Source organism: Oncorhynchus keta, chromosome 19, assembly GCF_023373465.1.
Source record: "Oncorhynchus keta strain PuntledgeMale-10-30-2019 chromosome 19, Oket_V2, whole genome shotgun sequence".
In the NCBI taxonomy this organism is placed as follows: domain Eukaryota; kingdom Metazoa; phylum Chordata; class Actinopteri; order Salmoniformes; family Salmonidae; genus Oncorhynchus; species Oncorhynchus keta.
In genome coordinates, this window is record NC_068439.1 from 29,869,799 (window position 1) to 30,013,977 (window position 144,179).

At 42.5% G+C, this 144,179-nt stretch overlaps 6 protein-coding genes, 3 long non-coding RNA genes and 1 pseudogene across 39 annotated transcripts; 7 read left to right on the forward strand and 3 right to left on the reverse strand.

Moving 5' to 3' along the window:
• Nucleotides 1-8,711: 8,711 nt before the first annotated feature.
• LOC118377052 (uncharacterized) lies at nucleotides 8,712-58,184 on the forward strand. 27 transcript variants are annotated; one of them, XM_052470257.1, is made up of 10 exons: nucleotides 8,712-8,906; nucleotides 9,020-9,078; nucleotides 9,161-9,754; nucleotides 16,535-17,038; nucleotides 23,958-24,004; nucleotides 24,176-24,346; nucleotides 33,504-33,845; nucleotides 42,884-43,054; nucleotides 56,815-57,467; nucleotides 57,621-58,184. In XM_052470257.1, exons 1-9 carry the CDS (start codon nucleotides 8,884-8,886, stop codon nucleotides 57,436-57,438), a joined length of 2,535 nt encoding a protein of 844 aa, XP_052326217.1. In that variant the 5' UTR covers nucleotides 8,712-8,883; the 3' UTR covers nucleotides 57,439-57,467; nucleotides 57,621-58,184. The 27 variants fall into 27 exon arrangements, with proteins under 27 accessions (XP_052326217.1, XP_052326208.1, XP_052326205.1 ...); XM_052470245.1 differs by having other exon boundaries at nucleotides 8,713-8,906; nucleotides 16,535-17,209; XM_052470244.1 differs by lacking the exon at nucleotides 23,958-24,004 and adding an exon at nucleotides 33,457-33,503 and having other exon boundaries at nucleotides 8,714-8,906; nucleotides 16,535-17,256; nucleotides 24,005-24,299; nucleotides 33,675-33,845.
• Nucleotides 15,522-16,130, forward strand: LOC118377051 (uncharacterized). Its single transcript, XR_004824151.2, has 3 exons — nucleotides 15,522-15,688; nucleotides 15,802-15,860; nucleotides 15,951-16,130. It is a non-coding gene; the product is annotated as an uncharacterized LOC118377051 (long non-coding RNA).
• On the forward strand, nucleotides 33,906-34,278 carry LOC127909347 (uncharacterized). The gene is made up of 2 exons (XR_008070886.1): nucleotides 33,906-34,048; nucleotides 34,211-34,278. It is a non-coding gene; the product is annotated as an uncharacterized LOC127909347 (long non-coding RNA).
• LOC127909346 (uncharacterized) lies at nucleotides 41,467-42,067 on the forward strand. The gene is made up of 3 exons (XR_008070885.1): nucleotides 41,467-41,649; nucleotides 41,763-41,821; nucleotides 41,913-42,067. It is a non-coding gene; the product is annotated as an uncharacterized LOC127909346 (long non-coding RNA).
• A 9,767-nt stretch (nucleotides 58,185-67,951) lies between the features above and the next one.
• LOC118377050 (trophoblast glycoprotein-like) lies at nucleotides 67,952-73,207 on the reverse strand. Its single transcript, XM_052470268.1, has 2 exons — nucleotides 71,665-73,207; nucleotides 67,952-69,998 (listed from the first exon to the last, which is right to left on the reverse strand). The coding sequence occupies exons 1-2, from the start codon at nucleotides 71,925-71,927 to the stop codon at nucleotides 69,119-69,121; spliced, it is 1,143 nt and encodes a 380-aa protein (XP_052326228.1). The 5' UTR covers nucleotides 71,928-73,207; the 3' UTR covers nucleotides 67,952-69,118.
• On the reverse strand, nucleotides 69,868-95,115 carry LOC118377053 (transmembrane protein 222-like). 4 transcript variants are annotated; one of them, XM_052470274.1, is made up of 7 exons: nucleotides 94,908-95,115; nucleotides 93,178-93,262; nucleotides 84,692-84,723; nucleotides 83,015-83,111; nucleotides 82,708-82,838; nucleotides 80,735-80,834; nucleotides 69,868-69,998 (listed from the first exon to the last, which is right to left on the reverse strand). In XM_052470274.1, the coding sequence occupies exons 1-6, from the start codon at nucleotides 95,024-95,026 to the stop codon at nucleotides 80,747-80,749; spliced, it is 552 nt and encodes a 183-aa protein (XP_052326234.1). In that variant the 5' UTR covers nucleotides 95,027-95,115; the 3' UTR covers nucleotides 69,868-69,998; nucleotides 80,735-80,746. The 4 variants fall into 4 exon arrangements, with proteins under 4 accessions (XP_052326234.1, XP_035619771.1, XP_035619770.1 ...); XM_035763878.2 differs by lacking the exon at nucleotides 69,868-69,998 and adding an exon at nucleotides 76,597-79,631; XM_035763877.2 differs by lacking the exon at nucleotides 69,868-69,998 and adding an exon at nucleotides 76,597-79,590 and having other exon boundaries at nucleotides 94,908-95,114.
• A 12,935-nt stretch (nucleotides 95,116-108,050) lies between these two features.
• Nucleotides 108,051-117,325, forward strand: LOC118377049 (membrane progestin receptor alpha-B-like). Of its 2 annotated transcripts, none has more exons than XM_035763872.2 (3): nucleotides 108,051-109,090; nucleotides 112,836-113,089; nucleotides 113,209-117,325. In XM_035763872.2, the coding sequence occupies exons 2-3, from the start codon at nucleotides 112,902-112,904 to the stop codon at nucleotides 114,125-114,127; spliced, it is 1,107 nt and encodes a 368-aa protein (XP_035619765.1). In that variant the 5' UTR covers nucleotides 108,051-109,090; nucleotides 112,836-112,901; the 3' UTR covers nucleotides 114,128-117,325. The 2 variants fall into 2 exon arrangements, with proteins under 2 accessions (XP_035619765.1, XP_035619766.1); XM_035763873.2 differs by having other exon boundaries at nucleotides 108,051-109,038.
• A 5,010-nt stretch (nucleotides 117,326-122,335) lies between these two features.
• Nucleotides 122,336-125,942, forward strand: LOC118377047 (SH3 domain-binding glutamic acid-rich-like protein 3). The gene is made up of 3 exons (XM_035763871.2): nucleotides 122,336-122,504; nucleotides 123,914-124,081; nucleotides 124,269-125,942. The coding sequence occupies exons 1-3, from the start codon at nucleotides 122,460-122,462 to the stop codon at nucleotides 124,332-124,334; spliced, it is 279 nt and encodes a 92-aa protein (XP_035619764.1). The 5' UTR covers nucleotides 122,336-122,459; the 3' UTR covers nucleotides 124,335-125,942.
• A 2,278-nt stretch (nucleotides 125,943-128,220) lies between these two features.
• On the reverse strand, nucleotides 128,221-139,555 carry LOC127909055 (paraneoplastic antigen Ma6E-like). The gene is made up of 4 exons (XM_052468932.1): nucleotides 139,441-139,555; nucleotides 134,805-134,938; nucleotides 128,773-131,321; nucleotides 128,221-128,689 (listed from the first exon to the last, which is right to left on the reverse strand). Exons 1-3 carry the CDS (start codon nucleotides 139,553-139,555, stop codon nucleotides 130,260-130,262), a joined length of 1,311 nt encoding a protein of 436 aa, XP_052324892.1. The 3' UTR covers nucleotides 128,221-128,689; nucleotides 128,773-130,259.
• A 1,650-nt stretch (nucleotides 139,556-141,205) lies between these two features.
• Nucleotides 141,206-144,179, forward strand: part of LOC118377046 (trafficking protein particle complex subunit 9-like) — a 459,082-nt pseudogene continuing 456,108 nt past the window's right edge.

Below are 144,179 nucleotides of genomic sequence, written 5' to 3' on the forward strand. Positions count from 1 at the left end.
GTCTGTAGTGACGCTTCTAGAACTGCGGTGCCTTAGACCGCTGCGCCACTCGGGGGGCTCGTCTCTGAATTGTTTACTCAAACTTTTTGCCGCCAGCTCCTGATATCAGGGCACAAAAACTATAATCTGGCTCCTGAATTAGACTTGGCCCAAGCATGTTTTCCCCATTCTTTTCCAGGTTAAACTAGCTGACTAGCTGAGCTATGCTTGTTTTCGTCTTCATTGCCAAAGTTCATAAATACTGCACCCTCAACTTCAAAACTAATTTACTAGTAATACAATCATGTTACTCAGACTTTTGCTGAAAATACTATTTTGTTGAATATTCATGACTGGTTTGAGATATCTGTTGTAAGACAACAGTGGCGAAGGATATCATTGCTATTTAAGGCGGACCCAATTTAAATTTTGAGATCCACTGCCGTCATTGGCGTAGGATTAGCTGGACATTTTTGACTGGCCTTGGAACTGTGACAACAGCCAGCCTCTCCTCACTTGGCTCGATGGGATATGTCGTGATTTTGTCAACACAACCAGATACTGTATATACACAGTCTTGTACCCAGTGGCGACCCATCATTCAGGGTAGGTGGGCCAGAACCCCACCTGTTTTGAGCCCCACCTGTTTGGCAATTTTTTAAATGTGCTTTTTTGTATGCATGTTTTGTTTGCTATTTTGCCATTAATACATATTACATATAATTTTCCTAACAAATGAACAAATAAATCATTGAGTTAAAAAGTCTGCATACAAACATGGTCTCCTTTTTACTTTCTTGAGTAAGGCAGCTCCAAAATGCAGGTATTTCAGCCTAGCTCAGTGATTTCTGTGGTGGTGGGGCAGCCAGAGGAAAATACAGAGCTTAGGTGTTGGTAATATTCTCTAGTTGCGCCGTGATTGGCTCAGTGTTCTGTCTCTCATGGGGACACTATGTCATTGCAAAATGTACAGGGAGAGCTAGAAAGTTCAAGACCCTTGGGTGCTGCAATAGATTTACATTAGAAGTGCCCATCCAAGAAAGCTCAAGGTCATTGGCCACAGATAAAATTACGTCAAATCACATTATATCTACCTTAGCTTTGATTGGACTGATCATGTCAACATCAAACTTATAAAATCTTAGCTAGCAGTCATCATCATGTATCAAGGCGACAATCTACTGGCAAATCCTTTTTAATCCTTGTCATATGAAGATAAATAATAGGTACAATGTATTGGTGCTCATCAGTCATTGAACATAAACATTACACAACAAGATGGAAATTGCAATTTGAGTGGTTTGGAAGGAATCAGTGACTAACGGCAAAATCAATCACTAGCCTGCTATTCGGTGGAGAGGGTGTGTGGTCCAAGTCTTGGTTTAAGGGTCTCTTTGCCAAGCTTAAAAGGATAAACATTCACATGCATCATCACGGGCAAGAAAAGGTTGGATAAATTGGCCATGCTGTCAATCGAGCATGACTTCTGCCTATCCAGCATGACTTCTGCCTATCCAGCATGACTTCTGCCTCATTCAAAACTAGAAACTCTGATCTGGGAAATCTCAGACTTCAGTGAGTTCAAGACAACTTGCAACTCAGACTGGGAAAATACGTTTTGAACTGTCATCCAACTCGGAAACTCGGGTGTCTTTCTAGAACTCCAACCTGAAGATCACCGACGTCATGATTCGACCTTGTTTTATTTCCCCACCATAAATCCAGAGAATGCCAGACTTTAATGACGAAATCTGCCCACAAGACAGGACCACCACACCAGGTGAGCACAGCACAAGAGGGTAAGTGGAAAAATGTCTTGCATGCTGCTGCATAAATTATGTAATTTGCCAGGGAGATATGTATACTGTAGCTAAGAAAGTAATACTAAGTGAATATTGTGCAGTAAGCTGTTAGTAGCCCATGTGCCTCACCCGAATCATTTGGTCCCTTCCCCCATCGCGAGACGTCCAGGAATGCTTGTGAAACAGACCAAACAGACCAGGCAGGGTTTTGGTATTTTAGAAGTCAATTAGAGAAGGGAAAAATGTTTCCATAGTTGTTAATTTTCTCAAAATATAAAGGCACAACCTAGATTTGAGCCAATGTCTTAAGTAGTTATTTTGTGAATTTTTATTAGGATCCCCATTAGCTAAGGCCGTAACGTTAGTTAATCTTCCTGGGGTCCAACACCAATTCATAAGACATTACAAACAATTACAAATTAAAACATTTTACAAGTAGACAATACAGATCCTTAAAATATCTGACAGGAAACACATTTAACATTGAGTTGATGGTTTCTATTTCCTGTCCAGTCATATGGTCTATCGTATCAGATGTTCTTTTATTTTGTTCTTGAAGGTGGATTTACTTTTTACCTGAAAAACATGCATTGGTAAAGAGCCCCATTCAGCTATAAAACTGTAGATTTAAGGTGATTTGTCCTTGGCTTGGGTTGTCTTAGATGCCCTGAATTTACCTGTCTGGTTTGGTGGTTATGAGTGTTGCTAGTATGTATGAACTGGCCTGAAAAATAATGTTTTTAAAAATGTAAATATAACATTCAGAAGACTGGATAGTAATTTGTTTTCAACGTAGAGCAATGAAGAGATAATCAGGAAGCCCTGTTTAAAGCCATTTCGAGCTTTTTTATATCTTTCGTTGCTGCAGATGACCATATAACTGGACAGTACTCTAAGTGTGATAGGACCAGGGATCGACCATATAACTGGACAGTACTCTAAGTGTGATAGGACCAGGGATTGACCATATAACTGGACAGTACTCTAAGTGTGATAGGACCAGGGATTGACCATATAACTGGACAGTACTCTAAGTGTGATAGGACCAGGGATTGACCATATAACTGGACAGTACTCTAAGTGTGATGGGACCAGGGATTGACCATATAACTGGACAATACTCTAAGTGTGATAGGACCAGGGATTGACCATATAACTAGACAGTACTCTAAGTGTGATAGGACCAGTGATTGACCATATAACCAGACAATACTCTAAGTGTGATAGGACCAGGGATTGACCATATAACTGGACAATACTCTAAGTGTGATAGGACCAGGGATTGACCATATAACTAGACAGTACTCTAAGTGTGATAGGACCAGGGATTGACCATATAACCAGACAGTACTCTAAGTGTGATAGGACCAGGGATTGACCATATAACTGGGCAGTACTCTAAGTGTGATAGGACCATGGATTGACCATATAACCAGACAGTACTCTAAGTGTGATAGGACCAGGGATTGACCATATAACCAGACAGTACTCTAAGTGTGATAGGACCAGGGATTGACCATATAACCAGACAGTACTCTAAGTGTGATATGACCAGGGATTGACCATATAACTAGACAGTAATCTAAGTGTGATAGGACCAGGGATTGACCATATAACCGGACAGTACTCTAAGTGTGATAGGACCAGGGATTGACCATATAACCAGACAGTACTCTAAGTGTGATAGGACCAGGGATTGACCATATAACCAGACAGTACTCTAAGTGTGATATGACCAGGGATTGACCATATAACTAGACAGTAATCTAAGTGTGATAGGACCAGGGATTGACCATATAACCAGACAGTACTCTAAGTGTGATATGACCAGGGATTGACCATATAACCAGACAGTAATCTAAGTGTGATAGGACCAGGGATTGACCATATAACCAGACAGTACTCTAAGTGTGATAGGACCAGGGATTGACCATATAACCAGACAGTACTCTAAGTGTGATAGGACCAGGGATTGACCATATAACCAGACAGTACTCTAAGTGTGATAGGACCAGGGATTGACCATATAACCAGACAGTACTCTAAGTGTGATAGGACCAGGGATTGACCATATAACTGGACAGTACTCTAAGTGTGATAAGACCAGGGATTGACCATATAACCGAACAGTACTCTAAGTGTGATAGGACCAGGGATTGACCATATAACCAGACAGTACTCTAAGTGTGATAGGACCAGGGATTGACCATATAACTGGACAGTACTCTTAAGTGTGATAGGACCAGGGATTGACCATATAACCAGACAGTACTCTAAGTGTGATAGGACCAGGGATTGACCATATAACCAGACAGTACTCTAAGTGTGATAGGACCAGGGATTGACCATATAACTGGACAGTACTCTAAGTGTGATAGGACCAGGGATTGACCATATAACTGGACAGTACTCTAAGTGTGATAGGACCAGGGATTGACCATATAACTGGACAGTACTCTAAGTGTGATAGGACCAGGGATTGACCATATAACCAGACAGTACTCTAAGTGTGATAGGACCAGGGATTGACCATATAACCAGACAGTACTCTAAGTGTGATAGGACCAGGGATTGACCATATAACTGGACAGTACTCTAAGTGTGATAGGACCAGGGATTGACCATATAACTGGACAGTACTCTAAGTGTGATAGGACCAGGGATTGACCATATAACTGGACAGTACTCTAAGTGTGATAGGACCATGGATTGACCATATAACTGGACAGTACTCTAAGTGTGATAGGACCAGGGATTGACCATATAACTGGACAGTACTCTAAGTGTGATAGGACCAGGGATTGACCATATAACTGGACAGTACTCTAAGTGTGATAGGACCAGGGATTGACCATATAACTGGACAGTACTCTAAGTGTGATAGGACCAGGGATTGACCATATAACCAGACAGTACTCTAAGTGTGATAGGACCAGGGATTGACCATATAACCAGACAGTACTCTAAGTGTGATAGGACCAGGGATTGACCATATAACTGGACAGTACTCTAAGTGTGATAGGACCATGGATTGACCATATAACTGGACAGTACTCTAAGTGTGATAGGACCAGGGATTGACCATATAACTGGACAGTACTCTAAGTGTGATAGGACCATGGATTGACCATATACCTGGACAGTACTCTAAATGTCCAATCTTAATAACAATATTATCAATGTGTTCTGACCATGATAAAGCTGCATCCAACATGATACCTTGTAGTTTAATTATTTTCACTTGCTCTACATGTCTTCTATTCATCGACAAATTCAATAAGGGATCATCAGCAAGCATATATCTTCAACCAAATACAATACATTTAGTTTTAGAAAAGTTCAACACAATTTGTTCATATCAACTCATTCAGACACCATTCTTAGGTCACTACTCAGTACATCTGTTAGCTCATTACATTCTGATGCTGCGGTATACATTGTAGAGTCATCAGCATATATTACTACTCTTGCTTTGTTCATTACTGGAGGTAAAGAGAAGTGGGCCTAGGCAGCTTCCTTGAGGAAGATCACAGCGTATATCTTTACTGTTAAAGCTACCATTAAAGAACACCTTTTGCCTTCTCCTGGATAGATAGCTTTCCATCCAAGAGAGCTGCAGACTTAAAAACATATTTGAGTTTACCTAGTAACAGTTCATGATCAACTACATCAAAAGCAGCACTGAAATCTAGCAACACTGCATCAACTAACTTCCTGTCATCCATACTCTTTAACCAATGATCTGTCTTTTGTGCTAAGGCCGTATTCGTAGCATACCCTTTGAATGCATGTTGGAAACCTGTTATCAGACCTTTACATGAGAAATAGTCCTTGATTTGTACAGATACAATTTTTTTCAAATAATTGACTGGACACAGGCAGGAAGCTTATATGATGACTATTAGGACCAGTGAATGCAGCTTTTTTTATCCTTAGGTAGTGGAATAACCTTGGACTCTTTCCAGACTTCTGGGAACACCCCATACATCAAACACTTATTAAACATTTTAGAGATTAGGGTAGATAGTTGGTTAGCTGTAACTCGAAGCAATTTGGCATGAAGATTTTCTGTACCAGGTGAATTGTCATCCGAAAGAGACAACAGCATCCTTTCTATTTCTTCCCTTTCTACTTGGTGAAATTTGAACATGCATTGCCTGATACAATCTTTTATAAGGGTATATGACATGGAGCCATCAGTTGGAATCATAGCATTCCTCAACTTGTCCACATTGCCTGTAAAATATTCATTAAAGTAATTTGCGATGTCGTGTCGTTTTGTAATAAACATTCAACAAATTCAACAAAAGAGACAGACATGTTTCGAATTCCTACCCATAATAGCGTTCAACGTTTCCCCCAGTTTTTTCCCATCACCCTTTACTTTATATGGGGCGGCAGGGTAGCCTAGTGGTTAGAGAGTTGGACTAGTAACCAAAAGGTTGCAAGTTCATAGCCCCGAGCTGACAAGGTACAAATCTGTCATTCTGCCCCTGTACAGGCAGTTAACCCAGTGTTCCTAGGCCGTCATTGAAAATAAGAATTTGTTCTTAACTGACTTGCCTAGTTAAATACAAATTTGTGTTGATAGAATCCCTTCTTTCCTTTGTTTAGCTTGGTCACCAGATTTCTTAATTTACAATAATTTTGCTTATCAAACAGAGTACCATATTTATCTGCTGCTTTTTAAAAATCATTCAATTTCTCAGCTCATCATCAATCCATGGGCACTGATCGACTTCACAGTGCATTTTCTTTTAAAGGGGCATGCTTATCAGCTATACTCATAAATAATTTAATAAACTAACCTAGTGACATTTCAGGATCATCCTTACTGCACACTTCTGTAGCACCTTCTGTAGATTATTTTAGGGCCAGCCTTTGGTATTTTAGTTTTCCTAGAGTGCAACCAATTTATGATCACTACAACCTAGTTCCACTGATACAGCTTTATAACCATATTCTGCCACGTTGGTAAAAATGTGGTGGGTACAAGTTGATGATGTGATACCGGACCTATTAGTGACGTTCTGGTTGGTAATGTCATAACTTGCGCCAGGTTACATACAGTTGAACATGTTATTACTCCAACTTCGTGAAAGCGACAAACTGACACGTTTTCATTTTCGTCACAAACAACTTTATATCGAAGGAGACCCTTGAGTTCACGGCCAGCACATACGCAGTTCGGCGCGAGACGACCTTTAGACCCGATGACATGTTTCTACACGTGAATTTAGCTAGACAAAGCCACCATGACATTACCTAAAAGTGTGATCGGGGATTTCTATTGGAGAAGAGTTTTAGCTAACATGCATGCCTTACTCACTCATACATAGAGTGAGGGGTGCGCTGCTGGTGCTGGCACATGCGCAGATCAAATACACCGCTGCAGTCGACGTGCCTCCTAGCACCTACTTGTCGGTTCTGTGTTTCTTTCAAGCCTGCTACATTAGGTTAGTGTAGGAAAGAGAAGGGGAGAGCAGAGACAGAAGCATGCGTGATCGAGAGGGATATACAGCAGTTGCTTTGTGAGGTATCTACCTGAAAATACATGATCTATAGGCCTTATTTACTTTGAAGAACTACGAAAATGGTGATATTGTCAGACAGCATAGGCAGCAGCTCTACAGAGATGATGATTTGGTATCAAATAATACATTAATAAAATAAAGCAAATGTAACATACACAACAACTGAAATATTTTATAAAGTAATGTAATGTGAATAAATGATGGTTAATAAGTGATAAGCAGTCACTACCGTCAAGGGACTTTTATGAATTGTTTTATTCTGTGTTATTACAGCATTCAACCCACATAATGCATAGTGCATTTAATGTGGGCCAATTGTGCGCCGCCCTATGGGTCTCCCAATCACGGCCAGATGTGATACATCCTATTGCACTGAGATGCAGTGCCTTATATATGTGTATGATATATAACTATCTATTATGTTAATTTATTTTTGAGTACAGACTAGCTAAAAAAGTGAAAAGAATAAAGATCATTTTCTGGTTAAAAAAAAGTGAAGGTCCAAAATCATAAGTTTGCACACCCTATTTTAAATTGCTCCATGGAATAACTTTGCAGCTGTTTCTGATTAATAAACAATGCCATGCTGGTGGGTTGTAACATTCAAATAAAATCCAGAATTTCTGCTGGTGTGGGTATTTAAGTACTACAGCACGCACAGACTAAAAAATGCAATTGCTGCCAGCTAGAAAATGTAGGCCCGCTTGCGCTGTGACTTGGGCTGTGTTTAGACAGGCAGCCCAAATCAGATTTTCTTTTAATAAACTAATTGGTCTTTTGACCAATCTGATCAGCTCTGAGAAAGATCTGATGTGAAAAGATCCAATGCGATTGGTGGAAAGGCCGACTAGTGGTGGGAAAAAAAATCTAAATTGGGCTGCTTGTTGAAACACATCCTTACTGCCTTGTGTTGTTGGTATATCAGTTGGGTGTATGTGTGGCTGTGTTTAGACACACAGTCAAATTCTGATTTTTTTTTCTTCACTAATTGGTCTTTTGACCATCAGATCAGCTCTGAAAAATAGTTCTGAAAAAGACCAACTAGCGTGGGAAAAAAATCTTAATTGGTTTGCCTGTATGAAAATGCACTCGTCATCACTGTTTGCTTGATTGATCATGTTCAGCTGCATGTCATTGTGATGTCATAACGATAGCCCTCTTGTTTGGATGAATTTCTTAACTCTCTGATTGGGAAGATCTCAATTGCTTACTCTTCGAGTCCTCTCTCCTTGTATCCTTCTCAAAACCCATTGGATGAGAAAGCCAGAGGTCCCGCCCCTCTGATCGGCTTCTTCAATGGGTTTTGAGAAGGAGGTGAGGAGAGAGAAGCAATTCTCCCCTTAACTTCTTCCTTCCTCCATCCTTGATTGTTTTAAAATCTGTTCTCTCAACAAAGACATAAAGCTGAACGTGATCAATCAATGAGCCAGTGATTGAATGGCAGTTGCAGGTTCAGGCAATAAATATACTCCCAGCTAGTACGGCAACTAAGCAAGGCAGTAAATCACAGTGGGTTTAAGGGTTCAACTTGGCAACTATAGTGGTGGCTTGTCTGTTGGTACTTAGATATGGCTTTTGGAATTAATTTGTGGTAAGAGTCTTTGAACAATGTGTTGTTGATCTACTACATGGGTCCTGCTTGACCTTTTGATGTTGTTAAATTTCACTTGTGTTGCACAGGTACTGAATTGATTTTCTTTACAGGATCGTGTTGCTTTGCTCCATATTCTCAGAACATTTAAGATCTGCTTGTGCTCCACATGGTAAGGCATAAACAATACATTTTGTTTTGTTGAAGACCAGCCTTAAAATTGCGGCGACTCATAATTCCCTTAATCTGTTTAGATGCCCAGAGATTAAGAGGCTACATGTATTCTGGCTCTTCCCAAGTGGAAGATGAACAGAAACAACCAGGTGACGGCTATCCTCAGGATCCAATCAAACCAACTTTTAGTACTTCAAGATCTGTCCAGAGTGATGCTACTCGTAGAGAGACTGGCCCCAACACCCATAACCAGGAACTATCCCGCAGAGGCTCAGCTTCAAGCTCTATCCAGCCTGCCCCAAGAATGTTAGGCCTCTCTGGCTCTATAGCCAGTAGTATCTCTGTCAGCCACAACAAGCGTCACACCCGTGCCAGTATAACCTCAGGCCAAAGTGTCACCAGCCCTAGTGCAGTGAAGATGGTTTCAAGTTGGGAAGCAAAGGGAATCCAGCCCAAAACTGTCCCATTACAGCCTCGTTCAAGCAACTCTGGATCTGTTCAGAATTTCCTGGGAAGCCATTTATTCAAAGCAACCCCCCAGAATTCTGTGGCACAAAGTGGAATCTACCAGTCCGCAAGGGAAATGGCTTCCACCCCTTACCTTCAAGCTCCCTCACGTGGTTCTTCAGGAACTTCATTTAGACCAGGTCCTCTGCATTTTGGGTCTACTGAAGGTGGGAGTGCAACAAATGCGTACAAGCCCAGCTTCTCTCAATATGTCAAGCCATACCAGAGTAGATATGCCTCTGCCAGTAGTGGTTCAACTTCTAGTCAATATGCCAAGAGTATAGATGTTGCCTCCAAAAGCAGCAATATCCCTATACTTAGCCTGGGGTCTAGCTCCAGTCCCTTTACCCCGAGTTCTACGCCTAGTAAAAACTCCTATGGAACCTACAAGCCTGGCTCTACCCTTGATGCAACACCACGCCAGAGCATGTTTACCTCTAACCAGGGTGGCAGTGCTTCAATCTACAGCCAGAATGTCCTTGCCGCCAACCAGATGCCAAGCAGCACTACACCTGCCGACAACAACCACAGACACGTCTCTGGTCAGGTGGGGGACTACCAGCCTAGTTATGTTGCAAGTAGTGGGCCAATCTCCATCCTCTACAGTTCTGCCCAGGCTGGCAGTTCTTCAACCTATGTCCAGAAACCAAGCACCTCTAAACCTGCCCCCAGGCAAAGCTATCAGCGCAGCTACACTCCCAATACTGTGAAGTCAATCCCTAGCTATACCAGAGGACCTACCCAGAGCAGGACCAGCAGTACCACCACACCTCAAAGCGTTGTTCTGGTCTACATCTACAACATCCCAGCACGCTACGGTGGCACTCGTATCAGTCGGCTCAAAGACAGTATTCATAGTGGGCGTAGTGCCTCCACTAGCCACTCCAAAACCAGCTCAAGTGTTAACAAGCCACAGCAAAACCACACTCCACCTGCCAAACAGGAGGGTCCCAGCACTCCCTACGTCCAAGTCTCACACTCTACTAGATGGGAGCCCAGAAAATGACTAAGTGAGAGCTGTAACCACCAGTTGAGGTGATTGGTGTTTATTTTTATGCTACTTAGCCTGTTAGGTTTACACGGGCAGCTTATTGATGGTTTTGCCACTCTGCTCTTGAAAATTGGGGGGGTTAGTAATCAGAATTGGGCAGCCTGTCTTCATGTTTGCTTGTTAATGATCTACTGTTTATCTTCTAGGTGCTGAGACCATGAAGTGATGCCAGGTGCTGTACTTCAATGGTTTTAATAAATAACGCTGAATCTTATCCAAATTCAGTCTCACTGTTGTATCCATTAAGTTTTTTTTACTTACATGTCTGCTTGGTCCAGCAGGACTTTTTGAATGCTGGCCTTTGTTAAGATGTTGCATGACTGGACCTCTACAATGAGCCTGAAGCTGTGTTGGGCTTAACATTTGATGTGTGATAGGACCAGGGATTGAATCACATGATTCAGAATGCTAGATGTTACATACTCTGAACATTTTCTTGGAACAGCAATTACCTTACCATTCTTAATAGCAATATTATCTATGTGTTCTGACCATGATAAAGCTGCATCCCACATGATACCTTGTAGTTTTGTTTTTTTCACTTGCTCTACATGTCTTCTATTCAATAAGGGATCATCAGCAAGCATATATCTTCAACCAAATACAATACATTTAGTTTAAGAAAAGTTCAACACAATTTGTTCATATCAACTCATTCAGACACCATTCTTAGGTCACTACTCAGTACATCTGTTAGCTCATTACATTCTGATGCTGCGGTATACATCGTAGAGTCATCAGCATATATTACTACTCTTGCTTTGTTCATTACTGGAGGTAAAGAGAAGTGGGCCTAGGCAGCTTCCTTGAGGAAGATCACAGAGTATATCTTTACTGTTAAAGCTACCATTAAAAGAACACCTTTTGCCTTCTCCTGGATAGATAGCTTTCCATCCAAGATAGAGCTGCAGACTTAAAAACATATTTGAGTTTACCTAGTAACAGTTCATGATCAACTACATCAAAAGCAGCACTGAAATCTAGCAACACTGCATTGACTAACTTCCTGTCATCCATACTCTTTAACCAATGATCTGTCTTTTGTGCTAAGGCCGTATTCGTAGCATACCCTTTGAATGCATGTTGGAAACCTGTTATCAGACCTTTACATGAGAAATAGTCCTTGATTTGTACAGATACAATGTTTTTCAAATTGACTGGACACAGGCAGGAAGCTTATATGATGACTATTAGGACCAGTGAATGCAGCTTTTTTTATCCTTAGGTAGTGGAATAACCTTGGACTCTTTCCAGACTTCTGGGAACACCCCATACATCAAACACTTATTAAACATTTTAGAGATTAGGGTAGATAGTTGGTTAGCTGTAACTCTAAGCAATTTGGCATGAAGATTATCTGTACCAGGTGAATTGTCATCCGAAAGAGACAACAGCATCCTTTATACTTCTTCCAACTGGAGCATCAAGCAAAGGCATCATGCTTGAAGCCTTCACATCTGTAACAGACTTCTTAAAACACGGTATGATGCAAGCAGCACAACACATCAATAATAAAAATACAAGAATTAGGGTCAGAAATCCAGTAACCGCCATACCAGTGTACTTACCAAACCAGGCTCCTCCACCCCTGCCATGGTCCTCATCTCAGCAGATATATATACTACCATGTCTATTCTGTCTGGCAACCCTAGATGTGGCCTCCAGCTGTTCAGACATACCAGTGAGTGCATCACAGGAGTAATTCACAGAACGCTGTTGATTATAGTAGGGGCGGCAGGGTAGCCTAGTGGTTAGAGCGTTGGACTAGTACGAGCTGACAAGGTACAAATCTGTCGTTCTGCCCCTGAACAGGCAGTTAACCCACTGTTCCTAGGCCGTCATTGAAAATAAGAATTTGTTCTTAACTGACTTGAATGGTTAAATTAAGGTAAAATAAAAAAAATAGTAGATATAATTAATCCATGCAGTCTGTCTTGCATCCACTATGGCTGGACCTATAATAGGTAGTAAGTGCCAGAGTCCGTCATTCCTACCCAATGCCTGAAATTCATGAGGAACCCCAACAGGCAACCCCAACAGATTAGTGTGTATATCAACTACATCCTCCGTCCATGGAGCACTATGTCCATGGGATGTAATGTTTTCAGGCCCCCTGGATACAGAACCCAACAGCTGTTCAGCAGTAACATCAACAATGGTCAGTGGAATTATCAAACTGGTCAGAGCACACGTACCTTGCCAGTCTCCTCTAAGAATGGGTCTCAGTATTCTTTTGGGTCCACATATCCACCACACATCAGCCAGACCACTAGTTTGGTTTAGGCCTGCAACTGGCCAAGTGGCATTGATGGTCATGTTACTACTGCAATCAGCTTCGGGCAATCTCCCATAGTCCATGCCACTACCGGTACCTGTGATGCAACTGTAATTGCCTTTCTTTTCAGGGTCTTAGCTGTATACCTCATATAAGACAGCCACAAATTGTCCCTACCATCAAAACCAGTCTCAGTGCCTAATTGATCAATAGCTGAATCGTCTCTAACGTTAATTACCTGAATGGGATTTGACACAGTGGTGGTGGGTGGTAGGCTCGGTCCAGGGGTGGTAGAGGAGTGTGTCTGGCTCTGGTTCGTCTGGGACCTCTGTGGTTTTGGTAGTACCTTAATAGAAAACACACCCATCGTGTCTGTCCCGCTCCTTTGTAGTCCGAGGGTGTAAGTGCCTGCATCAGAGAGCTTAATGGTTTTGATGGTTAGTAGGATTTCATCATCTTTACAGAGTTCAACAGTGCTCCCAGGTTTCCCCCATATCATGGAAAACCTATCCACCTTTGTGGGATCCCCTATGCTACAAGGATACCCTCTTCTCCAATCCCAGAACTGTCCCAAGTTGGCTATCATGCAATCCCCATACAGACACCCTCCCCCATTTGATACCTGGCTCTGCCCAGGTAACAACCTTACCTACTCTAAATAATGACTTAGGTAAGATTAGTATTATCCTTCTGACATTATCATGTTCATTATCATTGTTCTGACATTATCATGGGAGCGCCCCTTTCATTCTCCACATGTCCAATTCTTCCTTTTGTCTCCACTTGGTAACTGTTATCTACACATTCTGTTATCTTTGCTCGTCCTGGCTCCCTTCTAAAACTTCTCCTCTCTGCTCTCCAACCTTCAAGGTCTCTGCATTGACCTTCTGTCTGCCTTTTCCCCCTATCTGTCTGTAGCTCTTTTTCTCATGTTTCCAAATTTTAACTAAATGTCTCACTGTTTGGCTTTATCTAAACTCAGGGATTTTTTAGAAAAACATGTCTCTGATGGCAATTTCTAAAGTCCTTATATAGGTTAATTAAACTCCACTATAATTAATTTACCTTAAAAACAATACATAAAACCACAAATTCCTTATTCAAATGGCACCCCCCTGGCGCTGATCAGACCACTTGGGCGAGCCATGAAAGCAGGTCAAAGGTTACACCATCCCCTTACATGTGTTCCATACCATATTCGACATATTAAAGAACCCTTTATCTTTTTTTTTTTTAAATTGTTTAATCAAAACTCAGAAAATAAAACTCCTAATATTCCATATGTGAGTGTACCCCTTTAAGATATCTTGTCTCTGGGAACATGGAAATCCCCTTAAACCCAAAACGTTTGCTACAAACAAAACCTAACAATTATAATAATACCCTCAAATAATTTGTTTTAAATGTCCTCAATGTTTCATGTAACTCATTCAGTTCTTTAAAGGATTGTCTCCCCAAAATGCTTTATACCCTGCCAATAAACTCAAACAATTGTGATAAACGTGCACTGTCCATTTAACATAAAATAAACTCAGCCTGCAATCCACTTTGCGGGCTTTTCATTGTTCCCCATAATGAAAACAGATTCTAATGTTAGTATACCTTAACCTCCTGTTTAACTTCAAATGGTGTTATCTGAACAATCAAACCAAAATCAATAACCGGGAATTATTGTAAAACGATATTCAGCTACTTTTAAAAAATATATATATATTTGGAACTTTTTTCCCTGTAAAGTGACTCAAAGCTATAATGCACGCAATTTCCCTCTAAATGACACAACCAATTTTCTCTGTCATAATTTGAGGAACGTTATTGTGTAGTCAACGTAATTACGCAGTTTGACCTTCCAACTTCCTCGACCCCAAAATGTAAACGTACCATGTACTTCGCTAAATTCATAAGAACATTTCGATGGGCACAAATCTATCGTAATTGTCTCTTCATTATTATTTAGAATTCATCAGATTTAGATAACTGTCTCATCCCATGACCCAGCACCTTTAAAAAAATAAATAAATACGATTCCCAATAGGCTATTCCAGTGATAAAATCTAAATTGGGCTGCTTGTTGAAACACATCCTTACTGCCTTGTGTAGTTGGTATATCAGTTGGGTGTATGTTTGGCTGTGTTTAGACACACAGTCCAATTCTGATTTTTTTTCTTCACTAATTGGTCTTTTGACCATCAGATCAGCTCTGAAAAATTGTTCTGAAAAAGACCAACGAGCGTGGGAAAAAAATCTTAATTAGTTTGCCTGTATGAAAATGCAGTCGTCATCACTGTTTGCTTGATTGATCATGTTCAGCTGCATGTCATTGTGATGTCATAACGATAGCTCCCTTGTTTGGATAAATTTTTTAACTCTCTGATTGGGAAGATCTCAATTGCTTACTCTTCGAGTCCTCTCTCCTTGTCTCCTTCTCAAAACCCGTTGGATGAGAAAGCCAGAGGTCCCGCCCCTCTGATCGGCTTCTTCAATGGGTTTTGAGAAGGAGGTGAGGAGAGAAGCAATTCTCCCCTTAACTTCTTCCTTCCTCCATCCTTGATTGATTTAAAATCTGTTCTCTCAACAAAGACATAAAGCTGAACGTGATCAATCAATGAGCCAGTGATTGAATGGCAGTTGCAGGTTCAGGCAATAAATATACTCCCAGCTAGTACGGCAACTAAGCAAGGCAGTAAATCAGAGTGGGTTTAAGGGTTCAACTTGGCAACTATAGTGGTGGCTTGTCTGTTGGTACTTAGATATGGCTTTTGGAATTAATTTGTGGTAAGAGTCTTTGAACAATGTGTTGTTGATCTACTACATGGGTCCTGCTTGACCTTTTGATGTTGTTAAATTTCACTTGTGTTGCACAGGTACTGAATTGATTTTCTTTACAGGATCGTGTTGCTTTGCTCCATATTCTCAGAACATTTAAGATCTGCTTGTGCTCCACATGGTAAGGCATAAACAATACATTGTGTTTTTTTGTTTTGTTGAAGACCAGCCTTAAAATTGCAGCGACTCATAATTCCCTTAATCTGTTTAGATGCCCAGAGATTAAGAGGCTACATGTATTCTGGCTCTTCCCAAGTGGAAGATGAACAGAAACAACCAGGTGATGGCTATCCTCAGGATCCAATCAAACCAACTTTTAGTACTTCAAGATCTGTCCAGAGTGATGCTACTCGTAGAGAGACTGGCCCCAACACCCATAACCGGGAACTATCCCGCAGAGGCTCTGCTTCAAGCTCTATCCAGCTTGCCCCAAGAATGTTAGGCCTCTCTGGCTCTATAGCCAGTAGAATCTCTGTAAGCGTCACACCCGTGCCAGTATAACCTCAGGCCAAAGTGTCACCAGCCCTAGTGCAGTGAAGATGGTTTCAAGTTGGGAAGCAAAGGGAATCCAGCCCAAAACCGTCCCATTACAGCCTCGTTCAAGCAACTCTGGATCTGTTCAGAATTTCCTGGGAAGCCATTTATTCAAAGCAACCCCCCAGAATTCTGTGGCACAAAGTGGAATCTACCAGTCCGCAAGGGAAATGGCTTCCACCCCTTACCTTCAAGCTCCCTCACGTGGTTCTTCAGGAACTTCATTTAGACCAGGTCCTCTGAATTTTGGGTCTACTGAAGATGGGAGTGCAACAAATGGGTACAAGCCCAGCTTCTCTCAATATGTCAAGCCATACCAGAGTAGATATGCCTCCGCCAGTAGTGGTTCAACTTCTAGTCAATATGCCCAGAGTATAGATGTTGCCTCCAAAAGCAGCAGTATCCCTATACTTAGCCTGGGGTCTAGCTCCAGTCTCTTTACCCCGAGTTCTACGCCTAGTAAAAACTCTTATGGAACCTACAAGCCTGGCTCTACCCTTGGTGCAACACCACGCCAGAGCATGTTTACCTTTAACCAGGGTGGCAGTGCTTCAATCTACAGCCAGAATGTCTTTGCCGCCAACCAGAAGCCAGGTAGCACTACACTTGCCGACAGCAACCACAGACAAGTCTCTGGTCAGGTGGGGGACTACCAGCCTAGTTATGTTGCCAGTAGTGGGCCAATCCCCATCCTCTACAGTTCTAACCAGGGTGGCAGTGCTTCAATCTACAGCCAGAATGTCCTTGCCGCCAACCAGAAGCCAGGTAGCACTACACCTGCCGACAGCAACCACAGACAAGTCTCTGGTCAGGTGGGGGACTACCAGCCTAGTTATGTTGCCAGTAGTGGGCCAATCTCCATCCTCTACAGTTCTAACCAGGGTGGCAGTGCTTCAATCTACAGCCAGAATGTCCTTGCCGCCAACCAGAAGCCAGGTAGCACTACACCTGCCGACAGCAACCACAGACAAGTCTCTGGTCAGGTGGGGGACTACCAGCCTACTTATGTTGTCAGTAGTGGGCCAATCTCCATCCTCTACAGTTCTGTCAAAGCTGGCAGTTCTTCAACCTATGTCCAGAAACCAAGCACCTCTAAACCTGCCCCCAGGCAAAGCTATCAGCGCAGCTATAATCCCAATGCTGTGAAGTCAAGTTGAGGTGATTGGTGTTTATTTTTATGCTACTTAGCCTGTTAGGTTTACACGGGCAGCTTATTGATCTTTTTGCCACTCTGCTCTTGAAAATTGGGGGGGTTAGTAATCAGAATTGGGCAGCCTGTCTTCATGTTTGCTTGTTAATGATCTACTGTTTATCTTCTAGGTGCTGAGACCATGAAGTGATGCCAGGCGCTGTACTTCAATGGTTTTAATAAATAACGCTGAATCTTATCCAAGTTCAGTCTCACTGTTGTATCCATTAAGTTTTTTTTACTGACATGTCTGCTTGGTCCAGCAGGACTTTTTGAATGCTGGCATTTGTTAAGATGTTGCATGACTGGATCTCTACAATGAGCCTGAAGCTGTGTTGGGCTTAACATTTGATGTGTGATAGGACCAGGGATTGAATCACATGATTCAGAATGCTAGATGTTACATACTCTGAACATTTTCTTGGAACAGCAATTACCTTACCATTCTTAATAGCAATATTATCTATGTGTTCTGACCATGATAAAGCTGCATCCAACATACCTTGTAGTTTTGTTTTTTTCACTTGCTCTACATGTCTTCTATTCAATAAGGGATCATCAGCAAGCATATATCTTCAACCAAATACAATACATTTAGTTTAAGAAAAGTTCAACACAATTTGTTCATATCAACTCATTCAGACACCATTCTTAGGTCACTACTCAGTACATCTGTTAGCTCATTACATTCTGATGCTGCGGTATACATCGTAGAGTCATCAGCATATATTACTACTCTTGCTTTGTTCATTACTGGAGGTAAAGAGAAGTGGGCCTAGGCAGCTTTCTTGAGGAAGATCACAGCGTATATCTTTACTGTTAAAGCTACCATTAAAGAACACCTTTTGCCTTCTCCTGGATAGATAGCTTTCTATCCAAGAGAGCTGCAGACTTAAACATATTTGAGTTTACCTAGTAACAGTTCGTGATCAACTACATCAAAAGCAGCACTGAAATCTCGCAACACTGCATCGACTAACTTCCTGTCATCCATACTCTTTAACCAATGATCTGTCTTTTGTTCTAAGGCCGTATTCGTAGCATACCCTTTGAATGCATGTTGGAAACCTGTTATCAGACCTTTACATGAGAAATAGTCCTTGATTTGTACAGATACAATGTTTTTCAAATTGACTGGACACAGGCAGGAAGCTTATATGATGACTATTAGGACCAGTGAATGCAGCTTTTTTTATCCTTAGGTAGTGGAATAACCTTGGACTCTTTCCAGACTTCTGGGAACACCCCATACATCAAACACTTATTAAACATTTTAGAGATTAGGGTAGATAGTTGGTTAGCTGTAACTCTAAGCAATTTGGCATGAAGATTATCTGTACCAGGTGAATTGTCATCCGAAAGAGACAACAGCATCCTTTCTACTTCTTCCCTTTCTACTTGGTGAAATTTGAACATGCATTGCCTGATACAATCTTTTATAAGGGTATATGACATGGAGCCATCAGTTGGAATCATAGCATTCCTCAACTTGTCCACTTTGCCTGTAAAATATTCATTAAAGTAATTTGCGATGTCTGGTTTTGTAATAAACATACCCTCTGATTCAACAAAAGAGACAGACATGTTTCCTCAAAGCATGATTCAGTATCAGCATCTCCAACTGGAGCATCAAGCAAAGGCATCATGCTTGAAGCCTTCACATCTGTAACAGACTTCTTAAAACACGGTATGATGCAAGCAGCACAACACATCAATAATAAAAATACAAGAATTAGGGTCAGAAATCCAGTAACCGCCATACCAGTGTACTTACCAAACCAGGCTCCTCCACCCCTGCCATGGTCCTCATCTCAGCAGATATATATACTACCATGTCTATTCTGTCTGGCAACCCTAGATGTGGCCTCCAGCTGTTCAGACATACCAGTGAGTGCATCACAGGAGTAATTCACAGAACGCTGTTGATTATAGTAGGGGCGGCAGGGTAGCCTAGTGGTTAGAGCGTTGGACTAGTACGAGCTGACAAGGTACAAATCTGTCGTTCTGCCCCTGAACAGGCAGTTAACCCACTGTTCCTAGGCCGTCATTGAAAATAAGAATTTGTTCTTAACTGACTTGAATGGTTAAATTAAGGTAAAATAAAAAAATAGTAGATATAATTAATCCATGCAGTCTGTCTTGCATCCACTATGGCTGGACCTATAATAGGTAGTAAGTGCCAGAGTCCGTCATTCCTACCCAATGCCTGAAATTCATGAGGAACCCCAACAGGCAACCCCAACAGATTAGTGTGTATATCAACTACATCCTCCGTCCATGGAGCACTATGTCTATGTCTCCCATGGGATGTAATGTTTTCAGGCCCCCTGGATACAGAACCCAACAGCTGTTCAGCAGTAACATCAACAATGGTCAGTGGAATTATCAAACTGGTCAGAGCACACGTACCTTGCCAGTCTCCTCTAAGAATGGGTCTCAGTATTCTTTTGGGTCCACATATCCACCACACATCAGCCAGACCACTAGTTTGGTTTAGGCCTGCAACTGGCATTGATGGTCATGTTACTACTGCAATCAGCTTCAGGCAATCTCCCATAGTCCATGCCACTACCGGTACCTGTGATGCAACTGTAATTGCCTTTCTTTTCAGGGTCTTAGCTGTATACCTCATATAAGACAGCCACAAATTGTCCCTACCATCAAAACCAGTCTCAGTGCCTAATTGATCAATAGCTGAATCGTCTCTAACGTTAATTACCTGAATGGGATTTGACACAGTGGTGGTGGGTGGTAGGCTCGGTCCAGGGGTGGTAGAGGAGTGTGTCTGGCTCTGGTTCGTCTGGGACCTCTGTGGTTTTGGCAGTACCTTAATAGAAAACACACCCATCGTGTCTGTCCCCCTCCTTTGTAGTCCGAGGGTGTAAGTGCCTGCATCAGAGAGCTTAATGGTTTTGATGGTTAGTAGGATTTCATCATCTTTACAGAGTTCAACAGTGCTCCCAGGTTTCCCCCATATCATGGAAAACCTATCCACCTTTGTGGGATCCCCTATGCTACAAGGATACCCTCTTCTCCAATCCCAGAACTGTCCCAAGTTGGCTATCATGCAATCCCCATACGGACACCCTCCCCATTTGATACCTGGCTCTGCCCAGGTAACAACCTTACCTACTCTAAATAATGACTTAGATAAGATTAGTATTATCCTTATGTTCTGACATTATCATGTAGGAGCGCCCCTTTCATTCTCCACATGTCCAATTCTTCCTTTTGTCTCCACTCGGTAACTGTTATCTACACATTCTGTTATCTTTGCTCGTCCTGGCTCCCTTCTAAAACTTCTCCTCTCTGCTCTCCAACCTTCAAGGTCTCTGCAGTGCGGGGGATTGACCTTCTGTCTGCCTTTTCCCCCTATCTGTCTGTAGCTCTTTTTCTCATGTTTCCAAATTTTAACTAAATGTCTCACTGTTTGGCTTTATCTAAACTCATGGATTTTTTAGAAAAACATGTCTCTGATGGCAATTTCTAAAGTCCTTATATAGGTTAATTAAACTCCACTATAATTAATTTACCTTAAAAAAAATACATAAAAAATGAATAAATATATATAATAAAAAAAAATATATATATTTTTTTAAAGTATTACCTATGACCACAAATTCCTTATTCAAATGGCACCCCCCTGGCGCTGATCAGACCACTTGGGCGAGCCATGAAAGCAGGTCAAAGGTTACACCATCCCCTTACATGTGTTCTATTCCATATTCGACATATTAAAGAACCCTTTATCTTATTTTAAAAAAAAAATGTTTAATCAAAACTCTGAAAATAAAACTCCTAATATTCCATATGTGAGTGTACCCCTTTAAGATATCTTGTCTCTGGGAACATGGAAATCCCCTTAAACCCAAAACGTTTGCTACAAACAAAACCTAACAATTATAATAATACCCTCAAATAATTTGTTTTAAATGTCCTCAATGTTTCATGTAACTCATTCAGTTCTTTAAAGGATTGTCTCCCAAAATGCTTTATACCCTGCCAATAAACTCAAACAATTGTGATAAACGTGCACTGTCCATTTAACATAAAATAAACTCAGCCTGCAATCCACTTTGCGGGCTTTTCATTGTTCCCCATAATGAAAACAGATTCTAATGTTAGTATACCTTAACCTCCTGTTTAACTTCAAATGGTGTTATCTGAACAATCAAACCAAAATCAATAACCGGGAATTATTGTAAAACGATATTCAGCTACTTTTAAAAAATATATATATATTTGGAACTTTTTTTCCCTGTAAAGTGACTCAAAGCTATAATGCACGCAATTTCCCTCTAAATGACACAACCAATTTTCTCTGTCATAATTTGAGGAACGTTATTGTGTAGTCAACGTAATTACGCAGTTTGACCTTCCAACTTCCTCGACCCCAAAATGTAAACGTACCATGTACTTCGCTAAACTCATAAGAACATTTCGATGGGCACAAATCTATCGTAATTGTCTCTTCATTATTATTTAGAATTCATCAGATTTAGATAACTGTCTCATCCCATGACCCAGCACCTTTAAAAAAAAAAAATAAATACGATTCCCAATAGGCTATTCCAGTGATAAAATCTAAATTGGGCTGCTTGTTGAAACACATCCTTACTGCCTTGTGTAGTTGCTATATCAGTTGGGTGTATGTTTGGCTGTGTTTAGACACACAGTCCAATTCTGATTTTTTTCTTCACTAATTGGTCTTTTGACCATCAGATCAGCTCTGAAAAATTGTTCTGAAAAAGACCAACGAGCGTGGGAAAAAAATCTTAATTAGTTTGCCTGTATGAAAATGCAGTCGTCATCACTGTTTGCTTGATTGATCATGTTCAGCTGCATGTCATTGTGATGTCATAACGATAGCCCTCTTGTTTGGATGAATTTTTTAACTCTCTGATTGGGAAGATCTCAATTGCTTACTCTTCGAGTCCTCTCTCCTTGTCTCCTTCTCAAAACCCGTTGGATGAGAAAGCCAGAGGTCCCGCCCCTCTGATCGGCTTCTTCAATGGGTTTTGAGAAGGAGGTGAGGGGAGAGAAGCAATTCTCCCCTTAACTTCTTCCTTCCTCCATCCTTGATTGATTTAAAATCTGTTCTCTCAACAAAGACATAAAGCTGAACGTGATCAATCAATGAGCCAGTGATTGAATGGCAGTTGCAGGTTCAGGCAATAAATATACTCCCAGCTAGTACGGCAACTAAGCAAGGCAGTAAATCACAGTGGGTTTAAGGGTTCAACTTGGCAACTATAGTGGTGGCTTGTCTGTTGGTACTTAGATATGGCTTTTGGAATTAATTTGTGGTAAGAGTCTTTGAACAATGTGTTGTTGATCTACTACATGGGTCCTGCTTGACCTTTTGATGTTGTTAAATTTCACTTGTGTTGCACAGGTACTGAATTGATTTTCTTTACAGGATCGTGTTGCTTTGCTCCATATTCTCAGAACATTTAAGATCTGCTTGTGCTCCACATGGTAAGGCATAAACAATACATTGTGTTTTTTTTGTTTTGTTGAAGACCAGCCTTACAATTGCAGCGACTCATAATTCCCTTAATCTGTTTAGATGCCCAGAGATTAAGAGGCTACATGTATTCTGGCTCTTCCCAAGTGGAAGATGAACAGAAACAACCAGGTGATGGCTATCCTCAGGATCCAATCAAACCAACTTTTAGTACTTCAAGATCTGTCCAGAGTGATGCTACTCGTAGAGAGACTGGCCCCAACACCCATAACCGGGAACTATCCCGCAGAGGCTCTGCTTCAAGCTCTATCCAGCTTGCCCCAAGAATGTTAGGCCTCTCTGGCTCTATAGCCAGTAGAATCTCTGTAAGCCACAACAAGCGTCACACCCGTGCCAGTATAACCTCAGGCCAAAGTGTCACCAGCCCTAGTGCAGTGAAGATGGTTTCAAGTTGGGAAGCAAAGGGAATCCAGCCCAAAACCGTCCCATTACAGCCTCGTTCAAGCAACTCTGGATCTGTTCAGAATTTCCTGGGAAGCCATTTATTCAAAGCAACCCCCCAGAATTCTGTGGCACAAAGTGGAATCTACCAGTCCGCAAGGGAAATGGCTTCCACCCCTTACCTTCAAGCTCCCTCACGTGGTTCTTCAGGAACTTCATTTAGACCAGGTCCTCTGAATTTTGGGTCTACTGAAGATGGGAGTGCAACAAATGGGTACAAGCCCAGCTTCTCTCAATATGTCAAGCCATACCAGAGTAGATATGCCTCCGCCAGTAGTGGTTCAACTTCTAGTCAATATGCCCAGAGTATAGATGTTGCCTCCAAAAGCAGCAGTATCCTATACTTAGCCTGGGGTCTAGCTCCAGTCTCTTTACCCCGAGTTCTACGCCTAGTAAAAACTCTTATGGAACCTACAAGCCTGGCTCTACCCTTGGTGCAACACCACGCCAGAGCATGTTTACCTTTAACCAGGGTGGCAGTGCTTCAATCTACAGCCAGAATGTCTTTGCCGCCAACCAGAAGCCAGGTAGCACTACACTTGCCGACAGCAACCACAGACAAGTCTCTGGTCAGGTGGGGGACTACCAGCCTAGTTATGTTGCCAGTAGTGGGCCAATCTCCATCCTCTACAGTTCTAACCAGGGTGGCAGTGCTTCAATCTACAGCCAGAATGTCCTTGCCGCCAACCAGAAGCCAGGTAGCACTACACCTGCCGACAGCAACCACAGACAAGTCTCTGGTCAGGTGGGGGACTACCAGCCTAGTTATGTTGCCAGTAGTGGGCCAATCCCCATCCTCTACAGTTCTAACCAGGGTGGCAGTGCTTCAATCTACAGCCAGAATGTCCTTGCCGCCAACCAGAAGCCAGGTAGCACTACACCTGCCGACAGCAACCACAGACAAGTCTCTGGTCAGGTGGGGGACTACCAGCCTACTTATGTTGTCAGTAGTGGGCCAATCTCCATCCTCTACAGTTCTGTCAAAGCTGGCAGTTCTTCAACCTATGTCCAGAAACCAAGCACCTCTAAACCTGCCCCCAGGCAAAGCTATCAGCGCAGCTATAATCCCAATGCTGTGAAGTCAAGTTGAGGTGATTGGTGTTTATTTTTATGCTACTTAGCCTGTTAGGTTTACACGGGCAGCTTATTGATCTTTTTGCCACTCTGCTCTTGAAAATTGGGGGTTAGTAATCAGAATTGGGCAGCCTGTCTTCATGTTTGCTTGTTAATGATCTACTGTTTATCTTCTAGGTGCTGAGACCATGAAGTGATGCCAGGCGCTGTACTTCAATGGTTTTAATAAATAACGCTGAATCTTATCCAAGTTCAGTCTCACTGTTGTATCCATTAAGTTTTTTTTACTGACATGTCTGCTTGGTCCAGCAGGACTTTTTGAATGCTGGCATTTGTTAAGATGTTGCATGACTGGATCTCTACAATGAGCCTGAAGCTGTGTTGGGCTTAACATTTGATGTGTGATAGGACCAGGGATTGAATCACATGATTCAGAATGCTAGATGTTACATACTCTGAACATTTTCTTGGAACAGCAATTACCTTACCATTCTTAATAGCAATATTATCTATGTGTTCTGACCATGATAAAGCTGCATCCAACATACCTTGTAGTTTTGTTTTTTCACTTGCTCTACATGTCTTCTATTCAATAAGGGATCATCAGCAAGCATATCTTCAACCAAATACTATACATTTAGTTTAAGAAAAGTTCAACACAATTTGTTCATATCAACTCATTCAGACACCATTCTTAGGTCACTACTCAGTACATCTGTTAGCTCATTACATTCTGATGCTGCGGTATACATCGTAGAGTCATCAGCATATATTACTACTCTTGCTTTGTTCATTACTGGAGGTAAAGAGAAGTGGGCCTAGGCAGCTTCCTTGAGGATCACAGCGTATATCTTTACTGTTAAAGCTACCATTAAAGAACACCTTTTGCCTTCTCCTGGATAGATGGCTTTCCATCCAAGAGAGCTGCAGACTTAAACATATTTGAGTTTACCTAGTAACAGTTCGTGATCAACTACATCAAAAGCAGCACTGAAATCTCGCAACACTGCATCGACTAACTTCCTGTCATCCATACTCTTTAACCAATGATCTGTCTTTTGTTCTAAGGCCGTATTCGTAGCATACCCTTTGAATGCATGTTGGAAACCTGTTATCAGACCTTTACATGAGAAATAGTCCTTGATTTGTACAGATACAATGTTTTTCAAATTGACTGGACACAGGCAGGAAGCTTATATGATGACTATTAGGACCAGTGAATGCAGCTTTTTTTATCCTTAGGTAGTGGAATAACCTTGGACTCTTTCCAGACTTCTGGGAACACCCCATACATCAAACACTTATTAAACATTTTAGAGATTAGGGTAGATAGTTGGTTAGCTGTAACTCTAAGCAATTTGGCATGAAGATTATCTGTACCAGGTGAATTGTCATCCGAAAGAGACAACAGCATCCTTTCTACTTCTTCCCTTTCTACTTGGTGAAATTTGAACATGCATTGCCTGATACAATCTTTTATAAGGGTATATGACATGGAGCCATCAGTTGGAATCATAGCATTCCTCAACTTGTCCACTTTGCCTGTAAAATATTCATTAAAGTAATTTGCGATGTCTGGTTTTGTAATAAACATACCCTCTGATTCAACAAAAGAGACAGACATGTTTCCTCAAAGCATGATTCAGTATCAGCATCTCCAACTGGAGCATCAAGCAAAGGCATCATGCTTGAAGCCTTCACATCTGTAACAGACTTCTTAAAACACGGTATGATGCAAGCAGCACAACACATCAATAATAAAAATACAAGAATTAGGGTCAGAAATCCAGTAACCGCCATACCAGTGTACTTACCAAACCAGGCTCCTCCACCCCTGCCATGGTCCTCATCTCAGCAGATATATATACTACCATGTCTATTCTGTCTGGCAACCCTAGATGTGGCCTCCAGCTGTTCAGACATACCAGTGAGTGCATCACAGGAGTAATTCACAGAACGCTGTTGATTATAGTAGGGGCGGCAGGGTAGCCTAGTGGTTAGAGCGTTGGACTAGTACGAGCTGACAAGGTACAAATCTGTCGTTCTGCCCCTGAACAGGCAGTTAACCCACTGTTCCTAGGCCGTCATTGAAAATAAGAATTTGTTCTTAACTGACTTGAATGGTTAAATTAAGGTAAAATAAAAAAATAGTAGATATAATTAATCCATGCAGTCTGTCTTGCATCCACTATGGCTGGACCTATAATAGGTAGTAAGTGCCAGAGTCCGTCATTCCTACCCAATGCCTGAAATTCATGAGGAACCCCAACAGGCAACCCCAACAGATTAGTGTGTATATCAACTACATCCTCCGTCCATGGAGCACTATGTCTATGTCTCCCATGGGATGTAATGTTTTCAGGCCCCCTGGATACAGAACCCAACAGCTGTTCAGCAGTAACATCAACAATGGTCAGTGGAATTATCAAACTGGTCAGAGCACACGTACCTTGCCAGTCTCCTCTAAGAATGGGTCTCAGTATTCTTTTGGGTCCACATATCCACCACACATCAGCCAGACCACTAGTTTGGTTTAGGCCTGCAACTGGCCAAGTGGCATTGATGGTCATGTTACTACTGCAATCAGCTTCAGGCAATCTCCCATAGTCCATGCCACTACCTGTACCTGTGATGCAACTGTAATTGCCTTTCTTTTCAGGGTCTTATACCTCATATAAGACAGCCACAAATTGTCCCTACCATCAAAACCAGTCTCAGTGCCTAATTGATCAATAGCTGAATCGTCTCTAACGTTAATTACCTGAATGGGATTTGACACAGTGGTGGTGGGTGGTAGGCTCGGTCCAGGGGTGGTAGAGGAGTGTGTCTGGCTCTGGTTCGTCTGGGACCTCTGTGGTTTTGGCAGTACCTTAATAGAAAACACACCCATCGTGTCTGTCCCGGTCCTTTGTAGTCCGAGGGTGTAAGTGCCTGCATCAGAGAGCTTAATGGTTTTGATGGTTAGTAGGATTTCATCATCTTTACAGAGTTCAACAGTGCTCCCAGGTTTCCCCCATATCATGGAAAACCTATCCACCTTTGTGGGATCCCCTATGCTACAAGGATACCCTCTTCTCCAATCCCAGAACTGTCCCAAGTTGGCTATCATGCAATCCCCATACGGACACCCTCCCCCATTTGATACCTGGCTCTGCCCAGGTAACAACCTTACCTACTCTAAATAATGACTTAGGTAAGATTAGTATTATCCTTATGTTCTGACATTATCATGTAGGAGCGCCCCTTTCATTCTCCACATGTCCAATTCTTCCTTTTGTCTCCACTCGGTAACTGTTATCTACACATTCTGTTATCTTTGCTCGTCCTGGCTCCCTTCTAAAACTTCTCCTCTCTGCTCTCCAACCTTCAAGGTCTCTGCAGTGCGGGGGATTGACCTTCTGTCTGCCTTTTCCCCCTATCTGTCTTTAGCTCTTTTTCTCATGTTTCCAAATTTTAACTAAATGTCTCACTGTTTGGCTTTATCTAAACTCATGGATTTTTTTAGAAAAACATGTCTCTGATGGCAATTTCTAAAGTCCTTATATAGGTTAATTAAACTCCACTATAATTAATTTACCTTAAAAAAATACATAAAAAATGAATAAATATATATAATAAAAAAATATATATATATTTTTTAAAGTATTACCTATGACCACAAATTCCTTATTCAAATGGCACCCCCTGGCGCTGATCAGACCACTTGGGCGAGCCATGAAAGCAGGTCAAAGGTTACACCATCCCCTTACATGTGTTCTATTCCATATTCGACATATTAAAGAACCCTTTATCTTATTATAAAAAAAAAATGTTTAATCAAAACTCTGAAAATAAAACTCCTAATATTCCATATGTGAGTGTACCCCTTTAAGATATCTTGTCTCTGGGAACATGGAAATCCCCTTAAACCCAAAACGTTTGCTACAAACAAAACCTAACAATTATAATAATACCCTCAAATAATTTGTTTTAAATGTCCTCAATGTTTCATGTAACTCATTCAGTTCTTTAAAGGATTGTCTCCCAAAATGCTTTATACCCTGCCAATAAACTCAAACAATTGTGATAAACGTGCACTGTCCATTTAACATAAAATAAACTCAGCCTGCAATCCACTTTGCGGGCTTTTCATTGTTCCCCATAATGAAAACAGATTCTAATGTTAGTATACCTTAACCTCCTGTTTAACTTCAAATGGTGTTATCTGAACAATCAAACCAAAATCAATAACCGGGAATTATTGTAAAACGATATTCAGCTACTTTTAAAAAATATATATATATTTGGAACTTTTTTTCCCTGTAAAGTGACTCAAAGCTATAATGCACGCAATTTCCCTCTAAATGACACAACCAATTTTCTCTGTCATAATTTGAGGAACGTTATTGTGTAGTCAACGTAATTACGCAGTTTGACCTTCCAACTTCCTCGACCCCAAAATGTAAACGTACCATGTACTTCGCTAAATTCATAAGAACATTTCGATGGGCACAAATCTATCGTAATTGTCTCTTCATTATTATTTAGAATTCATCAGATTTAGATAACTGTCTCATCCCATGACCCAGCACCTTTAAAAAAAAAAATAAATACGACTCCATTCCCAATAGGCTTTTCCAGTGATCATTTGGGAAACACAATGTATTACATAGAAATTCCCTCCCCATTATCTCGAACAAATTAGTCTCTCAATTCAACCTAAACAAACTATCAAAACGTTCAGTCATATCTTGAACAAATACTAATAACCGTATCAATCCGGGCAAAACCCATAAATATTTGAATTACAATCAGAATGAATTTTTGTCTATCGATGTCAAGGCTGAGACACGAACCCCAGTCCCCCGCATCGAAGGCAAAAACATTACCCCAACACCATTCAAATGATTGAGTTTCCCTGCCAATAACCATACGATTATAATTGTCTATACTAGCAAACTCCAGCACCGAGACAATTCCCAGAAAACATTACAATTCAAAGGCCCAAGCTTTTCCCCAGCAAGGATTCTCCTTATTCTCCGTTTTAGCGTCTCCAATATCAAACCAGGCTCCCTGTCGGCTGGGAGCCCGTTGGGCGCGGCAATGCTGCCTTCTTCTGTCCACACCCTGTATAGCTTTTCTCCCCGCTTCTACCACCATTTATTTCTAGGATGTATGTAAACAGGATTCTTTATACTGTGATAGACATAGTTCCAACCCGTCTGTTGGCCTATCACAGTAGAGGCTGGGCGTGGTTTAAACTTGCTCAGCCTATTGCAGGCGCTCAGGCGGGTCCCCGCCTCTTAGCGCTTCTGTTGATAGATGTAACTGTTGCTGTGAAGAACATCCATGCGCTCATGCTCGATACTGTTATCTCGCACCTGGCTCCTGTTATCTAACAAAAGGCCGTTTGTTCTCGCAACAACCCGTTCTGAATGTGCCCCCCTCAACTCCTTGAACAGTTCCTGTCTTCATGCTACTCTGTATTTTTCCATCATGAGAAAGGCCCATGGCCCTGAAACTGTTAACAATGTTTCAAGTCAGCTATGTTGCATAACACATACATACATCCACACAAGCCAACAGCAGATAATATTCAATCATATATATGGCAATGGACTATAGTGCATAACACAGAAACCTCATATGTCATAATTTGCGCCAGGTTCCATACTGTTGAACATGTTATTACTCCAACTTCGTGAAAGCGACAAACTGACACGTTTTCATTTTCGTCACGTGTGTTTCGTCATGTGACGTGATAATCATAACAGACGTAATCCTAGTGCTGACTGATTAGCCGAAATGTAGGTTATTTTTCGGTTAATTGACAGACATCTGTTCAATTGTTTTTTCTGTGAGCTCAATGTGCATACCAGATCAAGCCCGAACTGTGCGATGTCGTAGGGCGTTTCCAACAGGCCAATATTAAACACAGTTTAGCGCAGAAAACGTAATTAACTACCATGATCATAATCCATTTTGCGTTCTGTTTCTTTCAAGCCTGCTACATTAGGTTAGTGTATGAAAGAGAAGGGGAGAGCAGAGACAGAAGCATGCGTGATCGAGAGGGATAGACAGCAGTTGCTTTGCGAGGTATCTACCTGAAAGTACATGATCTATAGGCCTTATTTACTTTGAAGAACTACGAAAATTGTGATATTGTCAGACAGCATAGGCAGCAGCTCTACAGAGATGATGATTTGGTATTAAATAATACATTAATAAAATAAAGCAAATGTAACATACACAACAACTGAAATATTTTATAAAGTAATGTAATGTGAATAAATGATGGTTAATAAGTGATAAGCAGTCACTACCGTCAAGGGACTTTTATGAATTGTTTTATTCTGTGTTATTACAGCATTCAACCCACATAATGCACTCAGCTAAATGGCATATATTATTATTATTATTATTATTATTATTATTATTATTATTATTATATTATATTATTATTATTATTATTATATTATATATTATTATTATAATGCATAGTGCATTTAATGTGGGCCAATTGTGCGCCGCCCTATGGGTCTCCCAATCACGGCCAGATGTGATACATCCTATTGCACTGAGATGCAGTGCCTTATATATGTATATGATATATAACTATCTATTATGTTAATTTATTTTTGAGTACAGACTAGCTAAAAAAGTGAAAAGAATAATGATCATTTTCTGGTTAAAAAAAAGTGAAGGTCCAAAATCATAAGTTTGCACACCCTATTTTAAATTGCTCCATGGAATAACTTTGCAGCTGTTTCTGATTAATAAACAATGCCATGCTGGTGGGTTGTAACATTCAAATAAAATCCAGAATTTCTGCTGGTGTGGGCATTTAAGTACTACAGCACGCACAGACTAAAAAATGCAATTGCTGCCAGCAAATTTAGGCCCGCTTGCGCTGTGACTTGGGCTGTGTTTAGACAGGCAGCCCAAATCAGATTTTATTTTAATAAACTAATTGGTCTTTTGACCAATCTGATCAGCTCTGAGAAAGATCTGATGTGAAAAGATCCAATGTGATTGGTGGAAAGGCCGACTAGTGGTGGGAAAAAAAAATCTAAATTGGGCTGCTTGTTGAAACACATCCTTACTGCCTTGTGTAGTTGGTATATCAGTTGGGTGTATGTTTGGCTGTGTTTAGACACACAGTCCAATTCTGATTTTTTTTCTTCACTAATTGGTCTTTTGACCATCAGATCAGCTCTGAAAAATAGTTCTGAAAAAGACCAACGAGCGTGGGAAAAAAATCTTAATTGGTTTGCCTGTATGAAAATGCAGTCATCATCACTGTTTGCTTGATTGATCATGTTCAGCTGCATGTCATTGTGATGTCATAACGATAGCCCTCTTGTTTGGATGAATGTTTTAACTCTCTGATTGGGAAGATCTCAATTGCTTACTCTTCGAGTCCTCTCTCCTTGTCTCCTTCTCAAAACCCGTTGGATGAGAAAGCCAGAGGTCCCGCCCCTCTGATCGGCTTCTTCAATGGGTTTTGAGAAGGAGGTGAGGGGAGAGAAGCAATTCTCCCCTTAACTTCTTCCTTCCTCCATCCTTGATTGATTTAAAATCTGTTCTCTCAACAAAGACATAAAGCTGAACGTGATCAATCAATGAGCCAGTGATTGAATGGCAGTTGCAGGTTCAGGCAATAAATATACTCCCAGCTAGTACGGCAACTAAGCAAGGCAGTAAATCACAGTGGGTTTAAGGGTTCAACTTGGCAACTATAGTGGTGGCTTGTCTGTTGGTACTTAGATATGGCTTTTGGAATTAATTTGTGGTAAGAGTCTTTGAACAATGTGTTGTTGATCTACTACATGGGTCCTGCTTGACCTTTTGATGTTGTTAAATTTCACTTGTGTTGCACAGGTACTGAATTGATTTTCTTTACAGGATTGTGTTGCTTTGCTCCATATTCTCAGAACATTTAAGATCTGCTTGTGCTCCACATGGTAAGGCATAAACAATACATTGTGTTTTGTTGAAAACCAGCCTTAAAATTGCAGCGACTCATAATTCCCTTAATCTGTTTAGATGCCCAGAGGTTAAGAGGCTACATGTATTCTGGCTCTTCCCAAGTGGAAGATGAACAGAAACAACCAGGTGATGGCTATCCTCAGGATCCAATCAAACCAACTTTTAGTACTTCAAGATCTGTCCAGAGTGATGCTACTCGTAGAGAGACTGGCCCCAACACCCATAACCGGGAACTATCCCGCAGAGGCTCTGCTTCAAGCTCTATCCAGCTTGCCCCAAGAATGTTAGGCCTCTCTGGCTCTATAGCCAGTAGAATCTCTGTAAGCCACAACAAGCGTCACACCCGTGCCAGTATAACCTCAGGCCAAAGTGTCACCAGCCCTAGTGCAGTGAAGATGGTTTCAAGTTGGGAAGCAAAGGGAATCCAGCCCAAAACTGTCCCATTACAGCCTCGTTCAAGCAACTCTGGATCTGTTCAGAATTTCCTGGGAAGCCATTTATTCAAAGCAACCCCCCAGAATTCTGTGGCACAAAGTGGAATCTACCAGTCCGCAAGGGAAATGGCTTCCACCCCTTACCTTCAAGCTCCCTCACGTGTTTCTTCAGGAACTTCATTTAGACCAGGTCCTCTGAATTTTGGGTCTACTGAAGATGGGAGTGCAACAAATGCGTACAAGCCCAGCTTCTCTCAATATGTCAAGCCATACCAGAGTAGATATGCCTCCGCCAGTAGTGGTTCAACTTCTAGTCAATATGCCCAGAGTATAGATGTTGCCTCCAAAAGCAGCAGTATCCCTATACTTAGCCTGGGGTCTAGCTCCAGTCTCTTTACCCCGAGTTCTACGCCTAGTAAAAACTCTTATGGAACCTACAAGCCTGGCTCTACCCTTGGTGCAACACCACGCCAGAGCATGTTTACCTTTAACCAGGGTGGCAGTGCTTCAATCTACAGCCAGAATGTCCTTGCCGCCAACCAGAAGCCAGGTAGCACTACACTTGCCGACAGCTACCACAGACAAGTCTCTGGTCAGGTGGGGGACTACCAGCCTACTTATGTTGCCAGTAGTGGGCCAATCCCCATCCTCTACAGTTCTAACCAGGGTGGCAGTGCTTCAATCTACAGCCAGAATGTCCTTGCCGCCAACCAGAAGCCAGGTAGCACTACACCTGCCGACAGCAACCACAGACAAGTCTCTGGTCAGGTGGGGGACTACCAGCCTAGTTATGTTGCCAGTAGTGGGCCAATCCCCATCCTCTACAGTTCTAACCAGGGTGGCAGTGCTTCAATCTACAGCCAGAATGTCCTTGCCGCCAACCAGAAGCCAGGTAGCACTACACCTGCCGACAGCAACCACAGACAAGTCTCTGGTCAGGTGGGGGACTACCAGCCTACCAGTTATGTTGTCAGTAGTGGGCCAATCTCCATCCTCTACAGTTCTGTCAATCTCCATCCTCTACAGTTCTGTCAAAGCTGGCAGTTCTTCAACCTATGTCCAGAAACCAAGCACCTCTAAACCTGCCCCCAGGCAAAGCTATCAGCGCAGCTATAATCCCAATGCTGTGAAGTCAAGTTGAGGTGATTGGTGTTTATTTTTATGCTACTTAGCCTGTTAGGTTTACACGGGCAGCTTATTGATCTTTTTGCCACTCTGCTCTTGAAAATTGGGGGGGTTAGTAATCAGAATTGGGCAGCCTGTCTTCATGTTTGCTTGTTAATGATCTACTGTTTATCTTCTAGGTGCTGAGACCATGAAGTGATGCCAGGCGCTGTACTTCAATGGTTTTAATAAATAACGCTGAATCTTATCCAAGTTCAGTCTCACTGTTGTATCCATTAAGTTTTTTTTACTGACATGTCTGCTTGGTCCAGCAGGACTTTTTGAATGCTGGCATTTGTTAAGATGTTGCATGACTGGATCTCTACAATGAGCCTGAAGCTGTGTTGGGCTTAACATTTGATGTGTGATAGGACCAGGCATTGAATCACATGATTCAGAATGCTAGATGTTACATACTCTGAACATTTTCTTGGAACAGCAATTACCTTACCAATCTTAATAGCAATATTATCTATGTGTTCTGACCATGATAAAGCTGCATCCCACATGATACCTTGTAGTTTTGTTTTTTCACTTGCTCTACATGTCTTCTATTCAATAAGGGATCATCAGCAAGCATATCTTCAACCAAATACTATACATTTAGTTTAAGAAAAGTTCAACACAATTTGTTCATATCAACTCATTCAGACACCATTCTTAGGTCACTACTCAGTACATCTGTTAGCTCATTACATTCTGATGCTGCGGTATACATCGTAGAGTCATCAGCATATATTACTACTCTTGCTTTGTTCATTACTGGAGGTAAAGAGAAGTGGGCCTAGGCAGCTTCCTTGAGGAAGATCACAGCGTATATCTTTACTGTTAGCTACCATTAAAGAACACCTTTTGCCTTCTCCTGGATAGATGGCTTTCCATCCAAGAGAGCTGCAGACTTAAACATATTTGAGTTTACCTAGTAACAGTTCGTGATCAACTACATCAAAAGCAGCACTGAAATCTCGCAACACTGCATCGACTAACTTCCTGTCATCCATACTCTTTAACCAATGATCTGTCTTTTGTTCTAAGGCCGTATTCGTAGCATACCCTTTGAATGCATGTTGGAAACCTGTTATCAGACCTTTACATGAGAAATAGTCCTTGATTTGTACAGATACAATGTTTTTCAAATTGACTGGACACAGGCAGGAAGCTTATATGATGACTATTAGGACCAGTGAATGCAGCTTTTTTTATCCTTAGGTAGTGGAATAACCTTGGACTCTTTCCAGACTTCTGGGAACACCCCATACATCAAACACTTATTAAACATTTTAGAGATTAGGGTAGATAGTTGGTTAGCTGTAACTCTAAGCAATTTGGCATGAAGATTATCTGTACCAGGTGAATTGTCATCCGAAAGAGACAACAGCATCCTTTCTACTTCTTCCCTTTCTACTTGGTGAAATTTGAACATGCATTGCCTGATACAATCTTTTATAAGGGTATATGACATGGAGCCATCAGTTGGAATCATAGCATTCCTCAACTTGTCCACTTTGCCTGTAAAATATTCATTAAAGTAATTTGCGATGTCTGGTTTTGTAATAAACATACCCTCTGATTCAACAAAAGAGACAGACATGTTTCCTCAAAGCATGATTCAGTATCAGCATCTCCAACTGGAGCATCAAGCAAAGGCATCATGCTTGAAGCCTTCACATCTGTAACAGACTTCTTAAAACACGGTATGATGCAAGCAGCACAACACATCAATAATAAAAATACAAGAATTAGGGTCAGAAATCCAGTAACCGCCATACCAGTGTACTTACCAAACCAGGCTCCTCCACCCCTGCCATGGTCCTCATCTCAGCAGATATATATACTACCATGTCTATTCTGTCTGGCAACCCTAGATGTGGCCTCCAGCTGTTCAGACATACCAGTGAGTGCATCACAGGAGTAATTCACAGAACGCTGTTGATTATAGTAGGGGCGGCAGGGTAGCCTAGTGGTTAGAGCGTTGGACTAGTACGAGCTGACAAGGTACAAATCTGTCGTTCTGCCCCTGAACAGGCAGTTAACCCACTGTTCCTAGGCCGTCATTGAAAATAAGAATTTGTTCTTAACTGACTTGAATGGTTAAATTAAGGTAAAATAAAAAAAATAGTAGATATAATTAATCCATGCAGTCTGTCTTGCATCCACTATGGCTGGACCTATAATAGGTAGTAAGTGCCAGAGTCCGTCATTCCTACCCAATGCCTGAAATTCATGAGGAACCCCAACAGGCAACCCCAACAGATTAGTGTGTATATCAACTACATCCTCCGTCCATGGAGCACTATGTCTATGTCTCCCATGGGATGTAATGTTTTCAGGCCCCCTGGATACAGAACCCAACAGCTGTTCAGCAGTAACATCAACAATGGTCAGTGGAATTATCAAACTGGTCAGAGCACACGTACCTTGCCAGTCTCCTCTAAGAATGGGTCTCAGTATTCTTTTGGGTCCACATATCCACCACACATCAGCCAGACCACTAGTTTGGTTTAGGCCTGCAACTGGCCAAGTGGCATTGATGGTCATGTTACTACTGCAATCAGCTTCAGGCAATCTCCCATAGTCCATGCCACTACCTGTACCTGTGATGCAACTGTAATTGCCTTTCTTTTCAGGGTCTTATACCTCATATAAGACAGCCACAAATTGTCCCTACCATCAAAACCAGTCTCAGTGCCTAATTGATCAATAGCTGAATCGTCTCTAACGTTAATTACCTGAATGGGATTTGACACAGTGGTGGTGGGTGGTAGGCTCGGTCCAGGGGTGGTAGAGGAGTGTGTCTGGCTCTGGTTCGTCTGGGACCTCTGTGGTTTTGGCAGTACCTTAATAGAAAACACACCCATCGTGTCTGTCCCGGTCCTTTGTAGTCCGAGGGTGTAAGTGCCTGCATCAGAGAGCTTAATGGTTTTGATGGTTAGTAGGATTTCATCACCTTTACAGAGTTCAACAGTGCTCCCAGGTTTCCCCCATATCATGGAAAACCTATCCACCTTTGTGGGATCCCCTATGCTACAAGGATACCCTCTTCTCCAATCCCAGAACTGTCCCAAGTTGGCTATCATGCAATCCCCATACGGACACCCTCCCCCATTTGATACCTGGCTCTGCCCAGGTAACAACCTTACCTACTCTAAATAATGACTTAGGTAAGATTAGTATTATCCTTATGTTCTGACATTATCATGTAGGAGCGCCCCTTTCATTCTCCACATGTCCAATTCTTCCTTTTGTCTCCACTCGGTAACTGTTATCTACACATTCTGTTATCTTTGCTCGTCCTGGCTCCCTTCTAAAACTTCTCCTCTCTGCTCTCCAACCTTCAAGGTCTCTGCAGTGCGGGGGATTGACCTTCTGTCTGCCTTTTCCCCCTATCTGTCTGTAGCTCTTTTCTCATGTTTCCAAATTTTAACTAAATGTCTCACTGTTTGGCTTTATCTAAACTCATGGATTTTTAGAAAAACATGTCTCTGATGGCAATTTCTAAAGTCCTTATATAGGTTAATTAAACTCCACTATAATTAATTTACCTTAAAAAAATACATAAAAAATGAATAAATATATATAATAAAAAAATATATATATATATTTTTTAAAGTATTACCTATGACCACAAATTCCTTATTCAAATGGCACCCCCTGGCGCTGATCAGACCACTTGGGCGAGCCATGAAAGCAGGTCAAAGGTTACACCATCCCCTTACATGTGTTCCATTCCATATTCGACATATTAAAGAACCCTTTATCTTATTTTATTTTTTTATTGTTTAATCAAAACTCAGAAAATAAAACTCCTAATATTCCATATGTGAGTGTACCCCTTTAAGATATCTTGTCTCTGGGAACATGGAAATCCCCTTAAACCCAAAACGTTTGCTACAAACAAAACCTAACAATTATAATAATACCCTCAAATAATTTGTTTTAAATGTCCTCAATGTTTCATGTAACTCATTCAGTTCTTTAAAGGATTGTCTCCCCAAAATGCTTTATACCCTGCCAATAAACTCAAACAATTGTGATAAACGTGCACTGTCCATTTAACATAAAATAAACTCAGCCTGCAATCCACTTTGCGGGCTTTTCATTGTTGCCCATAATGAAAACAGATTCTAATGTTAGTATACCTTAACCTCCTGTTTAACTTCAAATGGTGTTATCTGAACAATCAAACCAAAATCAATAACCGGGAATTATTGTAAAACGATATTCAGCTACTTTTAAAAATATATATATATTTGGAACTTTTTTTTCCCTGTAAAGTGACTCAAAGCTATAATGCACGCAATTTCCCTCTAAATGACACAACCAATTTTCTCTGTCATAATTTGAGGAACGTTATTGTGTAGTCAACGTAATTACGCAGTTTGACCTTCCAACTTCCTCGACCCCAAAATGTAAACGTACCATGTACTTCGCTAAATTCATAAGAACATTTCGATGGGCACAAATCTATCGTAATTGTCTCTTCATTATTATTTAGAATTCATCAGATTTAGATAACTGTCTCATCCCATGACCCAGCACCTTTAAAAAAAAAAATAAATACGACTCCATTCCCAATAGGCTTTTCCAGTGATCATTTGGGAAACACAATGTATTACATAGAAATTCCCTCCCCATTATCTCGAACAAATTAGTCTCTCAATTCAACCTAAACAAACTATCAAAACGTTCAGTCATATCTTGAACAAATACTAATAACCGTATCAATCCGGGCAAAACCCATAAATATTTTAATTACAATCAGAATGAATTTTTGTCTATCGATGTCAAGGCTGAGACACGAACCCCAGTCCCCCGCATCGAAGGCAAAAACATTACCCCAACACCATTCAAATGATTGAGTTTCCCTGCCAATAACCATACGATTATAATTGTCTATACTAGCAAACTCCGGCACCGAGACAATTCCCAGAAAACATTACAATTCAAAGGCCCAAGCTTTTCCCCAGCGAGGATTCTCCTTATTCTCCGTTTTAGCGTCTCCAATATCAAACCAGGCTCCCTGTCGGCTGGGAGCCCGTTGGGCGCGGCAATGCTGCCTTCTTCTGTCCACACCCTGTATAGCTTTTCTCCCCGCTTCTACCACCATTTATTTCTAGGATGTATGTAAACAGGATTCTTTATACTGTGATAGACATAGTTCCAACCCGTCTGTTGGCCTATCACAGTAGAGGCTGGGCGTGGTTTAAACTTGCTCAGCCTATTGCAGGCGCTCAGGCGGGTCCCCGCCTCTTAGCGCTTCTGTTGATAGATGTAACTGTTGCTGTGAAGAACATCCATGCGCTCATGCTCGATACTGTTATCTCGCACCTGGCTCCTGTTATCTAACAAAAGGCCGTTTGTTCTCGCAACAACCCGCTCTGAATGTGCCCCCCTCAACTCCTTGAACAGTTCCTGTCTTCATGCTACTCTGTATTTTTCCATCATGAGAAAGGCCCATGGCCCTGAAACTGTTAACAATGTTTCAAGTCAGCTATGTTGCATAACACATACATACATCCACACAAGCCAACAGCAGATAATATTCAATCATATATATGGCAATGGACTATAGTGCATAACACAGAAACCTCATATAATGTCATAATTTGCGCCAGATTCCATACTGTTGAACATGTTATTACTCCAACTTCGTGAAAGCAACAAACTGACACGTTTTCATTTTCGTCACGTGTGTTTCGTCATGTGACGTGATAATCATAACAGACGTAATCCTAGTGCTGACTGATTAGCCGAAATGTAGGTTATTTTTCGGTTAATTGACAGACATCTGTTCAATTGTTTTTTCTGTGAGCTCAATGTGCATACCAGATCAAGCCCGAACTGTGCGATGTCGTAGGGCGTTTCCAACAGGCCAAAATTAAACACAGTTTAGCGCAGAAAAAGTAATTAACTACCATGATCATAATCCATTTTGCGCCTACTTGTCGGTTCTGTTTCTTTCAAGCCTGCTACATTAGGTTAGTGTATGAAAGAGAAGGGGAGAGCAGAGACAGAAGCATGCGTGATCGAGAGGGATAGACAGCAGTTGCTTTGCGAGGTATCTACCTGAAAGTACATGATCTATAGGCCTTATTTACTTTGAAGAACTACGAAAATTGTGATATTGTCAGACAGCATAGGCAGCAGCTCTACAGAGATGATGATTTGGTATTAAATAATACATTAATACAATAAAGCAAATGTAACATACACAACAACTGAAATATTTTATAAAGTAATGTTATGTGAATAAATGATGGTTAATAAGTGATAAGCAGTCACTACCGTCAAGGGACTTTTATGAATTGTTTTATTCTGTGTTATTACAGCATTCAACCCACATAATGCATAGTGCATTTAATGTGGGCCAATTGTGCGCCGCCCTATGGGTCTCCCAATCACGGCCAGATGTGATACATCCTATTGCACTGAGATGCAGTGTTAATTTATTTTTTTGAGTACCTAGCTAAAAAGTGAAAAGAATAATTATAGGTCCAAAATCATAAGTTTGCACACCCTATTTTAAATTGCTCCATGGAATAACTTTGCAGCTGTTTCTGATTAATAAACAATGCCATGCTGGTGGGTTGTAACATTCAAATAAAATCCAGAATTTCTGCTGGTGTGGGCATTTAAGTACTACAGCACGCACAGACTAAAAAATGCAATTGCTGCCAGCAAATTTAGGCCCGCTTGCGCTGTGACTTGGGCTGTGTTTAGACAGGCAGCCCAAATCAGATTTTATTTTAATAAACTAATTGGTCTTTTGACCAATCTGATCAGCTCTGAGAAAGATCTGATGTGAAAAGATCCAATGTGATTGGTGTAAAGGCCGACTAGTGGTGGGAAAAAAAATCTAAATTGGGCTGCTTGTTGAAACACATCCTTACTGCCTTGTGTAGTTGGTATATCAGTTGGGTGTATGTTTGGCTGTGTTTAGACACACAGTCCAATTCTGATTTTTTTTCTTCACTAATTGGTCTTTTGACCATCAGATCAGCTCTGAAAAATAGTTCTGAAAAAGACCAACGAGCGTGGGAAAAAAATCTTAATTGGTTTGCCTGTATGAAAATGCAGTCGTCATCACTGTTTGCTTGATTGATCATGTTCAGCTGCATGTCATTGTGATGTCATAACGATAGCCCTCTTGTTTGGATGAATTTTTTAACTCTCTGATTGGGAAGATCTCAATTGCTTACTCTTCGAGTCCTCTCTCCTTGTCTCCTTCTCAAAACCCGTTGGATGAGAAAGCCAGAGGTCCCGCCCCTCTGATCGGCTTCTTCAATGGGTTTTGAGAAGGAGGTGAGGGGAGAGAAGCAATTCTCCCCTTAACTTCTTCCTTCCTCCATCCTTGATTGATTTAAAATCTGTTCTCTCAACAAAGACATAAAGCTGAACGTGATCAATCAATGAGCCAGTGATTGAATGGCAGTTGCAGGTTCAGGCAATAAATATACTCCCAGCTAGTACGGCAACTAAGCAAGGCAGTAAATCACAGTGGGTTTAAGGGTTCAACTTGGCAACTATAGTGGTGGCTTGTCTGTTGGTACTTAGATATGGCTTTTGGAATTAATTTGTGGTAAGAGTCTTTGAACAATGTGTTGTTGATCTACTACATGGGTCCTGCTTGACCTTTTGATGTTGTTAAATTTCACTTGTGTTGCACAGGTACTGAACTGATTTTCTTTACAGGATCATGTTGCTTTGCTCCATATTCTCAGAACATTTAAGATCTGCTTGTGCTCCACATGGTAAGGCATAAACAGTACATTGTTTTTTTTTTGTTTTGTTGAAGACCAGCCTTAAAATTGCAGCGACTCATAATTCCCTTAATCTGTTTAGATGCCCAGAGATTAAGAGGCTACATGTATTCTGGCTCTTCCCAAGTGGAAGATGAACAGAAACAACCAGGTGATGGCTATCCTCAGGATCCAATCAAACCAACTTTTAGTACTTCAAGATCTGTCCAGAGTGATGCTACTCGTAGAGAGACTGGCCCCAACACCCATAACCGGAACTATCCCGCAGAGGCTCTGCTTCAAGCTCTATCCAGCTTGCCCCAAGAATGTTAGGCCTCTCTGGCTCTATAGCCAGTAGAATCTCTGTAAGCCACAACAAGCGTCACACCCGTGCCAGTATAACCTCAGGCCAAAGTGTCACCAGCCCTAGTGCAGTGAAGATGGTTTCAAGTTGGGAAGCAAAGGGAATCCAGCCCAAAACTGTCCCATTACAGCCTCGTTCAAGCAACTCTGGATCTGTTCAGAATTTCCTGGGAAGCCATTTATTCAAAGCAACCCCCAGAATTCTGTGGCACAAAGTGGAATCTACCAGTCCGCAAGGGAAATGGCTTCCACCCTTACCTTCAAGCTCCCTCACGTGTTTCTTCAGGAACTTCATTTAGACCAGGTCCTCTGAATTTTGGGTCTACTGAAGATGGGAGTGCAACAAATGCGTACAAGCCCAGCTTCTCTCAATATGTCAAGCCATACCAGAGTAGATATGCCTCCGCCAGTAGTGGTTCAACTTCTAGTCAATATGCCCAGAGTATAGATGTTGCCTCCAAAAGCAGCAGTATCCCTATACTTAGCCTGGGGTCTAGCTCCAGTCTCTTTACCCCGAGTTCTACGCCTAGTAAAAACTCTTATGGAACCTACAAGCCTGGCTCTACCCTTGGTGCAACACCACGCCAGAGCATGTTTACCTTTAACCAGGGTGGCAGTGCTTCAATCTACAGCCAGAATGTCCTTGCCGCCAACCAGAAGCCAGGTAGCACTACACTTGCCGACAGCTACCACAGACAAGTCTCTGGTCAGGTGGGGGACTACCAGCCTAGTTATGTTGCCAGTAGTGGGCCAATCCCCATCCTCTACAGTTCTAACCAGGGTGGCAGTGCTTCAATCTACAGCCAGAATGTCCTTGCCGCCAACCAGAAGCCAGGTAGCACTACACCTGCCGACAGCAACCACAGACAAGTCTCTGGTCAGGTGGGGACTACCAGCCTACTTATGTTGCCAGTAGTGGGCCAATCCCATCCTCTACAGTTCTAACCAGGGTGGCAGTGCTTCAATCTACAGCCAGAATGTCCTTGCCGCCAACCAGAAGCCAGGTAGCACTACACCTGCCGACAGCAACCACAGACAAGTCTCTGGTCAGGTGGGGGACTACCAGCCTAGTTATGTTGCCAGTAGTGGGCCAATCTCCATCCTCTACAGTTCTGACATGGTGGCAGTTTTCAATGCTGGCCATTTGTTAAGATGTTTTAATAAATAACGCCAGAAACTGGAACCAGAAGCCAGGTAGCACTCACCTGCCGACAGCATGACAAGTCCTGGTCAGGTGGGGGACTACCAGCCTACTTATGTGTGTCAGTAGTGGGCTTATCCTCTACAGTTCTGAAAGCTGTGTTCTTCAACCTATGTGTGATAGACCAGGGATTGAATCACATGAGCTTAATCCCAATGCTGTGAAGTCAAGCTGAGGTGATTGTTACATACTCCTGTTAACATTTTGATCTTTTTGCCACTCTGCTCTTGAAAATTGGGGGGTTAGTAATCAGAACAGCCTGTCTTCATGTTTGCTTGTTAATGATCTACTGTTTATCTTCTAGGTGCTGAGACCATGAAGTGATGCCAGGCGCTGTACCATCTTAATAGGTTATCTATGTTCTGACCATGATAAAGCTGCATCCAAGTTCAGTCTCACTGATACCTTGTTTTTTTTTAGTTTTGTTTTTTGAATGCTGGCATTTGTTAAGATGTTGCTTGCTCTACAATGAGCCTGAAGCTGTGTTGGGCTATTCAATAGGACCAGGGAATCATGATTCAGAATGCTAAGTTACATATCTGAACATTTTCTTGGAACAGCAATTACCTTACCATTCTTAATAGCAATATTATCTATGTGTTCTGACCATGATAAAGCTGCATCCCACATGATACCTTGTAGTTTTGTTTTTTTCACTTGCTCTACATGTCTTCTATTCAATAAGGGATCATCAGCAAGCATATATCTTCAACCAAATACAATACATTTAGTTTAAGAAAAGTTCAACACAATTTGTTCATATCAACTCATTCAGACACCATTCTTAGGTCACTACTCAGTACATCTGTTAGCTCATTACATTCTGATGCTGCGGTATACATCGTAGAGTCATCAGCATATATTACTACTCTTGCTTTGTTCATTACTGGAGGTAAAGAGAAGTGGGCCTAGGCAGCTTCCTTGAGGAAGATCACAGAGTATATCTTTACTGTTAAAGCTACCATTAAAAGAACACCTTTTGCCTTCTCCTGGATAGATAGCTTTCCATCCAAGATAGAGCTGCAGACTTAAACATATTTGAGTTTACCTAGTAACAGTTCGTGATCAACTACATCAAAAGCAGCACTGAAATCTCGCAACACTGCATCGACTAACTTCCTGTCATCCATACTCTTTAACCAATGATCTGTCTTTTGTTCTAAGGCCGTATTCGTAGCATACCCTTTGAATGCATGTTGGAAACCTGTTATCAGACCTTTACATGAGAAATAGTCCTTGATTTGTACAGATACAATGTTTTTCAAATTGACTGGACACAGGCAGGAAGCTTATATGATGACTATTAGGACCAGTGAATGCAGCTTTTTTTATCCTTAGGTAGTGGAATAACCTTGGACTCTTTCCAGACTTCTGGGAACACCCCATACATCAAACACTTATTAAACATTTTAGAGATTAGGGTAGATAGTTGGTTAGCTGTAACTCTAAGCAATTTGGCATGAAGATTATCTGTACCAGGTGAATTGTCATCCGAAAGAGACAACAGCATCCTTTCTACTTCTTCCCTTTCTACTTGGTGAAATTTGAACATGCATTGCCTGATACAATCTTTTATAAGGGTATATGACATGGAGCCATCAGTTGGAATCATAGCATTCCTCAACTTGTCCACTTTGCCTGTAAAATATTCATTAAAGTAATTTGCGATGTCTGGTTTTGTAATAAACATACCCTCTGATTCAACAAAAGAGACAGACATGTTTCCTCAAAGCATGATTCAGTATCAGCATCTCCAACTGGAGCATCAAGCAAAGGCATCATGCTTGAAGCCTTCACATCTGTAACAGACTTCTTAAAACACGGTATGATGCAAGCAGCACAACACATCAATAATAAAAATACAAGAATTAGGGTCAGAAATCCAGTAACCGCCATACCAGTGTACTTACCAAACCAGGCTCCTCCACCCCTGCCATGGTCCTCATCTCAGCAGATATATATACTACCATGTCTATTCTGTCTGGCAACCCTAGATGTGGCCTCCAGCTGTTCAGACATACCAGTGAGTGCATCACAGGAGTAATTCACAGAACGCTGTTGATTATAGTAGGGGCGGCAGGGTAGCCTAGTGGTTAGAGCGTTGGACTAGTACGAGCTGACAAGGTACAAATCTGTCGTTCTGCCCCTGAACAGGCAGTTAACCCACTGTTCCTAGGCCGTCATTGAAAATAAGAATTTGTTCTTAACTGACTTGAATGGTTAAATTAAGGTAAAATAAAAAAAATAGTAGATATAATTAATCCATGCAGTCTGTCTTGCATCCACTATGGCTGGACCTATAATAGGTAGTAAGTGCCAGAGTCCGTCATTCCTACCCAATGCCTGAAATTCATGAGGAACCCCAACAGGCAACCCCAACAGATTAGTGTGTATATCAACTACATCCTCCGTCCATGGAGCACTATGTCCATGGGATGTAATGTTTTCAGGCCCCTGGATACAGAACCCAACAGCTGTTCAGCAGTAACATCAACAATGGTCAGTGGAATTATCAAACTGGTCAGAGCACACGTACCTTGCCAGTCTCCTCTAAGAATGGGTCTCAGTATTCTTTTGGGTCCACATATCCACCACACATCAGCCAGACCACTAGTTTGGTTTAGGCCTGCAACTGGCCAAGTGGCATTGATGGTCATGTTACTACTGCAATCAGCTTCAGGCAATCTCCCATAGTCCATGCCACTACCTGTACCTGTGATGCAACTGTAATTGCCTTTCTTTTCAGGGTCTTATACCTCATATAAGACAGCCACAAATTGTCCCTACCATCAAAACCAGTCTCAGTGCCTAATTGATCAATAGCTGAATCGTCTCTAACGTTAATTACCTGAATGGGATTTGACACAGTGGTGGTGGGTGGTAGGCTCGGTCCAGGGGTGGTAGAGGAGTGTGTCTGGCTCTGGTTCGTCTGGGACCTCTGTGGTTTTGGTAGTACCTTAATAGAAAACACACCCATCGTGTCTGTCCCGCTCCTTTGTAGTCCGAGGGTGTAAGTGCCTGCATCAGAGAGCTTAATGGTTTTGATGGTTAGTAGGATTTCATCATCTTTACAGAGTTCAACAGTGCTCCCAGGTTTCCCCCATATCATGGAAAACCTATCCACCTTTGTGGGATCCCCTATGCTACAAGGATACCCTCTTCTCCAATCCCAGAACTGTCCCAAGTTGGCTATCATGCAATCCCCATACGGACACCCTCCCCCCATTTGATACCTGGCTCTGCCCAGGTAACAACCTTACCTACTCTAAATAATGACTTAGGTAAGATTAGTATTATCCTTATGTTCTGACATTATCATGTAGGAGCGCCCCTTTCATTCTCCACATGTCCAATTCTTCCTTTTGTCTCCACTCGGTAACTGTTATCTACACATTCTGTTATCTTTGCTCGTCCTGGCTCCCTTCTAAAACTTCTCCTCTCTGCTCTCCAACCTTCAAGGTCTCTGCAGTGCGGGGGATTGACCTTCTGTCTGCCTTTTCCCCCTATCTGTCTGTAGCTCTTTTTCTCATGTTTCCAAATTTTAACTAAATGTCTCGCTGTTTGGCTTTATCTAAACTCATGGATTTTTTAGAAAAACATGTCTCTGATGGCAATTTCTAAAGTCCTTATATAGGTTAATTAAACTCCACTATAATTAATTTACCTTAAAAAATACATAAAAAATGAATAAATATATATAATTAAAAAAAAAAATATATATATATATATTTTTAAAGTATTACCTATGACCACAAATTCCTTATTCAAATGGCACCCCCCTGGCGCTGATCAGACCACTTGGGCGAGCCATGAAAGCAGGTCAAAGGTTACACCATCCCCTTACATGTGTTCCATACCATATTCGACATATTAAAGAACCCTTTATCTTTTTTTTTTTAAAATTGTTTAATCAAAACTCAGAAAATAAAACTCCTAATATTCCATATGTGAGTGTACCCCTTTAAGATATCTTGTCTCTGGGAACATGGAAATCCCCTTAAACCCAAAACGTTTGCTACAAACAAAACCTAACAATTATAATAATACCCTCAAATAATTTGTTTTAAATGTCCTCAATGTTTCATGTAACTCATTCAGTTCTTTAAAGGATTGTCTCCCCAAAATGCTTTATACCCTGCCAATAAACTCAAACAATTGTGATAAACGTGCACTGTCCATTTAACATAAAATAAACTCAGCCTGCAATCCACTTTGCGGGCTTTTCATTGTTCCCCATAATGAAAACAGATTCTAATGTTAGTATACCTTAACCTCCTGTTTAACTTCAAATGGTGTTATCTGAACAATCAAACCAAAATCAATAACCGGGAATTATTGTAAAACGATATTCAGCTACTTTTAAAAATATATATATATTTGGAACTTTTTTCCCTGTAAAGTGACTCAAAGCTATAATGCACGCAATTTCCCTCTAAATGACACAACCAATTTTCTCTGTCATAATTTGAGGAACGTTATTGTGTAGTCAACGTAATTACGCAGTTTGACCTTCCAACTTCCTCGACCCCAAAATGTAAACGTACCATGTACTTCGCTAAACTCATAAGAACATTTCGATGGGCACAAATCTATCGTAATTGTCTCTTCATTATTATTTAGAATTCATCAGATTTAGATAACTGTCTCATCCCATGACCCAGCACCTTTAAAAAAAAAAAATAAATACGATTCCCAATAGGCTATTCCAGTGATAAAATCTAAATTGGGCTGCTTGTTGAAACACATCCTTACTGCCTTGTGTAGTTGGTATATCAGTTGGGTGTATGTTTGGCTGTGTTTAGACACACAGTCCAATTCTGATTTTTTTTCTTCACTAATTGGTCTTTTGACCATCAGATCAGCTCTGAAAAATAGTTCTGAAAAAGACCAACGAGCGTGGGAAAAAAATCTTAATTGGTTTGCCTGTATGAAAATGCAGTCGTCATCACTGTTTACTTGATTGATCATGTTCAGCTGCATGTCATTGTGATGTCATAACGATAGCCCTCTTGTTTGGATGAATTTTTTAACTCTCTGATTGGGAAGATCTCAATTGCTTACTCTTCGAGTCCTCTCTCCTTGTCTCCTTCTCAAAACCCGTTGGATGAGAAAGCCAGAGGTCCCGCCCCTCTGATCGGCTTCTTCAATGGGTTTTGAGAAGGAGGTGAGGGGAGAGAAGCAATTCTCCCTTAACTTCTTCCTTCCTCCATCCTTGATTGATTTAAAATCTGTTCTCTCAACAAAGACATAAAGCTGAACGTGATCAATCAATGAGCCAGTGATTGAATGGCAGTTGCAGGTTCAGGCAATAAATATACTCCCAGCTAGTACGGCAACTAAGCAAGGCAGTAAATCACAGTGGGTTTAAGGGTTCAACTTGGCAACTATAGTGGTGGCTTGTCTGTTGGTACTTAGATATGGCTTTTGGAATTAATTTGTGGTAAGAGTCTTTGAACAATGTGTTGTTGATCTACTACATGGGTCCTGCTTGACCTTTTGATGTTGTTAAATTTCACTTGTGTTGCACAGGTACTGAACTGATTTTCTTTACAGGATCATGTTGCTTTGCTCCATATTCTCAGAACATTTAAGATCTGCTTGTGCTCCACATGGTAAGGCATAAACAGTACATTGTTTTTTTTTTGTTTTGTTGAAGACCAGCCTTAAAATTGCAGCGACTCATAATTCCCTTAATCTGTTTAGATGCCCAGAGATTAAGAGGCTACATGTATTCTGGCTCTTCCCAAGTGGAAGATGAACAGAAACAACCAGGTGATGGCTATCCTCAGGATCCAATCAAACCAACTTTTAGTACTTCAAGATCTGTCCAGAGTGATGCTACTCGTAGAGAGACTGGCCCCAACACCCATAACCGGGAACTATCCCGCAGAGGCTCTGCTTCAAGCTCTATCCAGCTTGCCCCAAGAATGTTAGGCCTCTCTGGCTCTATAGCCAGTAGAATCTCTGTAAGCCACAACAAGCGTCACACCCGTGCCAGTATAACCTCAGGCCAAAGTGTCACCAGCCCTAGTGCAGTGAAGATGGTTTCAAGTTGGGAAGCAAAGGGAATCCAGCCCAAAACTGTCCCATTACAGCCTCGTTCAAGCAACTCTGGATCTGTTCAGAATTTCCTGGGAAGCCATTTATTCAAAGCAACCCCCCAGAATTCTGTGGCACAAAGTGGAATCTACCAGTCCGCAAGGGAAATGGCTTCCACCCCTTACCTTCAAGCTCCCTCACGTGTTTCTTCAGGAACTTCATTTAGACCAGGTCCTCTGAATTTTGGGTCTACTGAAGATGGGAGTGCAACAAATGCGTACAAGCCCAGCTTCTCTCAATATGTCAAGCCATACCAGAGTAGATATGCCTCCGCCAGTAGTGGTTCAACTTCTAGTCAATATGCCCAGAGTATAGATGTTGCCTCCAAAAGCAGCAGTATCCCTATACTTAGCCTGGGGTCTAGCTCCAGTCTCTTTACCCCGAGTTCTACGCCTAGTAAAAACTCTTATGGAACCTACAAGCCTGGCTCTACCCTTGGTGCAACACCACGCCAGAGCATGTTTACCTTTAACCAGGGTGGCAGTGCTTCAATCTACAGCCAGAATGTCCTTGCCGCCAACCAGAAGCCAGGTAGCACTACACTTGCCGACAGCTACCACAGACAAGTCTCTGGTCAGGTGGGGGACTACCAGCCTAGTTATGTTGCCAGTAGTGGGCCAATCTCCATCCTCTACAGTTCTAACCAGGGTGGCAGTGCTTCAATCTACAGCCAGAATGTCCTTGCCGCCAACCAGAAGCCAGGTAGCACTACACCTGCCAACAGCAACCACAGACATGTCTCTGGTCAGGTGGGGGACTACCAGCCTAGTTATGTTGCCAGTAGTGGGCCAATCCCCATCCTCTACAGTTCTAACCAGGGTGGCAGTGCTTCAATCTACAGCCAGAATGTCCTTGCCGCCAACCAGAAGCCAGGTAGCACTACACTTGCCGACAGCTACCACAGACAAGTCTCTGGTCAGGTGGGGGACTACCAGCCTAGTTATGTTGCCAGTAGTGGGCCAATCTCCATCCTCTACAGTTCTGACATGTCTGCTTGGTCCAGCAGGACTTTTTGAATGCTGGCATTTGTTAAGATGTTGCATGACTGGATCTCTACAATGAGCCTGAAGCTGTGTTGGGCTTAACATTTGATGTGTGATAGGACCAGGGATTGAATCACATGATTCAGAATGCTAGATGTTACATACTCTGAACATTTTCTTGGAACAGCAATTACCTTACCAATCTTAATAGCAATATTATCTATGTGTTCTGACCATGATAAAGCTGCATCCCACATGATACCTTGTAGTTTTGTTTTTTTCACTTGCTCTACATGTCTTCTATTCAATAAGGGATCATCAGCAAGCATATATCTTCAACCAAATACTATACATTTACATTTAAGTCATTTAGCAGACGCTCTTATCCAGAGCGACTTACAAATTTTAGTTTAAGAAAAGTTCAACACAATTTGTTCATATCAACTCATTCAGACACCATTCTTAGGTCACTACTCAGTACATCTGTTAGCTCATTACATTCTGATGCTGCGGTATACATCGTAGAGTCATCAGCATATATTACTACTCTTGCTTTGTTCATTACTGGAGGTAAAGAGAAGTGGGCCTAGGCAGCTTCCTTGAGGAAGATCACAGCGTATATCTTTACTGTTAGCTACCATTAAAGAACACCTTTTGCCTTCTCCTGGATAGATGGCTTTCCATCCAAGAGAGCTGCAGACTTAAACATATTTGAGTTTACCTAGTAACAGTTCGTGATCAACTACATCAAAAGCAGCACTGAAATCTCGCAACACTGCATCGACTAACTTCCTGTCATCCATACTCTTTAACCAATGATCTGTCTTTTGTTCTAAGGCCGTATTCGTAGCATACCCTTTGAATGCATGTTGGAAACCTGTTATCAGACCTTTACATGAGAAATAGTCCTTGATTTGTACAGATACAATGTTTTTCAAATTGACTGGACACAGGCAGGAAGCTTATATGATGACTATTAGGACCAGTGAATGCAGCTTTTTTTATCCTTAGGTAGTGGAATAACCTTGGACTCTTTCCAGACTTCTGGGAACACCCCATACATCAAACACTTAAAACATTTTAGAGATTAGGGTAGATAGTTGGTTAGCTGTAACTCTAAGCAATTTGGCATGAAGATTATCTGTACCAGGTGAATTGTCATCCGAAAGAGACAACAGCATCCTTTCTACTTCTTCCCTTTCTACTTGGTGAAATTTGAACATGCATTGCCTGATACAATCTTTTATAAGGGTATATGACATGGAGCCATCAGTTGGAATCATAGCATTCCTCAACTTGTCCACTTTGCCTGTAAAATATTCATTAAAGTAATTTGCGATGTCTGGTTTTGTAATAAACATACCCTCTGATTCAACAAAAGAGACAGACATGTTTCCTCAAAGCATGATTCAGTATCAGCATCTCCAACTGGAGCATCAAGCAAAGGCATCATGCTTGAAGCCTTCACATCTGTAACAGACTTCTTAAAACACGGTATGATGCAAGCAGCACAACACATCAATAATAAAAATACAAGAATTAGGGTCAGAAATCCAGTAACCGCCATACCAGTGTACTTACCAAACCAGGCTCCTCCACCCCTGCCATGGTCCTCATCTCAGCAGATATATATACTACCATGTCTATTCTGTCTGGCAACCCTAGATGTGGCCTCCAGCTGTTCAGACATACCAGTGAGTGCATCACAGGAGTAATTCACAGAACGCTGTTGATTATAGTAGGGGCGGCAGGGTAGCCTAGTGGTTAGAGCGTTGGACTAGTACGAGCTGACAAGGTACAAATCTGTCGTTCTGCCCCTGAACAGGCAGTTAACCCACTGTTCCTAGGCCGTCATTGAAAATAAGAATTTGTTCTTAACTGACTTGAATGGTTAAATTAAGGTAAAATAAAAAAATAGTAGATATAATTAATCCATGCAGTCTGTCTTGCATCCACTATGGCTGGACCTATAATAGGTAGTAAGTGCCAGAGTCCGTCATTCCTACCCAATGCCTGAAATTCATGAGGAACCCCAACAGGCAACCCCAACAGATTAGTGTGTATATCAACTACATCCTCCGTCCATGGAGCACTATGTCTATGTCTCCCATGGGATGTAATGTTTTCAGGCCCCCTGGATACAGAACCCAACAGCTGTTCAGCAGTAACATCAACAATGGTCAGTGGAATTATCAAACTGGTCAGAGCACACGTACCTTGCCAGTCTCCTCTAAGAATGGGTCTCAGTATTCTTTTGGGTCCACATATCCACCACACATCAGCCAGACCACTAGTTTGGTTTAGGCCTGCAACTGGCCAAGTGGCATTGATGGTCATGTTACTACTGCAATCAGCTTCAGGCAATCTCCCATAGTCCATGCCACTACCTGTACCTGTGATGCAACTGTAATTGCCTTTCTTTTCAGGGTCTTATACCTCATATAAGACAGCCACAAATTGTCCCTACCATCAAAACCAGTCTCAGTGCCTAATTGATCAATAGCTGAATCGTCTCTAACGTTAATTACCTGAATGGGATTTGACACAGTGGTGGTGGGTGGTAGGCTCGGTCCAGGGGTGGTAGAGGAGTGTGTCTGGCTCTGGTTCGTCTGGGACCTCTGTGGTTTTGGCAGTACCTTAATAGAAAACACACCCATCGTGTCTGTCCCGCTCCTTTGTAGTCCGAGGGTGTAAGTGCCTGCATCAGAGAGCTTAATGGTTTTGATGGTTAGTAGGATTTCATCATCTTTACAGAGTTCAACAGTGCTCCCAGGTTTCCCCCATATCATGGAAAACCTATCCACCTTTGTGGGATCCCCTATGCTACAAGGATACCCTCTTCTCCAATCCCAGAACTGTCCCAAGTTGGCTATCATGCAATCCCCATACGGACACCCTCCCCCATTTGATACCTGGCTCTGCCCAGGTAACAACCTTACCTACTCTAAATAATGACTTAGGTAAGATTAGTATTATCCTTATGTTCTGACATTATCATGTAGGAGCGCCCCTTTCATTCTCCACATGTCCAATTCTTCCTTTTGTCTCCACTCGGTAACTGTTATCTACACATTCTGTTATCTTTGCTCGTCCTGGCTCCCTTCTAAAACTTCTCCTCTCTGCTCTCCAACCTTCAAGGTCTCTGCAGTGCGGGGATTGACCTTCTGTCTGCCTTTTCCCCTATCTGTCTGTAGCTCTTTTCTCATGTTTCCAAATTTTAACTAAATGTCTCGCTGTTTGGCTTTATCTAAACTCCTGGATTTTTTAGAAAAACATGTCTCTGATGGCAATTTCTAAAGTCCTTATATAGGTTAATTAAACTCCACTATAATTAATTTACCTTAAAAAAATACATAAAAAATGAATAAATATATATAATTAAAAAAATATATATATATATATATTTTTTTAAAGTATTACCTATGACCACAAATTCCTTATTCAAATGGCACCCCCCTGGCGCTGATCAGACCACTTGGGCGAGCCATGAAAGCAGGTCAAAGGTTACACCATCCCCTTACATGTGTTCCATACCATATTCGACATATTAAAGAACCCTTTATCTTTTTTTTTTTTTTTATTGTTTAATCAAAACTCTGAAAATAAAACTCCTAATATTCCATATGTGAGTGTACCCCTTTAAGATATCTTGTCTCTGGGAACATGGAAATCCCCTTAAACCCAAAACGTTTGCTACAAACAAAACCTAACAATTATAATAATACCCTCAAATAATTTGTTTTAAATGTCCTCAATGTTTCATGTAACTCATTCAGTTCTTTAAAGGATTGTCTCCCCAAAATGCTTTATACCCTGCCAATAAACTCAAACAATTGTGATAAACGTGCACTGTCCATTTAACATAAAATAAACTCAGCCTGCAATCCACTTTGCGGGCTTTTCATTGTTCCCCATAATGAAAACAGATTCTAATGTTAGTATACCTTAACCTCCTGTTTAACTTCAAATGGTGTTATCTGAACAATCAAACCAAAATCAATAACCGGGAATTATTGTAAAACGATATTCAGCTACTTTTAAAAAATATATATATATTTGGAACTTTTTTTCCCTGTAAAGTGACTCAAAGCTATAATGCACGCAATTTCCCTCTAAATGACACAACCAATTTTCTCTGTCATAATTTGAGGAACGTTATTGTGTAGTCAACGTAATTACGCAGTTTGACCTTCCAACTTCCTCGACCCCAAAATGTAAACGTACCATGTACTTCGCTAAATTCATAAGAACATTTCGATGGGCACAAATCTATCGTAATTGTCTCTTCATTATTATTTAGAATTCATCAGATTTAGATAACTGTCTCATCCCATGACCCAGCACCTTTAAAAAAAATAAAATAAATACGATTCCCAATAGGCTATTCCAGTGATAAAATCTAAATTGGGCTGCTTGTTGAAACACATCCTTACTGCCTTGTGTAGTTGGTATATCAGTTGGGTGTATGTTTGGCTGTGTTTAGACACACAGTCCAATTTTGATTTTTTTTCTTCACTAATTGGTCTTTTGACCATCAGATCAGCTCTGAAAAATTGTTCTGAAAAAGACCAACGAGCGTGGGAAAAAAATCTTAATTAGTTTGCCTGTATGAAAATGCAGTCGTCATCACTGTTTGCTTGATTGATCATGTTCAGCTGCATGTCATTGTGATGTCATAACGATAGCTCCCTTGTTTGGATAAATTTCTTAACTCTCTGATTGGGAAGATCTCAATTGCTTACTCTTCGAGTCCTCTCACCTTGTCTCCTTCTCAAAACCCATTGGATGAGAAAGCCAGAGGTCCCGCCCCTCTGATCGGCTTCTTCAATGGGTTTTGAGAAGGAGGTGAGGGGAGAGAAGCAATTCTCCCCTTAACTTCTTCCTTCCTCCATCCTTGATTGATTTAAAATCTGTTCTCTCAACAAAGACATAAAGCTGAACGTGATCAATCAATGAGCCAGTGATTGAATGGCAGTTGCAGGTTCAGGCAATAAATATACTCCCAGCTAGTACGGCAACTAAGCAAGGCAGTAAATCACAGTGGGTTTAAGGGTTCAACTTGGCAAATATAGTGGTGGCTTGTCTGTTGGTACTTAGATATGGCTTTTGGAATTAATTTGTGGTAAGAGTCTTTGAACAATGTGTTGTTGATCTACTACATGGGTCCTGCTTGACCTTTTGATGTTGTTAAATTTCACTTGTGTTGCACAGGTACTGAATTGATTTTCTTTACAGGATCGTGTTGCTTTGCTCCATATTCTCAGAACATTTAAGATCTGCTTGTGCTCCACATGGTAAGGCATAAACAATACATTGTGTTTTTTTTGTTTTGTTGAAGACCAGCCTTAAAATTGCAGCGACTCATAATTCCCTTAATCTGTTTAGATGCCCAGAGATTAAGAGGCTACATGTATTCTGGCTCTTCCCAAGTGGAAGATGAACAGAAACAACCAGGTGATGGCTATCCTCAGGATCCAATCAAACCAACTTTTAGTACTTCAAGATCTGTCCAGAGTGATGCTACTCGTAGAGAGACTGGCCCCAACACCCATAACCAGGAACTATCCCGCAGAGGCTCTGCTTCAAGCTCTATCCAGCCTGCCCCAAGAATGTTAGGTGTCTCTGGCTCTATAGCCAGTAGAATCTCTGTCAGCCACAACAAGCGTCACACCCGTGCCAGTATAACCTCAGGCCAAAGTGTCACCAGCCCTAGTGCAGTGAAGATGGTTTCAAGTTGGGAAGCAAAGGGAATCCAGCCCAAAACTGTCCCATTACAGCCTCGTTCAAGCAACTCTGGATCTGTTCAGAATTTCCTGGGAAGCCATTTATTCAAAGCAACCCCCCAGAATTCTGTGGCACAAAGTGGAATCTACCAGTCCGCAAGGGAAATGGCTTCCACCCCTTACCTTCAAGCTCCCTCACGTGGTTCTTCAGGAACTTCATTTAGACCAGGTCCTCTGAATTTTGGGTCTACTGAAGGTGGGAGTGCAACAAATGCATACAAGCCCAGCTTCTCTCAATATGTCAAGCCATACCAGAGTAGATATGCCTCTGCCAGTAGTGGTTCAACTTCTAGTCAATATGCCCAGAGTATAGATGGTGCCTCCAAAAGCAGCAGCATCCCTATACTTAGCCTGGGGTCTAGCTCCAGTCTCTTTACCCAGAGTTCTAGGCCTAGTAAAAACTCCTATGGAACCTACAAGCCTGGCTCTACCCTTGGTGCAATATCACGCCAGAGCATGTTTACCTCTAACCAGGGTGGCAGTGCTTCAATCTACAGCCAGAATGTCCTTGCCGCCAACCAGAAGCCAAGCAGCACTACACCTGCCGACAGCAACCACAGGCAAGTCTCTGGTCAGGTGGGGGACTACCAGCCTAGTTATGTTGTCAGTAGTGGGCCAATCTCCATCCTTTCCAGTTCTAACCAGGGTGGCAGTGCTTCAATCTACAGCCAGAATGTCCTTGCCGCCAACCAGAAGCCAAGCAGCACTACACCTGCCGACAGCAACCACAGGCAAGTCTCTGGTCAGGTGGGGGACTACCAGCCTAGTTATGTTGCAAGTAGTGGGTCAATCTCCATCCTCTACAGTTCTGCCCAAGCTGGCAGTTCTTCAATCGATGTCCAGAAACCAAGCACCTCTAAACCTGCCCCTAGGCAAAGCTATCAGCGCAGCTATACTCCCAAAGCTGTGAAGTCGATCCCTAGCTATACCAGAGGACCTACCCAGAGCAGGACCAGCAGTACCACCACACCTCAAAGCGTTGTTTTGGTCTACAACATCCCAGCACGCTACGGTGGCACTCATATCCGTCGGCTCAAAGACAGTATTCATAGTGGGCGTAGTGCCTCCACTAGCCACTCCAAAACCAGCTCAAGTGTTAACAAGCCACAGCAAAACCACACTCCACCTGCCAAACAGGAGGGTCCCAGCACTCCCTACGTCCAAGTCTCACACTCTACTAGATGGGAGCCCAGAACATGACTAAGTGAGAGCTGTAACCACCAGTTGAGGTGATTGGTGTTTATTTTTATGCTTCTTAGCCTGCTAGGTTTACACGGGCAGCTTATTGATCTTTTTGCCACTCTGCTCTTAAATTGTGGGGGTTAGTAATCAGAATTTGGCAGCCTGCATGTTTGCTTGTTAATAATCTGTTTGTCTTCTAGGTACTGAGACCATGAAGTGATGCCAGGCGCTGTACTTCAATGGTTTTAATAAATAACGCTGAATCTTATCCAAGTTCAGTCTCACTGTTGTATCCATACATTTTTTTTTTACTGACATGTCTGCTTGGTCCAGCAGGACTTTTTGAATGCTGGCATTTGTTAAGATGTTGCATGACTGGACCTCTACAATGAGCCTGAAGCTGTGTTGGGCTTAACATTTGATGCTTCATTCACCCCCTGCAGCTGGGGAGACCCAGAGCACACTTCAGGTTCTTAATGCAACTTGACTTAGTTTGTGTACATCACAACCATCAGTGGATTACATATTTTCTTTTTCTCCAGAAATTGAATCTCATATTTATTTGACCCCTGATACGTTGTCTTTTTATTTAATGCCAATGACCATGACATTTCTGCTCTTGATGTCCCCTTATGAGCCCTACATTTTGCCTTAATACCTACCATAAGCATGACAAATGTATTATGACTAGGAGTCACACATGGTCAGATGGGGAACTCCTGGCCCTAATTATGAGACCACAGTAATAGAATGGCAGTGTTATTGAGGTATTTGCATGTCTTTTATAACCCAGCGTCTTGGTTTGTCGCACCTGGAATTTCACTTTGCAAACCTACCCGGAATGTCACTAATATTTACTTGTTTTGTTGTGCCTGCTTGACCAATTTGACTCAAGCGGATAACTAGGTAGTATATTACATGTAATTACTCTTGCCTTCAGTTATGTAGGACGCTTCTCTAACACATCTGTCTGGCGGGTGTCAATCTGTTAATGAGAGGCTCATTAATGTCCGGTCCTGATTGAGCAGGAGGAGCCTGTTTGTCATTAGGCCTTGTATCCAGGAGGCTGTTTGTCCCACTTTCACCCTCTTCTAATCAGACGCATGGCATTGCTAAACAACCTAGGTTCAGATAGTATTCAGTCAATCCAAGTCTTCCTTTGTGCTTGGTTGACTGTGTCTGGCTCAGTGGCACCAATAGAATAATCCCAAGAGTACAAACCCATATTTGGTAGTCCAGCCAGGCTCAAGCGCAAAGTATTTGAAAGAGATCAAATAGTTTGATCACAGGTCTGACTAGTTAGCCGTGGAGTCAAGATTCAGAATGACTGCTTACATTTGAGATGTTAGGTTATTGATGACCTGTTTGACATTTACAGTGAGGTGTATGACGAGCCAGGAGGGGAACAACAGATTTACCCCCGTCTGTCACAGTTAAATGGAGAGAGAGAGAGCGACACCTCGTATGCATTGACCAGCCATGTGTGGTGGTTCTGATAAAAGCCATGCTATTTCCTGCCAGAGGAAGTAGCGGCGGAACAGAGGGAACTCTTTTAGGAGCTGTTTCGTTTCCTCTCTTTTTTTCCATCATGACTGGGAACATTCATAAAGAGAAAAAAACATGTGGAACAAAAAATAAAGAAATGTCTTCCTTCCACTGGCATCAGCAGAAACTATCTTTCTGACAGGACATTTAGATGGATTGTACATTTGCATGAAGAGAAAGGTTTCATAAATCATACTGAAAATTAGATCTATTAATCAAGAGGACGTAGGTGACTGTTCTCTCTAATGGGATGATGACACTGTCAGGCCATTGAACAATCTGCTTCACCCATGATGTTTCATCATAATAGGCATACTGTACAACGTACATCTTGCTCTCTCTTTCCATCTATCTTCTCGCTCTCTGGCTCTATGCCAAGTAGTATAAGTGATAGTAGCAGTAGTAGAATCGGTAGCAGTAGTGGTGATAATAGTAGTAGTAGGGATTGTAATGATGGTAGCAGTAGTGATAGTAGTAGTGATAGTGATATTTGCGATAGGTAGGCTTCATTGAATTGTTCGAGGTTGACAGATGTACAGTATATGCCTACATTACTGACTGTCCCTGTCTGTTACGTGTTTTAATGTCAGTAGTAGAATTCAGAGAGAGGTGCGACCGTCAGCACAACACCAGGCAGGTTGTGTCTCCTCTCATCTCTCTGGAAGAATTTACCCTTTGACCTTTAGAACGTACTTCTCCTCCCAGCCAATCAGGTGCTTCAGATCCCTGTCGGGCGCGCCAGGCCCCCTCTCGCTTCGGCATCTGGTCGTTGTGGTGAAGAAATGAAGGTAATAATAACCTGAGATATAATGAGCATGAGACTCCTCACCCTACAGGCGAGAGGTCAAGCTACCTTTCGAGAGCCATGCCTACCGCTGTGACCACGCAGATCACAGATTCATCATCAGAAATGACAAGTGAAGCAGAGCCCTGTCCAAGTCTGTCCCAGAGTTCTAGCATTACACAAGCATTTATTTTATCCACTATAATATTAACTACAATAATAGCTGCCAACTCTACATCTAGATTTAGTTTTGACCACAATAACAATAATTTTACATATACATTTGTGTCATTTTATTTGTGCATTTAAAAGGTCCCAATTGACTCAGTAAACTAGGCATACTGGTAAAGAGAAAAGAAAAGGAGAAAAGGAGATTAATAGATCTGAGGGCTTGTTTCCGGGACATTAAGCCTTGTCCTGGAGAATCTCCATTGACCATGATTTTTAGTCTAGGGCTAGACTTCATCTGTGTTTGGGGAAAACCATCCCTAAAATTCTTCTTCTTGTTCTCTGAGCGATAACCCCAAGTGGGCCTTTAACGAGAGAGATCACAGTGGGCCTTCAATGAGAGAAATCACAGTGGGCCTTTAATGAGAGGGAAAGGGAACTGGTCCCTGATGTGTTGAGATGACTGCTGCTTCCAGATGAATTTATTGTTTTGGTCTTTGGCCCTTTGTCCTCACAGCTTAAATCAATACTAGATATCAGACCATTTATTTAATCATTTTCTATTTAACCTTTATTTAACTAGACAAGTCAGTTAAGAACAAATTCTTATTTACAATGACGGCCATTGATGCATGAATGAGATGAAGTCTAGTATAGTAAAACAGGAAGGAAAAAGGGGATACCTAGTCAGTTGTACAACTGAATGCATTCAACTGAAATGTGTCGTCTGCATTCAACCCAACTCCTCTGAATCAGAGAGGTGCAGGGGGCTGCCTTAATCCAGTTTTTTTTTTTAAGATTCAGGGTTACAATTCAGGTTAGAAGTTTGGGGTTAGGATTAAAGGTTAGGGAAAATGTTGAAGGGGAATCAATTGTTTGATCCCCACAAGTGTGTGTGTGTGTGTGTGTGTGTGTGTGTGTGTGTGTGTGTGTGTGTGTGTGTGTGTGTGTGTGTGTGTGTGTGTGTGTGTGTGTGTGTGTGTGTGTGTGTGTGTGTGAGGGAAAAGTGAATGTCTAATTAATAACTGCCTAACCTCATCCCCTCTAAACAACCACAGCTACAACAGAACATAACTTCTTACAAGCCACATGGCCAGATAGACAGACAAAGGAACCATCACACACATACACACACATGCTTCCACACACACTTCTCAGATGAATGGTTGTGTGAAGACTTCAGAGGGAAGCCACATTAGTGTGGTTTCAGTATTTCCCTCTGCTTCACATGGCTGTTTTTGTTTTGACCAAATGCCTACGTTTCTAACTCTCTGAGCGCTCAATCCCCTAGTCGACCAATCTGAAGTGAATGGAAGTCTTGTGATAAAAGAGGCATTGTTTTACGTTAGGTAGAGACCATTATGATGGAATGTACCACGCCATAAAACCCAAACAAGGCCAGTCTTAGGATAAAGCAGACCCCAACACTTCAGCACCAACCAGAGCCTGTGTGTGCGTCCATGCGCGCGCATGTGTGTATAAGGCTGTGTTTACACAGCCACCCTAAGAACCCGAATCAGATTTTCTTTCTATATCCAATCTTTTTTTCTGACTGTCCACACTCCATCTTGCATGTGAACAAAATATGATTAGAGTATTAACACTGAGAATATATAAACATTTGGATGAGCAATGTCGCAGCGGCACAGACTAAGATACAGTAGAATAGAAGATACAATATAATAGAATACAGTATATGCATATGAGATGAGTAATGCAAAATATGTAAACATTATTAAAGCAGCCAGTGATTTCAAGTCTATGTATATAGCGCAGCAACCTCTAAGTTGCAACTGATAGTTATTTAACAGTCTGATGGCCTTGAGATAGAAGCTGTTCTTCAGTCTCTCGGTCCCAGCTTCGATGCACCTGTACTGACCTCACCTTCTGGATGATAGCAGGGTGAACATGTAGTGGCTCGGGTGGTTGTTGTCCTTGATTATCTTTTTGGCCTTCCTGTGACATCGGGTGCTGTGAGTGTCCTGGAGGGCAGGTAGTTTGCTCCCGGTGATGCGTTGTGCAGACCTCACTACCCTCTGGAGAGTCCAGCGGTTGCGGGCGGTGCAGTTGCTGTACCAGGCGGTGATACAGCCTGACAGGATGCTCTCAATTGTGCATCTGTAAAAGTTTGTGAGGGTTTTAGGAGCCAAGACAAATTTATTCAGCCTCCTGAAGTTGAAGAGGCGCTGTTGAGCCTTCTTCACCACACTGTATGTGTGGGTGGACCATTTCAGTTTGTCAGTAATGTGTACGCTGAGGAACTTGAAGCTTTCCACCTTCTCCACAACGGCCTCGTTGATGTGGATAGGGGGGTGCTCCCTGTGGATAGGGGGTGCTGTTTCCCGAAGTCCAGAATCCTCTCCTTTGTTTTCTTGACGTTGAGTGAGATGTTATTTTCCTGGGACCACACTCCAAGGGCACTCGCCTCCTCCCTGTAGGCTGTCTCATCATTGTTGGTGATCAGGCCAACAATGGCAAGTTTTGAAGAAAAAATAAATCCTTCTGAGCAAAAAAATCTGAATCTGATCTGAGCATCCAGACAGAGGTCACATATGAAGGATCAGGTTTGTATCAGGATTCATGTCGACATATGGAGGTGGAATAAATTTGAAGTCAAAAGATCCGTTTCCATGTGTTTTTTTAATCAGATATGCAAATATTTTGCTAACGATCTGAATTGTTCTAATGGTGTGAACACAGCCTTTGTGTGTGTCGATACAGCCGGCCCTTCTGAAAGTGATGAATGGGAGGCTTCCCTGCTTTAATGGGTGTATTGCTTCAGCTGTACCAACTTCTCTCCCACCTCTCCCTGCTCTTCCACCCTCTGGCAAACACTACTAGCTGCCATTGATCAATTGAGCACCAGAACAATAGATGGGCCAATCCCTCTGTGGTTCTGTAGCTGTCTATTGTCTCAGGACTGTTTTGACATGCTGGACAGGAGACATTAGCCTGGTCCCACATCTGTTTGTGTGTAGAGCCTACTGTCGCTGCACCAAGCTATAGAGATACAGATAGGGCTGGGTCAATATGATAGGTCTATGGAGGGATGGTTAAATGAGCGAAGGGGAAGAGGAGAGCCTGCGCTTTAATTTCAATCAATTGATGGAACTATGGACATGGACATACTGTGATAAATACGAGAGCCACCAAATGTAAAGTACGGGAATCTTACAGTAACATATTGTATGTTATTTGTGTGCTGATTCTAACTGATTGTGGTTCCAATGAGGTGCTGGTCATGTAAATGGGGGTTGGGATTGACTCCTGTCGATAATGAGTGTTGCTTTGAAACCAATTGTGCTCCACTTCAACATGGCATGGGTTCGTTCTGGACAGAGTCAGAGGCTAGAGGGGCTACAGATCCACCGTGGATCAGAGAGAGAGACAGAGAGAGGAAGAGAGATGCTTCGATCGAGTGGAAGCAGGGGTGAAGAGAGGGGTAGAGAATGAGAAAATGTGAGGTAGGGAGGGAGGGAGGGAGGGAGGGAGGGAGGGAGGGAGAAAGGGAAAGGAGAGGAGGAAGAGAGACAGAGAGAGAGAGGGACAGAACGAGAGAGTGAAAGACAAAGGAAGTTGCTCCTCTTTCTCTAGAGCTCCGTCTGTCTGTTTGCCATTACATAGCCAGCGGCCAAGTGGCTGCCACTTGGCCTTTGTCGTCATGCCACTGACTGTTGTGGTCTCTTTCTTTTTTACATGTTCAATTTCTCACAGATGTGGGATTCACTTTTAAGCCATATTCTCTATCATAGCGATTAAACCCAGCTAATGGCGCCAAGATGTTCCCCAACAGAAAGGACTCATATAAATGGCTAATTGCCTGAGAGGAACGTTTTCAAAAGTAACTTAGAAACATACAAATATTTTTTTCCCTTATTTCTCTCTCTATTTAATAGCCAAACCGCATAGCAGAGATTAGTGAAAATAATAAAATATCAAAGAATGAAAGTTGCCTCTTCAAAAGCTGCCCAGTGGTCTTGCAAAAGTTTTGTATCATTCAAGTCGTTAAAAAAACCCGGCTTGTTGCTTGAAGCGGAAAAGAAGAAATGAAAGCAAATTATAAACCAGGGATTTTCTCTGTCAAACAGGAACTTCCCATGTGGGAGAGAGAGACATGGAAGTATTTTGATTGACATGTTCTAGAAGAGACAGTGCTATCATTGTGGCAGTCATTTCTATGTGGGGGATGTAAACATGATGTTTCATCGTCATACAACACAAAACAACAACAACAAAAAACAACAGCTAATTGGTTTAATTTGTCTTGTGGTTTTAACTAGCTAGGCTGTATTCCTCTGAGAGACCGGGCCAGTTTATATTCAATCTATTTCTCTCTTTATCTCACCATCTCTGTTTCTCTTCTGTCTGTTTGTCTGTCTGTCTGTCTGTCTGTCTGTCTGTCTGTCTGTCTGTCTGTCTGTCTGTCTGTCTGTCTCTCTCTATCTGTATGTCTGTCTCTTTCTATCTATCTGTCTGTCTCTCTCTTTCTATCTATCTGTCTGTCTCTCTCTTTCTATCTATCTGTCTGTCTCTCTCTTTCTATCTATCTGTCTGTCTATCTCTCTCTCTCTCTCTCTATCTGTATGTCTGTTTCTCTCTAGCTCTCTGACAATCTCTCTGCTCTTCCTTCCCTGCCGTGACAACCTTGCAGCCCAGCCTATTGAAAACGGACACCATTGATTTTTCAAGAGAACAGTTGTGGCCAAAGCCAGACATCATAAGTCCGTTAATCGAACCCAGTCACAGATCCACCCAATAATAACCTGAGGGGCAAGTAATGACCAACAGTCACCAATCTCTGTTTGTCTGTCTGCATCCCAAATTGCACCCTATTCTCTTTATAGTGCACTACTACATTCATTCTCATGCTTTGCTCTTTGTCATGACACATTGCATCAAGGCAAATGGAAATAGGCCTACTTCTCATGGATTTCCTTCCCAGTGGCAGTTATTAGGAATGATGACACTTTACTGATAATGCCTGCTGTATCAGACTGCCAGACATAGGCTGTACCTGAAATGGCACCCTATTCCCTATATTGTGCATTACTGTCCATCGTCAAATGTAGTCCACTATATAGGGAATGGGCATTGAAATAAAATCAAATTCTATTTGTCATATGCACCGAATACTTACAAGCCCTTAACCAACAATGCAGTTTTAAGAAAATACCAAAAAAAGTAAGAGATAAGAATAACAAATCATTAAAGAGTAGCAGTAAATAACAATAGTGGGGCTATATACAGGGGGTACCGGTACATGTATTGGCACCGGTGTTGAGGTAATTGAGGTAATATGTGCATGTAGGTAGAGTTATTAATGTGACTATGCATAGATAGTAACAGAGAGTAGCAACAGCGTAGAAGAGGGTTGGGGGGGGCAATGCAAATAGTCTGAGTAGCCATTTGATTAGCTGTTCAGGAGTCTTATGGCTTGGGGGTAGAAGCTGTTTAGAAGCCTCTTGGACCTAGACTTGGCGCTCCGGTACCGCTTGCCGTGTGGTAGCAGAGAGAAGTCTATGACTAGGGTGGCTGGAGAAGTATACTGAATGGTACAGGGTGCCATTTCAGACACACCCTAGTCATGATTGTGGGAGAAGCTAGCTGCTTTCACATCACAATGCATCTTAGCATGGGAGGACAATGCACAGTTCACAGAACATGCCATTAGCTAGAGGCTGGCTTTGTTTTGTTGTTGTAGTAGCCTCAATTGCTTTCTCTTCTCAGTGTAAATGGCCACATAGATTGGGTTCTGCAACTTGGGAAATGCATATTTGATTCACAATTCACTTGTTTGACCTGAAGACTTGCCCAATTTCACAGTACCATCCATGAACATAAATGAATAGACAGACTTAAAAAAAAAAAAACTGTACCTTTCAATAATACTTTATTTTGACATTTTTAGCATGCAGCACAATTGGCTGACTCTAAGTGTGTAACTAATGCTGTTTTATTACTACCAGAAAGATTTGAATAATATTTCAATATGATAAAGGATAGGCACAACCCCCCCCCACATCTCTCTCTCTAGCTCCCTCCCCCTCTCTCACAAGTTATTTTCTCTCTCTCTCTCTCAGCACCCCCTGCAATTAGCAGTGGAGCTTTGCTCGTCATTAGGTCTTTCTCTGTGACACGTCCTACATCACCACGGCCACAGAGGGAGTGAGTCAGCTTTTGTGCAGGAGGATAATGAGGAACAACACTGTGATGGGAGCCAGTAGAGTCAGAAAGGAATGTCAAATTCTGTTCAATTCAACCACAGCAGAGTAGAGCACCTTCTTGTTTTAGGAAGTTAATGTGTCTGTTTGAACTGGTACCCTTTTCCCTACATAGTGTGCTATCTTTGACCAGGGCTATGGCAAAACCAGGCGGACACTTATAGGCTTTTATCTGAAGTATATATAAAAAAGGAAAACCTCATTCAAATATGCCTAGAGAATTTCAAGTTTGGTGAAAAGGATTCGACACAATGTGCAGGCTTTCTGATTCAACTAAAAAACATGCAATCAAAACGAAAGCATCAAATGGAGTTAGAAATCGATAAGAAATGTGTTCTTTGTTGTTTAATTCTCCCTCTAGTTTCCCCACACCAGACTGAGCATTAACCTGGGACCAATTATAGTGACAGAAACATCGCAGATCATGACAAAGAGCACATCTCAAAGAGACCCAGAACCCCTTCATGTGTACGCCCAACCCATTTCAGTCAACTATCACTTCATAAATTAGTCAAAAACACTGCTTACAGTAGAGGAATGAAATATAATTGAAGTGTAAAACAAATAGTATATTTCTGTTGTAGGAAGACAACAACAGTTCCTCCACTGCACTGGTTAATAAGAGCAGAACAGGCTTTGGCCTCTCAATGAAACTACTGCTGCCTGCTCTGCTGCTGGCATTCCAGAATCATCTGTATCTTATCACTGAAAAATGTCCCTTAAACAGAACAAGCTGCAGCTCCAGCCAGGCTTTCCTTCCTTTAAAGAGAATGGCTTGTTGTCTTCAAGGAGGAGGGATTGCTTTTGGCTCAGCCACATGCACACCCAGCTTCAGCCCCAGCCTCAGCCCTATAGCCCCAGTCTCAGTTACAGCCCTATAGCCCCAGCCCTATAGCCCCAGCCTCAGTTACAACCCCAGCCTCAGCCCTATAGCCCCAGCCTCAGTTACAGCCCTATAGCCCCAGTTACAGCCCCAGCCCCAGCCCCAGCCCTATAGCCCCAGTCTCAGTTACAGCCCTATAGCCCCAGTCTCAGTTACAGCCCTATAGCCCCAGTCTCAGTTACAGCCCTAAAGCCCCAGCCTCAGCCCTATAGCCCCAGTCTCAGTTACAGCCCCAGTCTCAGTTACAGCCCCAGCCTCAGTTACAGCCCCAGCCTCAGCCCTATAGCCCCAGTCTCAGTTACAGCCCTATAGCCCCAGTCTCAGTTACAGCCCTATAGCCCCAGCCTCAGTTACAGCCCCAGCCCCAGTTACAGCCCTATAGCCCCAGTCTCAGTTACAGCCCTATAGCCCCAGCCTCAGCCCTATAGCCCCAGCCTCAGTTACAGCCCCAGCCCGTTACAGCCCTATAGCCCCAGCCCTATAGCCCCAGTCTCAGTTACAGCCCTATAGCCCCAGCCTCAGCCCTATAGCCCCAGCCTCAGTTACAGCCCTATAGCCCCAGCCTCAGTTACAGCCCCAGTTACAGCCCTATAGCCCCAGCCCTATAGCCCCAGTCTCAGTTACAGCCCCAGCCTCAGTTACAGCCCTATAGCTCCAGCCTCATCCTGGTTCTCATAATCTTGACAATAAAACCAGAGAACTTAAAAGAAAGCACATTTTCATGAAAGAGTGTTTTGAGATTTCCGTTGCTGGATGACTTTGGCTGTGCAGTGTGAACTGAATGAACAGTCCTTTTTCTTCTCATCTCATCTTTGATAACTCACATATCTATTAGGTGAAATACCAGTGTGATATCACAGCATTAAGATTTGTGACCTGTTGCCACAAAAGGGCAACCAGTGTAGAGCAAACACCATTGTAAATGCAACCCATATTCTGATTATTTATTTTTTCCCTTAACTATTTAAACATCGTTACAATACTGTACATAGCAATAATATGACATCTCTATTCCTTTGAAACATTTGTGAGTAGTGTTTACTGTTAATTTCTGATTTGTTTATTTTCACTTTTGTTTATGATGTATTTCACTTGCTTTGGCAATGTAAACATGTTTCCCATGCCAATACAGCCCTTTGAATTGAGAGAGAGAAAGAGTTGCTTTTAGGAGAGATTAGAGGAGAGGTTCTCCTCCCTTTGGAATGCTATGGAGACTAATCTGCTGGGATTCCTTTCAGGCACCCTGGGGCAGAGGGATAGAAGACCAAAGAAATGCTCCTCAGTCCTGGGGTGAGCTGGCCCTCAGACAATCTCTCATTGAACTCTGCGTCCCAATGGCACCCTATTCCCTTTATAAGTCCACTACTTTTGCCCAGGGCCCATACAGGGAATATGGTGCAATTTCAGACATGGCCATTGTGCATAAGCTTCACAGGGGTTGGTGTCATACAACTTGCAACTCATGAGCTGATTAATTATGCTGTATGTGAGCTTGGTAGCGATAGTATATACATTTACAAGACCTCTCAAAGAACAATACTTAAGTAAAGTCATAGCAAGTGAAATGTATAAGAACAGTCTTCAGTTTCATTACTTCAGCTTCATGAATTAAGTATATTCATCCATATCTGTTCTCAGTTCCAAGAATCATAACATACATAAATGATATTGTCCAAATGTAGTTTCACTCCTTCACATGACACTTCATTCTAGGACAGACAGAGAAGCCCCACTTTTAAGAGGGGGAAATCTATGTAGAAGAACAGTCAGTCAGTCCCCCATCCATACAACAGTTCTCTTTCACAGTCAATGCCCATTTGTTAGCCATGGGTAATCCCCAGTCTCAGACGATGTGTAGACTGAAAGTGAGGACTGGTTGTGAAGGACTACAGATCAGACAGTGCATGCTTAAATCATGGACAAGGCTACTAGGAACAATAATAATACTCAGTCATATACTTACTGTATGTTTATATTTACATACAATTCACATGTACAGTTTTTACATGATCTTATCTACTTATAAATGCAATAGAAAAAAACGTTTTTGATTATGAAAAAAGGATCATGGAAGCCCCTGGGAGTGTCCTCTTATCATCAAATGTCTGCTGTGGTGGAGACCTGTGAAAGCCTGGGGTCGGCGTCGTGCTCGTAGCGGTAGTGGTATCCCTCCAACACCTCCGTGCACGCTTCCCGCATGTCATTGATCCTCTTCTTGATGCCCTGCCGGTTGAGGTAGAGGACCAAGAGGAAGACGAGTCCCACGAAGCCCAGGACGATCCCAAGGAACACGTAGGAAGTCTGGAGGGCCAGGTCCGCCCCCTCACCCACCCTGTGGCATCCCAGCGCCACCCCGTTCCCGCCCACCCCAGCCTGTCCAGCCGCCAACCTCAGCAGAGACGTGTTTCTCATGTCTGAGGGGAAGGCACACACCAGGCCCTCTGCGTCTCCCACATGTCCCTGGGAGGAGTTGAGCCAGGCAGCGAAGGGCTCCATGCCACAGATACAGGTCCAGGGGTTCTCCCCTAGAAGGAGTCTCACCCCGGGGGGCAGAGAGGCCAGCTCAGCCAGGCCCTCCTCCTGGACAGTCCGCAGAGCGTTAAGGGTCAGATCCAGCTGCTCCAGAGAGTCCAGCCCAGAGAAGGTGCCATTGTAGAGGGCCACCAGGGAGTTGTTGGCCAGGATGAGCCTCCGCAGGCCCCCCAGGTAGGAGAAGGTGTGAGAGGGCAGGTAGATTAGCCTGTTCCCTGACAGGTCCAGGGTCCGGAGCTCAACCAGGGTGGACCAGCGAAGAGACATAGCCAGGTTCATGAGAGAGGAGTGGTTGTAGAGAGCTCGGCTGAGGTTGAGCTCCCTGAGAGTGTGGCCCGGAACAGTGAAGGCCTCTGGGTTGATGACAGCCAGCTGGTTGGAGCTCAGGTCCAGAGAGCGGAGGGAACGCAGCCCAGAGAAAGTCTGAGACTCTACCTCTGTTATCCTGCAGTGAGGGAGGGATACAGAGGAAGCAGAGGATGCATAGTCACTCATAGTCTATAATAACAGTGGCGCAGTGGTCTAAGTCACTGCATCTCAGTGCTTGAGACGTCACTACAGACACCCTGGTTTGAATCCAGGTTGTATCACAACCGGCCGTGATTGGGAGTCCCATAGGGGAGCGCACAATTGGCCCAGTGTCGTCCGGGTTTGGCCGGTGTAGATAAGAATTTGTTCTTAACGGACTTGCCAAGTTAAATAAAGGTTAAATTAAATTAAAAAGGCACTGCATCTCAGTGCTAGAGGTGTCACCTCAGACCCTGGTTCGATTCCAGGCTGTATCACAACCGGAGTAGGTTGTCCTTGTAAATAAGAATTTGTCCTTAACTGACTTGCCTTTGCCTTTGTGCTTTGGCAAAATGGGTGGGGTTATATCCTTCCTGTTTGGCCCTGTCCGGGGGTGTCCTCTGATGGGGCCACAGTGTCTCCTTACCCCTCCTGTCTCAGCCTCCAGTATTTATGCTGCAGTAGTTTATGTGTCGGGGGGCTAGGGTCAGTTTGTTATATCTGGAGTACTTCTCCTGTCCTATTCGGTGTCCTGTGTGAATCTAAGTGTGCGTTCTCTAATTCTCTCCTCTCTTTCTTTCTCTCTCTCGGAGGACCTGAGCCCTAGGACCATGCCCCAGGACTACCTGACATGATGACTCCTTGCTGTCCCCAGTCCACCTGGCCATGCTGCTGCTCCAGTTTCAACTGGCCTGGGCCCTAGGACCATGTCCCAGGACTACCTGACATGATGACTCCTTGCTGTCCCCAGTCCACCTGGCCATGCTGCTGCTCCAGTTTCAACTGTTCTGCCTTACTATTATTCAACCATGCTGGTAATTTATGAACATTTGAACATCTTGGCCACGTTCTGTTATAATCTCCACCCGGCACAGCCAGAAGAGGACTGGCCACCCCACATATGCTCTCTCTAATTCTCTCTTTCTTTCTCTCTCTCGGAGGACCTGAGCCCTAGGACCGTGCCCCAGGACTACCTGACATGATGGCTCCTTGCTGTCCCCAGTCCACCTGACTGTGCTGCTGCTCCAGTTTAAACTGCTCTGCCTTATTATTATTCGACCATGCTGGTCATTTATGAACATTTGAACATCTTGGTCATGTTCTGTTATAATCTCTACCCGGCACAGCCAGAAGAGGACTGGCCACCCCACATAGCCCGGTTCCTCTCTAGGTTTCTTCCTAGGTTTTGGCCTTTCTAGGGAGTTTTTCCTAGCCACCGTGCTTTTACACCTGCATTGTTTGCTGTTTGGGGTTTTAGGCTGGGTTTCTGTACAGCACTTTGAGATATCAGCTGATGTATGAAGGGCTATATAAATAAATTTAATTTAATTTGATTTGCCTAGTTAAATAAATAAAATAAAACACAATAGTAAGCACACGGTTTATTCAAGTTTACACAACATAACAGGATGCCATTCATCAAAGGCTTCATGTTAAGATGCATTCAAAAGTGTGCGAAAATATAGACAGACAAACTCTGACATTTTTGCTATAATAATACATTGACACTTCAAATCATGAGGCATATATAAACTTGGTCAAATAAAAGTAGGCCAAACCTGAAAACAGTCTTTTTTTCCCCCGCTAGGCAATGTTTCTCTTACCTATTGTTACTCAGTGACAGCGTTGTTATATTGTCCAGCCCTTTGAACGACTCCGGTCCAATTCTGCTGATCTGGTTTCCAGTTATGAACAGATTCCTCGTGTACCCTGGTATCCCAGGCGGGACACTCCGCAAGTCTTTGGAAACACACTTCACGGTGTGAGCAGCTTCCGAGCATTCGCAACGAAGAGGGCACCCGGATGCGCGCGCGGAAATAGAACAGAGCAGCGCACAGAAAACCATCCGTAGAACCAAATCCAGCATTTTTGAAAAACAGGCTACGCGATACCAGAACAGTGATAAATATAGTTTCTATACATTGAAAACAAAAAAGTACCCTATACAGAGCGAATTACATTTACCGAAAATGACTTGCCATTTCAGAAGAATAACAAACTCAACCTTCTTGCCTACTTCTAAGCGCGACAAAAAAATGCATATGCAACATATGCTGTAGACTACAGCGCATTGACTGTGCACATTAGCTATATATAAATATATATATCCTACTGCAGATGAGAGTGAAACGTGGAGAGAGGGTCCTATCGTACACTGGTCAGATTGTCCTCGCCATCTCCTTGACCCGTTCTATTCTGTATTACAAGTCCCTGCTGGATGTTCAACTTCTTAGCATTTCTGAAGCCCACGTGTGACAGAGTCAGGGTCTGATTTCCATGACAAAAGGGGATCTCTCTTTCGGGGCTGTTTGATCCCAGCAGATGCACACCGAGCGTCGCTCCTCTCAAACAATGAAATTAAAGCACCATCGCATCGTAGGCTACAATCTGCGGGGAGGGGCTTTTCAGCTTCCCTCTCACCCCGTCCGGAGCCTTTCTGTCCTCCCACTTTAATTAACAGCATGCAGGCCAGGTCTACACCGGGCGGGAAAGAGAAATGCAACTATTGAATTTGACAAAAACCTTAACAAGTGTAGAAGTTGGTAGTGTCTTCTTAGATTTTAAACATGGATCAATGTTTGCAACCTGTGCCTTCAAATGATTAGTTTGTTAGGATATATCTCATACGAATAGGCGATTACCGAATAATTATTAAATAAATTACTTATCAAGTTATTCGATAGGCAGGTAGTCTAGGCTAAAGATTCTACCAATATGTATTAATAACCAGAAGCGCAAAATGCCCAGAATTATAGGCGTAAGCACCAAGATGATTAAGAACTGGCACATTCCCAGATCCTTGTGGAATGACACTTGATTATAACAATTGGGCCACTGAATAACTCACGGGGTCCACATCAGCAAGATGTAAATGGTAAAGTCCCTAATTAATTGTATATTTTGATCCATCAAGTGTAATACATCTGAATACGCGCCAAAGTCATTGACAATGTTATAACAATGAATAACACAGGCTATGTGTAGATCTTTTTCATGTTCCACAAGAGAAAAGTGAATGTATCTAAATCAATAAAGACGGTAGCACCTTTGAGCATTTGCAGATCAAAAGCTGCGCTACAGAAAATGCGGATACAATGGTGAGAGGTTGACGCGCCTTCCTCTCTCACTCTCAGTGATATTAGATCAACAATGCTTTTTAGAGGGAGGGGAAGCGGAGCCTCTGATGTCTGCCCACCCGTCCTCCCCCAATGCTCTCCACAGAAAAAGAGGGAAAGAGCATAGATGGGATGTTTGCAGGATGATGACAAATGGCAATTGAATCCGAGGTTGTCCTTTTGATAGCCAAGTGTCAACTCTGAAAGACGCTACGAGTGGTTGGATCAGAGGTGAAATTCACTTGAAATTGAGCGTTGATTTTTTAAAATTAGCCTTTTCTCCATGACACAAACTATAATGTTGAGTGCATGTAGTAATTAATAAGTCTGCGCTGTATGAAAAGGCTAATTTTAAAAAATCAACGCTCAATTTCAAGTGAATTTCACCTCTGATCCAACCACTCGTAGCGTCTTTCAGAGTTGACACTTGGCTATCAAAAGGACAACCTCGGATTCAATTGCCATTTGTCATCATCCTGCAAACATCCCATCTATGCTCTTTCCCTCTTTTTCTGTGGAGAGCATTGGGGGAGGACGGGTGGGCAGACATCAGAGGCTCCGCTTCCCCTCCCTCTAAAAAGCATTGTTGATCTAATATCACTGAGAGTCATGTGATATGATCTAGAAATAGTAGCCTAATGTATACACCATTTCTTCACAAATTGTCTACAATAAATAAACGTCTTTATTGGTATCATAGTTACATGTCATTTAGATACATTCATAGTTCACTCAGTCCCTTGCAGATTCTTTCATGGGAAAACAGAACTCCTAATCTTACGCAGCATAGTGACATTTCAAGGGATTTAAAGAACAAAATAAGTTTATTGGTGTTAGGATTTGTATGACTTTATATGATTATTGGCCCTCAGTCATAATAGCATCCCAACTGTCTTTTGTTAGCACTGAATGTGTGAAACCACAGGTGTCCACATTCCACAACCCAGCACCTAGTTACAATTGGAGGAAAGAACATTAATATCGATTCAACTACACTCTAAAGAGTATTAATGATTCTAGAACAGATTCTTGAACAGAACAGAATTTGAGAACAAACCGGTGAACCTTGGTACAAGTTTAAATAGGAATGGTTCCATTGCACAAAAAAACGTGCTTTCTTCCCTGTTTTCTATTAGAGGAAAGGAGTAAGGCTTCAGAATGGAATCAAGGCCACAATTTACATCCAATCTTGCCTCTAAATTCTCATTCTCAAATTGCCCACCTATCAGAACTAAATCAATTCCACTTAAAGATTCACTCTGGGCCTCCAGAGTGGCACAATGGTCTAAGGCACTGCATCACAGTGCTAGCTGTGCCACTAGAGATTCTGGGTTCGGGTCCAGGCTCTGTCGCAGCCGACCTCAACTGGGAGACCCATGGGGAGGCGCACAATTAGCTTAGTGTCGCCTGGGTTAGGGGAGGGTTTGGCCGGCAGTGATATCCTTGTCCCATCGTGCACTAGCGACTCCTGTGGCAGGCTGGGTGCAGTACATACTGACACAGTTGCCAGGTTTACGGTGTTTCCTCCGACACATTGGTGCGGCTGGCTCCCGAGTTAAGTGGGCATTGTGTCAAGAAGCAGTGCGGCATGGTTGGGTTTCAGAGGACGCACGGTTCTCGACCTTCACCTCTCCCAAGTCTGTACGGGAGTTGCAGCGATGAGACAAGACTACCTACTAATTGGGGAGAAAATGGGGTAAAAATAAATCATTTGAAAATAAAGGCGCACACTAGGATCTAAGCAGAACAAATAGGTAACATATAGTTAAATTGGATTTGTAACACGTCATCCATTTCGTATCATATGTTACGTTTTTTGTTGTTGCAGGACATAAGATACATTACATGACCAAAAGTATGTGGACATCTGCTTGTCGAACATTTCATTCCAAAATCATGGGAATTAATATGGAGTTGGTCCCCGCTTTGGGAGCATTAGTGAGGATTAGTGAGGTCGGGCACTGATGTTGGGCGATTAGGCCTGGCTCGCAGTCGGTGTTCCAATTCATCCCAAAGATGTTTGATGGGGTTGAGGTCAGAGCTCTGTGCACGCCAGACAAGTTCTTCCACACCGGTCTCAACAAACCATCTCTGTATGGACCTCGCTTTGTGCAGAGGGGGCATTGTTATGCTGAAATAGGTAAGGGCCTTCCCCAAACTGTTGCCACAAAGTTGGAAGCACAGAATCGTCTAGAAAGTCATTGTATGTTGTATAGGTAAGATTTCCCTTCACTGGAACTAAGGGGCCTATCCCGAACCAGTTACAGGTAATTTAAAGAGCCCCAGACCATTATTCCTCCTCCAAACTTTACAGGGGGCACTATGCATTCGGGCAGGTAGCATTCTCCTGGCATTCGCCAAACCCAGATTCGTCTGTCGGACTGCCAGATAGTGAAGTGTGAGTCATCACTCCAGAGAATGCGTTTCCACTGCTCCAGAGTTCAATGGCGGCAAGCTTTTCACCACTCCAGCCGAAGATTGGCATTGCGCATGGTGATCTTAGGCTTGTGTGTGGCTGCTCGGCTATGTGAACACAATTCTTGAAGCGCCCGGCGAACAGTTATTGTGCATGGCAGACGTTGCTTCCAGAGGAAGTTTGGAACTCGGTAGTGTGTGTTGCAACCAAGGACAGACGATTTTTACACGCTACGCACTTCAGCACCCGGTGGTCACGTTCTGTGAGCTTGTGTGGTCTACCACTTTATGGCTGAGCCGTTGTTGCTTTTCACTTCACAATGACAGAATTTACAGTTTACCGGGGCAGCTCTAGCAGGGCATGATTTTGACGAACTGACTCTTTGGCAAGGTGGCATTCTATGACTATGCCAAGTTGAAAGTCACTGAGCTCTTTTTTTTATTTTTCTTATCGCTGCAACTACCCAACAGGCTCGGGAGAGGCGATGGTTGAGTCTTGCGTCCTCTGAAACATAACTCGCCAAGCCACGCTTGTTAACACCCGCTCGCTTAACCAGGAAGCCAGCTGCACCAATGTGTCAGAGGAAACACCATTCAACTGACGACAGAAGTCAGCCTGCAGGCACCCGGCCCGCCACAAGGAGTCGCTAGGGATCGAACCCCAGGCTTTAGTTGTCGCCGCAACACTCCGATGCAGTGCCTTAGATGGCTGCGCTACTCGGGAGGCCGTCACTGAGCTCTTCAGTCAGGCCATTCTACTGCCAATGTTTGTCTATGGAGATTGTATGGCTGTGTGCTCAATTTTATACACCTGTCAGCAGTGGGTGTGGCTGAAATAGCCAAATCCACTAATTTGAAGAGGTGTGCACATACTTTTGTATACAGTGCATGCTTTGTCATTATGGGTTATTGTGTGTAGATTGATGAGGGGAGAAAAACAATTTAATACATTTTAGAATAAGGCTTTAACGTAACAAAATGTAGAAAAAAAGAAAGCGGTCCAAATACTTTCAGAATGCACTCTTTATAGTGTATCATACAAAATGGATGACATTGTACACAATTTGATGACGGTACACAAAAAACAGGGACCACTTTTGGTACTTAAGCACTCTTTTCAAGCCCCAGTCGGTTTGTTAAAACTGAGCAGATCTATTCTACTGCATCTCAGGTGATGCTCATCACTCAACGACTCTTCGAAAAAAAGAGCTACTGTAGAACCTAAAAGGGTTCTACTGCTGTCCCCACTGGAGAACTTAATTATTATTATTTTTAGAACAATTTACAAACACAAAACATAATCATACAAACATCAATTACATCACACCTGCCCAGAACCACTAGCACAAACACCCATCTCCAGTGCCCACATGGCCTCAAACGGCACCATTTTGTTTCTCTGTAGCCCACGCACTTTCAACATTTAGATAAAGCATTTGAACTTTCCATTGCATAAATTACAGAGTATTGGTCGATTTCCAGTCTAAGTATAATTTTTAAAAAGATGATTGGCGAGAAAAGTATGGTCCAACACATTGGGTCTCTCACTGCACCCTCATACAGTATGCCATGTCTTAAAGTATACAGAGAGACAGATTAAAAGTACATTTACACTGTAATACTTCTGACAGCCAACTTTAACTCTGCCTATAACTTTCTGACTTTAACATTCCCAGAAGGCATGGATTATTGAGTCATTATTAGTTTTACACTTCAGACATGACTCTTGCCATTGTGCTGTAGAATTTGTGAATGTTGTCTCTTGTATAATAAATTCTATGCATACGTTCATTTTAGTTAACTGTAACCTTATGATCCAACATTCCCTCCACCTTGTGCCAATATCAGTTATTTTTAAGTCTTGGTTCTGATCATTTATATTTTTTCCTAAGAGATTGTCAGTTGGATAGGTAAACTATACAATACCTTGCAGAGAGCCTATCATATGAACATCCTTATCGGACTCAAATAAGATTCCCTCAAGACCTTATGTCAATAGGAGAACTCTTTGAAGAACCATTTTTGGTTCCATGTAGAACCCTTTCCACAGAGGGTTCTATGCCGAACCAAAAAGGGTTCTCCTATGGGGACAGCTGAAGCATCCTTTTGGAACCCTTTTGTCTAAGTGTAGACACAATATCAAGACTGGGAAACTTGGGTCAACTATGGATCATTTAAAAAAGGTATATTACAGTCTAGTCTATTATGTACTATATACACCTTTATCCATTTACATCATTTTAGATAACAATTTGGGTAATAAATAAGTGTATATAAAGGAAGTTATATGCAGCCATCTAATATCATATGCAGTTATCGTCAATTTCCCAAAAAGCCACAGGATTCAAGAAAATAGTTGTGTCCACAAAGACATAGAACACGCAGCCAGGACATGCACAACCGGCCGTCATGCATGTACACGCCCACACGCTTCTTTTGACACACACTCACTCATGCATTCAGGCACAAAATTGCTTCATTGCAGAACAGTGATGAGTTTTGATATTGTATCATATGGTATTGTATGTAGAAAATGAAGGGAATTAAGGAGGATAGTTCATTTACAATATAAATTAAAACAGAACATTAAAAACAGGTGTGATTTATCATCAAGTATCTTAAGATAAAAGCACTTGGTCTAATATTTACACATGAACATGAAAGGAAAAAGAAAGATGAAAGACGCCATAAGCACACCAAAGGAATGTCAATACCCTGGAAACAATTGGCATCTCGCATAAAATCACCAACAGCTACAGAAGTAGTGTAAAACTGCATTGACTGTGAAAGTAATGGAAAACAAAAGGATCTTTAAAGACTTCCTATACAAATCTAAACATGGTTTTCTGTTTGTTTTTCTACATACAATTTGGGGTTATTGCAGTAGTAGATTGACATATCACATTTACTGGAATTTCAAATAATAAAGTCCAACTAGAGAGAAAGAAGCAGGAATGTGAAAAGGGCTGCATAGAGATGCATTGGCATTTCACTATGTCCTAATCTCATCTGAGACAGGAGTGAAACGTTCTCTGGCACAGGAGGAGACCACAGGATATTAAGCCAAAGACTTGTATGCTTCTAACACGAATGTGCCAACCCAACCCAAAACGAACCAAACTGTTCTGGCACAGTAATTTTTAGTCAGCACGGTTACACGTTATGCTGGATGCGTAACCAGGCCAGCTCAGTACATCGGTTCAGTCCAGCTCGGTAGTGTGACAAGGGTGTGTAAACCTGGAGGAGCCAGCAGGCTACCTGCTGCTTCTGGCAGCTCCACAGATAAAGAGAAAAGGCTCAAGGCTTTCACTCAAACAATGAGGGGATTTGAACCTGCCACCGCAGAAGAAAGCCATGTCATTGGATTTTGTGAGCCAACCATCATCTAGGACAGGGTTTCCCAAACGCGGTGCAGAGGCCCCCCATGGGTGCACGTTTTGGTTTTTGCCCTAGCACTAAACAGCTGATTTAAATAATCAACGCTTGATGATTCTGTTGGTTATTTGAATCATCTGTTTAGTGCTCGGGCAAAAACCAAAACGTGCATCCAGGGGAGGCCCCGGGACCAAGTTTGGGAACCCCTGATCTAGGATTAGCCAGTGTTTGAAAGTAGGCTACTACATACAAAATCAATATCGATGGTACGGTCTAAAAATGAAGTTTGAAATAAATTGAGCCATTCATGCACATACATGTTATCCAGGAAGACCCATGTTTTTCCAGGCACCAACTATATGAATTACTTTCAATTTGTCAAATCAGGCCGAGCCAGGTTTCAGAGGTGCTTCTTTCTTCTGGGGCACATTGGGGTTAAAGTTTGCGCGTGGAACAGATCAGAAAGCGGTGATCCCTCTCCTGTAGGGACCGGGAAGCTCTACATTTGGCACGCTCACATTCTAGAACACAAATTAACTCTGCAGCATTCCAGAACATCATGCATTTCATTCCCATCAGCAGTCCAGAGTTATGAGTCCAGGGTTCCAGAGGTTACCATGGCAACTGTAGGAAGCATCCAAATAATCCAACACACTTAATGAGATCTGAAATATATAATCCCATTTCAAAAAGAGCCATCATTAAAACAGGTCTAAACATAATTGTCAATCGAGTTCTAAGAAAAATATAAATATTTTAATAAAATGCAGATGCAAGCAGTTAAATTAGACTCATAGATATTATACAACATATGAAGCATCACTTGTTTAGAGCAGAGTTTTGAGAATTATTATCCTGGATACACTCCAATGTAGTAGATTCAAATAATTGTAACAAAAAATCACTCTTGGTGAATCACAGGCTATTAAAAGTTGCAGAAATAGGAACTGTATCAATACAAGTATAAAATGTCAACACAATAACACATTCCTTTAAAGGCATTAAAAGGGAAATGTCATGTTTTCTGTTCCAATCATCAAGATGGAGTATGGGAAGCACAGTCATCATCAGTCCCATGTCATTAGATGGATGGTGGGTGTTTGTTTCAGCATGGCAGAGAGAGAAAGAGATGGATACTGCTGTCGCTGTGGAAGACAAGACTACTACCCCTGAAAGAAAGAACTACCCCTGAAAGAAACAACAACCCCTGCCCCCTTCACCACTACCATCGCTCCTCTAGTCTACAGAACTTGCAACATCATCCATTACCTAGAAATGATGAGGGTCTATACACCCCATAGTAAGACTTAATTGAATATCAAAACATTTGAAAACTGCATTAAATTGCATGGGGTTGGGATGTGTGTGGAGGGGGATTAAAACATTTATAAGTAAGCTACCGTCCATCAAGAACAATTAACCTCAATGCCAAAATAAACAAAAATCTAAATTGCCATCCGCCACCATTGAAAGCTAGGTTGCCTGGTCCTAGAAACAAGCAGGCTTTGTGTTAAGTCGAGAGGAGGATGTTATTGCCCTTCTCTCATTGGTTTGTTTGTTGCTGGGATGTCACAGTTCCATGTCTTTTTCCCCCGCTCGATCCTCACAAGCAGAGTAGGTGTTGAGTGACACCTCCCACCTCAACTTCCAACCTGCAGGGGTCCCCCCTCCTCGTGTGTGATCTCACCTCACTCAACCCCCATCTCCCTCATCCCCCTCCTGCAAGGAGTCCCTCCCCCTTACCACCCTGTAAGCTGTGTCCTCCCACCTGGTTGGCTGGTCACCGCAGGTTAATGGTTAGAGCCACAGTCAGGATAATACCCAGCAACATGAGGAAGGGAAGCCAGGTCTTCAAGAACCCTGCACAGCTGGAAATAGGGAGAGAAAGACAGAGAGGGGAGGGCAAAGAGAGTGGGCGATACAGATGAGGAGCAGAGCAAGAGGGAGGGAAAGAGCGAGAGAGACATTGGCTTTCTGGAACAACAACAAGACGTAAGTCATGATATCTGAGGTCTGAGGAGTGACCGAGTCAAAATCCGATTCTTCACATAATTTCCCCCGTTGTCGTGACAACATATGTTTTAGATCGCATGCACGTAATCAATTACGCCGAGGCTCAGGCAGTCACCACGGCAACCGCTAAACTCCAGCCAGGCCAGGAGCTTAGTGCATAGTAGCATGCAAACCACTCAGATTGCATGAATACATGGTATGGGTTAACATTCTAGAACACAAATGAACAAATGAGCATTCTAGAACATCATGCATTTCATTCCCATCTGCAGTCCAGAGTTATGAGTCCAGGGTTCCACAGAGGTTACCATGGCAACTGCAGGAAGTATCCAAATAATCCATCACACTTAATGAGATTATCTTAAATCTATAATCCCGTTTCAAAAAGAGCCATCATTAAAACAGGTCTAAACATAATTGTCAATCGAGATCAAAGAAAAATACATATTTTAATAAAGCTGTTAAATTAGAAAGCCGTTTAATTAGAGCCGTTAAATTAGACTCATAGATATTATACAAGATATGAAGCATCACTTGTTTATCGCAGAGTATTGAGAATTATTATCCTGGATACACTCCAATGTAGTAAATAGATTCAATTAATTGCAACAACAAATCCCTCTTGGAGAATCACAGGTTATTAAAAGTTGCAGAAATAGGAACTGTATCTAGGTAGTATGCTAGTGGGAAGACAAGTGGCCACTACCACTCTCACAGGAGGGGGCATGGGAACGAGCTGTCACATTCCTTCAACCACAACATACTGCTCGTCCATCAGACTCAAGCCTAATATCTCCACAAAATCATCAGGAGGCCCTCTGTCCTTCTGTCTCTCAGGATTCCCTGTATTCAGAGGAAATTCAGTGACATCATAACCATCAGCTCATGGGACCCAGAGATTACACATCCCCAATATCTAGCCCTACCTCGCATGGCTTTGTGGAGCATAAGTAAGATATAGTTTTGGCTCTAAAAAAGTTCCGTCACACTGTGGTAAATCTGAACAATGCAAATGCAGGAGATTATTTTGACTTGAACCATTTCTGCAGCAGTATGTACCTGACGTGTTTGCTGTAGCAGAGGGAGAGCAGACAAAGACAGAAAGTCAGTATGTCAGTACCTGACGTGTTTGCTGTAGCAGAGGGAGAGCAGACAAAGACAGAAAGTCAGTATGTCAGTAACTGACGTGTTTGCTGTAGCAGAGGGAGAGCAGACAAAGACAGAAAGTCAGTATGTCAGTAACTGACGTGTTTGCTGTAGCAGAGAGAGAGCAGACAAAGACAGAAAGTCAGTATGTCAGTAACTGACGTGTTTGCTGTAGCAGAGGGAGAGCAGACAAAGACAAAGTCAGTATGTCAGTAACTGACGTGTTTGCTGTAGCAGAGAGAGAGCAGACAAAGACAGAAAGTCAGTATGTCAGTACCTGACGTGTTTGCTGTAGCAGAGAGAGAGCAGACAAACACAGAAAGTCAGTATGTCAGTACCTGACGTGTTTGCTGTAGCAGAGGGAGAGCAGACAAAGACAGAAAGTCAGTATGTCAGTACCTGACGTGTTTGCTGTAGCAGAGGGAGAGCAGACAAAGACAGAAAGTCAGTATGTCAGTACCTGACGTGTTTGCTGTAGCAGAGGGAGAGCAGACAAAGACAGAAAGTCAGTATGTCAGTACCTGACGTGTTTGCTGTAGCAGAGGGAGAGCAGACAAAGACAGAAAGTCAGTATGTCAGTACCTGACGTGTTTTCCGTGGACTAGGGAGAGCAGACAGAGGTTGATCATGTTCCACGAGGTCTTGTTCTCATAGCGCATCAGGTTCAGAGCCATGGCCACATGGGAGTGACAGTTGTCACAGCAGAGGTTGTGCTGGGGAGAGAGAAGTATAATCAACGTTAGTACGGTGCGGTACCCCTGGAACAGTTTAGAGGTTAAGTGCTTTGCTCAAAGGCACGAGATGGCAACTACGATACCTAGAACACCACCAGAATTTGGATTCAAACCGACAACCTTCCAGTTGAAACCTTACACCCACAATTCCTTACCATTCTGTTTTTGTACTCTTCTGAGGCGTCATGCACTGCTGTGTCCCAGGCGTTGGAGCCACTAGCATACACCTTGGCTACGTCCAGCATCCAGTACCTTCAAATACATAGATCTTCTATCAGAAACTAAAGCTACTGGTCCTAGATCTGTTTGTGCTAGTTGGGTATATAGCACAAATAGATCTGGGTCCAAGTTAACTGCTCTGCATCAATATTCTCTCTCAGAATTGTAATTTAACAATCAACAAGTGCTTTAATTCAAGATACGGTGGGGTCTGAAATTATTGACACCCTTGATAAAGATTAGCAATAATGACTGTATAAAATAACTAATTCAAATACTGAGCTACACTCAGTGTACAAAACATTAGGAACACGAGCTCTTTCCATGACAGAGTGACCAGATGAATCCAGGTAAAAGCTACGACCCCTTTTTGAGGTCTCTTGCTAAATCCACTTCAATCAGTGTCGATGAAGGGGAGGAGACAGGTTAAAGACATCTTTTTAAGCCTTGAGACATGGATTGTGTAACATTCAGAGGGTGAATGGGCAAGACAAAATATTGAAGTGCCTTTAAACAGGGTATGGTATTAGGTGCCAGAAATGCAACACTGCTGAGTTTTTCCAGGCGCAACAGTTTACTGTGTGTATCAAGAAAAGTCCACCACCCAAATGAAATGCAGCAAACTCTACAAAATTGTGGGAAGCATTGGAGTCAACATGGGCCAGCATCCCTGTGGAACGCTTTTGACACCTTGTAGAGTCCATGTCCCAACGAATTGAGGCTGTTCTGAGGGCAAAAGGGGAGAGTGTAACTCATTATTAGGAAGGTGTTCCTATTGTTTTGGACGCTCTGTATATTGTATGCAACAACCACAAAATAATTGGGAAATCATATTTTATATTAATACATTTGCTCTAAGAAATCAATGTTGTTTAACAAGTAACAAAAACACAAAAAAGGAGGGGTCTAAATTATTGACACCCCTAAAGATTCATGTTAATAAAGAAGTTGAAGGTTTAGTATTCGGTCCCATATTCCTTGCATGCAATGACTACATCAATCGTGGGACTACAAACTTGTTGGATGCATTTGCAGTTTGTTTTGGTTGTGTTTCAGATTTTGTGCCAAATAGAAATGAATGGTAAATAATGTAGTATCATTTTGGAGTCACTTTTATTGTAAAATAAGTATATCGCAAAACACTTCAACATTAAATATGGATGCTACCATGATTACGGATAATCCTGAAAGAATCACGAGCAATGATTAATGAGAAAGTTTGAGGTTCAAACATCAAACCCCCAAGACATGCTAACCTCTCACCATTACAATAACAGGGAAGGTTAGCATGTCTTAGTGATATGATCTTTGACCATCTGTAACTTTCTCACTGATCATAATTCACAATTCATTCAGGATTATTCTAATTGCATTAGTATAAAATAGAATATCACTTTTTTTTGTTGCATACTATATAGCCCAGAATCTGATTGATTTTATACAGTCATTATTGCTCATCTTTATCAAGGTTGTCAATAATTTGGGACCCCACTGTATGTTGAGAAAAGATGCTGAGGTTTTCATATCCCTCTACTGATTTGACCATGAAGAAGACAAACATTTCGGTCATCAAGATAAGAATAACACCTCCCACGAACATTCCATTCACTTACTTTGTTGGTCTCCCGAAGGCCATGTTGTCTTCCTGCAATAAAACAAAAAGAAAACAATATGCAATATAAATGTCATGTGTTTATTACATCAAACCTATTGAATGATGCAAAAACAAAATGATAAATCATCCTAAAGTGCAGTTTTTGGGGTATATGCATTTTCATAAATCAGCAGATAAACAACAAACCATATAAGGTGTTGAAGTGATACAGGAAACAGATAAAGACCACCCAGGAGGTAATAGCATTGGTGTGTGTGTGTGTGTGTGTGTGTGTGTGTGTGTGTGTGTGTGTGTGTGTGCTACAGTAAACCCCACTTGTTGTCCCCTGGGGCAGTTTCACTTACTGTCCCAATTTGGGTGTGGAATATGAAACATGGACAGGGGGCAGAGGTGCATCAGATCATGGAATTCCCAATGAGGCCATGAAAACTAGTGAACAGATACAAAGCTTATAACTGGGATCTTCCAAACGCCACAAAGACAAAGTCAACGTCTAGCTACAACAGGGACAGGCAACTTTGACAGGGTTGGGGGCCACACAAAATCCAAACTCATCAGTGGAGGGTAGAATGAGTGAAAGGACTCAAACATGATTTTCATGTGTTTGATACCATTCTCTCCATTCCAGCCATCCTCCCCTCAGCAGCCTCCACTGGAACTCATTATGAGGGACCGCAGTGGCTCGAGGGTCTGCATACCAACATCCATACACACACATGCAGTCAGAGCCGGCCCTAGCCTTTTGGGGGACATAAGTGAATCAATGGGGCCACCCGGTCGGTAATTCGAGCCTGATTACTACAAGTTTAGATAGCTGGCTAGAAGAAGAAAAAATGTTTATCTGACATGAGCAAATTGAGTGACTGTTGTCAGTGGCTAACATAGCAAGAGAAAAGGAGAAAAACTATAGTATTCCACTATTCTAACAACAGTAAGTTGAGACCCCGATTGAGTTCCCCATGAAAAAAATTGAAATTGACCTACAAAGGACCTACAAAGGGGGGCCGCAACCCCAGTTGCCCATGAGCTAAAACAAACATTATACTCATGGTGGAGAAAGTGGTGGCGGAGGGCCAACAAGTGTGCATGTAGGGGAGTGTCAGGAAGTTAACGGACCAAATTGAACTATATTGATCCCTGAGGGGACTTCTATGTCCCTGACAAGTTCTCCCAGGAAGGACAATGTAATAGTGAGCAAACACACATCTTCTCTTGAAACCTAGTCCCCAGTCGAGTCCTTTTACTCAGTACTTTGTTGAAGCACCTTTGGCAGCGATTACAGCCTCAAGTCTTCTTGGGTATGACACTACAAGCGTGGCACACCAGCTTTTGGCACCAGAGTGCCAAGTCTAGGACAAAAAGGCATCTCAACAGTTTTTACCCCAAAGCCATAAGACTCCTGAACAGGTAACCAAATGGCTACCTGGACTATTTGCATCGTGTGCCCCCCCCACCACCTCTTTTTACACTGCTGCTACTCTCTGTTTATCATATATGCATAGTCACTTTAACTATACATTCATGTTCATACTACCTCAATTGGGCTGACCAACCAGTGCCCCCGCACATTGGCTAACTGGGCTATCTGCATTTTGTGTCCCACCCACCACCCGCCAACCCCTCTACGCTACTGCTACTCTCTGTTCATCATATATGCATAGTCACTTTAACCATATCGACATGTACATACTACCTCAATCAGCCTGACTAACCGGTGTCTGTATGAAGCCTCGCTACTTTTATAGCCTCACTAATGTATATAGCCTGTCTTTTTACTGTTGTTTTATTTCTTTACTTACCTATTGTTCACCTAATACCTTTTTTTGCACTATTGGTTAGATCCTGTAAGTAAGCATTTCACTGTAAGGTCTACCTACACCTGTTGTATTCAGCGCACGTCACAAATAAACTTTGATTTGGGGAGTTTCTCCTATTACTTTCCGCAGATCCTCTAAAGCTCTGTCAGGTTGGATGGGGAGTGTCGCTGCACAGCTATTTTCACATCTCCAGAGATGTTTGATCGCGTTCAAATCTGGGCTCTGGCTGGGCCACTCAAGGACTTTCAGAGACTTGTCCCGAAGCCACTCCTGCGTTGTCTTGGCTGTGTGCTTAGAGTTATTGTCCTGTTGGAAAGGGATCCTTTGCCCCAGTCTGAGGTCCCGAGCAGGTTTTCATCAAGGATCTCTTTGTACTTTGCTCCATTCATCTTTACTTTGATCCTGACTAGTCTTCCAGACCCTGCCACTGACAAACATCCCTACAGCATGATGCTGCCACCACAAGTATTTCACTACACACAAGCATTTCACTATACACAAGCAATTCACTACACTCACAAGAACATCTGCTAACCACGTGTATGTGACCAATACTATACAATATGACCATGCTTCACCGTAGGGATAGTGCCAGAAGTTACACCTGGCATTCAGGCCAGAGTTCAATCTTGGTTTCATCAGACCAGAGAATCTTGGGCCAGTTTTATTGCTTCTTTAAATCAGCACAACACTTTTCATCTGTGCTAACATAAATGCAAAAGGGTTTTCTAATGATCAATTAGCCTTTCAAAATGGATAAACTTGGATTAGCTAACACAACGTGCCATTGGAACACAGGAGTGATGGTTGCTGATAATGGACCTCTGTGGGTCTATGAAGATATTCCATTAAAAAGCTGCTGTTTCCAGCTACAATAGTCATTTACAACATGATCAATGTCTACACTGTATTTCTGATCAGTGTGATGTCATTTTAAAATGGACAAAAAAAGTTGCCTTTCTTTCAAAACAAGGACATTTCTAAGTGACCCCAAACTTATGACCGGTAGTGTACATATATTATACACACATACATACATGCAGTTGAAGTTTACATAAACTAGTTTTAATGACTCCAACCTAAGTGTTTCAACCACTTCACAAAATTCTTGTAAACAAACTATAGTTTTGGCAAGTCAGTTAGGACATCTACTTTGTGCATGACAAGTAATTTTTCCCATAATTGTTTACAGACGGATTATTTCACTGTATCACAATTCCAGTGGGTGATAGGTTTACATCCACTAAGTTGACTGTGTCTTTAAACAGCTTGGAAAATTCCAGAAAATGATGGCATGGCTTTAAAGCTTCTGATAGGCTAATTGACATAATTTGAGTGATGTATTTCAAAGCCTACCTTCAAACTCAGTGCCTCTTTGCTTGACATCATGGGAAAATCAAAAGAAAACAGCCAAGACCGCAAGTATAAACACCATGGGACCACGCAGCCATCATAGCGCTCAGGAGATGAACGTACTTTGGTGCGAAAAGTACAAATCAATCCCAGAACAACAGCAAAGTGAAGATGCTGGAGGAAACAGGTACAAAAGTATCTATATCCACAGTAAAATCGCCACAAAAAAAGCCAGACTACAGTTTGCAACTGCACATGGAGACAAAGATGGTACTTTTTGGAGAAAAGCCCTCTGGTCTGATGAAACAAAAATAGAGCTGGCCATAATGACCATCATTATGTTTAGAGGAAAAGGGGGATGCTTGCAAGCTGAAGAACACCATCCCAACCATGCACATGGGTGGCAGCATCACGTGGGTGGCAGCATCATGTTGTGTAGGTGCTTTGCTGCAGGAGAGACTGGTGTACTTCACAAAATAGATAGCATCATGAGACAGGAGAATTTTGTGGATATATTGAAGCAACATCTCAAGACATCAGTCAGGATGTTAAAGCTTGGTCGCAGGAGTGCCATTGGAACGGGTCTTCCAAATGGACAATGACCCCAAGCATACTTCCAAAGTTGTGGCAAAATGGCTTAAGGACAACAAAGTCAAGGTATTGGAGTGGCCATCACAAAGCTCTGACCTCAATCCTATAGAACATTTCTGGGCAGAACTGAAAAGGCGAGTGCGAGCAAGAAGGCCTACAAACCGGACTCAGTTACACAAGCTCTGTCAGGAGGAATGGGCCATAATTCACCCAACTTATTGTGGGACCCAAGTTAAACAATTTAAAGGCAATACTACCATACTACCAAATACTAATTGACTGTATGTAAACTTCTGACCTGCTAGGAATGTGATGAAAGAAATAAAAGCTGAAATAAATCACTCTACTATTATTCTGACATTTCACATTCTTAAAATAAAAGTGATGATCCTAACTGACCTAAGACAGGGAATTTTCCAAGGATTAAATGTCAGGAATTGTGAAAAACTGAGTTTAAATGCATTTGGCTAAAGTGTATGTAAACTTCCAACTTCAATTGTACACACACTCAGTCAAAAGTTTGAGAACACCTACTCATTCAAGGGTTTTTCTTGAATTTTACTATTTTCTACATTGTATAATAATAGTGAAGACATAAAAACTATGACAACATATGGAATCAAGTTGTAACCCAAAAATGTGTTAAACAAATCAAAATATTTTATATTTGAGATTCTTCAAATAACCACCTTTTGTGTTGATGACAGCTTTGCACACTTGGCATTCTCTCAACCAGCTTCACCTGAAATGCTTTTCCAACAGTCTTGAAGGAGTTCCCACATATGCTGAGCACTTGCTCGCTGCTTTTCCTTCTCGCTGCTGTCCGACTCTTCCAAAACCATCTCAATTTGGTTGAGGTTGGAGGATTGTGGAGGCCATGTAATATGATGCAGCACTCGCCGTCGTGGTCAAATAGCCCTTATACAGCCTGGAGGTGTGTTGGGTCATTGTCCTGCTGAAAAACAAATGATAGTCCCACTAAACACAAACCAGACGGGATGGCGTATCGCTGCAGACTGCTGTGGTAGCATTGCTGGTTAAGTGTGCCTTGAAATCTAAATAAATCACAGACAGTGTCACCAACAAAGCACCATAACACCCACTCTTCCATGCTTTACAGTGGGAAATACAAATGCGGAGATCATCCGTTCACCCACATCGTGTCTCACAAAGACACAGCGGTTGGAACCAAAAATCTCCCATTTTAACTCCAGACCAAAGGACATAGTTCCACCGGTCTAATGTTCGTTGCTCGTGTTTCTTGGCCCAAGGTAGTCTCTTCTTCTTATCAGTGTCTTTTAGGAGTGGTTTATTTGCAGCGATTCGACCATGAAGGTCTGATTTATTCCATGTGTAACTCTGTGTTGTTTGTGTCGCACTGCTTTGCTTTACCTTGGCCAGGTCGCAGTTGTAAATCAGAGCTTGTTCTCTAGCCTACCTGGTAAAATAAAGGTGGAAATTTAAAAAAAAAAATTAAAAAAAAATCAGTCTCCTTTGAACAGTTGTGATTTGTCTGTTACTTGAACTGTGTGAAGCATTTATTTGGGCTGCAATTTCTGAGGCTGGTAGCTATAATGATTTTTTTCTCTGCAGCGGAGGTAACTCTGGGTCTTCCATTCCTGTGGTGGTCCTCATGCGAGCCAGTTTCATCATAGCGCTTTATGGTTTTTCCGACCGCACTTGAAGAAACTTTCAAAGTCCTTAATTTTCCATATTGTTTGACCTTCATGTCTAAAAGTAATGATGGAAGGCAGCTTCTCTTTGCTTATTTGAGCTGTTCTTGCCATAATATGGACTTGGTCTTTTACCAAATAGGGCTATCTTCTGTATACCACCCCTACCTCGTCACAACACAACTGATTGGCTCAAACGCATTAAGAATGAAAGGAATTCCACAAATTAGCTTTTAACTTCTTCGAGCTAGGGGACAGTATACTGAATTTCTGCCTGACTGACGTGCCTGAAGTCAACTGCCTGTTACTCAGGCCCAGAGGCTAGGATATATAATTGGTAGAATTAGATAGAAAACACCTTAACGTTTCTAGAACTGTTAAAATAATGTCGGAGTATAACAGAACTGATATGGCAGGCGAAAACCCGAGGAAAATCCATTCGTAATTGTTTTTGGGGGGCGGTCACAGGCCATTCCAATGGAAGTCTATGGGTCTATATATCAACATTCCTCCCAGATTGCAGTTCCTTCCACTAGATGTCAGTCTTTATACAGGGTTTCAGGCATGTTTTTTGAAAAACAAACAAGTAGTTGTAGTTTGTCCAAGGTGTTGTCATCAGGAAAGGTAGGCTTTTGGCGTGCGTGAATGAGGGCACGCTCTTCGTTATTTTCCTTTCCTATTGAACACCGTTCTACCCACCTGAAATATGATAATTTATTTACATATTAAGGTACCTAAGGATTGAATAGAAATATTGTTTCACTTGTTTGGACAAAGTTTACAGGTAGCTTTTTGAATTCCTTTGTATGCATGTTGAAGGAGTGGATTACTGAAATCAATGGCGCCAACTAAACTGACTTTTTTGGATATAAAGGACTTTATCGAACAACAAAAAACATTAATTGTGTAGCTGGGACCCTTGGGACTGCAAACAGAGGAAGATCTTCAAAGGTAAATGATTTATTTTATTGCTATTTGAGATTTTTGTGAAGCCGGTGCTGGTTGAAAAAGTAGTTTGATGTGGGGCGCTGTCCTCAGATAATCACATGGTATGCTTTCGCCGTAAAGCCTTTTTGAAATCTGACAACACAGTTGGATGAACAAGAAGTTAAGCTTTTAAATGATGTAAGACACTTGTAATGTTAAACATTCATGGATATACGATTGTCATTTGAATTTGGTGCTCTCCAATTTCACAGGAAGTTGTCTTTATTATCCCGCTAGCGGGCCACCGAGCCCAGAGGTTTTAACAAGGCACACCTGTTAATTGAAATGCATTCCAGGTGACTACCTCATGAAGTAGGTTGAGAGAATGCCAATGTATTTGAAAAATCTTTCCAGCTCTCTCCCTTTTGATAACCACTCAGCGTAAAAGGGAAACATTTTAGAAAATTTGAGGTTCCGGTACTCGGCTCTAGTGAGCTCCTGCCCAGGTCAAGCACCGCTTCTTATCCCTTGCGCAAATATCCTACAGCTGTGTCTGTCCCAAGCTCACTGACACAGGAAACTGAGGCCCAGAATATTTTATACAATGTTGCAAGTTTGCTAATGGAAGCTTCAGACTGACCCAAGTTAAAAGGTTGCAAGTTCATTGCAGACAGGCCATGTGTAGCCAATGTGATTTATAGGATATTTATTTTTAGCCTGATATTTTCTACCTGCAGGATACAAAGTTGTTATTTTTTGGCTTTATGTATGCTATTTTTCAAATAGTTGGCAATAGCAATAGAAGTTACTTTTTAGTTTAAGATTTGGATAGAATTTTGATTAAGCACATGACAATGACTGAGATATTATAAATTAAATTAAACAGTTTCACAAATATGCATATCAAAACTATAACTGGCAAGCAGATCGATAGAAATGGTAAGATAAATTGGCACATTCCACATGAGAAATGTTGCAGACTCCTCGTGTAGCCCATTACCGGCAACTTCAGGAGAGTAATGGCAGAATCTGTGAAAGCCAGCAACAGCAGGAGGAGAAAAGTTGGGTCAGGTTAAGGTGTTTTTCTTCGGGTTATCTAGATCTCTGGTGCCCTCTTGAGGCATTTGTCTTATTTCATCAAACCTTAAGCATAAGACAAGCTCAATGCATATAGACTCAGCAAAAAAAGAAACTTCCATTTTCAGGACCCTATCTTTCAAAGATAATTCGTAAAAATCCAAATACCTCTTCCACCAAGAACTGGCAAATCTGGTGCAGTCCATGAGGAGATGAACAGCAGTACTTAATGCAGATGGTGGCCACACCAGACACTGACTGTTACTTTTGATTTTGACCCCCCCTTTGTTCAGGGACACATTATTCCATTTCTGTTAGTCACATGTTTGTGGAACTTGTTTAGTTTATGTCTCAGTTGTTGAATATTGTTATGTTCATACAAATATTTATGAACTGCTGAGTTTAGTTGATTTTATTAAAAACACATATGGTGTGTCTATATAATGGAAAAATACATGTTTACATTTTTTTTTTGAACGTTTGGTCGAAAGAACAGACGACTTTCGGTTGATCAAGATTTTTTTGTCAGGGACAGCCCTAAACAGGAAGCACATGAGCTCAATTTCAAGTCGCATAGCAAAAGGTCTGAATACTCACGTAAATAAGGTATCTGTTTTGATTTTGAATACATTTGCAAACATTTCTAAAAACCTGTTTTCCTTTATCTTTATGGATATAAAAATCTATAGTTCACTCCCTCTACAGGCTGCCCGAGAGATATTTCAATGTGGTTTGAAGCCAGCTCCAATGTATACTTGCCACCGGTTCCAAATCTGTTTGCCAACTCTTATGACGTCTGGGAAAACAAGTATTAAAGACGAAACTCAACATTCTGGAACAGTGACGGCGGTTTCCCACTGACCAAGATTCATCTTCAGGAGTAGGCTTAATCTGGTTCTGGGAAATGGGCCCTAAATCTATGCCAGTGTGTGTAGTGTGTCTAGGCCTGTTAGGATTTCAACCAAATTATGTGTCAATTTCCTTCAGCCGCTTGAGAGGAAGAACAGAAAGAAAATAAGAGAGGACGAAAGAACAGAAGTACTCACAGAGACAAAGTAGGGCCCAGCAAAGTCACGGATGATACCTGAAGAGGTGCAGATTCCCATGTGTCCAATGAATGGTAGCAGCCATCTGAAAACGAAGAATATAATTTGAATAGACATTAAAATATAAAATAGCCTGCCTCACACTGTCACAATAAAAATAAAACAAATAATTGTAAAGTTCTTCAGGATTTACACAATGTATTCACTGTGGATGACTTTGAATGCAAAGGTTCTCTCCAGTTCCAAGGTGGAATAAAGCCTAGCTGATCAAATTAACAAATAGGGCAGTGTATTGCCCACAAACCCTCACGCCTTGATCAGACCAACAGCAGCATTGCATTTTTGTACACCATTAGTACATTCATTTCCAAAGAAATGCTGCGTTTGCCTTGCAGTATTGCTCTGCAGAGGCAGTGCATTCTGTGTGGTGCATACGTTGGATTTACCCAACATATGCATCAGTGTGTGAGTAGACTTGACAGAAATAGTAGCAAAATGTGAATGTTGAACTTTTGTTGCACACATATCCACAAAAATAGTTTTAAATGTATTATGCAGCATTGATGCAATGATGCTGTCGGTCTGATCGAGGCATAACTGCATCGAGTTACAGCGATTAAGTCCCAAATGGCACCCTATTTCTTTATAGTGCAGTACATAGGGTACAGGGTGCCTTTTGGACACAGACCATAATTTCTTCTATAGAAGTGCTCATAAATCTGGCAGCCGCTTAAGAGCATATTCATATGATTGGTTTATACCAATGATAGCCTTATATTATGCATTCAAGAGATGTCATTTTGCAACAGTGAAATGGTGCAGGAGGAGGCATCCTAGATAATGCCTGATCCAATATTAATCTCACAGGATTCCTGGAGAGTGCAGTGCAGTCATGCCGACCTAAATACTAAGCAGTAGAGATATTATGTGGGACGGGTGGGTTGTTGGCCAAAAAGCAGGTTGTGAGGACTGTATGGTACCCTATTCTCTTTAGTGTATTAACTTTGACCAGTCAAAATGAGTGCACTATAAAGGGAATAGGGTTCCATTAAGTACATATTCAGTTTCAGTCTCCTGGTTGATCGAAAACACACTCCCTACAACACCACACCAAAATCATAGCTAACAGGTAGACTAAAGAACTGGTGATGTCATAAAACACATTTGTTTTGAAACAGCCAAACCCTAGCAATTAGCAGATGTTGTTTTGGTAGGCTGATAAAAACTTATAATGTGCAAAATGCCAATGATATAGCAGCCTACAACCTGTGTGTGAAGATGACGTAACTTTGAACTACTATAGCAGCTCGTGGCTTTGATAAAATGTAACGAGTAGCCTCGCTGAAACGGATAGATTGTATTAAACCACTTTGATACAAAACCAATTTGTTGGATTAATCATATTGTAACCAAGTAGCTAACGTTAAAATAACATATTTAGCCTGTGTGCCTTTCTATATCAGCAAAGGCTAACTAGCAACGGGGCTATGCTGTCAACTGTCCCGACTGGGTCCGTCGAAAAAGGAAAGTCAGCGTTTTAAATTATATATTTTTTATCTGAACATGTCGGCATTTCTAACCGACTGGGCTTGAGAACAGTTAATAAACTGACTGATAGCAAATGGCTAGCCAGCTCGCTAACGTTAGCTACCGAGCTGTCAACAATAACTCGCCCCATTATGATCACGCGCAAAGCAAAGTAAACATGCATGTTTAATCCGGGAACTCACGATAGCACGGGGATAGGTGTCCACACAATACAGTAGGGGTAACGACTCGTATCGGGGTCTATTCTCTCAAAGGCTATGTGGTAATTCTTCATGGTGTCGATTTCGACAACACCCGCCATCACCAACTGTGAAAAATTAACTTCATCACAGATTCTCCATTATATTGACCAGATACTCTAGTGGCCGCGCTACCAATGAAAATAAATGTATTTACAAATGGAAGACAGTCGGGAAGAGGCATGATCAGGTGGGACCATTCTAGCCAATGAGAGATCAGATACGAGAGTGCACAACAGGCACTAGTCACAATACCACAGCACAACATGAACATTGTCTAAAACGTAAAAAATCCTGAAAATGCATATTTAGGATTTTAATTTAAAGGTAGGCATAAAACTAGCAGTGTGGTTAGGGTTAATTTTAAAATCCCATTTTAAGAAGAGAAATTGTAGAAAGACGGGGTTTACTTTACCGATGTGCTTGAACTAGTGATGCCTAGGCACACCGCCGATATAAAGTGTTTTTTCTCAAAGTTGCTATGATGTTACGTGTCCTACTTATATCAGTACATTCATAAAAACCTAATCATTACGAAACTTCTATTCGATCAAATAAGCCACACGTAGCAAATAAATAACTATATTTGTTTGCTAACAAAATTCGACACACATTGACGTCCATACAAAAATGAATTGCTCGGTGAGCGAAAGAAAACGAAAACCCGCCACCTGCTGGAGAAGACAGATTTTAGGCCCAGTTATCCCTCTCGCTTCGCCTCTTAGTCTCTGACTTCATTAGCCCCACTTCCTGGCAAGTGACAACCACCAGCGTCTCCCTTTTGACAGCAGGCGCGAACTTCCAGGGTGTCCGCACTCTACAAGCAGCAGTATCAGTGATCAGAATTAGCTACAGTCTTCCCCTACCTAAATCGTTGAGCTTCTGCAAGATATATAAAATAAACAAGATCAAATTATTTCCAGGCTAAGTGAACAATATGTGAAGACAGATTAAAACCACATTGTAGAAAAATCCTACCACCTGTCCTGTTTCAAATGTCATATTATCTCTATGAACATTCAACAATGTAAAACTCTCAATCGCAAACAATATAATTACAGACATACAGAAAAAGTGAAGTCACTTCACTTATAAGAAGCCAATAGGCCTATATAGAGGGGAAAGGGAACAACATAGGCACTTCAGAATCAGACAGCCAGGACTGTGAATGCTGAGTTCTCAGTCTCTAAACCCATATTTATATTTGCAATTATATTGAACAAAAATATAATTTTACTGAGATTTTACTGAGTTACAGTTCATATAAGGAAATCAATCCATAAATTCATTAGGCCCTAATCTATGGATTTCACATGACTGGGAATACTAATATGCATCTGTTGGTCACAGATACCTTAAAAAAAAGGTAGGGGGTGGATCAGAAAAACAGTCAGTATCTAGTGTGACCACCTCATGCATTGTGACATCTCCTTCGCATAGAGTTAATCAAGTTGTTGAATGTGGCCTCGTCATGGTATCTCTGTGCATTCCATTTGCCATCGATAAAATGCAATTGTATTCAATGTCCGTAGCTTAACCCCACTGCCACCATGGGGCACTCTGTTCACAACGTTGACATCAGCAAAGCACTCGCCCAAATGTCACCATACACACCATATACAACCCGTAGCACTCACGTCTGTAGCCATGAAATTCTTTGAAAGGCTGGTCATGGCTCACCACCATTATCCCAGAAACCCTAGACCCACTCCAATTTGCATACCACACCAACAGACCCACAGATGATGCAATCTCTATTACACTCCACACTGCCCTTTCCCACCTGGACAAAAGGAACACAGATGTGAGAATGCTATTCATTGACTACAGCTCAGTGTTCAACACCATTGTGCCCTCAAAGCTCATCACTAAGCTAAGGACCCTGGGACTAAACACCTCCCTCTGCAACTGGATCCTGGACTTCCTGACGGGCCACCCCCAGGTGGTAAGAGTAGGTAACAACATATCCACCACACTGATCCTCAACACGGGTGCCCCTCAGGGGGGCGTGCTCAGTCCCCTCCTGTATTCCCTGTTCACTAATGACTGCACGGCCAGGCACGACTCCAACACCATCATTAAGTTTGCTGATTACATAACAGTGGCAGGCCTGATCACAGACAACGGTGATATAGCCTATAAGGAGGAGACCTGTCCGTGTGGTGCAAGGACAACAACCTCTCCCTCAGCGTGATCAAGACAAAGGAGATGATTGTGGACTTACAGGAAAAGGGGGACCGAGCACGCCATTCTTATTGACCGGGCTGTAGTGGAGCAGGTTGAGAGCTTCAAGTTCCTTGGTGTTCACATCACCAACAAACTAACATGGTCCAAGCACACCAAGACAGTCGTGAAGAGGACACAACAAAACCTATTCCCCCAAAGGATACTGAAATGATTTGGCATGAGTCCTCAGATCCTCAAAAGGTTTTAAAGTTGCACCATCGAGAGCATCCTGACGGGTTTCATCACTGCCTGGTACGGCAACTGCTCGGCCTCCGACCGCAAGGCACTACAGAGTGTAGTGTGTACGGCCCAGTACATCACTGGGGCCAAGTTTCCTGCCATCCAGGACCTCTAAAACAAGCGGTGTCAGAGAAAGGCTCTAAAAATGGTCAAAGACTTCAGCCACCCTAGCCATAGACTGTTCTCTCTGCTACTGCACGGCAAGCGGTTCCGAAGCGCCAAGTCTAGGTCCAAGAGGCTTCTAAACAGCTTCTACCCCCCAAGCCTTCAGACTCCTGAACAGCTAATCAAATGTCTACCTAGACTATTTGCATTGTTAGGGTTTGCCCGGGGTAGGCCATTATTGTAAATAATAATTTGTTCTTAACTGACTTGCCTAGTTAAATGTAAACAACATTTGAGAGAAATAAGATTTTTGTGCATATGGAACATTTCTGGGATCTTTTATTTCAGCTCATGAAACATGGGACCAACACTTTACATGTTGCGTATATATTTTTGCTCCGTATAGATGCACTGACTAACATTCCCCCTAAAGTTCTGCTAAATCGTGGATTACAGGTGGTTTACGGGACTTTAATTCCATCAATATTTGCTTTATATTCCATAAATAGACAGTTTTGGCTTATGTTCAAGCCAGCACAGAGAGGAGAAGTACTCAGAGGTGGAGTGGGAGGTGCAGGTTGCAGGCAGACGCAGAGGAAGACACAGCTATTAAAGAAGTTATATATCTATGGCGATGCAATACTGAAACTGGAAGCAGAGAGGAACCCATGGGATGTGGCTGGGTTCAGTGTACTCCATGCAGCATCCTATTAAACATGACAGGTGATATATTGTGCGAAGGGCAAAAACAAACTACTCAGCAAAAGCAGGCAGACGTTGATAAATGAAGGAAGGAGGAAGGAACAGCGGGCTGGTCGTAGTGGAACCAGGGGAATTCTCCAGCGAAATGCCACCTCAATATCCAGCTAACACTGGCCCACAACCATCCTCTCCAATTAGGCCACAGGATGTGGAGAATAGCACTTGCTGTGACTTCATGGCAGCTTGAGGTTCCTTTTCAAGTCAAAAGGTTTGAAATACTAAATGTCAATACGTGAACTTCTCATCCTCCCAACACTCATATTTGTGATTACCTTTTATTTTTTATTTCACCATTATTTTGACAGGAAGTCAATGCTGAAACCAAGGTCCATTTTCCAGATGAGCCCTGTTTAGCTGGTTGGGGAAACATGAAAGGTTTGGTGAGGGTCTATTACAGGTTTTTTTAATCGCTTTGGTACTATTTTCACAAGTATGTGGTACAATTTCCCAACTCTTAGTACAAAACTCAAAACAGATAATCAAAAAGGCTGTTTTTCAAAACGTTAAGCACATTTTCAATTGACTAAGTACAACAAATAAGATTACAATGTAACTTTTTTCCCCAAACCTAATCCGTGTTTCATCTAGAAATACCTTCCATATGAAGTAATTGTCTTTCACAATGCAAGGCTCACAATAGTTTTCAATATGATTCTCTTCTCATTCGTTTAAATACATTTGACCATCATTTAATCCAACTGTGTTTAATTCACTTAACCATTTGGTAAACCTATAGATTTTAAACTGGTTTGTCTACTATATATGGAATTTGAACTACATAAATAAAATGTGTGTTTGCCATTTATAAACATCTAAAGTCCATGTAGGACACATGATTACCATACATAATGACTACTTGTTACTGCTAATTGATTTCACAAAGTGGTCACCACAATTGGTCACCATATAAAAGGGTGTGTGTGAACACTTGCAATTTATTTCAACATGGAGCAGGATAGACAGGAAGGGAGAGGAAGAAATGAAAGAGCTTGTGGACAAGAGGCCCATCAGAGAGGTGGGCATCAGAGAGAGGGAGGTAGACGGCAGGGAACTGTTGTGTCTAATGAAGTCCGGGCCACTGTCGTTGCCCATGTGGTAAGTTCACCCTAATCTGAAAAGATCAACTGTCAATTCCATCATGAGAACATTTCGCCAAGAAAACCGGTAAGTCTGCAGGATATGGGCCTCCCAAGTGGCGCAGTGGTCTAAGGCACTGCATCGCGACCAGAAGACTCATAAGGCGGCAAACAATTGGCATGGCATCGTCCGGGTTAGGGGAGGGTTTGGCCGGCCTTGATTTCCTTGTCCCATCACGTTTTTGTGACTCCTTGTGGTGGACCGGGCACCTGTAAGCTGACTTTAGTCGCCTCCGGCCTCCTGGGTGGCGCAGTGGTTAAGGGCGCTGTACTGCAGTTGCAGTTGTAATAGTGTGTTAAATGTGGAAGTGTGTTCGTATTATAAATTGTATTTTAGTGTTTAAGGACTCTTGGAATATTAGTCCAAATGGGGACTAAAAGAGATCCAAATCAAATCAGGCCCTAATCTATGGATTTCGCATGACTGGGAATACAGATATGCGATCTGTTGGTCACAGATACCTTTAAAAAAAAGTAGGGGCGTGGATCAGAAAACCAGTCAGTTCCTAGTGTGACCACCATTTGCCTCATGCAGCGTGACACATCTCCTTTGCATAGAGTTGATCAGGTTGTTGATTGTGGCCTCGTCATGGTACCTCTATGCATTCAAATTGCCAACGATAAAATGCAATCGTGTTTGTTGTACGTAGCTTATGCCTACCCAGTGGCGGATTTAGGTATGGGCGACATGGGCAGCCGCCCAGGGCGGCATCTTGCCCTGGGCAGCACAGGGCGCCCGCACAAACAAATTCAAAATGGTGACATTTGCGCGATCGGTTTTCTATCGCTCATTTGCACGTCACGTCGATGATATCATGTCACCGTGTGGGACTGTGGGTCAGTTAACCTTGTCTGAGTGGGCGCCCTGATTCTAGTTTGTGAGCTAGGCAGGCTACTGCCTGGGAAGGTCTCCCACTCAGAAGTACAAGATGGGGCGGGGGTAGGTTGACCTCAGGTCTCCCCACTGGAAGCTCGGGGTATGGGGAGTGGGGGAATCTATCAAATAGCGCACCTCGAACTTTGTACAGTACTAATGCAATTAGTAAAATAAGTCACACTACGAAATGTTACCAAATAAACCACAATAAATTCATAATACTGTGAATATATAGTTTCACAGACATACTGTTGCATGTTTTTCTGGTTTGTGTGAAATTGTTCAGAATAATATAAAACCAGTCAGCACAGCACCAAGGTGAATTGGTTTAGTCTTGATTCTTGGTTGACAGTGTTGGTGGATGGGTAATGTATTGATGCTCGAGTGCCAAATCAACACATTTGTTTCTATTTGTCTTTGTTACTTCTGTTTGATATGAGTCTTACTTTAGTATATATTTTTATATGGTTTAAATGTTCGGATTATTTATTCGTTGTTGTTCCAAATGTCTGAATAAAAATTACAGTTAGTTCAGAATGGTGCTTTTTTTGTGGGTGGGTGGGGGGGGGGGCTGCCTATACCATAATCCCACCGCCACCATTGGGCACTCTGTTCACAAGGTTGACACCAGCAAAACACTCAGTCACACAAGGCCATACACACTGTCTGCCATCTGCCCAGTGGAGTTGAAACTGGGATACATCCATGAAGATTGCACTTCTCCAGCGTGCCAGTGGCCATTGAAGGTGAGCATTTACCCACTGAAGTTGATTACGACGCCGAACTGCAGTCAGGTCAAGACCCTGGTGAGGACGACGAGCACACAGATTAGCTTCCCTAAAATGGTTCCTGTTTGTGCCGAAAATCTTTGGTTGTGCAAACCCACAGTTTCATCACCTATCCGAGTGGCTGGTCTCAGACAATCATGCAGGTGAAAAAGCTGGATGTGGAGGTCCTAGGTTGGCGTGGTTACAAGTGGTCTGCAGTTGGGAGGCTGGTTGGACGTAAGGGCTGAATTCTCTAAAACGACATTAGAGGTGGTTTATGGTAGGGAAATGAACATTGAATTCTCTGGCAACAGCTCTAGTGGACATTCCTGCAGTCAGCATGCCAATTGGCCGCTGACTAAACTGTACATTTTAGAGTTGCCTTTTATTGTCCCCAGCACAACGTGCACCTGTGTAATGATCATGCTGTTTAATCAGCTTCTTGATATGCCACACCAGTGGATGGATTACCTTGGCAAAGGTGAAATGCTCAAAACAACATTTGAGAGAAATAAGCTTTTTGTGCATATGGAACATTTCTGGGATCTTTGATTTCAGCTCATGAAACATGGGACCAACACTTAACATGTTATACTTTGTTCAGTCTATTTATTTCCAAACGTTTTTCCTTTTTGATTTAAATTCAAAACACTTCCTGAATTGACTGCCTTCAATTCGAATTGACCCCAGCACTGATTTCTAAGTATTAGTTCTTCAGTAGTAAAATAGTTTGGAAAGGAATACCACCCACTAGGTTTTTTCAGATAATGATGACGGTGTTATTCCTGCCGTCAGTCTCAATTGAGCATCTTCCAACCTCTCCTCCTCATCTTCCTATTCACACTAAACACTCCAGTTATTTTCTTCCTGGAAGTCAATTGAGCATCCTCCAACCTCTCCTCCTCATCTTCCTATTCACACTAAACACTCCAGTTATTTTCTTCCTGGAAGTCAATTGAGCATCCTCCAACCTCTCCTCCTCATCTTCCTATTCACATTAACACTCCAGTTATTTTCTTCCTGGAAGTCACTTTAGTTTGACACTTCAAGGTTTGCCAAGGTTAGAGTCAAGCGATGATTGCTGTATTATCTATGGCACTATGTATGTCTACCACACTTTAAACCAACCTCCTCATATCACTGGTTGTCCCCTATACTGTTTGTCAATGATTTATCCTGTACTGGTATTTTGGCCCCTATATGTCAATGTATCCTATTTGTCCTATTATGCTCATTACATGTTGCATTTATATTTTTGTTCAGTATAATTTCTTACATTTGATTACAGACAGTACACCTATCCTATGTTACAATTATATCTGAAAAAATATATATTTTTTTACATGAATGATTGTAGAGGATGTCATTGATCACACCTTTGATAACATACAGTGAGGGGGATCCCTGGATGATTTTTTATTTACAATTTTACCCCCTTTTCTATCCCCAATTTTGTGGTATCCAATTATTAGAAATTACTATCTTGTCTCATCGCTACAACTCCCGTATGGGCTCGGGAGAGACGAAGGTCGAAAGCCATGTGTCCTCCGAAACACAACCCAACCAAGCCGCACTGCTTCTTAACACAGCGCGCATCCAACCTGGAAGCCAGCCACACCAATGTGTCGGAGGAAACACTGTGTACCTGGCGACCTTGGTTAGCGTGCGCTGAGCCCAGCCCGCCACAGGAGATGCTGGTGCGCGATGAGACAAGGATATCCCTACCGGCCAAACCCTCCCTAACCCGGACGGCACTAGGCCAATTGTGCATCGCCCCACGGACCTCCCGGCGCGAACCCAGAGTCTCTGGTGGCACAGCTAGCGCTGCGATGCAGTGCCCTAGACCACTGCGCCACCCGGGAGGCCCTATCCCTCGCTGATTTTGTACGTTTGCCCACTGACAAAGAAATGATCCGTCTATAATTTTAATGGTAGGTTTATTTGAACAGTGAGAGACAGAATAACAACAACAAAATCCAGAGAAATGCATGTAAAAAAATACATAAATTGATTTGCATTTTAATGACGGAAATTTTTTGACCCCTCTTGGTGGCAAAACCCTTGTTGGCAATCACAGAGGTCAGACGTTTCTTGTAGTTGGCCACCAGGTTTGCACACATCTCAGGGGGGATTTTGTCCCACTTCTCTTTGCAGATCTTCTCCAAGTCATGAAGGTTTCGAGGCTGACGTTTGGCAACTCAAACCTTCAGCTCCCTCCACAGATTGTCTATGTGATTAAGGTCTGGAGACTGTCTAGGCCATTCCAGGTCCATAATGTTTCCACCTCCATGTTTGAAGGTGGGGATGGTGTTCTTGGGGTCATAGGCAGCATTCCTCCTCCTCCAAACACAGCGAGATGAGTTGATGCCAAAGAGCTCCATTTTGGTCTCATCTGACCACAACACTTTCACCCAGTTGTCCTCTGAATCATTCAGATGTTCATTGGAAAACTTCAGACGGACCTGTATATGTGCTTTCTTGAGCAGGGGGACCTTGCGGGCGCTGCAGGATTTCAGTCCTTCACGGCGTAGTGTGTTACCAATTGTTTTCTTGGTGACTATGTTCCCAGCTGCCTTGAGATCATTGACAAGATCCTCCCGTGTAGTTCTGGGCTGATTCCTCACCATTCTCATGATTATTGCAACTCTACAAGGTGAGATCTTGCATGGAGCCCCAGGCCGAGGGAGATTGACCATTCTTTTGTGTTTCTTCCATTTGCGAATAATTGCACCAACTGTTGTCACCTTCTCACCAAGCTGCTTGGCGATGGTCTTGTAGCCAATTCCAGCCTTGTGTATGTCTACAATCTTGTCCCTGACATCCTTGGAGAGCTCTTTGGTCTTGGCCATGGTGGAGTGTTTGGAATCTGATTGATTGATTGCTTCTGTGGACAGGTGTCTTTTATAGGAGCACTACCTTTAAGAGTGTGCTCCTAATCTCAGCTCGTTACCTGTATAAAAGACACCTGGGAGCCAGAAATCTTTCTGAGAGGGGATAAAATACTTATTTCCCTCATTAAAATGCAAATCAATTTATAAAATTTATGACATGCGTTTCTCTGGATTTTTGTTGTTGTTATTCTGTCTCTCACTGTTCAAATAAACCACCATTAAAATTATAGACTGATCATTTCTTTGTCAGTGGGCAAACATACAAAATCAGCAGGGGATCAAATACTTTTTTCCCTCACTGTATTGAATAGATATTATGGAATTGATAGATTCTCTGTCAATTTTGTTGGGTAGAGTGTATAGCCTAAAGTGAATACTGTAATGTACTGTAATTTACAGTACTGTAGCATATTACTTTCAGCACTCCTAAAGGTGATTTGAAACATGTGTCTTGCATTGTTTGCTTTTGAATTAACTGGTAGTTTAAATGAATACATTGAAAACATAACATTATGTTATGTTTTGGTGATTAAACTAATGTTCTCATTACATTTCACAATAAAACCATTTTTAATCAATGGTTGTGTTGTGAGAGATGTTTGCAATCCAAATGCAAAATGACAGGGTTTGAATGAAAGACTGGCTGCGTTACAAGTGTGACCAGTTTCGAGTTTTGTACTAAGAGTTGCGATAATGTACCACATACTTCTGAAAAGAGTACCAAAGAAAACTGTAATACACTGAAGAGAAAGAGAGAAATAAAAAGAAGGCTGAGGGATGTATTTTAAGATAATAGCTAACATTCCGCAATATGTGAAACCCTGCAACCAAATCTCATTCAACATCATCATCAATCAGTGTACTGTAGGTATCAGACACCCAACCCCTGTTATCCAACCTCTAGTTTTGTCCACCAGCCGGCACGTGTTGACAATTAACCTGGAGACGAGGTTACCTGGCTGACACCTATAGGCTTCACAATGAAACCACCACTCATATATATCACAACGTGAAATAGGGAAATAGGCAGTACAAAGCAATCCTTAGAGACCACAGTATCCTAATGGTTTTGTCCATGAAAATGTTTATTTCCTTTAGCGATCTGTTAGTGTTTATGCTGCAATTTAAAGGGGTCATATTGTTTAGGTTATAACAGATGGCAGATGTTTTGTGATGATGCTGTCAATACAGACTGGCTCATTGGTTTTCAACATCATCAACAATGAGGAATATTGATTGATAAGGTCCCAAAAGTTTTGTTACAAATGTGTTTGCATGGATGGTCATTTCAGGAAGATTAATGTATAGAGCAATATATTGCAAGGGGACACAGCAAGATTGCCTTGGAAGTGTGTGTTACGGTATAGAAGTAGATCTGAGAAGTAGATGCACAATGGATGGCCGTTACCCTCATTCTAACTCAAACATATTAGCTGACATTGTTGTTATTGATTGATTACCATCCGAAATAAATTGTTGACATGATTTTCAAATATAAGAAATAAGAGGCCAATATATGAAAAAGAAGAAATTAAATAAAAAAAATATATATACATATAAAAAAGACCATTAAAAGGGACCTAATCAAATGGATTGGATAGATCTGATCTATTCCACAAGCTGCTCTATTTCACAACTCACGAGAGCAAAGCACAACCCTACAGAAGATATTGGAGATATTTATAAAAGTTGAGTACATTCTAAACATTTGGATCGTAATGTATATAAAATTATAGAGTCAAAGCTCCATTTTTATCTCACAACCAGGAGAATGAAGAGATACAAATATGTGAGCTCTGCTCGCTAGACATTTCTGCATGTAACCTTCACGGAGTATACAAAACATTATGAACACCTGCTTTTTCCATGACATAAACTGACCAAGTGAAAGCTATAATCCCTTATTGAAGTCAATTAAATCCCCTTCAATGTAGATGAAGGGGAGGCGAAAGGTTAAAGAAGGATATTCAAGCCTTGAGACAGTTTGTGTATGTGTACCATTCATAGCGTGACAAAAGATGTAAGTGTCGTTGAACAGGGTGTTGTAGTAGGTGCCAGGTTTGTGTCAAGAAAAGCAACACTGCTGGGTTTTTCACGCTCAACAGTTTCCTGTGTGCAACAAGAATTAAATCAAATCAATGGTCCACCACCCACAGGACATCCAGCCAAATTGACACATTGGAGTCAACATGGGCCGGGGGGGTGTTCGTAATGTTGTGTACTCAGCGTACATCAATGTGAAAGGAAACAGTGCCACACAGTGGATTTATTTTAAATTATTTCAAATAGTTTGGCAAAAAAATAGCTTTTCTAAGGAAGGGTTTTCCACACCCAGATTAAGCCAACTCCTGGACAAAAAAAAAATCTCAATGGAAAATCTGAATCTGTGAATCCAGCCCTAAAAATTATGTAACCTTAGAATCCGTACGGCAGCCTAGCTTTTGTGTCTGACCAGATGATTCTTTAGGTGTTTCAGATATTTTAACATAATTCTTAAATACAAGGCAGAAAACAACTGAAAAATCCCCAAGCAATTATCTGAACAAGAAAAGCTTGAATGCTGGCTAATGGCGACAGTAACCCACCTGTTGTGCTAGATAAGTGTTTTGGGTATACCTACCTACTTACCCACAGAATTTAGGCTTTACACATCTATGTTTTTACCACTTCGGTGTATTCTCTATACCATGAAGCAAAATACATTATATGACCAAAAGTATGTGGACATCTGCTCATCGAACATCTCATTCCAAAATCACAGGCATTAACATGGAGTTGGTCCCCCCTTTGCTGCTATAACACTCTTCTGGGAAGGCTTTCCACTAGAAGTTGGAACATTGCTGCGGGGACTTGCTTCCATTCAGCCACAAGAGCATTAGTGAGGTCAGGCACTGATGTTGGTCAATTAGGCCTGGCTCGCAGTCGGCATTCCAATTCATCCCAAAGGTGTTTGATAGCGTTGAGGTCAGGTCTCTGTGGAGGCCAGTCAAGTTCGTCCACACCGATCTCAACAAACAATTTCCGTACGGACCTCGCTTTGTGCATGATGGCATTGTCTTGCTGAAACAGGAAAGGACCTTCCCCAAACTGTTGCCACAATGTTGGAAGCACGGAATAATCTAGACTGTCAATGTATGCTGTAGGGTTAGGAAGCGTGATTCATCACTCCAGAGAATGCGTTTCCACTGCTCCAGAGTCGAACGGCGGCAAGCTTTACACCACTCCAGCCGACACATGGCATTGCGCATTGGTGATCTTAGGCGTGTGTGCGGCTGCTCGGCCATGGAAATCCATTTCATGAATCTCCCCATGAACAGTTATTGTGCTGATGTTGCTTCCAGATGCAGTTTGGAACTCGGTAGTGAGTGTTGCGTGCTTCAGCACTAGCCCGTCCATTTCTGTGAGCTTGTGTGACCTACCACTTCGCAGCTGAGCTGTTCCTCTTCATACACGTTTCCACTTCACAATAACAGCACTTACAGTTGACCAGGGCAACTCTAGCAGGGCAGAAATTTGACAAACTGACTTGTTGAAAAGGTGGCATCCTATGACGGTGCCATGTTGAAAGTCACTGAGCTCTTCAGTAAGGCCATTCTATTGCCAATGTTGGTCTTTGGAGATTACATTGTTAGTGTGCTCGATTTTATACACCTGTTAGCAACGGGTGTGGCTGAAATAGCCAAATCCACTAATTTGAATGGGTGTCTACATATTTTTGTATATATAGTGTAGTACACCCAGAGAACCCTAGGGTAACACTCAACCAAATTCTAAGAACGAGCTTGGAGCTGCCAAGAACACCCCCTTTATCTTTTTTTTATATAGTTCAAAAATAGCTAAAGTGGGTCTTTCAGCAGCAGAGAAATGTCCCCACACATCTTTTGGGGAACAACCCCATGAGTAGGGCACTGCCAATGAGGTACTGCCCAAATTGGTAATGTCAACATATTACATAATTGTCTGCACCATTTGAAGGGAGCTTCCAAGCTACAAAGTAGACCTTTGTTGATTATCTGAAGCAGTTCATTCTTAGTTTGTTTTGTACATTGTATATGCTCTGGCAAACATCCATGGTATGGTTTCCAATCAGGTTAAATATGCAGGCAATACTGAGTTACCGAACTGCAGACACAAATAGGATAGGGCAGTTTTTAAAAACCTGATTGTGTAGCCCACTTCAAATGCTTCTGCTGATAATACAGAATATTACATATTTGAAATGAAAGGCACCAAGACCCATAGACATATAACCCCTCAAACATTTGAATAGTGCTGTCAGTGCTATGCCATTGACATTGCTTCTCCTCGTTTGAAACAGGTTAAACACACAGGCAGGAAAGTTTTCATTCCATGATACCACGTTCTGGACACATCCATGCGAAAGAATGTCCCTGATGAGCCCATGTTCTGGAGTTTTTGTTGTTGTAATTTGCGGCGTTTTATACCATTGGGACTTAAATGATATTTTACATTTAGACTCCACGTAGAAGCTATACAGCAGGCTAAAATCTAGGCCACTTCGTTTTTGATGTATTTCAACTGGAGTTCTCATTTTTTCTTTTTCCGGCTGAAGAGGGTGTGGTTTTTCAGAAAGTAATTTCGTCAGTATTTTGTACCTCGGTATTCTTCTCTCGAAACCAACAGGTTATAGGCTACTACTGTGTTAACCTATTGAAACAATTTCACCAGCATGTGAAACAGAGAGCAATCTAAACTTGACTAGAAACAGTTACATGGTGACTCTTCTGAAAGGCATGACGGACATTTCGCAGTCAATCAGACGTCCAACCCAAAGTTTCCCGTAGCCAAGATAAATACCATATTTCTTCTCTGTCCTCTGCTGCTAACCACCGCCTACTTACTTGCCATTGGACAACTCCTGTTCATATTTTACACACATCTGTTGCATTCCAGTATATGAGTGGATGACACCGGTCGGGGAGGCGTGACGACCGATGACTGTCGGAGGGCACAGGGACCGAGACAGTCGCACGATCATCACATCTTGAAGGTGAAAGAACCTGCCGACTGTCCTGAGTCTCCAGGAGCCGTCTGGTGTAGTCTAATAAAGTAGGTCTACAGCAGCAGCAGCAGCTTTGAAGAGGAAGAACCACATGCATTGGTATTTCCTCCCTCTTGTCTTGCGCAATATTTTCTAACTTTTTACTTCTCAGGTTAAACAATGTACGCAAGAAAGAGCACAACTTATTTTAGTGTAGCCTATACCAAATGAAACTGAATGTATGTCAACGTTCCCTCATTTTTTGGGCCACTGAGCAAATTTTAGGTCAGCTGAGCGCAAACCTGAACGTTGTGAAAATTCTGTGCAGCTTCCAGCACGCGTTTACTGTGAACACTGGGCGTACCTGCTTCAAGTTACAGTTTTAACAGTGGCCAAGTAGTCTTCTGCGGTTATTTGATCACGATGTAGTGGCCTACTGTCAAAAACAATGGAGAAAATGCATCCCATAACATTTTAACATGGAAATAGCTGTTCTATCATTCAACCTACAGTAGCAGCCAATGTGTGGTGTTCAATGTAGGCCTACATTCCATGCTACTTGTGAAAAAAACATGCAGGGCTTGACATTAACCGGTTTATCCACTTGTCCTTCAGACAAGGAGGTGACTGAAAATGTTGTGGTGTTTGATGCAAGAAACCACTTTACAAAATAAAATGCATTATAATTCCCATACCATTATTAGATAGAATCAGACAAATTATGCTATGCTCTACCTATTGGCTACTTAGGTTATTAAAGCCTGTCTCAAAATACAACACTGCCCCTTTGAGACCCAAACAACTCTTTACCTGACTACTGCAGCTCTGATTGGCTATGCCGCACCTGTCTGTGTAGAGTATGGGCTGAGTTGTGCACAATAGAATCCTACTCCTATGCCTACAACAAAATATCTTGCTTGGTTCGTTTTGTTTCGGTATGTTGCATTGAAATGGCTAATATTGCTTTGATTCGATCACTATTGCCACAGTAAAGGGAAACATTTATGCTGAAGAGAGATGCTGAAGGGAGAGATGTATACTGTAGGTTTATGTGAGGTCTTGAGTTAGTTATTATTGGGTGTCAACCAGTTGCTGTCAGTGACGTTTAAGATGAGGGCGGATGAGCATTCTTTTTTTGAGCATTGCCTTATTTCTATTACAGCATATTGGATGACTTTCATTAATATTCCATTCACCCAGCTCAATGTAATATCAATATGTTTAGGCTACTACATGATATTAGAATTTTCCCTATACCCATCATGAGGTTGCTACAACCTAGCCTATGAATGAAAGTTTACAACAAACAAATTTGAGTAATCAAGGTGACAGACAGGGATTACATTCAATACCGCCTTGCACACTCTTGCTTGCATCTAGCTGATGTAGGGAGTAATCATTAGTCCAACAGTTGCAAACAAGAATTTCCATTGTACAAATTCTTGAATTAGTTAACTTTTTACCCCTTTTTCTCCCCAATTTCGTGATATCCAATTGGAAGTTACAGTCTTGTCCCATTTCTGCCATTCCTGACTCGGCAGAGGCGAAGGTCGAGTGCCACGTGTCCTGAGAAGCACGAACCTGCCAAGCCGCACTGCTTTTTGACCCACTGCTTGCTTAACCCGGAAACCAGCCGCATCAATGTCTTGCAGGAAACACTGTACCACTAGCGGCCGAAGTCAGCGTGCATACGCCCGGCCCACCACAAGGAGTCGCTAGAGCACGATGGGACAAGGACATCCTGGCCGGACAAACCTTCCCCTTACCCAGACAACGCGGGGACAATTGTGTGCCGCCTCATGGTTCTCCCAGTCACGGACGGCTGCGACACAACCTAGGATCAAACTCTGGTCTGTAGTGATGCCTCCAGCATTGCGATGCAGAGCCTTAGACCGCTGCACCACTCGAGAGGAACATTTCTGTAATTTTATCCCCATTTTGTTCCGCTTTCTTCCGTTTTAATAAACGTTGTTCAACAGAATCGGCGGAATGAATATATCCCTGATCACACGCAAACGCAGTTCACTATCATAGCAGCTGCATACAAACAGCATGAGCATTTTGTTTGTTGCATTATTCCTTCTCTCATCTTCATGCTCTCCTCCTCTCACTTTGTCCCTTCGCTTGTGGACTTCAGTGCACAACATCAGCTGTCTGTAAACAGGTGAAAAACTTTTCAAGCCAAACCATTTCATAACTGCTACACACAGCCTAAGTCATTGTCACCATATTAGTTAATCAACCTAGCTACTAGAACTAATGCATTAGTAAACCTGCTACAATCATGCAGTAGAGTGTACAGTCAGCAATCAGTTTTGCAGTTACACCGGCTGGCCCCGGTGGCAATAAATTAATAAAACCAAAAGCTTACCATTACTTGGAAGAGGTCCCGTTTTGGATCGCCATAGCCAGCTAGCTAACATAGCATCCCTCTCTGTTTGAGCTGGGTGTTTGAATAGGCTAAACAACCAGCTGCATTCGCTAGCTAAGTGAAAGTGAAAAAATACATCTCTCTCTCTCTTGCTTCTCCTTAATTGTTTTATTTAAACAAATATTAAAAACTGTTCCAATATTGTCTTTCTCTCTCTTTGAGTCAACAACTCACCACATTGTATGCAGTGCTAGTTAGCTAGCTGTAGCTTATGCTTTCAGTAATATATTCATTCACTGATCCTTTAATTGGGTGAACAACATGCCAGTTCATGCTGCAAGAGCTCTAAGTTGGAGGACGTCCTCTGGAAGTTGTCATAACTACTTTGTAAGTCTATGGAAGGGGGTGAGAACCATGAGCCGCCTAGGTTTTGTATTGAAGTCAATGTATCTAGAGGAGGACAGATGCTAGCTGTCCTCCGGCTACACCATGGTGCTACCCTACAGAGTGCTGCTGAGGCTATTGTAGGCCTTCATTGCAAAACTGTGTTTTTAATAAATGATTTGGCGACGTGAATATATTTAGTATAGTTTAATCTAAATATGATAACTTTTTTTAATGTTTCACTTTTTATTTATATGAAATTCACTGAGGAGGAGGGTCCTTCCTCTGAGGAGCCTCCACGGGTGTCAACAATATTTTTCATCCACGGGTGCCACAGTGTAAATCCCTCAGTCTCATAAGCCATAGGCAAATACTTGACAGGGTTGGAAATAGGTGTTGATTAAATTATATTACTTGACTGCATATGCCTTGTTATCATGTCATCCTTTTTTAAGGATCCCGTTTTTGAAAGTGTTGCAACTAAGTTGCTGTTCATAAGCAACTCTGTTTTATCAGATATGGGCATGTGGCCAATATCTACTAAAAAAAGTTGAAGTTACTGTGTAAACATGTCTGATAGTGCTTTGTGGTTGGATGACATACATATGCTGTATGCTTCTGAAAATACATTCTTTCACCAGTTCAGGAAATTAAAACTTGATTTCTTGATTAAAAACAGATTTGCGTGTTTAGTTGGTACGCTCCCATGACATTTTACGTTCTAGTCATCTAGCAGACGGTCTTATCCAGAATGATTTGCTTGAGCAATTAAAGTTCAGTTTATACATCGCACAGCTCAGGAAGATCTCTGCCCTCTGTTCATCTTCAAGGTTGAAGAGTTCATGTTGTTCTTCCCCCAAATGCTTATTGTCTTGCTGATTGTTTCCATTTTTTCATTTCGTGTTGGCATACAGACACAGGTGCACATAATTGCACCTAATTTAACTTTTTTTTTACCTGTGTGTCAGTTATGTTTGCCAATAGTTTTACTTGCGCTGCAGTTTTCAAATAAATGGTCATTTTGAACCTTTTTTTGTTCTTAGTTATTGTTTTTAAGCCTTTTAAGTGTCAGCATGTCTTTCTAATGGTGTTACCCTCCTTCTCTTTCAGTTGCCAGTCTCCTGAAGCTGTCCAGTCAGCAACAACAACAGTCCCCCCCCCGTCAAACTCTCCCTCATGGCAACGATCGCTATGGAGCGGATTGGGCGTCTGTTCATCAACCTCCAGCAGGTAAGGGCGTTGCCCCAGATGCTGACAGAGGCCGCCCCCTCCATGCCAGGCACGCTACGGGACACCGAAGTTCCCGGATTCTTCAGAGAGCGCTACATCCACGCTGGCTACCGACCGCTCCACCAGGGCTGGAGGTATTGTAACATATACTACTTTACCCATAATGCTATGTACATCATATCCGGTTTTATCATAGTAAAGACGTCTCTTAAAGAAGCGAACATAATGTTGTCCCGTCTCCTGATCAATACAGGTACTACTTCCTGTCGCTGTTCCAGCGTCACAACGAGACCATCAACGTGTGGACCCACCTGCTAGGGTCTCTCCTGGTCCTGGTCAAGTTCCTACAGCTAGCTGAGACGGTGGACTTCATTGATGACGCCCACGCCTGGCCCCTCCTCATTCTCCTGCTGTCCTCCCTGGCCTACATGGCCTGCAGCACTGTAGCCCACCTCCTGGCTGCCAAATCAGAGTTCTACCACTACTGCTTCTTCTTCCTGGATTATGTAGGAGTGGCTCAGTATCAGTACGGCAGCGCCGTGGCTCACTTCTACTATGCTGTGGAACCAAACTACCACCAGTGGGTCTCTCCAGTCTTCATGCCCACTGCCACCTTCCTTTGCTGCCTGTCCTGCCTGGGCTGCTGCTATGGGAAGTATCGCAACTACAGCCTGCGTGTCTGGGTCCGGAAGGTGGGCCAGGTGATTCCCTCGGCTATGGCCTATGCCTGGGATACTAGTCCGGTGTTCCACCGCCTCCTCCAGTCCCTCTGGACCACGTCGCACAGTGATGACATTGCTGCCCCCGCCAGTGGCATAGTCGTTGACCCGGCTATATCCTTCCATGGGAGCCAGGTAGCCTTCTTCCTGTCCAGTGCGTTCTTCTTCACCAACCCCCTCCCAGAGCGTCTGTTCCCAGGCCACTGTGACTTCCTGGGGCAGGGCCACCAGCTGTTCCACGTCTTCCTGGTTATCTGTACTCTCTGTCAGATCCAGGCCTCTCACCTGGACTACTTGGGCCGACGGCCACTCTACACACAGCTACACAGAGAGGGAGCATCCACTGTCTATCTGGTGCAGTATGGAGCCACGCTGGTGGCCTGTGTCTGCATTGCAGTCTTCATTGCAAGGAAAGCAAAACGGTTGCTTAACTGCAGAGACAAGTCCAAATGAACTGGGTAGGTCACTGTGTAGGAGACATACAATCACTTCCCTGTGGGCAAAACTGGTTGAAATGAGTTGACGTTATTACAGCCAAAAACTTATGCCCAGTTTTGCCCGCTGGGTTGGTACCAAAGTGATCAATGTGGCCTTGTTCGACTCGACACGAACTGCCTTCCTTAGCCTGCTCGAGTTTGCTTCTATAATATAATGTTTCTCTACAGCACCGGTGTCCTTGACGATGACAGAAGTATTGTCTAATCATGTCTCAATGATTTTGTTACATTTGTGCTAGTTTTGTTCCATTATGTTTTTTTTTACAACAACGTATGTCTAACTACTGCCAAGAAACATTGTGATATGAGTCCTTGTCAGCACTCAAACAATGAAATGAATTGATCTTAAAGGGATAGTTTATTCACTTTCAAAGTAGGATTATGTTGGAAAAGGAAGCATACTGTGTAGTGGGTGTGGTTCTGAATATCAACAATACTGCTAACTATGCTTTTTATAGGAGTTTCACATTTTAATGCCAGGCCGATCAATCTATCCACGTCTAGAGCACTTTTATAGGCAGACAAATTGACTTACCCACATTGCACTTTTTCACTGATGAGAGTATAAACTGAGTATTTCTCATGTGGGGTCACAAATTAAGGCTGTACTGGACCAATTGCTGAGAAAGTGTATTAATGAATCCGTCAATGTAAACCTTCTGTAAGATTAGACATGCATGTACAGTGGCAAGAAAAGTAGGTGAACCCTTTGGAATTACCTGGATTTCAATTTGATCTTCTAAGTCACAACAATAGACAAACACAGTCTGGGTAAACTAACACACAAATGATTGTATTTTTCTTGTCTATATTGAACACATAATTTAAACATTGAGTGTAGGTTGGAAAAAGTATGTTAATCCCTAGGCTAATGACTTCTCCAAAAGCTAATTGGAGTCAGGAGTCAGCTAACCTGGAGTCCAATCAATGAGATGAGATTGGAGATGTTGGTTAGAGCTGCCTAGCCCTATTAATTTTTTTTTTAAACTCACAATTTGAGTTTGCTGTTCATAAGAACCATTGCCTTATGTGAACCATGCCTTGTTACCAATGTATCTTTAAAAGCCTTGATGTTCATCAGTCCACAGTAAGACAAATTGTCTATAAATGGAGAAGGTTCAACACTGTTGCTACTCTCCCTAGGAGTGGACGTTAAGAATCCTAGAGTGTAAGCTGAAGAATTACAGAAATCTCTGGAACACTCTAACATCTCTGTTAGCGAGTCTATGATACATAAAACACTAAACAAGAATGGTGTTCATGGGAGGACACCATGGAAGAAGCCACTGCTGTCCAAAAATAACATTTGCAAACTGGATTTTCCACAACGCTACTGGCAAAATATTCTGTGGACAGAAAGTTGAGTTGTTTGCAAGGAACACACGACACTATGTGTGGAGAAAAAAAGGGCACAGCTCACCAACATCAACCTCGTCCCAACTGTAATGTATGGTGGAGGGAGCATCATGGTTTGGGGCTGCTTTGCTGCCTCAGGACCTGGGCAGCTTGCTATCATTTACGGGAAAACGATTTTGTTTTTGCAGGAGAATGTAAGGCTATCTGCCAATTGAAGCTCAACAGAAGTTGGGTGATGCAACAGGACAACGAAGAAAATACGCCTTCTGGAGTGGCCTAGTCAGAGTCCTGACCTCAACCCAATTGAGATGCTGAGGCATGACCTCAGGAGAGCGGTTCACACCAGACATCCCAAGAATATTGCTGAACTGAAACAGTTTTGTAAAGAGGAATGGTCCAAAATTCCTCCTGACCATTGTGCAGGTCTGATCCGCCACTACAGAAAACGTTCAGTTGAGGTTATTTCTGCCAAAGGATGGTCAACCAGTTAATAAATCCAAGGGATCACATACTTTTTTCCACCCTGCATTGTGAATGTTTACACGGTGTGTTCAATAAAGACATGAAAACGTATAATTGTTTGTGTGTTATTAGTTTAAACAGACGGTCTATTGTTGTGACTTAGATGAAGATCAGATAAAACTTGACAGATTTTATGCAGAAATCCAGGTAATTCCGAAGGGTTCACATACTTTTCTTGCCACTATACACACAGTATATTTTTATAGTAAACACCTTGTGTAGTCACTGTATTATGTCAACATGCTCTTGTTGTGCCTTGAGAGTATTTATCTTTTACATAACGGGAGATGACGAATCCTATCACTAGCCTGGTCCCAGATCTGTTTGTGCTGTCTTGCCAACTCTTATTGTCATAGCGCAAACCAATCTGGATCCGGGCTAGATCTATCACTGAACAAAGCGAATTAGAATGTAAACTTTTATAGTCTTTTCTATAATGGGGGGGAGGGTGAATCTCACGGCTTTTTTTTCTTTGTGTATTTGTCACTTTGCTGTAACAGTTGTTTTTACTTGCTCACTTTAGTCCTAGAATATATTTGCTTAGTTAGTTATTCTCTGGTCTGGAAAGGTCCTGACCTTGTGTTGACTGAGTTTTGAAAGCTACTGTGTCATATTGAACATTTTCAATTGACATGGTGTCAAATGATGTATGTAACGGTCGTGATCGTACAGTAATAGATGACTAGTTTATAATCTGTAAATTGTTGGTGCGTTTTCCCTGGCTTCCCACTGCCGGGACTGGTAAGCTCTCTCTATCTATCTATCTATCTATCTATCTATCTATATCTATATCTATATCTATATATATATATATATATAGTGCTGTGATGCAATGCAATCCGGCTTTGTTAATGTTTACCCTTTGTCCATTACTCTCTGATTTCCAATTGTTTAGAACGCGGCAGAAGTCATGCTGGATTGACAGCATGGTCAATGTATTCAACCTATTCTAGCCCATGGTGTTGAATGTTTATCTTGGAAAAGAGACCTTTAAACCCTGACTTGGACCACACACCCACTCCACTGAATAGCAGGATAGTGATTGCTTTGCAACACTTGCAGTTAGCCACTGCTTCCTTCCAAAACACAACTTGTGTTATGTTTATGGCCGATGAGCACCGATACGTTGTATCTATAATTTATCTTCATAGGATTGAAAAGGATTTGCAAGTAGATTGTTGACGTGATTCATTATGAAGACTGCTTGCTAGCTAAGATTCAGAAAGTATGACGTTGACATGATCAGTCCAATCAAAGATAAAATGAATGACCATGAGCCTTCTTGGATGGGCACTTCTTTTGTAACTTTATGGCAGCACCCAAGGGGTTTGAATTTTTTAACTCTGCCCATAGTTTTTGCGGTGACGTAGTATCCCCATGAGTGACAGAACACTGAGCCAATCACGGCGTAACTAGAGAACATTACCAACCCCTAAGTTCTGTATTTTCCACCACCACAGAAAGCTGAGCTAGGCTTAAACAGCTGCCTTTTGGAGCTGCCTTGCTCAATAAAGCAAAACAAGAGCAGGTATGTATGCAGCTTTATTAACTCAATAATTGTTAGTTTATACATTGTTTGCAAACTGATATGTGGCACATATTAATGCCCCCCAAAATATTTTATATATAAAATGTGTGTACCAGTCAAAGGTTCGGACACACCGACTCATTCAAGGGTTTTTCTTGATTTTTACTATTTTCTATATTGTAGAATAATAGTGTAGACATCAAAACTATTAAATAACACACATGGAATCATGTAGTAACCCCCAAAAAATGTTAAACCAATCAAAATATAATTTATATTTGAGATTTTTCAAAGTAGCCACCCTTTGTCTTGACAGCTTTGCACACTTTTGGCATTCTCTCAACCAGCTTCACCTGGAAGGCTTTTCCAACAGTCTTGAATGAGTTCCCACATATGCTGAGCACTTTGGCTGCTTTTCCTGTACTCTGTGGACCAACTCATCCGAAACCATCTCAATTGGGTTGAGGTTGGGTGATTGCAGAGGCCAGGTCATCTGATGCAGCACTCCATCACTCTCCTTGGTCAAATAGCCCTTACACAGCCTGAAGGTGTGTTGGGTCATTGTCCTGTTGAAAAACAAATGATAGTCCCACTAAGCGCAAACCAGATGGGATGGCGTATCGCTGCAGAATGCTGTGTTAGCCATGCTGGTTAAGTGTGCCTTGAATTCTAAATAAATCAATGTTACCAGCAAAACACTACCACACCTCCTCAATGCTTCACAGTGGGATCCACACATGCGTGTATCATCTGTTCACCTACTCTGCGTCTCACAAAGACCTAGCGTTGGAACCAAAAATCTCAAATTTGGACTCATTAATCCAAAGGACAGATTTCCACCAGTCTAATGTCCATTGCTTGTGATTCTTGACAGTGAAGACGCGACTCTGGGATGCTGGCCTTCTAGGCAGAGTTCCTCTGTCCAGTGTCTGTTCTTTTGACCACCTTAATCTTTTATTTTTATTGGCCAAGATTAAGATGGGCAAAAGAACAGAGGAACTCTGCCTAGAAGGCCAGCATCCCGGAGTCGCCTCTTCACTGTTGATGTTGAGACTGTTTTTTCCCGGGTACTATTTAATGAATCTGCCAGTTGAGGACTTGTGATGTGTCTGTTTCTCAAACTAGACACTAATGCACTTGTCCTCTTGCTCAGATGTGCACCGGGGCCTCCCTCTCCTCTTTATATTCTGGTTAGATTCAGTTTGCGCTTTTCTGTGAAGGGAGCAGTATACAGCGATGTACGAGATCTTCAGTTTCTTGGCAATTTCTCACATGGAATAGCCTTCATTTCTCAGAACAATTATAGACTGATGAGTTTCAGAAGTAAGTTCTTTGTTTCGGGCTATTTTGAGCCTGTAATCAAACCCACAAATGCTGATGCTCCAGATACTCAACTGGTCTAAAGAAGGCCCGTTTTATTGCTTCTTTAAGCAGAACAACAGTTTAACTGTGCTAACATAATTGCAAAACGGTTTTCTAATGATCAATTAGCTTTTTAAAATGATAAACTTGGATTAGCTAACACAACGTGCCATTGGAACACAGGAGTGATATCCTTCCTGTTTGCCCTGTCCGGGGTGTCCTCGGATGGGGCCACAGTGTCTCCTGACCCCTCCTGTCTCAGCCTCCAGTATTTATGCTGCAGTAGTTTATGTGTCGGGGGCTAGGGTCAGTTTGTTATATCTGGAGTACTTCTCCTGTCCTATTCGTGTCCTGTGTGAAAAGTGTGCGTTCTCTAATTCTCTCCTTCTCTCTTTCTTTCTCTCTCTCGGAGGACCTGAGCCCTTGTCCCAGGACTACCTGACATGAGGACTCCTTGCTGTCCCCAGTCCACCTGGCCATGCTCCTGCTCCAGTTTCAACTGACCTGAGCCCTAGGACCGTGCCCCAGGACTACCTGACATGAAGGCTCCTTGCTGTCCCCAGTCCACCTGACTGTGCTGCTGCTCCAGTTTCAACTGTTCTGCCTTATTATTATTCGACCATGCTGGTCATTTATGAACATTTGAACATCTTGGTCATGTTCTGTTATAATCTCTACCCGGCACAGCCAGAAGAGGACTGGCCACCCCACATAGCCCGGTTCCTCTCTAGGTTTCTTCCTAGGTTTTGGCCTTTCTAGGGAGTTTTTCCTAGCCACCGTGCTTTTACACCTGCATTGTTTGCTGTTTGGGGTTTTAGGCTGGGTTTCTGTACAGCACTTTGAGATATCAGCTGATGTACGAAGGGCATATAAATAAATTTGATTTGATTTGATTTGATGGTTGCTGATAATGGGCCTCTGTAGGTCTATGTAGATATTCCATTAAAAATCAGCCATTTCCAGTACAAAAGTCATCTACAACATTAACAATGTCTACACTGTATTTCTGATCAATTTGATGTTATTTTAATGGACACTTTTTTGCTTTTCTTTCAAAAAACAAGGACCCATATATATATATATATATATATATGGCTAAACACGTGAAGCACAAAACAACTAGAGAACATGACAGGTGGCCACTGCTCCAGGTATAATTTTCTCCTGACTGATTAAAAAAAATAATTCACAACAATGCAGTCTTACTAAGACAAGTCAGAAATCCTAACCATTTGCAGGGCATTCACATTCCAATACTTTGTTAAATTCATGGCATTTGTAAAAAAAAAAAAAAAGTAAATAAAAAAAACAACTTGAAGCCCACACCCTTTTCCTTTCGTTATTACTGCAACCTCAAACTCACCCAATGAAATTGCAAGGAATATGTAACCGTTCCGTTGCTGTCATGTCTGTCTCCAAGCATTTCACGCAGCTCAGCAGAGGACAGTGTTGAACTCTAGGCGACTGCTTCCTCCATGTGGAGAGGCAAAGCGTCTGATCTGAAACACAAATGATATGTATTGGTATGCCACGGATCCATGTGAATAGTGGGTATCCATCCATTGTCTCCATATGGTATAGTGTTCCCGTCATATCTCTAGAAATAATGTAACATTTGGAGCCTATTTTAGGAACCCTAGGATTTGGTTTGATCGATGTAACATTGACACATTACAGCCTACTACTGTTCTATGCTCCATCACAGTGCTGAAATTATCATTGTATTTGTCCTCTGCTTGTGCTCTTCATTAATGACTGAAACTGATCCACAGTGTGATTGGTCAATTCTGAAATGGGATTGTTAGCCTAAGGGCGTTAAGTGCGCAAAGCATAATCTTGACACCAGTATACCAATGGGCATTTTAGGCATAATATCGGTTTTACTTGTAAGACTCTCTGTCCAGAATGAGATTGGTTTGTCTGAACATGGTTTCATCTCTCCATATTCTTTGACTTTGAGATCACAATGCTTCCCTTCAACGATCACAAGCAGTCCCATCCTGATGTAGACACTGATCAATAAATGGTTTTTGAATTATTGTGATTGACCAGGCTTGCCAGGACACAGTTTGGGGGTCTGATTCCAGTCTTGGCCCTCTTCCTGGTTTGTTCAGTACTGCTGTCTGCCAAGCCACCCAGCTCAGCTCCTCTTTATCCCATGTAGGAAAAACCTGAACCAGCAGACAAAGCTGGAGCTAACCCTACGCTTGGACTCTGTCCACATTACCCCTGCTGCCTGGCTCACTGCCCTGCCAGTGAGCAATGTCTACATCACCATGCCAAGCTCAACTAGTTTCATTAGCCTACTGTTCACCATTACATCAGTTACACAGAGACCATAGTAGTCTTGATTCAGATTTACAAAGATCTGTTATTTGCTTTCAGTCCCAATGGGAGGTCTTATCATAACCCATTATTGCACCTGAGTTTACCCAATTTACTTGGACAGTGTTTATCACAATAACAAAATGATTGCCTTGAACTTGCCTAGGTGGGGTTGGATTTTTTTATGCTTAGTGACACTCAGTGGAACAGGGACTTTGAGCAGGATTTGTAATCAAGGCACATTGGCTCAGTTGATTGTTGACCAACGGAAGTGAAATCCATCTAATTTGTAATAGAATTGATTTTTTGTTGTTGTTCAGAAGCAGCTCATGGAAAATAACATTTAGTAATAGGCTGGGCTGTTTAACCCCTTCATCAGTGGTAGAAAAGGTACTCAATAGTCATACGTGAGTAAAAGTAAAGATACTTTAAAAGAAAATGACTAAAGTGAAAGTCGCCTAGTAAAATACTACTTGAGTAAAAGTCTAAGTATTTGGTTTTAAATGTACTTAAGTATCAAAAGTAAAAGTATAAATAATTTCAAATTCCTTTAATTAAGCAAACCACACAGCACAATTATTATTTTTATTTTTTTAATTTATGGATAGCCAGGGGCACACTTCAACACTCAGACATCCTTTACAAATGAGTGTGTGAATTAGTCCATTTTCCTGTCCTGCTAAGCATTCAAAATGTAACTAGTTATTTTGGGTGTAAGGGAAAATGTAAGGAGTAAAAAGTGCATAATTTTCTTTTGGAATGTAGTGGAGTAAAAGTTGTCAAAAATATAAATAGTAAAAACAGATACTCCATAAAACTACTTAAGTAGTACTTTAAAGTATTTTTACTTAAGTACTTTAGACCACTGCCTTTCATGTTCATATAGTCTCAAACAAAAAAGCTGAAAAAATCTTTATAAATTGGATATGGGTAATCATTTTATTCCAGGTTATTTAACAATACTACACACATGACTATATGCCAATAACAGGCTAGATTTACATGTCACAGTCCCATCAAATAGCCTACTAGTAGAACATCAATCTACACACAGGACTAAAAAGTTGCACTGGCCCTTTAAACCACACAGCAAATAGAGGCTTTTCAGCCGCGGGAGGCGATTGATCGTAGTCTTCGGCAGGAAAGCTATTCGAGGTTCGTGTGACAACACAAAGGGATATCGAGAATCGCAACCATGGGCGTCAAATTGTATTATACCACCGTTACTGCATCCAGAGAGGTGAGATGAAACGGATATTCATTGATATATTATATTCTTGCAGGTGGATACACTTCTAATTGACCCTTTATGGACCAGTCTGAAAGACACACCCAACGCCCTGTCAACGATCCATCCCAGGATCTGATCAGCATATATACACAATGAGAATGTTCCATGTTTTAGGTCAAGAATGTAATTGTTTGCATGTGTGGCATAATTTATCATTCAGTCCACCATACAATCGCAACGTTTTTGAAGAACGACTTTATTTAGAGATGAACAAAACAGACCAGGAAATGCAAACTCACCCCGAAAATGGGGACGGAAGTCATATAGTTCTGCTTCATTTCCTCTGTCTGCGTTTGGCGGTAGATCTCACGAACCTATTCGAATAATGAGGGCATGTTAATTGCATATTTTTCGCATTCTGCAACTTACCTGATATAATCGATGCATGCCTGGACAAGTGGAACTAGGTTAGCATACTTGTCAGCAATGGCTACCGTGTACCTGCCTGCACGGTGGATGTGAACTATTTGGGCAGTCTAAAAGCATTATAAACAGACAGGATTTCGCTTTTCGTGGAAATTATTAAATTGATACAGATGTTGCAGCGTACTTCCCAAGAGTTTGCATTCGCTCAAGCGTGGACACGCAGTATCAATTTATGCTAAACATCGTGGTTAAACATCTGGTGTCAATTACAGGGAGATTTGTTTTTCGGTGGCCTCTGCATTGCACTGCCAAATTATCCATAGCCTATAACCATGTTTAGCCATAAATTATGTAATTTCACCTCTTCTACAAAAAAAATAAGGGATTCAGTCAATCGGTTTGGCCCTAGCTTTCCGCTTGTTTTCGAATGGTCATTTTAATCGGCTTTCAGTAGTGCGTGGTGTCTTCCTGCCTTGCCCATTGAATGCCAGGCTGTATGTAGTTGGTGGGTGAAGTAGACGTGGTTACACATAGCAAACACACCCCATCCCCCAACTTCCTCAATCCGGCCAAACAAGATAGCGTTGCACAATTAATCATCAACCACACATTAGATAAACCCTTTTAGCTTTTAAAGGCAAAGCAGACTACTTAGATCTACTTAGCCGTTTTCTGTCTCTCTGTCAGGATAATCATAGAAGTGTTAATGCCACCCATCTATCTCCCTTCTTAACAGCAGACATTTAACAAAGCAGATCTCTGACTGTTTGGTGCCTGGTACTACAAGTAAAGCTTGCACCCTTTACACACTACACTATCTTACCAAACTGTACCGTGCTGGCTCTGATATGTCTTTTCACATTGTCCTTTTCAGCGCTATGTTAAATGTATAATCAGGCCAGTACTGCTAAACTCAGTTTAGCTAGGCTCAGTAGTGTGAAAAGTGCAATGGATCCCTGATCCTGAACAGACCGTTTCCTCTCCCCCTCCAGGTGAAGTCTCAGCAGGCGGAGGTGATGAGGATACTGGAGAGTAAGAGCATCCAGTACGAGCTGATTGACATCTCAGTGGGCGGGGAGGTCAGGGACGAGATGAGAAGCAAGGCAGGGAACCCCACGGCTGTCCCGCCACAGATCTTCAATGAGGACCAGTACTGTGGGGTAAGGAAGGGAGAATTCATATTTGTGAGATATGATAGGGTTGTGTGTGTGTTGAGTGTTTATCTGACGGTATGAGGATAATATGTATAGATGAAAAGGTAGGTAACTGTTTACTTAGATGGCATAAACATGTTATGATATGACCCCTTTATAATACCTTATACTCTGTTTGGTCTCTTTCCTCCAGAACTATGAGATGTTTTCGGACGCAGTGGAGGAGGACAAAGTGGAACAGTTTCTGAAGATGGCGTGATGAGGAAGAGTCGTGTCCCCCCCCAGGAGGCTCCTTGACTAGCCTTCTGCCGCACTGGCGGTGCCCGCTCTCTTTCTCAATGCCATGAATGCCAAATACAACCAACCAATCACAAGGCACACACACTCCTTCCCACCCCGCGGGACTCTTACCTAACCACTGTTGAAATGATTGTGTATGTTTTATACAGCACTTATTATGTTCTCCCAATTTCTTTCGTCACTGTTTCCCTTTGTGGTCAAGATCTGGGTTCAAAATACTTTCAAATCATGTTAAATGCTTAAGTGGTACTTTTTTGAAGTTTTCCTGTAGCAATTGAACCAAATAGAAATGTCCAAAAAAGGCAAACCCCACCCACCTGGCACTCCATGCAGACTAAAGCAAATGCTTAAATATATTTGTATTTGGAATAGTATTTGAACCCAGGCCTGCTTGATCCGATGTGTTCATGTCACTAATCATTCTGAGTCTGGTTTGTGGGATCAATGGAGCTGCCTAATCTAGATGTGTGGTGTCAAAGGTCCATTGTGGAGAGTTGAGGAATATGGTAAAAACAGACAGCATTTCATAGTGTTAAACTTGGTGCCAATAAATATGTGAGAATGTGCTTTACAGCTGGATATAGTGTTACTTTACACTATGTTACTGCATTCCAAAGACTGCTGTATTTTTTTAAGAGACCACTTGTGTTTGCTGGGAATTACCTGATCGTCAATCATTGGTCTTGCATAGACATAAAATAGACATATTTATAGGACGTTGTCGCAAAAATACGTAACACTGTTACTGGTACTACAGCTGTACATCCTTACTGTAAGAGAACTGAGTTTGAGTATTATAATCCCCTGAATTTATAATCCCCAATGACTGTTTAGGACTTGTTACTGTTCTATCTGTGGTAATGTGTAATTCAATCTCGAACCAGCTTGAAGATGCAGTAAAGACAACTATGCACATTAAACTCTGCCTCACATTCCCACTGTTTTACTGACCTTTGGCTCCTGAGTGGATAAAGAAAGTGTTTCAGATTGAACTGACACAATCTCATCCTTAGAAAAACTAACTCACCACATGGGGAAAGTTGAAGGCCTTACTTTTAGTGCCTCAAGTGTCTACTCCTCTTTCTTCCGACTGGTTTCTCTTCCGTGGGATGTTGTAAAAAACTGTGCTGTTTCATGTGTAGAGTCCCACATCTTTTACCCAGTATTTCATCCTCGTTTAGAGCATCCCTATCATTATAACTCCTGGTTCCACACATAGGAACCTTGATTTTCATCTTTCACAAAGTCTGGCAACGCACCACCACACGCATAGTATATCTGGGTATGTAGGTGTGGGACCTCTATTCTGTAATGGCAGCCTTCACAGACAATGTTTGTCATTTGATGGTGGTTGATGTGTTATTGGTCAATGATGTGTAGCTATTCTCTATCAACTATATGTTCAGCATTCCATGTCTCTCTTCGAACTATTGCTTTGCTTTTGGACCAAAGCCCCTTTGGCCAAAATAAATTAAATATAGGGAATGAGATGCTGTTGTCTTCCTAGAAGATTGGGAAAAAGGGTCAAATAAGTATTATGGTTCAAATAAAAAGGAATTATGGCTAATAGGTCTATTTGTGTTTTAAAATGTGAACCAAGGACTCAGTTGTCACTTCAAAAAAACGAGTTGATTAATTTGGTCTTGAGTGTGTTATGAACATACTCTTCATTGTACAATAAATAGTATTACAAATACGATTGCAAAGCTGTCAAAACAGAGAGAAGGAAAAACATATTGTAAAAAGGACACAGTACATATAATATACATACATATAGTATATCAGATACTATATTGATTCAGTGGTATTTTTCTTACGACTCTCTGATATCTTGATTACGGCAGCCTTTCCATTTGCGGTTCACTTCATCTCATTGAGGAATGTTACAGGGCCCTGTGCATCTTCAAATTACACCTCTTCAAATGAGTTGATACGGCTATTTCAGCCACACCCGTTGCTGACAGGTGTATAAAATCGAGCACACAGCCATGCAATCTCCATAGACAAACATTGGCAGTAGAATGGCCTTACTGAATAGCTCAGTGACTTTCAACGTGGAACCTTCATAGGATGCCACCTCTCCAACAAGTCAGTTCATTTAATTTCTGCCCTGCTAGAGCTGCCCCAGTCAACTGTAAATGCTGTAATTGTGAAGTGGACACATCTATCAGCTCAGCCGCTAAGTTTTAGGCCACACAAGCTCACAGAACGGGACCACAGAGTGCTGAAGCGCATAGTGTCGTCTGTCCTCGGTTGCAACACTCACTACTAAGTTCCAAACTGCCCCAGGAAGCAACATTAGTACAATAACTGTTTGTCAAGAGCTTAATGAAATGGGTTTCCATGGCCGAGCAGCCGCACACAAGCCTAAAATCACCATGCGCAATGCCAAGCATCGGCTGGAGTGGTGTAAAGCTCGTCGCCTTTGTAAACACGTTCTCTGGAAGGAGGAATCACGCTTCACCATCTGCCAGCCCAACGGACAAATCTGGGTTTGGCAGATGCCCGAGTACACTAATTGCCCCAATGCATAGTGCTAACTGTAAAGTTTGGTGGAGGAGGAATATTGGTCTGGGGCTGTTTTTCATGGTTCGGGCTCGGCCCCTTAGTTCTAGTGAAGGGAAATGTTAATGCTACAGCATACAATGACATTCTAGACTCTTCTGTGCTTCCAACTTTGTGGCAACAGTTTGGGGAAAGCCCTTCCTTGTTTCAGCATGACAATGCCCTTGTGCACAAAGTGAGGTCCATACAGAAATGTTTTGTTGAGATCGGTGTGGAAGAACTTGACTGGCCTGCACAGAGCCCTGACATCAACCCCTTCGAACACCTTCGGGGTGAAATGGAACGCCGACTGCGAGCCAGGCCTAATCGCCTGACATCAGTGCCCGACCTCACAAATCCCAGTAGCAATGTCTAGTGGAAAGCCTTCCCAGAAGAGTAGGCTGTTATAGCAGCAACGGGAGGACCAACTCCATATTCATGTCCATGGTTTTGGAATGAGATGTTTGATGAGCAGGTGTCCACTGAATTTGCTCACACGATCAAAGTTGTTTTCTCACGTGTTGTGATCACAGGTCTGACATGAGAATACAGGCTGTAAGAACATCATGATACTGATCCTTGAGTGTACAGGTCCTGACATTGACACATGGTCGGGCACAGGAAGTTAAAACGCCCACTCAGCGTTTCCTGTTCAAGTTGTCCTCTATGTTGATGAGAACTGAGCCATGACTGTGTATACAGCATGGCTCTGGAAACCGGCTGTAAACCCTTATCTGATGCTGCACGTATATCCATCCATCTGGTGGTGAAATAGCAACAGTAATAAGATCCAAGATTAACCATGTTTGTGAAAGTGTTCATTTATTTACTATTTATGTATTCATCATGTTGGTAGATCAAATAAGATGTATCATGACCAGGTATAAGTTGATAAAGAACTATTTATTTAGAAGCAGTGAAATGTACCTTCATCAAGACATGCATTTAATGCATTTCACTGCTGTGCAATTCTGTTCACACAAGCACTTCATAGAAATAGTGTATTGGTTTCAAGTAGGCCCAAAGAATTGCAAATATTTGTTGTATGATCCATGTCAAACTCATTCCACGCAGGGTCAAGTATTTGCAGGTTTTAGCTCCTTCCTTGTACTTAATTGATGAATTAAGGTCACTGATTAGTAAAGAAGTCCACGCACCTGGTTGTTTTAATTGAAAGAAAGAAACATTAACATGTAGACACTAGGAATGGAATGAATTTGACAGCCCTGTTGTATGAAAACAAAAACAAACAACCGGGTATGTATCTTTAGTACGAATCTCAACAAGGTATTTAGATCAAAAACTTCCAAATCAAAGAGTAAATCTTACAGATTGGCTCTAAAGTATTGTATATGCTTCACATATGTTTTATAGGTTGATAATTATGACAAATAGCAGATATCCAACTAAGGAAATGAATCGAATGATTCTGTCAATGATAAATAGTTTGTTGTATTGTGTGACAAAGTGTTTCTTCCATGAGCGCAGAGAAACTTGCAAGCAAAGAAAATATATGTTTTAATTACATAACTAAAACTCACAATCTTAGGTCTTGTTTATTGATATATTTTTTTAATGATTCTTTGAATTATAAACTATCCCTCATCATTTTGCTAAAAACTAACAACCACCACATTCAGCAATTAACATATAATCATGAAGTTGGTATACTTCATTCTTTGTACAAATGTATAAGAACATATGATTGTGCCGTGTCTTTTTGGCCTCACAACTTCTTCATGTCCAGGCTGAACGGGTTCTGTGTTGAATCTACGAGAGGAAGACGAGTATGAACATGGGACACAACTAATCAAGTGATTTAGCAATTCAGAACACACATCCTGGTTCAGTACCTTGTCCTGTTAGCTCTGCTAGGACATCCTCTGGGTCGGCAGCCTCCCCTCATCCTCCTGCAGCCTCCACTTATCCTCCTACAGCCTCCACTCATCCTCCTGCAGCCTCCACTCATCCTCCTGCAGCCTCCACTCATCCTCCTGCAGCCTCCACTCATCCTCCTGCAACCTCCGGGCCTGCTCATGCTAATACCGACCTGTACAGGACGACAAACTCTGCTTCCTTTTCCAGCTGGAGTTGCTCCTTGACGTGCTTCAATTCCCCCCAGACGTGCACTCTCCAGCAGGACTCCCAGGATCCTGCAGTCTGCCTCCTAATGGACAACAGACACATTACAAGCAGAAGTTGGGTGAGCAGGAATGATTCCATCATGTCAATTCACAGCAGTTAAAAAACAAGGACATACCACCTCCCCCTGAGCCACCTGTGCTTTCCTCTTCAGGTGGGTACGGTACTGGGGGTTCAATCATTGCCTTAGGAAGGAAACAGTTTGATCCATAAGAACAACAGCTTGTTGTAGCTGTTTTTCAGTTTAGCTGGTTTATTTATTCTGTTATTATCCCTGACTGAGCCACTTAGGCATGAGATCACCGAAGCTGAGCACTGGCACCTCACTTTTTCTACTGCTTGAGCTCCTCCACCTCATAGAATATTAGCTCAAAGTGTTGTGGAGCTCCTGCACCTAAATATGAAGGGTAAAGGCACCCAAAATGAGTACTGGCACCTATTTCAGTCCACTAGACTGAACCCTCCCAACGGGAGGCACTTACCCTATTTCAGATTTGTTGAGGCACTTCACCTTCTTCCTGTCCTCCTCCAGCTTCTCCGCCTCATTGGCTACACCATGAGCTCAAAAAAATAACCTTTAATTTCTCAAAGGTGGAATATGCATTAATCTTTCCATTTCCTGGTTGCTAAAATTAAAATAGTTTGCCTAATTTCAGTTGTGAGATAACAGGCAGTCATTGTGTCGCGAATAATTGTACCATCTAAACTGCTGTGAAATATATTTTTTATAACCAAAAATATTGTATTTTCAGCTGGTGTACACAACAAAACCAAATGTAAAGGACACCCAAACTAAAGGGACCGATAGAAATAGCTTACATAGAACAGATCTACCGCTTCTCAGACTTGCTTTCAATGAGAATGACAGATGTATAAACACACATTTATGTTGCCCAAAAAGTTACATATTGTAGCTTTAAATCAACTTAATGTATAACTGTCATGTCGTATTTGTCCACCTATTGTACAACCTTGTCTATGTTTTACCATTTTGGGATACGCATCTTCCCTGAGTGCAGGGAAACATGCAGGCAAAGATGATTTTAGTTTTTTAAAGTCTTTTAGATTAGGATATGCCTATAAACATAGCAAAGCCCCAAGATTGTGACACTCAACATCCCTCACACCATTTTGCTTAGTATGCAACAAACTTTACAACCACCACATTCGGCAACTGACGATATAATGTTGGAATGCTTTAACATGATTGTGTAGCCTCAGTTTCTTCATGTCCAGGTTGATCGGTCCTGCTCCCAACTCCGTTGCTTCTCCCACTGCTCCCAACTCCCAACTGCTTCTCCCACTGCTCCCAACTCCCAACTGCTTCTCCCACTGCTCCCAACTCCCAACTGCTTCTCCCACTGCTCCCAACTCCGTTGCTTCTCCCACTGCTCCCAACTCCCAACTGCTTCTCCCACTGCTCCCAACTCCCTACTGCTTCTCCCACTGCTCCCAACTCCATTGCTTCTCCCACTGCTCCCAACTCCCAACTGCTTCTCCCACTGCTCCCAACTCCCAACTGCTTCTCCCACTGCTCCCAACTCCCAACTGCTTCTCCCACTGCTCCCAACTCCCAACTGCTTCTCCCACTGCTCCCAACTCCCAACTGCTTCTCCCCCTGCTCCCAACTCCCAACTGCTTCTCCCACTGCTCCCAACTCCCAACTGCTTCTCCCCCTGCTCCCAACTCCCAACTGCTTCTCCCACTGCTCCCAACTCCCAACTGCTTCTCCCCCTGCTCCCAACTCCGTTGCTTCTCCCACTGCTCCCAACTCCGTTGCTTCTCCCACTGCTCCCAACTCCGTTGCTTCTCCCACTGCTCCCAACTCCGTTGCTTCTCCCACTGCTCCCAACTCCGTTGCTTCTCCCACTGCTCCCAACTCCGTTGCTTCTCCCACTGCTCCCAACTCCGTTGCTTCTCCCACTGCTCCCAACTCCGTTGCTTCTCCCACTGCTCCCAACTCCGTTGCTTCTCCCACTGCTCCCAACTCCGTTGCTTCTCCCACTGCTCCCAACTCCGTTGCTTCTCCCCCTGCTCCCAACTCCGTTGCTTCTCCCACTGCTCCCAACTCCGTTGCTTCTCCCACTGCTCCCAACTCCGTTGCTTCTCCCACTGCTCCCAACTCCGTTGCTTCTCCCACTGCTCCCAACTCCGTTGCTTCTCCCACTGCTCCCAACTCCGTTGCTTCTCCCACTGCTCCCGATACCGCTGCTTCACCTGCAGGGGAGAAAGAACAATGAGCCACACCACTGGGTCTCACCTTCTCTCAATCATTTTACCCAGGCCATTATCAACTTATTGCGTACCCTATAGAAAGTAATTTTATGTGCAGGAAATGTAAATAGTGACTTCTGACTTTAACATGAAAACAAGTCACAACATTTATAATTCAGTAATAAGACCACCCCCCAATGTGTGTGATGCTATTGCTTGAATTCATGCTCATTTCAACAGTTTTCCATAGTGATCGGCAGAAACGTACCCCATTTCCAGGAATTCCGTTGAAGTGCCCGGATTAGCAGTGAATCCCTATTCTGAGCTAAAGCTGCTGCCGTCTCCCCGCCAGAACCTTCCTGAGAAAAGGAGTGCCGATATAGGATCAGTCTGGCCTTTTAGATCATATGAATAAGATTATATGGACAGGGAGGACCTGATCCTAGATCAGCACAGGACAGTCAGACTTCAAAAAAACAAACACTAAACCGGATGAATGGCATCCGAATTGGCCCATCCATGTTTTTGGCCAATATCTTCGTCTAAAACTCAAAATACAACTGTATGCCTGAAGACAGTTCAACGGGATACTCATTTGAAATACTGTACGTTGATCTTGTAGCTCTTGTATTAGTTTACCTCTCATGACCTCTGACACCGCCTGAAGCATGGCTTCTTTGGCAAATTTTAAGTGTAGCAGGAGACTGAATGTTTTCAGGTAGTTGTACTTGGACAGGCACCCTATGGCCTTATCCACCAGACTCGGTCAACAGGACCCAATAACAGTCCCTTCTTGCTCTGCTTCAAGTCCCTCATGTTGTGATGAGTTGCTTGGTGAAGCCCATGACCATATTCTTTTTATGCCCTTTGGTTTTTGAGTATACTTATTTAAAGCAGAGAGAACATATGAATGAGTTCAGTGTTGGTTCCGGAAAGGTATCTGGAAACACAATTCTTGATGTCCGAGGACTGGTGCAAGTTGTCACATTTCCTATTACAGCCTTTGCTAAGGGGGGTGAACTCAGCATTTCAATTCCAACATGCTTTGCCGAACATGTTAACCTGAATGAGAGAAAAAAATGTATATTAAGGGATTCATATTATTTATATGTGACTAATATGTGACTAATTATTTATATGTGATTATTTATAAATGACTAAAAGTTTACCAATAAATCATTTTCACATTGACTGCCTGCCTGAGTGATATCTCTATTCATACCTCTCTTTGTCTGGCACACTCAAACCTCACAGAACAAGGGTGTGTTCTCAAGGAACTACACTTAACCAAACGGAAGGAAACAGAACCAAACGTTGAGGGATCTACCTGAATTTGCCCAAATTAAACTAGATTGTGTTGCTAAATGTTTGCCGTTGCAACTAATGAATACACCCCATATGTTGTGTGCAGGGGTGCGTTCAGTTCAAAGTATACTGCGTTGCATGGCGGTTTGTACGGAACGACACGTTTCCCCAAAACGGTGAGCACTGTTCTTAAACGGGGATAAGTTCATTGCGGAAATCATTGACAATTTAAGAAGCAAACAGTGCAAAATCCCTCCCAGCTTCTTTCCGTTTATGAAACGTTTTGCATCAGAATCTGCAGAATAAATACTCCCCAGCCGTTGCGGTACATTTGCTCCAGTTTGGTGGATGTGGCGAGGTGTGGCCCGATCAATATAGGTTTGACCATTTGAAATTGCAAAACTTGTCAGTACACCATACACACAAACACTGTCTGGGCCACCATAATCAGGATATTATTTAACTGGTCATTCAGTACAGCACCGTTTATCGAAATGCTGACCACCATTCTGTCATACTGAACACACCCCTGGGGGAGCAGCTATTTAAACTGGCCTGCCTGGAAGGAGCAAGGCCCATTAACTAGCCTTGAAAGGCTCCTTTCAGGATTCCTACCTTTCTAGGAGGCTGTTGTTCAGACTGACCTCACAGGGAGGAGCATTAGTTGACATATACCAAAGTGATTTACAGTCATGCACACATTTATTTACATATGTGTAGTCCCGGGAATCAAACCCACTATCCTGACATTGCAAATGCCATGCTCTACCAACTGAGCTACAGAAAACTGTAATTCCGGATGCAATTCAGAACTCCTTCTTCCTGTGATACAGCTCTTTAGACTGAGCTGCTATTTAGACTGATCTGCCTGGGATGGGAGTAGCAAGAGGCTGCAATGGAAGCCTAAATTACCTGTCTGGCCTTTGAGGCAGTTGTTAAATTCATGTCCAAAATATACATTTGCCAGTGAAGCCATCATAAAAAACCTCCATGTTAAACATATTCAGTTTAAATACCCATGGTTGCTGTACCTGAACCAAAATATCTACTCATCTGGCTTTGTTGCAAAGCCACATAAGAATTCATCTGCAGCCATAGCCACTGGAAGATATTTGGGAGTGCTAATAGATTTTGTGTTGTTGTAGAGAATTCACATTTTTCACGGGGTGCTACAGCAACCTCAGCACCCCTTCATCCCGTGGCTATGTCTGCAGCTGCATGGAGTAAAGCTTGCTAGCTAACGTAAGCTGGCTTGCTAACAGGAGAGCTAGATCTTTGCTGGCTGGCTATCAGGAGTGCTATGGTAACTACAGCTTACTTAGCTAGGTATAGCTTGCTTTTCTCATTTTATTTCACCTTTAAAACTACTGGTCTACAAAATGTATAGCTTCATTTTAGCACTTAATGTAGCCTTGCACAAGAAGAGCAGTGATGAAGGTGGGAATGCTACTGCTGCAACTTCTTTAAATTTGTTTGGCAGATCGCAACCGAATGAAAATGTGCATACTGTCAGAGTCTAGGTGATATGGGGAAGGTGGAGTCAGGCGCAGGGCACAGAGATGAGTAATAATAGTAACTTTACTCAAATATAATCTTCCAACAAGGAGAACGAAAATCCAGAATCACAGAAACGAGACAACTGACAACAATAAACACGCACAAAACCATGATGGCTCCAGAGGGTTAAATAGGGAAACAATTCAAACGGAATGGGAACCAGGTGTGTACAATACAGACAAAACAAATGGAAAAATAAATGTAGATCGGTGGAGGTTAGCATGACTCCAGCAGCATGCCGACACCAGCCTCGGGGACGACCCAGAGGAAGAGGCACAGGACGTTGAAATTCCTGCAGTAAGGAAGGGTCCAGGATGTCCTCCACCGGCACCCAGCATCTCTCCTCCGTACCTTACCCCTCCCACTCCATGAGGTACTGAAGGCCCCCTTGATGTCCAGAGGGGAAGGAGGAACCTCCCGCACCTCAGACTGCTGGAGGGGACCACCACCAGCCTGAGGAGAGACACATGGAACGAGGGGTTAATACGGTAATCAGGAGGGAGCTGTCACCTATAACAAACTTTGTTCAGTCTCCTCCGGACTTTAAATGGCCCCACAAACCACGGACCCAGCTTCCGGCAGGGCAGGTGAAGGGGTAGGTTTCGGGTCGAGAGCCAAACCCGATCCCTCGGTGCATACACCGGGGCCTCACTGCGGTGGCGCTCACCTTCTGCCGCCTGATGGCCCGTTGCAGGCGCACATGGGCAGCGTCCCATGTTTCTTCCGAGGGCCGAAACCATTCGTCCACTGCAGGTGCTTCATTCTGGCTCTGATGGAACGGTGCCAGGACCAGCTGATAACCTAGTACACATTGAAAAGGAGATAGGTGAGTGGCGGAGGGAGTTTTGGGCCATCTCTGCCCAGGGGATGAAAGCCGCCCACTCCCCCGGCCGGTCGTGGCAATAGGACCGCAGAAACCTACCCACATCCTGGTTAACTCTCTCCACCTGCCCGTTACTGGGGTGACGGGGTGAGAACCTGAGGTGAGGCTGACCGAGACCCCCAGGCATTCCATAAACGCCTTCCAGACCCTAGAAGTGAACTGGGGACCCCGATCAGAAACTATATCCTCAGGCACCCCGTAGTGCCGGAAGATGTGGGTGAACAGAGCCTCCGCAGTCTGTAGAGCCGTAGGGAGACCGGGCAAAGGAAGGATACGGCAGGACTTAGAAAACCGATCCACAACAATCAGGATCGTGGTGTTCCCTGTGACGGAGGAAGATCCGTCAGGAAGTCAACCGACAGGTGCGACCACGGCCGTTGTGGAACGGGTAGGGGTTGGAATTTCCCTCTGGGCAGGTGTCTAGGTGCCTTGCACTGGGCGCACACCGTGCAGGACGAAACATAAACCCTCACGTCCTAAGCTAAAGTGGACCACCAGTACTTCCCACTAAGACAGCGCACTCTCTGACTGATGCCAGGATGACCAGGGGAGGGTGACGTGTGAGCCCAACAGATCAAACGATTGCAGACATTAGACGGAGCGTACAGACGCCCAACTGGACACTGTCTGGGAGTGGGCTCTGTACGTAACGCCCGCTCGATGTCCGCGTCCACCTCCCATACCACCGGTGCCACCAGCCAAGAAGCCGGAAGTATGGTAGTGGGTTCCATGGACCACTGCTCTGTGTCATACATCCGGGACAGTGCGTCTGCCTTAGCGTTCTGGGAACCTGGTCTGTAGGAAAGGGTGAAAAACATAGCCCACCTTGCCTGACGAGGGTTCAGTCTCCTTGCCGCCCGGATGTAGGTCCTTCTGTGGCTCAGTTGGTAGAGCATGGCGCTTGTAACGCCAGGGTAGTGGGTTCGATTCCCGGGACCACCCATACGTAGAATGTATGCACACATGACTGTAAGTCGCTTTGGATAAAAGCGTCAGCTAAATGGCATATATTATTATTATTATTATTATGTACTCCAGATTGCGGTGGTCAGTCCAAATGAGGAAAGGGTGTTTAGCCCCCTCAAGCCAATGCCTCCATGCCTTCAAAATCTTTAATCCATGCTTTTGTTACTTCTAGGTTAGAGTACTGCAATGCTCTACTTTCCGTCTACCCGGATAAAGCACTAAATAAAATTCAGTTAGTGCTAAATACGTCTGTTAGAATCCTGACTAGAACCCAAGAATTTGATCATATTACTCCAGTGCTAGCCTCCCTACACCTGCTTCTTGTTAATGCAAGGACTGATTTAGAGGTTTTATTGCTAACCTACAAGGCATTACATGGGCTTGCTCCTACCTATCTTTCTGATTTCGTCCTGCCGTACATACCTACATGTACGCTACGTTCAGAAGATGCAGGCCTCCTAATTGTCCCTAGAATTTCTAAGCAAACAGCTGGAGGCAGGGCTTTCTCCTATAGAGCTCCATTTTTATGGAATAGTCTGCCTACCCACGTGAGAGATGCAGACTCGGTCTTAACCTTTAAGTCTTTACTGAAGACTCATCTCTTCAGTGGGTCATATGATTGAGTGTAGTCTGGCCCAGGAGTGTGAAGGTGAACGGAAAGGCTCTGGAGCAACGAACTACCCTTTCTGTCTCTGCCTGGCCGGTTCCCCTCTTTCAACTGGGATTCTCTGCCTCTAACCCTATTACAGGGGCTGAGTCACTGGCTTACTGGTGCTCTTTCATGCCATCCCTAGGAGGGGTACATCACTTGAGTGGGTTGAGTTACTGATGTGATCTTCCTGTCTGGGTTGACGCCCTCCCTTGGGTTGTGCCGTGGCGGAGATCTTTGTGGACTGTACTCGGCCTTGTCTCAGGATGGTAAGTTGGTGGTTGAATATATCCCTCTAGTGGTGTGGGGGCTGTACTTTGGCAATGTGGGTGGGGTTATATCCTTCCTATTTGGCCCTGTCCGGGGGTATCATCGGATGGGGCCACAGTGTCTCCTGACCCCTCCTGTCTCAGCCTCCAGTATTTATGCTGCAGTAGTTTGTGTCGGGGGGCTAGGGTCAGTCTGTTAGATCTGGAGTACTTCTCCTGTCTTATCCGGTGTGAATTTAAGTATGCTCTCTCTATTTCTCTCTTTCTTTTTCTCTCTCGGAGGACCTGTGCCCTAGGATCATGCCTCAGGACGACCTGGCATGATGACTAATTGCTGTCCCCAGTCCACCTGGCCGTGCTGCTGCTCCAGTTTCAACTGTTCTGCCTGCGGCTATGGAACCCTGACCTGTTTACCGGACGTGCTACTTGTCCCAGACCTGCTGTTTTCAACTCTCTAGAGACAGCAGGAGCGGTAGAGATACTCTTAAAGATCGGCTATGAAAAGCCAACTGACATTTACTCCTGAGGTGCTGACATGCTGCACCCTCGACAACTACTGTGATTATTATTATTGGACCATGCTTTTCATTTATGAACATTTGAGCATCTTCGCCATGTTTTGTTAGAATCTCCACCCGGCACAGCCAGAAGAGGACTGGCCACCCCTCATAGCCTGTTTCCTCTCTAGGTTTCTTCCTAGGTTTTTGCCTTTCTAGGGAGTTTTTTCTAGCCACCGTGCTTCTACACCTGCATTGCTTGCTGTTTGTGGTTTTAGGCTGGGTTTCTGTACAGCACTTTGAGATATCAGCTGATGTAAAAAGGGCTATATAAATAAATTTGATTTGATATGATTCAGAGCCTTGACAACAGCCAAAAGCTCCCGATCACCCACATCATAGTTTCGCTCCGCCGAGCTGAGCTTCAGACATGTCCACCTCTACTATAAATGCCAAAGACTGCTGTTGCACCGGTGCCCCCTTTAGCAAAGAGGTAGGGAGCCGCTACCTGACCAAAACCCTGGATAAACCTCAGGTAGTAAAAACCACTGCACCCCCTTTACCGTGGTTGGAGTCGGCCAATTACACACGGCTGAAATGCGGTCATTCTCCATCTCCACCCATGTCGGGGACAGGTGGTACCCTAGGAAGGAGACGGACTGTTGGAAGAACAGACATTTCTCAGCCTTGACATACAGGTCATGTTCCAACAGTCGACCAAGCACCTTGCGCACCAGGGACACATGCTCGGCGCGTGTAGAGGAGTATATTAGAATGTCATCTATATACACCACTACACCCTGCCCGTGCAGGTCCCTGAAAATCTCGTCTACAAAGGATTGAAAGACTGATGGAGCATTCATCAACCCGTACGGCATGACAATGCACACTATTCTGTTTGTTTACATATTTTTGTTTACTTATTTCTTTATACGTCTCAGAACTGGCTCGAAAGTATTTATTTTTATTTTGAGCTTTGATTGTTTATCATGTACACGATACAAGCAAAGATCTCTTGCAATTTCTTAGAACACTGCAACCAGTCTGCTCTATATACACTCAGGATGACTTTTGACTCTCAGTAGGTATTTATGAATATGCCCAGAGGTGGTACTAAATGCCGTCTTCCATTCATCCCCCTCCCGGATACGCACCAGGTTGTAAGCGCTCCTGAGATCCAATTTTGTGAAGAAGCGTGTCCCTTGCAATGACTCTGTCACACTGGCTATTAGAAGCAGCAGGTAACTGTACTTCACTGTGATCTGATTTATACCTCGATAGTCAATACACGGGAGTAAACCTCAATCCTTCTTCTTCACAAAAAATAAACTCGAGGAGGCAGGTGAAGTGGAGGGCTGAATGTACCCCTGTCCCAGAGATTCGGAGACATATGTTTCCATAGCCGCCGTCTCCTCCTGTGACACACGTGACACACGTGACTCCTGGGAAGTGCTGCGTCTACCAGGAGATTTATTGCAGAATCCCCCCGTCGATGGGGTGGCAATTGAGTTGCCTTCTTTTTACAGAAGGCGAGAGCCATATCGGCATATTCAGGGGGGATGTGCATGGTGGAGACCTGGTTTGGACTCTCCACTGTAGTTACACCTATGGAAACACCTACACACCTCCCTGAGCACTGACGTGACCAACCCTTGAGAGCCCCCTGTTTCCACGAAATAGTGGGGTCATGATCGGCCAACCAGGGACGCCCCAACACCACAGGAAACGCAGGTGAATCAATCAGAAAGAGACTAATTCTCTCCTTATGATCCCCCTGCGTTATCACACATAGTGGAGCTGTGACCTCCCTGATCAGTCCCGACCCTAAAGGATGACTATCTAAGGCATGTACAGGGAAGGGCACATTAACAGGAACAATAGGGATCCCTCATCTAATTGCAAATGAACTATCAATAAAGTTCCCAGCTGCACCGGAATCTACTAGCGCCTTATGCTGTGAATGTGGGGAAAACTCAGGAAATTCTATTTATACACACGTGCGAAACAGGAAGCTCTGGGCGAGTCAGGTGCCTACTCACCTGGGATGATCCACCAGTGCCCTGCCTGCTGCCTCGACTCCCTGGAGAACCTCCCCAGCACCGTCCAGCGGTGTGCCCTCTGCGGCCACAGGTGGCGCAGGGAAAGGCCCCCCATCTGGTCCCCCTCATAGCAGCACCTCCTAGCTCCATCGGTGTCGGATCTGAGGTGCTGGGGGATGGAACTGACGGACCTCGATCCGGATGTCCGCAGGAGGCCAACAGGTTATCCAGCCTGATGGATAGGTCCACCAGCTGGTCCAGGTTAAGGGTGGTGTCCCTGCAGGCTAGCTCCCTACGAACGTCCTCAGGTAGACCACACATGTAGTGGTCGATCAGGGCCCGCTCATTCCATCCTGGAGGCCAGAGTTCGAAAGTCCAGAGCGAAGTCTTGTGCGCTCCTCATCCCCTGTCTGAGATGATACAAGCCTTCCCATCCAAACACAGAAAATCTGCTTTATAACATACATAATTAGACTTTTTGGGAAGGAAAACTATTCCCCTACATGGTAATTAACTACAGGTCATATTTCATTGAAATCCAGAAACACTGGACAGTTAATTTGACTTTAATAGTAAACAAACATTTCAGCTGTTAACCTTCATCTGGGTTTTATACAACGAAGAATTCTTAAAGATTTGATATATTTGAAAATGGTCATGTATGGGTTCAGAGACCAATCACAATGACCAATCACAACATAAAACTTGTGATGTGATGTGATTGGTATATAAGTTGCAAAAATCGGACCAATAGGAGGCGGGTTTGGACATATATAGAACGCTCAATCCCTTTAGACAATCTGTAAAACAGCAACGAAATCTAACGGCAGAAACTAATTGGTTTTACAGTTAACAATAAAATAAGCACTTGTATAATTTTATTGTGCTCCAGGAGTTACTGAATTTACAATGTATACGAAACATACATTAAGCAATTTTGCAAATATATTTTTGCCATTCAATGTAATATACCCGGGTGAATGCTTTTCTATTGCCAATGGTGCTAGCAAATCAAAATTCCAGTTTGCACAGCAAAATATTTAGGAGCATGGGAGCCCACAGTACCAGTAGTGGACATAGGAGTGCAGTAATGCACTAAATTTATATTCTGTAATAGTACCTGAAAGAGAATAATGAAAACGGTCTGGTGGGGAAAAGATGAGGAAGATTGCAGTGGGCCTCAAAAGAATCCGGACAACAAAAGTTATGTGTTTTGAATATCAGAGTAGAGCATCCGTCAAAGGACTCATCTCGGGGGTGACGACGGATGTTCAGGTTGAATACCTGAAGAGAAATCCGGTGGCGATTTAAAGGAATTGAGAAAACAAGTGATGCTAGTGAAGATATGGTGGTGGATGAACCACAGTCTGTAGTAAATGTTTTCTGCCAGTGAAAATATACCCTGTGTGTTGAAAAGGTGGATTTTGTGGCGTTCATTGCCACAGTTATAAACTGTACAGCACAAGTCTCAAAGTCTAAGAAATGTGACATTATTGTGGCTGTGGAAGAAACGTTTGTGAAGACTTGCAAGTGGTACTGGCTCCGGAAGACCCACCTTTCCAGGTTCTCCTTGAGCCTGTGTAGGGATCAGATCTGTTTTTATTTTTTAACAGAAACGTTGTTAGATTTAGTTTATTATTATTTGTTGGTTTTGTAGTATTTTGGTAGTTTGTTCAGTCTTTGGGGAATCCTGTTGCTATCCCGGACAGTAGGTGGCAGGATGCACATTAAATTGTGCAATCGCCAATATACCATATAAGAAGAAGCTAGAGAAGAAGAGTTCATTCAGGAAGCTCTGTTAATAAAATTCTAGTTCAATATATATCAAGGTAATATCAATGAAACGCATACATTATGTGAATTCTTGGCACGTTTTGGTAAAGAATTATGCTGTTTGTGGCTGAGTCAGCTAGCTTAGCAACCAGGCGTCATACTAATGTTAGCTAGCTTTCTAGAGACTGTCAGTGTTGCTAGCAAGCTAACTAACTTGGTAAGGCAGCCATTCTGTAAACATTGATGGCTGAAATAATTCAATTTCTGAATATATTTGAAATTGAATGTATTTTACTGTAACAAAGGTATATTAGCCATGATGATAGCTACAGGAGCTAGGTTGGTTATAGCTGATAGCACAGTGTTCTGTCTTTGTTGCTAGCTAGGTAGATCCTTTATACTCCAGCTTGACACTCGCGCATGGTGGGTGGTGTTGTTGTTGTGAATGGGCAACACGTCACGCTCGCGATGTATGTCGTTTGCAATTCATTCCAATGGCTGTCTTGTCAATACTTGTAAATAATACCTAAAATAACTCACATGATGACATGTTTGGTCACCATACTGAGAGTTGAGAAATTGTGTGGGTGCAGGCTTTTGCTCCAACCAAGCAGTAACACTTATTATTGTCAGAATGCTTTGGAATCAACTGGCAATGATTTCAAACCTTGACTGTGGAATGTGTGAATGAAATGTAGTTAGATGTTGAGGCATTCATAAAATCATATTGTAGCCCGACCGGGACTTGAACCCCGGTCCAGTGACTGTCAAGCCAACAGCGTAAACTCCAACGCCAAGAGGTCCGAACAACTTGATGAGGTTGCTAGGTGTTGGGATAAGGTCTCTACATTACCCCCTTCCTTTGGTTCTCTCCTTCTTCCTTTCCCCCTGCTCCTCATAGCCCATGAGAAGGAGATGAGCATCCCAGATTACATGCAGTGTGCTGAGGACCATCAGACGGTCTTGGTGGTGGTCCAACCAGTGGGCATCGTCCCTGAGGACGAGTTCTTCAGGATCTACAAACGCATTGCCTCTGTGGCCCAGGTAAGCATTCATTATGTGTGCTAGCTATGAGGGCGTCCCAAATGGCACCCTATTGCAGGGCCCACACGTGTCAAAAGTAGTGCACTAAGTGCTTCTACATGCTGCTTCTACATCACTTACTGTTTGGGGTTTTAGGCTGGCTTTCTGTATAAGCACTTAGTGACAATCTGCTGATGTAAAAAGGGCTTTATGAATACATTTGATTGATATAGGGAATAGGGTGGCATTTGTGACATAGTCTCGGCCTATGTCTTATTATTTATTGAAATATGTAACCCCTGTCCACTTTGTAGTTATTTGTTTTTTAATGTAATGTTTTAACCATTGGATCCTGATTGTCAAATGATCCCTATTTTGTTCTGTTTTGCCTTTTCATGGTGTTGGGAAAAAAGGTGTCCATCCGGGACTCCCAGAGGAACCTCTATATCCGTTACCGTCACCACTACCTCCCTGAGAACAACGAGTGGGGAGACTTCCAGACACACCGCAAGGTTTGTTGCTTTGTGGCTTTTATTTTTCCTGTTTGTTGCTTTTCGTAATGTTTATTTGGGTTTCAGAAATGCACTTTGTTTTTTGTGTCGTTTACAGCAGCCTTTCGCAAACCTCTCCTTGGGCCCACAGCCGTTTCATCTATTTGAAGTATTCCAGAGTTAGCATACCTGATTCAACTTGTCTATTAATCATCAAGCCCTTGACTACTTGAATTAGGTGTGCTAGTTTAGGGCTACAACCACACTGTGAAATGTCTGGGAGTTCCCAAGGAGAGGTTAGAGAAGCACTGCTGTGCGGTATGTGTCTTTTTGTCCTGTGCATGACATTTCCCCTCAGGAATAATAGTATTATCTGTCTATCTATCTCTATTCATCTCTATCTATCTAGGTCGTGGGCCTCATCTCCGTGACGACCTGTGGTTCGGCTAAAGAGTGGCCCCAAACGTCGGACCGTTTCCATTGCCAGAAGGATGTGTTCGGAGCCACGCTGTACGACTCACGGCTCCTGGTGTTCGGGTTGCAGGGGGAGATAGCAGAGCAGCAGAGGACTGATGTGGCTTTCTACCCTAGTTATGATGACTGTCCCGATGTGGAGAAGAGGGTGGAGGACTTTGTGGAGTCCATCTTCATTGTGCTGGAGTCCAAGAGGCTGGATAGAGCCACAGACAAGTCTGGGGATAAGATACCACTGCTTTGTGTTCCCTTTGAGAAGAAAGACTTTGTGGGGCTGGACACTGATAGCAGGAGTTTTCTTTTCTTCTGCACTCTATTTGGGTTTTATAGGTCTGGTATCATCCACATGTTTTGCTGCACTTATATAGTTTTTCAGTTGGTCAAGGAATTTGGAATTAACAAAGTTGGTTTTTAAAAACTTTCTTTGAGCCTGTACTAGAGGTCTACCAATTAATCGGTATGGCCGATTTCAAGTTTTCATAACAATCGGTAATTGGCATTTTTGGACACCGATCATGGCCGATTACATTGCACTCCACGAGGAGACTGCGTGGCAGGCTGACTACCTGTTATGCCAGTGCAGCAAGGAGCCAAGGTAAGGTGCTAGCTAGCATTAAACCTATCTTATAATCTTAACATAATCATTAGTTAACTACACATGGTTGATTATATTACTAGTTTATCTAGCTTGTTCTGCGTTGCATATAATCAATGCTGTCCCTGTTAATTTATCATTGAATCATAGCCTACTTCGCCAAACAGGTGATTTAACAAGCGCATTCGTGAAAAAAGCACTATCGTTGCACCAATGTGTACCTAACCATAACATCAACGCTTTTCTTAAAATCAATACACAAGTATATATTTTTAAACCTGCATATTTAGTTAATATTGCCTGCTAACATGAATTTCTTTTAACTAGGGAAATTGTCACTTCTCTTGCGTTCTGTGCAACAGAGTCAGGGTATATGCAGCAGT

Excerpts from the sequence above, each read along its gene's own strand:
- LOC118377052 (XM_052470237.1), top strand. The coding sequence starts at position 8,884 with ATGGCTTTTGGAATTAATTTGTG. Across the intron at positions 9,079-9,160 it reads ATCTGCTTGTGCTCCACATG|ATGCCCAGAGATTAAGAGGC; the intron begins GTAAGGCATAAA and ends TAATCTGTTTAG. Across the intron at positions 17,257-24,004 it reads ACAGACAAGTCTCTGGTCAG|GTGGGGGACTACCAGCCTAG; the intron begins GTGGGGGACTAC and ends GTCTCTGGTCAG.
- LOC118377050 (XM_052470268.1), bottom strand. The coding sequence starts at position 71,927 with ATGCTGGATTTGGTTCTACGGATGGTTTTCTGTGCGCTGCTCTGTTCT. Across the intron at positions 69,999-71,664 it reads CTGTCACTGAGTAACAATAG|GATAACAGAGGTAGAGTCTC; the intron begins GTAAGAGAAACA and ends CCCTCACTGCAG.
- LOC118377053 (XM_052470274.1), bottom strand. The coding sequence starts at position 95,026 with ATGGCGGGTGTTGTCGAAATCGACACCATGAAGAATTACCACATAGCC. Across the intron at positions 82,839-83,014 it reads AAGAGTACAAAAACAGAATG|CACAACCTCTGCTGTGACAA; the intron begins GTAAGGAATTGT and ends CTCTCTCCCCAG. Across the intron at positions 80,835-82,707 it reads GTCCACGGAAAACACGTCAG|CTGTGCAGGGTTCTTGAAGA; the intron begins GTACTGACATAC and ends CCCTATTTCCAG.
- LOC118377049 (XM_035763872.2), top strand. The coding sequence starts at position 112,902 with ATGGCAACGATCGCTATGGAGCGGATTGGGCGTCTGTTCATCAACCTC. Across the intron at positions 113,090-113,208 it reads CCGCTCCACCAGGGCTGGAG|GTACTACTTCCTGTCGCTGT; the intron begins GTATTGTAACAT and ends TGATCAATACAG.
- LOC118377047 (XM_035763871.2), top strand. The coding sequence starts at position 122,460 with ATGGGCGTCAAATTGTATTATACCACCGTTACTGCATCCAGAGAG. Across the intron at positions 122,505-123,913 it reads CCGTTACTGCATCCAGAGAG|GTGAAGTCTCAGCAGGCGGA; the intron begins GTGAGATGAAAC and ends CTCCCCCTCCAG. Across the intron at positions 124,082-124,268 it reads ATGAGGACCAGTACTGTGGG|AACTATGAGATGTTTTCGGA; the intron begins GTAAGGAAGGGA and ends TCTTTCCTCCAG.
- LOC127909055 (XM_052468932.1), bottom strand. The coding sequence starts at position 139,555 with ATGGGGGGCCTTTCCCTGCGCCACCTGTGGCCGCAGAGGGCACACCGC. Across the intron at positions 134,939-139,440 it reads GCACTGGTGGATCATCCCAG|GTTATCAGCTGGTCCTGGCA; the intron begins GTGAGTAGGCAC and ends AATGTGTACTAG. Across the intron at positions 131,322-134,804 it reads GGGCCATCAGGCGGCAGAAG|GTGAGACCCAGTGGTGTGGC; the intron begins GTGAGCGCCACC and ends GATTGAGAGAAG.